Source organism: Parasteatoda tepidariorum, chromosome 3, assembly GCF_043381705.1.
Source record: "Parasteatoda tepidariorum isolate YZ-2023 chromosome 3, CAS_Ptep_4.0, whole genome shotgun sequence".
Classification (NCBI taxonomy): domain Eukaryota; kingdom Metazoa; phylum Arthropoda; class Arachnida; order Araneae; family Theridiidae; genus Parasteatoda; species Parasteatoda tepidariorum.
Genome location: NC_092206.1, coordinates 3,853,229 through 3,984,815, shown reverse-complemented (window position 1 = coordinate 3,984,815; position 131,587 = coordinate 3,853,229). Strand labels below are relative to the sequence as shown.

General features: G+C 30.7%; 2 protein-coding genes across 2 annotated transcripts; one reads left to right on the top strand and one right to left on the bottom strand.

The window, feature by feature from the left end:
* Positions 1-21,761: 21,761 nt before the first annotated feature.
* LOC107436528 (TBC1 domain family member 2B) lies at positions 21,762-59,422 on the bottom strand. The gene is made up of 19 exons (XM_043043125.2): positions 58,727-59,422; positions 56,346-56,496; positions 54,328-54,559; positions 51,554-51,780; positions 48,754-48,881; positions 47,309-47,443; positions 45,202-45,424; positions 42,230-42,336; positions 40,015-40,094; positions 37,727-37,823; positions 37,468-37,579; positions 36,627-36,769; positions 35,636-35,747; positions 33,821-33,952; positions 31,807-31,944; positions 30,814-30,990; positions 27,654-27,788; positions 26,250-26,327; positions 21,762-21,901 (listed from the first exon to the last, which is right to left on the bottom strand). Exons 1-19 carry the CDS (start codon positions 59,170-59,172, stop codon positions 21,803-21,805), a joined length of 2,952 nt encoding a protein of 983 aa, XP_042899059.1. The 5' UTR covers positions 59,173-59,422; the 3' UTR covers positions 21,762-21,802.
* Positions 59,423-64,704: 5,282 nt separating this feature from the next.
* Positions 64,705-78,837, top strand: LOC107436530 (plasminogen). The gene is made up of 9 exons (XM_016048292.4): positions 64,705-64,920; positions 66,140-66,297; positions 66,582-66,813; positions 70,114-70,227; positions 72,652-72,907; positions 74,084-74,219; positions 75,270-75,435; positions 76,879-77,021; positions 78,579-78,837. The coding sequence occupies exons 1-9, from the start codon at positions 64,848-64,850 to the stop codon at positions 78,744-78,746; spliced, it is 1,446 nt and encodes a 481-aa protein (XP_015903778.2). The 5' UTR covers positions 64,705-64,847; the 3' UTR covers positions 78,747-78,837.
* Positions 78,838-131,587: the final 52,750 nt, after the last annotated feature.

Genomic DNA, 131,587 nt, shown 5'->3' with positions numbered 1-131,587 from the left:
CACGCTTACGATTTTACACTTACGATAATGTGTAAATATAAATGTAATAATATGAAACTTATTTTACAAATAATTTATTAACAGAATAAATGAACTTTATGATTATATATTTATTTAAACAATGCAAATATGGGAATTTGCCGACAATCAATTCAGAGACAGATAATGTCAGAGATGTCGGCTGTTCAACGACGGTTATAAAATAAAATGTAACATCCCTTTACTTTTTCATTTCGTCTAGCTTTCATTTGAACAGTGCAAGTAATTCGAATAAATTGCAAAGTTACAATTTACTTCATCCAGAACTGATCAGAAATTTAAGCAAAATATGTTGTATCGATCCTCTGCAAAAGACAGCTATTCTGCTGGTAATAGTTAAAAGCATGCAAAGCCAACAGCAAAAAAAAAGTAGACTGTTGCGGAACTGATCCAGTTATCAAAGTTTTCTGTTGGCTAGGTGATCGTGACTGTGAAATGAATTGTTTGTGAAGTGATCGTGTGAGTGATGTATACTGTTGGCGATATTATAGAGTCTACGAAATGAATTATCGGTGAAGTGATCGTGTGAGTGATGCATAACTGTTGGTGATATTATAGAGTCTGCGAAAGGAATTGTCGGTGAAGTGATCGTGTGAGTGATGTACACTGTTGGCGATATTATAGAGTCTGCGAAATGAATTATCGGTGAAGTGATCGTGTGAGTGATGTATACTGTTGGCGAAGTTATCAAGTCTGCGTGTCGGTGAAGTGATCATGGGAGTGATGTATACTGTTGGCGATATTATCAAGTCTGCGTAATGAATTGTCGGTGAAGTGATCATGGGAGTGATGTATACTGTTGGCGATATTATCGAATCTGCGAAATGAATTGTCGGTGAAATGATCGTGTGACTGATGTATAACTGTTGGCGAATTAATGATCTTGTCGGCAATGAAAGCTGACTGCAAAATCTGCGAAATAATAAGTCAGAGAAGTGGTAGGAGTGCTAGGAACCAGACCCTTGAATTTCTTGCAATGTTCATAACATGTGTTTGTTTGGTGTCAAATGCAGCAAAGATGACAACTTGCTCTACTTTGTAAAATAATTTTTTCTAGTGGTAAAGTAATTCAAGTGGTTGCTAGTTAAGTATTTCTCATTTTACATAATTTTTTACCACTACATATCAAAAATTTAAAGTATCGTATGAAATGTAACTTTGTTGCAGTTATCTTCAGGGAACACATAAAAAAAGTGGGCGTAATTATCCTTATTCTACAAGTTTTGATATATAATTCGTTACCAATTTATTATAACTTTCGCAGAAAGCGGCATCTCTGCAAATGTCAGAACCTTTTCTAGTAACATTTGTGATATTTTTTTAACTAGTTTTGTATGAAAAAATGAGCGCTGTATTTTCTGAAAATGCCAGCAAGCATGTCAAAAAAATTATTACAAAACTCTATTAATAAAGGCAATCCATATGGCAAGTTCGTTTTGATTTTTTTTAATAACTTTTTGCAGCGTGAAATTTATTCATTTAAAAGAAGAGCTTCATTTTTCTAAATTATCTCTTTATTTGAAGAAATATTTAAAGAACGTCGTAAGAAATTTGTCTAAAAACTGCTAAAACAAAACACTTCGAAAGCAAGGCATATTAAGTGATGTTTTGAAATCACTCGATTTCCCACGTACTAGAACATGATATCTTCAGTTATGTATTTTATTTTATGACCATCGTTAAACAGCCGGCCCAATATAGAGTTTACGCTTACCAATGTTCAACTCCACAGAATTTTGAACCCAACTAAGAAGACAAGGGAGATCCTTAGTGAATAATGTTAACAAACTAGCCTTTGTTGAGGTTCTTTTTGATGGAACTCACCCGGGTTTGCGTTATATGGAAAAGAAAACCATGAAAATCTCCCACGGTTAGCCTGTTGGTAAAGAGGCTCTAACACATGATCTGTCTATCACTGAGGATATTTTACATCAGAACTATGGTCAGTGCGAGTCAGGTGCGGAATTCACCTTCGACCGGCCATCTCTGGGATACGAACTCGGTTCACCTCATTGGAAAGCGAACGCTCTAGACCCTGAGCTACTACGGCTCCCGTTAGTTATATTGAGCAAAATTAACATAATCAGACCATCTGCCACACGGTTACATATAAAAATTGATGATTAAAAACTTGATTGTTAATCGCCGCCCGTTTACCATTTTTTTCGCCGAAAATGTGCTAGATGATTTCGTGTACGTAATTTTTACGAATACAATTTTCAGTAAATAAAAATTGTTAATAGATTTTTCTTAAACTGAAAAATTCAAGTAAAATGCGAATTTTATTTTTCTCCCTTTTTTCTGCCCTATCTCTGCTGACAAAAGAATAAAATCAGCAAGATTTATAACTCATTATTATCATTAATGAAGTAAATTCGTTCAGTACAAAGAATTTCAGGATTTCCTTTTTATATTTAAGAAAACTATTTGAAAAGATTTAGTTAAGAGCTTTTCGGAATATTTTAATTGTAATCTGAACAAAAAAGATTACGCTTAAAGCTCTCATTAATTATATCTTTTTTGTTGCGTCCCTAATGATGAAAAAATATGAAATTTAATTCTTCTTTTTTAAATCGAAAGACTTTTAATGAAGAATTTTTTTAGAGTCTAACTATATATTTATTAATACGTACAACAGCATGTAAAAAAAGTCATTGATTTTTGAGAGTTAAAGGAAATAATAAAAGTTTCAAAACCAGATTAAGAAAGAGATGAGTTGGTGTTGATAGTAGTGAAAATTTAAGGGGCCGTCCAGACATTATGTGACGCTTGGAGGGGGGGAGTTAGTGATGGTGTGACAAGAGATAGGAAGATAGAAAGAAGTGTAACACGGACAACACTTATCTTGATTAAAATAAAAACATTTGCAATCAGAAAATTAAATATTTTTATATTGTTTTTATTCCCCCCCCCCTCGAAATAAATTTATTGACGCACCCTGTGTTAAAAAAAAAGTATCTCACTCATTAATAAACATCATATTACAAAAAGATTATTTAGGAAATATTCTGGAAATAAGGAACCAAGAGACTTTTTAACTTTGGTTTTGGAATTAATGTATTTTTTTTTAATCAAATATATGCTTTTAAATGTGTTATATGTTGAAATTAAAATAACTTTCACATCATATGGCCTCGTTAATGTTTAACACTAGAAAAACTGAAATACCTGTTTTGCCCAAAAACAGTCAAAATGACTGCATTGTATAAAGAAATTTGCTTAAAATTAATTTTTAATATTTTTGATATTATTTACAGTTATTTAACAAGTTATTAGTAAATATCAACAATAAAAATAATTATAAAAGTCACAAAATTCTAAGAAATTGTGTCATTATATACATAAATGTGTTTTTCTAATTGAAATTAAAAAGCGGTCAAAATGACTTCCTTGGGCAATCTAGTGTTAAGAAAGATATTTTGTTCATACATAAAGTAAAACAAATGTATGTCACTTCAATTCCTTTAAATTGAATAGTTTTTCTACAGAGAAGAATAAATTAAAAAATAATAATTCATATATACTACATAATGCAAAAATAATTCTTACTCTTTTCAAAAATATTACCTGCTTTATTCTAACTTTTGGCGAGAAATGTACAAAATTTATTCAGTCCTGTTTTGAAAAAAAAAAAAAAGACATAAGAAAACAGACTTGAGAGAAAATTAAGGTGATTTATGCGACAAATTAGGTTGATTCTCCTCCAACTGTATTTAGCAAAGCCGCAAATGAGAAAATTTCCCTGCTAGAAGAGAATGGACATTTATTTGCCATTAGTCCTAAAAGAGTACAGCAATTAGAAAACTTTTGCCCTTTTACTGGCTGTCATGGCGGCTAAGAATAATTACAGTTACAATCGAATCTAACTTTCTATTTGGATGGAAGGAATGTCAAAGTAACTTTAGTACATTATATTAATAAATAAATATCTCTGCAAATAATAAAACTTTCTACTTGATGGAAGTAACTTGTCTAAGTAACTTAAGTACATTGTATTAATAAATAGATATTTCTACAAATAATCTTTAAATTATTTCGTTAAATGCTTGTTTTTATATATCTCTACACATTATAAAAAGATCACTGTTCTTTTGCTTTTGTTTCGTGCATTATCATTAGACAGAAAAATCACGTGATAGGGTCGTTAATAAACAAAAAAAAAAAAAAAAAAAAAAAAAAAAAAAAAAAAAAAAAAAAAAAAANAAAATAATCTGGATATTTGCAATATCAATAAAAGTTAACTTAACATCCCATCTTTCTATTATTTTCTGTTATTAAATTTCCGATTTCGTCACAATTAAAAGCTTCAAATTAAAATTGGTGTTCCTTTATTATATTGTTAAGTAATCTTATTATTCAACTTTATTATGCGACATTTTGGAATAGAGATATTTAAATAGGTATCTAAACTTATTAACCGTTTAGAAGTTATTAAACTTTAAATAAGTTGCACTAACTTTTATATAATAAGTTTTGTGTAAAACTGTCACCCATCAACATATGCAATTGAATAATGGATAGAAAATATTTAATTGTAAGGCAATATAAGATAAAAGCGTTTTGAACTATAGTTAAATAATCATTTTAGCGAAAAACATTTAATGAGCCGAAATAGTAACCAAATATTAAATAAAAAAAGAATGAATAAATATTTAAAAAAAACTTTTTTATTGTTCTGTACGATATTTTGTGTAACTTAATGAAACATTCGCAAAAGTATCGTATTTCAATATCGCTTCAATTATAACTTTGTATAATATTCACGATATTATCATATTCGATGCACCTATATATTACCGGCGACGTATGTAAATCACTTGTTAGTAATCTTGTCTTCATAGTACCAGTAACCAATATGTACTAATTTTAATAATAAAGTTATGTAATAGGATTACTTTAACAATATAATAAAGGAACACCAATTTTAATTTAAAGCCTTTAATTATGACGAAATCGGAAATTTAATAACAGCAGAAAATAATATAAGGGAAAGAAGGTAATATTGCTCCCGTAAATACTGCTTAATAAAAGATAAATAAAATTTACAGGTTGTTTTCATAAGTTTTTGTTAAAATTTTCGACATTTTAATATAAAGTTTTTATATAATATAAAGTACTAGATTCGTTATCGTGAAGATTAAACAATTAATTATTATTATTAATAGTTTGCATTAAAATTTTACAGAATTAGAATTTAATAAATTGTTTCTCTCTAACTTTATGTAGGTAAATTCTTATTAACTGAGCATTTTCCTTTAAAAGTTAACCGGCCTCCAGAATGGCTTTATCTACAATGTTCGCCAAAGCAAGTAGTAGTTGTTCATTTACGTCGCACTAGAGCTGCACAATAGGCTATTGGCGACGGTCTGCGAAACATCCCGGAGGATGATCCGAAGACATGCCATCACAATTTTGATCCTCTGCAGAGGGGATGGCACCCCCGCTTTGGTAGCCCGACGACCTGCACGCGAAGTCGAGCACTTTACGGTAGAACAGTTTAACGAGGACCAATACCAGACACCCTCGGTCCCTACGCAGACTGATCCAAGTGGTCACCCACCCGCACACTGACCGCAACCCGTGATGCTTGACTTCGGTGATCTGCTGGGAACTTTGTCTAAACGATCAGTCCACTGAGGGACCCAAGTCAAACTGCAAAAGTTTGAAATAGGGCAAACAATGTATCGGAGATAAACTCACAAAATCGGTTGGAGTTGAAAAGTGGAACTTTTTAAGTGTGCTGTAAAGGGAAATTGTAAACCACTCTCGAGGTTGCTTCGTTTAAAGGTCCCCTTTGGTCATCTATTTCTTTTCTCGTACTGATTTGCGCATTTTGAGACTTTAGTATTCCTCGGTTTCTTTTCACCTATAGTTATTTTTTATTGTTTACTTTATATTAGCATATTCTATTTACAAGGAATGTACAGTATCCGGTGGGCCATTGTAACAGGAACCGGATACTACGAAAGCTGTTTCGGAGGGTTACGAGCAATACCCAGTATTACAGGTAATTAACATTTCTTTCCCCCTTCGAAAAATTGCCCATATTACAATTATAGAAGAAACCTCATATAGAGTTTCATATAGCCAATGCCCATCTAGAAAGGTGTCTCAGGAGATAGAGCGTTCGCCTTCCAATCAGTTGATCCGAGCTCGAATCCTGTCAATACAAATTCTGCACCCGGCTCGCACCGATCACAGTGCTGAAGCAAAATATCCTCACAGTGGTAGACGGATCATGGGTTAGAGTCCCCTTGCCCTCAGGCTAATCTTGGAAGATTTTCATGTTTTTCCTCTCCACGTAGCGTAAATTCGGGTTAGTTTAATCAAAAAGTCCTTCACGAAAGCAAATTTCTCCCAGAACTTGATCCAGAGGTTCCTTTGTCTTTTGGATTGTAATCGTAAAGCCTAAATTGGGTTGGCTGTTCAACGACGGATACAAGAAGAAGAAAAAAAAGGAAGCAGAAAATGTACTTAAACATATACTTAAAATTGTAATTGGTATCAACAAATTGTTTTTTTGTTTTTGTTTTTCGCTAACGCATTTTAGATGGAAAAGTTAAACTTGTATAATAAAATATTATGTTTAAGCAGGCATTAAATTAAATATTTTTATCAAACATTACGTCGCATTATCCTAAACTAAACAATTTTTTCTTCATTTCTTAATCTTCAAACTAAAAATAAGGTACAACATAATGGCAATTGAGATTGCCTTTTCAAATGAGAAAAAAAATGTTCCCAAAGCTAATAAAAAGCTCCTGAATGATAAATTTAATAATAAATAGGATGGTTTTAAAATGCGTGAAAAATTATGATGCCTATCTCCTGAGATTCTTCCATGAAATATTTATACACAACTGCAATTAAAAATAAATGAGTTTAAAACTACGGAGATATCGCTCACTAGTTTAAATCTAGTTAAAGCCATGTTTGGGAAATAGAAGTTGCGAAAAATAATGGAAATTTTAATGAAGTGAATCTTAATAAATATTAATTAGTTATTTAGGAAACGTGTATATAGTATATCTAGTAGTTCTTAAATAATTTTGAACAGTAAATACATTTCATTTAGTTGTCTAGAACAATTTATGGTTGTAGATTTTTACTTTTATTTATTTAGTCTTCAGGGACTCCAAGTTGCAGAAAAAAAGCGCAACTAACTCTTTACTACAGCCAAATTTTTCATATTCCAAACAATTAATTTAGCTTAAGAACTAATTGCCCACGCCTTTTTCAAAAGGTTGTAGCGTTTATTATGAAAATCTATTTTAATATTTGGTCATCTGTCTAATTTTTTTTCTATTTATTAAAAAATCGTAAGTGATGAGACCGCTGTTTTGGATGTTCAATTTAACGATTTTGTGTTGCTGCGCAAAGACTATAAGACACAAACATAAGAAATCAGGAAGACATGTAGAAAAATGTACAGGAAGAAAAGATGAACATTTTAACTTTCGATTATTGGTTCGAGAAGTTAAACTTGTTTTGAAAAATTCCACGCGTGTCACTCTGTAGCCTACAGAAATGCAACTTAAGATTTGAAAGTTGGCGTGTTTAAACTTTATTAATCTGTAGTGTATCTACCACTACAAAAATACGATTCCAATCAACACCTCCTAGAAGTATGAAGGCCTCAGCACGGATCAATTTAGTAGTCCGATGTGACGAAATTAACTGCGCAATAGATGAAAAACAAGAAAGATGTCATTACGTTCGGGCTACTAAGCTGCGCAGTGGTTGAAAATAAGACATATGTCATTACGTTTGGACTACTAAAGGATATTTATGGTAACCCGTGCAGAGGCCTACTCTTTTCTAGGAGGTGTTGTTCCAATTCACTAGTATATAAGACATGTTAACTTGTTTCTATATTGCGGTACCTTATCATAGATGAATGTTGACATTGTCGAAATTACTCTCCCCACAAACCCATTTTAGGCCTTGCATTGAAATTATATTAAATATATTACTATTTTCATTAAAATAGGCTTAAATTATATTCATTAAGGCACATAAAACGTTTCGTGCATGAGAATAATTGCCTATTTAAGAAATAAAATAGTGCGTTTGTGTCCCAATGCACAATGGACAAATCATTTAGTTGAACATTAGTTTTTTTTTTTTTTTAATGGAATTACTTTTATTTTCAACTTAATTACAGAACTTGCATTTCTAATCCATCGTGAAAACGCATGATTAATCTCAAATGGAATAAATATACATTTTCAAAAAGTCTAATTTGTCAAGAACCGTTTCAAGTTAAGAAACTAGGGTACTTTTAAAAAATTTCTCAACAAAAAGTGTTTATACCAATTAAAAATCTATTTATATATTTCTCTTACACGGCGACAAAAAAAAGCCTCATTACAACTCCCAGAATGGCAACGCTAGAAAATCGACCAATGATTGCCGCTAAAAATGTCACATGCCAAATCCAGCTGAGATGACTCAACATATAGCGCTTTTAAAAACGCAAACTGAAATAACCAGAGAGAGCATAAGCTAGGCAGAAGTGAGTAGTCTTTGTCGATAGATCTCTATTTTAGTATTTTGTCGAAAGCGCTTTTTTTCACGAATTTATATATTACGAATTTATTTGACGATTTTTGATTTATATCACGAATTTATTTGTTTTACTAGAATTTATTTGTTTATGCAGGTTTTTCCATTGCAATTCACTTATTTCAATTTTTAATAGACTTAATTATAGCCAAAATTTTAACCTTTTTAAAGAGATATCAGTTTTAGAAATTTTATCTTAAGATTTTATACTATAGCACATTTCTAATAGGTTTAACGAATTACATGTCATTTATTTGAATTCAAATTTATTTTAATGACTTAGTATTTACTAAAAAGATGCAATTTTTTTAAAAAAAAAAAGTTGTTATATGGATTTGAATGATTGTTTTGAATTCTTAGAATTTTGTGTGTTTGCGAAGCAAACCATATAAGATTGCGTAGCAATGTTCGGGGGTTCCGAGCAGGGGGCGCAGCCCACTAGTATTTTATAAATGCCTTCGGAAGCCTTAACAATAGTAGAAAAATAAACTCAGTTAAAAAACGTTTATTAAAATAGTACGTTTACACAAACTTCGGCCGAAAATAGGCTAATGAACCTTTTAATATCTGAACTAAGCACGTTTTTTTTTTTTTTTTTGGAAATATTAATTTGATTGAAACTTAGTGCAATTCAAAGAACTTTTTTGTGAATTCTTCTTTTCTTCTTTTGGTTTCAAATAATGACTATTTATCCATTGCTGTAGGAGATTTTTATTTTATAAGCTCGTGTTTGCCTTGATGTCGAAGGTGACAAACAAAATTCGAAAAATTAGATGTTGCCAAATATATAAATCTTAATTTATATTGAAATAAATATAAAAAGCCGAATTCAAGAAACCGTTTAGCACTGTTTTTTTTTAATAATATCGTTATCAAGTAATTTTTATTGTGTCACATATTTCTATTTCTTTTTTTTAAGTACCGTTGATTATTTTTTAAATCCAGGTAATCGTTCAGTTTTGTAAAATTACCATACTAACAAAATATTCCTGATTAAAATTAACAAATAATTGTTTTAGTTACAATATGATCGTTGTATTTTTGTAAAATGTCGACTTTAATGAAGACAAAGTATCTAAAATATATTACGATTTCATTTAAATGACATAATTTAGCTTTTATATTTCTTGTTCTTAAATTTATTTTTGTGTTGAAAATATAAAGCATATCTGACATAATGCTATAAGTGTCATAGATATTACATAACTGTTTCTCGGTAACTTATCAATATATCGCCCTGCAATTGCAAAAAAGTGCTTCGCGATCCACTGTTAGAATTTTCATTCGAAAATTATGGTAAAATAACCAGCAGCCATCCAATTAACCGTAATGTTTACGGTAAAGAATATTTTTCACCATTGCAATTTTAAAACAGTTTACAACTAGTATGGTTATAAAATCATGAATGCATAACTATATGTTTTTTTAACCATTTACTGCTATCATGGTTTCAAAACCACAGAAGAAGAAATTTAAGTGGACATAGGAGCTTCTCTCTAGATAATGGGAATTTGAGAGTGCTGTAAATTCTTCAACTGTGTTAAATTGTGTGTTGTCTCTTGGCTATAATATGTACGCAGTTTCAAGGAAATAAGTTGCTTCATTAAGTGGACTTAGTGGGTATAAAAAAATTCTTGTTATTTAACGGTTTTAAGTAAAAATAGTTAATACATTATTTTTCTCACTGTTAATAGTTTCATTACTATCTTATTTATCGTTATTTGACTGTTTTGTTTAAATATGTTAAAATAACAATTAAATACATTGTTGTTTAGCCATTTTTTCGGAGCAATTTCTAATAGTGTAGATTTGAGAAAAGTGGCTTGACAATTATTTTCATTCTATTGCTTCAAGTTATGGATTCTAAAATAGAATTTCGAAAAGCTGATTAAAAAAAATTAGCAATAAGTAGTTTATCTTACAAAAATGACATCTATATGAAAATCTGAATTTTTTGTCACTTACGATGGTTTTTCGAATGCTTGGAAGTATATAGTTTCTTTCCACTTTTTCAATTTTATACCAGGACTAATCAATAAAACAAAAATAAATTTTAAAAAAATGACTAAAAATTATTAAAATTGTGATAAAAAAAATACTAATTAGTAGCGTGTTCTACAGCATCAACTAAACGTTTCTATCAAAGCCAATTGAGAGATTTTGCGAATCGTTACGATTCCTCCGAACTCAAGCGTTATTTGAGCTTTACAACACATGCGCGAATATTTCTTTTCAAATCGTCGTGTTCCTAAAAGGTGGCAAATAACGTTAGCGTTACAGTTAATGTATGACAGACACTGTACAAAATTTCTCTAACAGGGAGCTCTACTGTCTTTAGGGGCTGGGGGAAAAAATGGAGAATGCGTCCCTTTGTGAGTCTCTTCCTTTAAACTGTATGCATACTAGTATTTTAATACTATTCCCGAAGTTTTATTTGTTAAAAACAAACTATTAAACTCAAATTGATTTTGTTAAGCTTATGTTTCGCAAATAAAAAATTGAATCTATTGCAACGAATCATAAGTAAAACTTAACAATAAGGTTTTCTTTCCTTATTTTATAGAACTGATGCTAAAAAATGAAAAAATTGCATATTAACTGTTTTTTTCCCCCTTTCGGATAATCGATAAATGGGGAGCAGGTGCTGAAGTGCTTCCTGTTACAAATTTTTTCCACTTGTTCTCCCTTTTTCAATAATAGCAAAAAAGTTGAGATACATATTTTGTTAGTTTTGAAAGATCATCAATAATAAAACTACATAAATAAAAAAAATGATTCTTTGAGTTGTAATGTACATAAATCTCTACATTATTTTAAACTACATAATTTTAATGGTGAATTATGAAATTTTAATCATATCGATAAAACAGTTTCTAAATTCAAATTTTTTTTTATTTTAAATTTTTTAGTTCTCAAAGGCTTTTCAAACCTATTCCGTTCGAATTTTGTTATACTTCAGAAACTTATATAAAATATCAAGCAAGCAAATAAGAGGAAAGAAACTTATCTATTTCGATAAGTATATTTTTTTCGGAAAATTCTCCAATTTTTTTTAAAATTTACTTTAAAATGTATCAATTGAACCTGGGAAATATTCTGTAGGTCAATCCAGTAGAGTAACCACAAATGCGTTAATTCATTATCAAACAGAGATATAAAAAAGAGTAATAAATTTTAAAACTTATAAATAACTTAGAGCATCGCATATTTAATCATAAATAAAACATATTCAATCTACAAGATAATCCATAATAATAAGCGTTAATTCATTATTAAACAGGAATGTTGGAAAAGATAGAAACCATCTTAAAACAAGGCATATTCAATCATAATTGGAACATAGTCAATCTACTAGAAAATCCATTAAGCGTTAATTCATTATTAAACAGAAATATAAAAAAGAGTAATTATTTCGGGAAAAGATAGAAACCATCTTAAAAGAAAACACATTCAATCTATAGGAAAATCTATTAGAGTAAGCGTTAATTGATTATTAAACAGAGATATAAAAAAGGATAATTATTTTGGAAAAAGATAGAAACCATCTTAAAGCAACCCTTATTCAATCATGCATAGAATATATTCAATCTATAGGAAAATCTATTAGAGTAAGCGTTAATTGATTATTAATCAGAGATATTAAAAAAAAGAATAGTTATTTTGGAAAAAGATGGTAATCATTTTGATGCAATGCAGCTTAAAATATTCAAATGCGTATGCACAAACTAACCACGCAGCTTGTAGTTTTAATTCGAGGGAAAATAATGACCGTAGCTGTAACTCATGAAATCTTATGTCTGTAAAATTCTTTAGTTTTAATACAATCTGGAGTAAAAATTTGTTTTAATAAACTAAGTAAACCTAAGAAGAGCCGTGCCCAATAATGCCTTCATGGCAAACAAATCTAATTTGGCTAAAACTTTTGCCTTGAAGAACAGGCAGCCATAATCTTAATGATATGTAAAGAAGGCGGAAGCCAATATATTTAATCAGTAAATGGAATAACCAGATTTGCAACGATTGGCGCCTAATTAGGTTTAAGCATAGAAGGTTTAAGAAGACTTAAACACGGATAATATTAAATGACAGCTGTAAAGAATGACTGAATATTACTTTTTTTCTTCTTAATTTCAACTTATTATTGTATTACTTTAACAGCTAAATAAAGATGCATAAATTGCTGCTTTATTTTTCAAATACATTTTAAAGTTATGGGTAAAGTTTTGAAACAACTATTGTATTTATTCAAAAAAATATTATGTAACTATTTTAGTAATGAGATTTGATGACGTAATGATGATGTGCATATATACATATAAATATATAAAGTTAAAAATATAAAGAAAACATGGAAAATAATAAAGATTAATGAAAAGAGTAAAAGAAAAATGTCAGTTCTGTATGCTTGCAGCTTAAACACAGTAAATAACTTATTAATTTCCTTCGTTTTTCTCTTTTTATCCTTCGTCTTTATTGTGCTTTCTCTCTCTATATATATATATGTATATACATACACACTTTTACCTCAATTTGCGCTTCTGTTTTCATATTTTGTTATCTGGCAATCTTGTTACGAAAATATTTTTTAACATTCGTGAAAAATTGCTCGTTCATGTAAGTTCATTTGAATTCACTACTCGCTTAATAGATTTCGCTTTATGTTTTTTCTTTAAATTGTATTTTTTGTTTTTACGTGATATTCTTACTTAATGTGTTCTATTCTATTTTTTTCTTAAAAAAAAAAGTTTTTTTTTAGTGCTCCTCACACTATTGTATTGATATATATTGCTTTGGCTATATTGATACAATATTAGAAAGCACTCCTTCTTGCGAATTTAAACGTGTGAGCTGATAAAAAGATTAAATCTTTTTTTCTCCAGATTTTTAAGAATATTTTTTCCAATTTTTATTATTTTTTTCTTTTTTCAATGTTCTGTAATTTCTTCCCTACATTTTGAACTTCTGTCTTTTCGAAATTATCTGCACCAAACAATCTGTTTTCATTGAACAAAATAACTAAGGGATAGTATTTATAATAACTAATGTAGAGATATCAGCCAGTGGGTTTTCCTTCTAAGGAAGGTTTCATCTCTTCCGTATTTTTTGAAAACATCCGAGGGAGCTCAGTTCGTAAAATGCAGCTTATTTTATTGCATCAACATAGATTTTCTTTACATATAAATTTTATAATCATAGTTGCCAATTTGTTAAAAACAAAAATAGGGAACATTATAAGCCAATCATATAATTATGACACCAAGTAAAAAAACAAAATATAAATTTATAAACCTACGTTTCATATTTAACATAATTTTTTGAGCCAACAATTTTAATTAAATAACTTACTAATGAAGAATACCACACATTAATCATATTATAGTAACTAATTCAAGAAAAAACTTACTTCGTACGATATTGGATTTCAAAATCTCGTGAATATGAATCGCGATATTGGATTTTAAAAACGCAAAAATAAAATTTGCAATATTGAATTTTTAAAACGTGCAAACACGAATCACGATGCATAATTTTAGATCGTGTGAACACGAATCGCAATGCTTAGCTTTTAAATCACGCATGAACACGAAAATCGATGTTTGACGTGACAGCCGCGAGAATACGAATCAAAATATTGAATTTTAAAAACACGCAAATACAAATCGCGATATTGGACTTTTAAATTGAGTGAATAAAATCGTCCTGTACGATTTTTAAAAAGCGAGAATACAAATCGCAACGCGTAACTTTTAAATCCGCTAAATACGAAAATCGATGATTGATATTAAAATCGCGTCAATAAGAATCGCGATATCAGCAGATTGCGACGCAGTTCCTAATATTCAAAATGGCAAAAATCAGTCAAACCGAAAAAATCAAATTTGCGGAAGAATGTCATGTTTGTAAATGTCTTGTCAACAAGATTTTGCATAAGTTTCAAAATTGCGTCAGATTATAAGTTTTTGATTCGCGGGAGTCCGCTAACCAGTGCTCTTGAGGTACGCGGAATTCTGCGATATTTGCGGAAAAATCACATGCTCTGCTTCTAGATCTGTGAAAGAAAATCGACGTAAGGAGAGAAAAGGGGCTAAAATACCGAAATAATCGGGACATTTCGAACCTAAAATCGTATTTTTTAAACAAGGCTAAAAAATCGGAACAGTCGGCAGCTATATATTATGAGTTATGAAACACAAAGAACATTAAGTTATATGTTGTTGCTTGTTTGCACTATTTAGTTCAGCGAAAACTATTAATAGTAGAATTATTATCTTTCACAGATAACTTAAATAAAAAATACGTCTTACTTTCATCATTGTTCTAAGTTGGAAGTAATAAACTCTATACGTATATCAATTCAATCCAATATCCCAGTTTTTTGCCCTGTTATTATTTCCTCAAACTGATGGTTGGACAGTCAAAGAATGATTAAATAAAATTAATTAAAAACAATTTGACGACTGAATCACGAAAATGAACGTTTTGGATTGAAGCTATTTTTTAATTTTCAATGCACTGCCCCCCCCCCTCGATACTATTAGTCATTGCTTTGTTTCGTGCATACCACGCAGTTTTGATTTTTACACAGCGTTTTTCAGTAATTTCTCGGTGAGGAGGGTTAAAGTCTTCATCTGCAGCTGCTTGGATCGGGGTTCAAATCTCCGCTTTAGAGGCTTTTCGGACTGCACTGTCTACAATCATATCTTAGCTGTTCGGAATTCACCCTAATGTAATGTCCACGAGTTGTGAGGGCTCAGGGGATAGAGCGCTCGCCTTCCAATGAGGTGAACCGGGTTCGAATACCAGCCATGGCTGGTCGATTCGAATTCCGCACCCTGCTTATACTCACCACAGTGGTAGACTGATTATGGGTTAGTCCCCTTGCCGTTAGGCTAACCGTGAGAGGTTTCCGTCACCATATAACGAAAATGCGATTTAGTTCCATCAAACACTCCTCAAAGATGGCAAATTTCTCTCAATGCTTCATACAGGAGTTCCCTTGTCTTCTGGATTGGGTTCAAAATTACAAGGCTATGGAGTTGAACATTAGCAGTCGTGAATTCTAAAATTGAGTCAGTGGTTGAAGGATGGTTATAAAATAAAATGCAATGTCCTCTGTCCCTGTTGAAAAGGTCTACAAAGAGCACTTGTTTGGGAACAGGTTGTAACAGACGAAATGCATAAATAAAGCATGTTTGAGCCGATTTGTGGTAAAATTGCCAGATTTGGAGGCACTAAAGTAGGTTGAAGCAATTGGAACAGCAATCACAACATAGTTAATGTAAAAATATATACACAAAAATTATTAGTAATTTTTTATTAATATAATTATCACAAAATATAAATATGTCTTTTTTACAATATAGTGTGCAAATATATCTTTAAAATAAATTTTCAAAAAATAATGCTGCTTTTTAACTATATGCAGAACATGATTATTTATGCAAAGCATTAGTAAGTCATAAAAATATCAAAATACAATATCTATTTCTAAAACTGCAATTTATATATATCTTTCTAATGAGCAAAAAATGATTCACAACAAATACATAACAAAAAAAAATATTTTAATTCTAACTAACACAAAATCTTTTTTCTTTTTTAGATTTTCAGTATTTATATTTGAAATATCAATCTTATATACATAATTACAATCACATTACGCTACAAAAATAATTTGAATACTCAAAAGAATAAAAAACAATATATCTATTAATATTTTTTACATCATCAATTATTTGGCTTATTTTTATTTTAAGATGTTAAATATTTTCATTTTCGTGCATTTAAAATCTATTTTTAAAAAAAAAAAACGTGTAGTAGTTAAGAGTAAACCAGAATTAAAATTTTTAGCTTCAAGTAGGCAACAGTAAACATTGGCAGTGGTATAAGTAAAAGCTAATTTGAACGTTAAAATAAAAATAAGAAAACTTATGTTCTTAATTCATAAAATGGTTACAATTATTCCTATAAAGAATTTTCAGAATTTTTTTTCTTCTTCAGAATCATAGCAAATAAGCTGAACATTAAATTGCATAAAGTTTTTAAGTCAGATCACGATTTAAAGACTTCATCAATTATGGAAATTTTATTCATTAAATCGGTATTATTCACATTATTGGGGTCGAAAACCAAAGAGAAATTTTGAGTGCTCTGAAGAGTAAATTGCATTGTCTTTTTAAAATCTTGAACCTTGATTAAAATGAAACTGAAATTTTTCAGGGTGCGTAGCCAAATTTTTCAACAAAAATAAGCAGCTTTTAAGCACTCTTTTAGCACTCAAAAAATATTTTTAAACAGTTTAAAAAATTATAATTAGGCAGGCAGAGTGGACAAGTTCTTGACAATTAAAGGTTTTATCCATCATGACAAAAAAAAACCTTTGACAGTTTTTGACAACAGTCAAAAACCCAAAATTTTGGCGTAAGGATATTACCTATTATAAATATGAAGTATTTTTAAATTATCAATTCAAAACTAACTGAATTCCGAAATTCAGAATATCTTGCAAAATGCAGCAAAGTTGCACATGAGGGTAGTAGAAGAATCTCACTGAATTCGGCTCAGTGTACGCACATGCGGACCCGCAAGTATTTCATCAAACGTGTAAAGGCGTCTTCACACGCTACACCGAAATAGATCGGGGTTGAATTAATTGTGAAAACGTTGAATAGAACAATGTCATTTTGCATAATTCGTGGCGAAAATAAATATGGTAAAAAAAAATTCATTTTAAAAAAGGAAAATAAAGTACTTTTTAAAAACTCCTTATAAAAAAAGCATTTTAAAAGGCTTTTAAAAAACGAAAATAAGCACCTTAAAGTACTTTTTAAAAACGCTAAGCACCCTCTGAATGACCGAAATTGGTGGTTGTTGACACTCAAATCGTCGCTTTGGTAAATGTCCGAAATATATACTAGGTCTAGTTAAGTGCCACTGACCAGTATGACCTACAATGTTTTTTAAAGGTCAACTGCCCAGTATGCATTTAATCGGTACTCCGAATACTGATGTTTCTCCTAATCTATCCATAGTAGATATTAAAATATCGAATAAATATAATAATATCAACGAATAAATCAGTGGTTCCCAAACTTTTTGTCTCATAGACCCCTTGCTAAGTTTTTCGGTTTTGGGCTTACCTGATATTGACTTTTTGCAAATTCATCAACCTCAAATGTATTTTTGACAGCTGGTATAGTGCTACTCACTGTGAAAGATTTAAATTTTTAACTGTAGAGAAGAGTAGTGTGAAAAACTTAAGAAAAAAACACATGTTAATTTTATACATTTATTAATTAAATTCAAATTAAAACAAACCTAATTAAAATTTATAATCCGCTATTTAAAATAACTGAGCAATAAATAAATACTTTTAGTGGGAGGGATGAACCTGATGCTTTAATAATAAATTATCAACATTTGGCATCAATTTAGTTGAGTATAATCTCAAATCTCCTCAGTTAATGATGTCCAGTCTGTTTCTTTTTTTTTTTTAAGTTAGGAGATTGGCAACTGCGCTGAAACACAGTTCCACTATAAAAAAAAAATAAAGATGGAAAAGCAAACTTTCCTTCTTCATAACTTTCTCGTGATGTTCCATAGTACGGGATAAGTATATGTGCAAGTTTTTACATGTTCAAATTTTATTGCGACCACAAAGCGAATGCCTACAACTTTCCCAATTTTATGAAACATACTAATTTAATTTAATTAGTATGTAAATGGAATAAAATAATGCACTTTAAAACCCCTACTCCGCAATTAATATTATAATTGCGGAAATAAGTTTGCATAAACTGTAGTAGTGTATTGTAGGTCTGTTTATCACATTTTCACGTAAAAACTAAGCAACAAATCTCTGTGATCTTGTGCGCAGACAAAGTCTAGCTAGCTAAAGAGTTGACACAGGCTCTCAGGCAGGCTACAATTTACGGCTGAAAAAAAACTTTTTTGTTACAAAATAATACCTTACGAGCAGAGAAAATAAAAACGCATGCGGGCAGAGCTGCAGGCAACTGCTAGTTTAAAATAATTCAGTTTCATATATCAGAAAATAATTCTAATAACTTAAATTTTAATAAAATTTTTACTTCTTAGCTACTTTTATAAATTATGTAGATAGATATATGTCTTTATATTATATGGTAATATAATGTAAGTAATTAAGTACTATCAGTGCATGCTGATTATTCCATTCATGAAATGCNAACACTGATGTTTTTCCTAATATATCCTCAGCAGATATTAAAACATCGAATAAATATAATAATATCAACGAATAAATAAATATCAAATCGGATATAACAAATATTTCGGACATTCACCAAAGCGACCATGAGATTGTTGACATTCACTCTTGAAAATATTTCTAATACATGAAGCTATAATAGATCTCAATTTCACACATAAAAAAATATCTTTTAACTGCTAAATATCGGAATAAATTTCTGGGCAAAATTCAGAAAGATAAAAAAAAAATTAGAAAATTCTAATCATCAATCCTCTGAAGCGTGCCTTGATCTGCCTACATAATGTTATCTACATTCAAATGAAGCTTCAGAAATAATAGCTGACAATTCATAATTTAAATTGAAATTCATTTATTATGTTTTAACACAATTAATTCATTTTGAAACTTAAAATTTTATAAATCATTAGAATATGCGATATAAGCTCAATTTTTGTAGAAAGGTTTTTTGTTAAGCTTTTATTTAAAACAAGTACTTTAAAATCGTATAATTATTTCACAATGACATTGTTTAACTGTTGCTTCCAAAAATAAGGCATATATTGAACTTCTGCATTAAACAAAAATACAATGTAAAAGTATCACAGAGTTTTAATTGTTATTTGGAATGAAAACGCACACTTTTCAGCACTATATAATTGAAACACCTAATAAGCAACATTTTTAAACAATGACTATGGCACAAGTTTGTGACTAAAAATCTATGTTTCTACAATCTACAATTTAAAAACAATTTATAGTATAAGAATAAACAATTCATTATTAACTAGGTGTATAAGTTTCACAAAGATTTATAAAAAAATATCATGTATAGTGTTTTAAAATATATCTCAGGAATTTTTTTTTTTTAATTCCGTAAAATCCTGCTGATTCAATAATAGAGATCAACTAAAAGATTAATTTGCAATACTCATCAAAATGCCTGAATTTGATAGAAGCAAAATAAGTTTGGAATACCTGAGGCTTTGGATTGGAGAAAAATAAGGTGACATTCAGAAAAAAAAGTACTCTACTGCTTTTTATGAAATTTCCCTGATATTTGCATCAGATGGCATACATTTTGACCCCGTGGCAGAATTTTTTCAGGCTTTTAGCAACTAACTTCGCTAGCATTAATATTCTTATTTGAGATACTTTTAATTATAACAATTACTAATCTAAAGTAACAGAAACGTTGTGTTTACAGAAGAAAGTATAGAATAAAAATGTTTAATTGTAAAAGCAATATTTTTTTTACTAATATACTGTAGTAATGAACTAATCATTTCCTCTTTTGAATTTCGTAAATCATTACACAAATTAAAATTCGTAAATAAAATTAAACGATAATAAATAAAAATTCTTGTAGTAAATTAAAAATCGTAAAATCTGTGCAATAACTCCCAAAACAAATATCGACGAAAAATCACACGAATGTTTTCTTTAAAAAACGAGTACTCAAATAAGTGTATGTAAAACATAGCGTTCTTTAAAGAAAAAAAATAAAAGAAAGATCATTTCTAGAGCGGACCATCTTTTAAACTTTCGTGATTTCTGAATTTTTTTATTCTATATTATTAATTTGAAATTCTAGCTGAATCCAGTCATTACAGATTTTTTTAAAAAAAATCTCAATGAGAATAGAAAATTCAAGACTATTTCTTAACTCTCTGATGCGCAAGAAAGACATCTTTGAAAAAAAAATTCTGCTGGAAAAAGAAAACTTCTTTTGAAAAATGTTGCAGAAAGGAAAACCAAAATTTTTCCCTTCCCAAATAAAAAATCTTTCTGCAAAAGCTCTGTAACATTGTCGCCATAGTTCTGCCGTGGAGCATTTTGTTGATAGTATTTCAGCTATGCCTTATTTTTAAACATAGAATATATACCACCTCTATGTAGCGACCACTTTTGGGAGGCATTGACTTTGTGTTGAAGAAAACCTTTAGGGCAGAGCATTAAAACCTCGTCCAGTGACCGGTCAAACATCTGCACCAAATGCAGAAAAAGTCATAACCAAAAATTTAATAAAGTAAGTAAATAAAAATCTATTCAAAATATTTGAGCGAGACTCTAATTTAAAGAGCTCTTTTTGATGATGCTCTTTTTGCTCCTCTTGTTTCAATCAGAGTGCACAAAAGACTATGATATCAATAATTTACTTTTAGAGTTGAAAGTTAAATTAGAAAATAAAAAGTTATTTTAGGAAGAAAAAAAAACAAGCATCTCATTATTTAAAGCTGATTTTTATGATATAAAATTAAATGCAAACTTAAACAAAAAACATAATTGTTAATTTATTTAAAATAGCTTTATCACTCATAATGGGTAAATTTGTTTTTACACATAATTATCAGTCACATATATCCGTCTTTTCATGGACACCAACAGAAGTGGCATTTCCAAACTAAGAAAATGTCACTGACTAAAAATAAAATCGTATGCAAAAAATCATGTACCTTTGATAACAATTTTAGTCAATGGAGGTAACCTCTAAGAATGGCCAACCTCCATCAACGACCATTTGACTGTGGAAAGGAGAGTGGTCACTCTAGGGACGTTTAACTGGTTAACAAAACACTAACACATGTCATAAGAGTTGAAAATCAAATAGTTTCAAAACCAGTATTAATGGGTAAAATATTTGACTTATAAGTATTTCAAATATAAATTTATTTATTTTCCCTGACATTTCTCCTTTTTTTTTTCCTTCTCCAGATTGTTTAAATTTCCTGTTCAGTGGCCACACTGGAGAAGTTTAAATCAACAGGATTCTACTGCTGGTGACAAGGTTAATAAATAATACAACAGGTATAAAGAAACTAATACATACTACCTTACCTTTTAAATTGACTGTAGTAGGGATAGTCATATACATAATTGTTTCATAAAAGAGAATTCATCAAAACAGATAAATCAAAACAGAGATCAATTTCATTAAAACTCATGACATTTTTTATTAGTTCACTAATTTTAATCTTCTTCACTCATATATGCTGCACTAGCAACATGTTCCTGGGAATTAGACTTCTTCTGTTTCCTTTTCTCATTTTCCAACTCTTCGAGCTGAGCCTGTAAGAGAAAAATCATAATCTAAATAAAATTTGCATTTAAGGCAAACGATTACTTAGATAAGCGTGATAGAATGAAAGATAAACCTAGGTTTAACGCAGTAAAATTAGATAGTAGCAATCTGAGTTTAAAGCTTGAAGTATCCCCAACGATTTTCTTTAACCAGCTAAAACCGTGTCGAACTAAACTAATCCTAATCTTTTAAAGTCCTAAATCAATATCTACTATTTGATGGATCTTAATCTTAAAAAAATCCTCAAAGCATATGGCATATCCTCAATTAGAGACATGGGTTGATAAATATGTTAGAATCCCTTATCATTGGGGCAAGTAAAAAAATCTTTAGTATTCAAATTAGGCAAGCTTTTCTTGGTTTTTCTCTCCATTAACGCAAATGTGGCTTGCTTAATCGAAAAGTCCTTCCCGAAGGCTAATTTGATCCAGGAGTTCTCTAGTGTCGTAGGCTGGGTTCATAATCACAGACAATATAAACTAAATTTTTTTTTAACCACAGGCACTGAACTTTCATTCTTCACCTCAGAAGATGCCGGAAGTGTTGCTCATTTAACGTTACCCAGTAGGCAAGTGTGAACCTAAGTCACAGAGGCAAGCAACACTACCCCAGCCACAGATACTCGTTCATAGGGTAGGCCACATTCACACATGAGAGATATCCATGCCCTGAGCAAGATTCGTACCTGTAGCCACTGGCTTCAGTCAGGAATGCTGACCGCTAGGCTGGGTGAAACTCAAATATAATTAATACTGAATAAGTGCATAGCTGCCAATATAGATATAGACAAAAAAACCATTAGATTTTACAAAATAATATGAATTTTATGATAATTGTTGCATAATGTACTAAATTCTTTACACATAGGGAATTTTAGGTTTTTTTATAGTCATCAGAATAGAAAAACTGCAATATTTTCCGGTTGGCATTAAATATGCTCGAAATGTCGTGAATGTTTACTAGTAATTTTGAATAGGCATTGAATTCATAATTGAATAATTAAGATTTTTTTTAACTAATTTAAAAAGGGAGTTCTAAATCAAAATAAACTGAACATTTTAGAATAAAAAAAAGTTTTAAACTGATTTTAATAAATGAGAGATGCTTTATTATATATTAGTAATACTTATTTAAATATTCAAGCAAAAATCTGCGCAAAAATTATATTTCGATAGGGATTTTTTTTAGGAAACTAACTCAATTTTAGGGAATTTTCTAAAATGTACAAAAACCAGGAGAAACTGGAAAAATCCAGTAGAGTTGGCAGCTATGCAAATATAAACCAATCAAAAACAACCNGCTTCATTATATATTAGCAATACTTATTTAAATATTCAAGCAAAAATTATATTTCGATAGGGATTTTTTTTAGGAAACTAACTCAATTTCAGGGAATTTTCTAAAATGTACAAAAACCAGGAGAAACTGGAAAAATCCAGTAGAGTTGGCAGCTATGCAAATATAAACCAATCAAAAACAACCCTTTTCCTTTCATTTAAAAAAGATCTCACCAGGTATGGTTAAAAAACCATAAGTTTAAAAAAATATAAATGTAGTAAATCAAAATGTTTAAAATGATGGAGAATACTTTGTACTAAAGTGGAAAACAATGTGAATAAAGCACAGAAATGAACATACTACAAGTTCTGGTTCTCAAGACAAAAGATAAACTACTGCAAAGTGGATTAACCAATCAAGACAGAGGAAAACGTTTGATCAAGATAATAAAAAAACAGGAACAAGGAGGATGGGCAAAAGATCAAATTAGAATAGATTTTTATACAAGGATAAAGAGTAATATACTAAAAAGATCTGAATTATTAGAAAATCTCAAAATATAAAGTGATTCCAAGGAATCAAGTTAGCTAGATTTTACAAGAAATAAACTCAAACCTATGATTAGAATTCCTCCTACATAAGGCATTTAATATCCTAATTCTGAATGTATCTTTCATGTTAGTTAAAGTCGAAGTTGAAGGATAAATTTAGTTTGTCCAATCTACGATAGATCACACTAACAAACTTGATAAATGTCTCAGCTATTAATATCAGCAATAGGGTCTTTAAGTTTGGTGAAATTTAGTCCAAGTCTTAGTGAATTGTTAATGTTAGGAAAAAATCAGTTCTAACTTTAAATTAAACGAGCCCTTCTTAGATAAGATAACTATTGAAAGGAATTTTTGAAGAATGGTAAACAAGTTTTCGTAAGGCAACCATCTGTTGTTGGTTAACGGGATAGAATGAAAGATTATGAGGAAATTGCAGGCGGTTTCCGATGAAAGAGAAATTCATCACAATTAGAAGCAATAAAATAATCTAAGAATAATAAATATCTAGAAGTCGCTTGTGGTTTTACTCCCTCCTCATAATCTACCTTCACATCTCCCTAACCAAAAGATAACTAATAGAACAAATTTTAGAAGCATGTTAAACAAGTGTTCCTAAGGTACGTATCTTCTCAATGAGCTTATTTATCTTAAAGCTATCGTTCCATGAATTTTCCAGATATACCAGGTAAATTTCAATGAAAATTGAGACCATATTTTCATCAGAAAACTTTGATTCTTTTATTTGTAATGTGAAATATTAGATTTTCTGTGTAAAAAGATATTATTAAATGAGGAAGGGAACATTTCAGTTTGACTAAAATGTGAAATTTTTATAACAAATAATTGTAATAGAGGTAAGAATTATTTAACTCAAATCTCAATATCTGATTACTGCTACTGACAATTTTAAAACTGCCTATTTTCCCAGTATGATATAGGAACATTCCGGTTTTTGTAAAAAAAATTGCAACTTTCTCTGACTATTTACCTGATTTTTGGAGTTAAAATAAAATTTCATGACAATTAAAGGTTTTCTCCCTGACCCATGGGAACCCTGTGACTGTGGGTTTCTGTCTAGAATTAATTTCATTTTTAGAAAATTAATCGGACAATCCAATGAGCTTTCTAATTTCCTTTATTATTCGAAAAATCAGCTAACAAAATGCTAAGATTTTGATTAAATTTGAGTTTAAAGTCATTTTCTCCTCTGTAGACAAACTAAATTTCACCAACCTTAAAGACCCTATTGCCGATATTAATAGATGGGACATTTATCAAATTTCTTGTCAGTGTGGTGTGGTCGATTATATATTGGACAAACTAAATGCATCCTTTAACTTAAACAGCATCAAAGATAAATGATCTTCAATTGCTCTACATAGTTTGAGTTTTGTTCTGCTAAAATCATTAAATGCAACATTTCATTTACTGAACTTGATTTCTGAGGAACAACTGCATGTTCTAAAAATTTAGTTCTATCTTTTTTCGAAATCTATTCTAATTTAATCTTTTGCTTCCTAGGGTTCTTGCAAAAACCCCTCCCACCTGTTTCTTTTTATTATCGTGTTCAAACTTGTTCTTCTGCTTTGTTTGGTTAACTCACTTTGCAAGACTTTATCTCTTTGCTTTTCTAATGTCATTTGGTAGTTATTTAGACACTGAGGAAGAAAACCTAACCTAACTAGAGAACAAAAACTCTATTTTATCCATTTCTATACTTCATTTGGGGTTGAATCAATTTTGTTCCTCTGATTTTCATACAATATTAGAATTAATCTTGTCAAAGGTTATTACGTATTTCCTCTACCGACATGCATAAAGAAATTTTGGTGGGTTTTAACTATAAAGTAAGTCAGATTTAGTTTTTGCAGGTTAAATATATAAGCATAAGTAATTCTTTGATATTTAACAAATAAGGAATGTTAATACTCTACTGGAACTGGTTTATCTGTAATATTTCAGTGGCGAATTTGTAAGACAAATCTCTGACAAGATTCTAACATTAATTTTTGTTATTTCAAATTTTCTAATAATAGAATTTAAAATTGATGAGTAAATTATTAAATCATATAATAACAATCCAGTAAATACACTAAAGGCAGCTATTGCTGAGGGGTTAAGTCTTCATAGTTTTGATATCAAAGGCTGCCTTTGCCTCCCACCAATTTTAAGCAGGATGGTCTTCAAAACTGTGCATGAGAGGGAACACCGATTCTTCACAATGACAGACTGCACTATTGAATGAATACCATCATTTTATTATAACTCTGACATCCGATTTTTTTAAACACATTCTGTTTAAAGCTCAGCACCACTCGTTTATTACAGTCCCAAATAGTTTCACCATTTATATTCTTGGTGAAATTTACATCTGCACGAATAAAAGAAAAGTTTCACTTTTCTAAGAGAAAATTATTATACACACCCTTTTAAATAAAACATTTTTTAGTGATAACATGCTAGAAACAAACTTATTCAGAAAATTAAAGCAATGAGGACAGCTTACTCGAATAATCTGGAAATTATGACTCCTTCTAGTATTCACCATCTTCTGTGGAAAGGGATTAAGCTCATTGAAAGCAATCTAAAAGGAAAAAATAAATTTGTTTAAATGTAAGCAACAACAATTACAAATATGAAACATGAAAACTAATAAATAGCAAATTTTTTTGAGCAATAACATAATAATTTTCAAAAACTCAACTGTTGAGTTACTATTACCAGTTTCCGAAAAAAAAAAAATCTGATCCTATTGAATAATTATACTGCAATAGTAATTCAGAGTTACCACTTAAATCTGGAGGGGAAAAAATCACTGTGTTTACCCTGTACATATTATACACAATATATTAAGAAGAAAAACACAATCACTGCACACTTATATGATCTGTATTGGGATAACTATACTAGTTATAATTTCTGAAAAAACTTTAGAGAAAAAAAAGAACAGCTGAACATACTTAAAACAAATATTGCTATGGTAAATAAAATGTAATATAGTTGAAATATCATCTTTAAATATCCCATAGGTTGCACTTTGAGTGAGAATAAGACAGAAATAAAATATAATGAATTTTTCCAGTTTTTTAACGAAAAACTCAAAATTCCCTGCACTTTTTAGGTTTTCCCTGTAGAGTGACAACCCTGAACAATTTCATTACTAAATTTTTTTAACAACTAATATGAAACATGGAAATCAATAAATTATAAATAGTAAATTTTTTTCAAGCAGTTTTGAATTTAACACTATTACCAGTTCAGGCGTCTGTTCAGACATTTTGTGAAAGGTCCGTTTTTGTAAAATTGTGAATATAAAATAAACGTTAAGTCACATTCATTCAACCAGGGTCCTGCTTTTGTGAATTTATGCAAATAGGGTCCTGTTATTGCAAAAAACTTTTTCAAGGAGTTTTTAAATTGTAAAGAGATACAAGATTATGCTCAACACTGTAAAATTATAATAAAAAAAAATTTAAATTTTAAAAAATAAACAGCAATTGCTGCTATTAAATTAGAGATGCTACATACAAATATTTGGCCTATTCTGCTGAAAGCAGAATATTCATTTCAGACGAATAAAGTAAGAAGCATCTGCCGAAAACAAAACTTAATTCGATTACAACTGTCTTCTCCCCCCCCCCCTGGGAAGGGTTTATTAGATTAATAAAACAATAATGAAGATAAACATATTTGCGAAGGGTCCGATTGAAAGATAAATTATTTTGTGAGGGGTCTGCTAACGAATCCAAATTTCTTCTTAACAAACCCGTGCAGCTTCCAAAAAAAAAAATTAAAAAAAAAACAAACAAAAAAAACAGAGTCTACTGAATAATTATACTGCAGTAGTAATTACCAAGACAAAATATTATCAATCAAAAAAGAAAAAATTTATAAAATTTAATGCACTTACATGTGTTAATTTTTTAATATCAACACATTCTTCTGCAATACTTCTCAAGTGTTTATTTAATGCAAGGTAGTCCTTAATTTGTAAAATTTCATTCTCAAAAGACTTCAGGAAGGCCAATGCGTATCGGAAGAGCACCTACAATAAAAAAAACTAACAATTTTCGGGAAAGAATATCATTAAAATGTGACAAATTAGTTTTGAAAAACAAATTACAATCCAATATTCCTTTTGCCTCGTATTTACAGAGTTTTACAAGGTGGCTGACAATAAATTTAACACTGGAAAATTAGAGGCTTATGTAATTTAGTCCAGCTTCTTATGTGTACTAGTATTCAGCACAAGTACCCATACAAAGCTAGAGCTTTTTGAAATGTAGCTCCAAAACAATTCAACATATACAGGGTGCGTAGCCAAATCTTTCAACAAAAAATATTTTTAAGTAATACAATAACAAAATACTCTTCAAAGACTTTACATGATCACGATAAAATACCTAGTTTCTGACATAGAACTTTTGCCTTGATTATATTAGCCATTATAAAATGATTAAGAGATGTTTTGGTTCTACATCAGAAGCTGGAAAATGAAGCCTAAAATTGAGAATATCTTGCAAAATGCAGCAGAGGTGCACACGAGAGTGCTAAAATCTCACCGTACCCAGCTTAGTAGATGCACATGCGAACTCATAAATATTTCATCAAACATGTAAAAGGATTGATGCTTTCATAAGCTAACGACCGACGGTACCCCGAAATAAATTGTGGTTGAATGAATTGTGAAAATGTTGAATAGAATAATGTGAAAAGCACACCTTAAAATAATACACAAAGACAATCCACTTTCCCTTTTTGAAAATGAGATTTTCGTAAAGGGAAAATTAAGCACTTTTTAAAAACACTCCTTGAAAAAAGCACCTTTAAGGGCTTTTAAAAAACGAAAATCGAAAATAAGCACCTTTAAGAACTTTTTAAAAACGCTACACACCATGATAATTCCTGTGAAATTTTAGTTACACAAACATGTCATTCAATTTATGCATTAGATCTTCATGGATAAAATTTGAACTATATAATGTTGCGAAAATATAATTTGATGTTTATTATTTGACATAAGCTTACCATTCTATTTCTAATTATTTATTTTGAGAAATCAAACATATTTGTTGAAAAATTGTACAAAAATTAAAAATAAAACCAATGTAAGTTCTATAAAATATTAAAAATATTTTTAATAAATTTAATTTACTTGAAAATAGAATGGCCAGAAATCCAAACACAATGAAAAGCACAAGTTTTTAAGCAGAACTAAGGCATCGCAAATCATGAATTTAACTCTAGGGACACTATGCAACAGAAAGTATAAAATTGGCTTCTAAAAATTTTGCAAAGGTAACTTCGATCTTCTAAATAAGACACAAGGTTAACTTGAATAAAAGGTCATTAATGATTATCTAATTATCACCATAGAAACTGACTCACCGTTACCTAATAACATTACAGCAGAAATATACTGCAACCAACTAAAAGAAATAATGCAAAAACTTCATAGAGAAAAAAAGCCTAAATTGGACAACAAATTGACTTCTAACTTATTGCATAAAAACCCTAGACCACATACTGCACAAACAAACCTGGCAAAACTGCAGAAATATGGAATTAGAATTTTTTCATAAACATTCACCAGAACTAATTTAGAAGAATTTTTTCATTCACCAGAACTAACACTTCAATTGATTTAGTTTTGCATGTATGCTGATTCTCTTTTTAAAGTTCTAAAAACATGCAAAGTATCTATCCGAAAAACTTTTGATTTAAAACATTTCATTCAATTTATATACATTACAATTTTAAACTGTAGTATCAGTATTCAGAGTAACATATTCTTTATTCTTACATAAACTTACAATATAAACTCTTAAAATGTAAGAGAAAAAAAGCATAGCTGGCACTCTTCAATCATGAAACTTATCTTATGAAGCATCATTAAAACTAAAGCAATATAGCTTATGTAACATAATTATGCACATAAAATAAAAATTTGTATGTTCAAGAGTTTTATAAAATTTAGACATAATTAAAACTGAAAGATAGTTGAATTCAAAGAAAAACTGTTTGTTTAGCTGCACAATTTAAAATTATCATCTGCACAAATTAATAAGCATAATTCAAGAAAGAATAAATATCTGTTTAAAGTGGGCAAAAACATATTAGATATTGTTTCCTTTTTCATGCTTATGACTGCTCTTGTACTTGATATTTCAGGCTGGTGTTCTAAAAATTAAGTGTATTTATAAGAATTTGTTTGGCTGTAACCCTACATTTTTGCCCAACTTATAACCCAGTTTGCTCTCAGCTTTTCGTTGTCCACACAAGAAAAAAAAATTTCATTCAGAAATTAGTGAATATGTACATCAAGCTTTTTGGTTTAGGGCTGTTAACTCACTTTATTTCAGGTCTTCATTGCCAATAAAAAAAAGTATAATAGGTTTTAATAATCTATCTACATACATACACATTAGTGTTTTTATATAAAGTAGTAAGATGTGTAAATGAGCACACAGATTTACATAATTTTGAAACTATATTCCAAGTGTTTACTTTAAAGATAAGTAGAGTCATGTGTGAAAAATCAAGCATTTTTAATGTTACTTTTTCTCAGTGCATGTAGTTTGATTTGTTTTTAAAATGTATTAGGTTTCCTTTTTTACTTAAGTCATTATTATTTAATAAGAGTTGAATCACTATTTTTTTGACATTCTAAATCTTCTATAATATAATTGTTTTAGTAATTTCGAATGATAATTGAACTTTGGTCAGTAACTAATTAAGATTTATTTAATTAATGTGTTTTTTTCTTTTGCATAATTTTTTGCGTACAGTGAAATTGTAAAGGTCTGTCAAAAACCAGTGAAAATACTGCTTGTATTTACTATTATATCTTCAAACAAATAACTAAACGCTAACGGAACTAAGAATGTTAGAAAAAGTTACCCATTTACATTTAAAATATTTGTACAAGAATAGCAATCACAACATTTAAAAAAATTCTGGACCAGAATATTAGTTTTAATACATTAATCATACAATTTATTTTTTTAATAAAAATAAACTTAGAAATTAGTTGCAGTAGAAATAGTTATTAAATCATAAAATAAACTCACCTTACTACCTTCGTATAAAAATACATCCCATATTCTCAAGTAAATTTCAGGTGGTACATTATCAACATAAATAGTAAGGAACCAGTTGAATGTAAAGAGCGATAAATCTACATTATTTTGCTCAAGATGAACATTTAATCTTGGTAATTTATCGGCCAGCAAATCCTTCAAAACTTTCTAGAGGGGAAGAAATATTAATTAGGTACAAACCATGCAAAAGCACACTACAATAAGTTTGTATAACTAAACAAATATCTTTACAATAAACTATTATAACTCAGAAACTTCTTAATACAATTTGTTCAAGTTTTTAAAATTAAATAATACTAATTTAATTTAAAAAACCGTGTATTAAATGGATAATTTAAAAATTATCAAAAGAAAAATATTTTTCTCTTATGGCAAGGGTGCCACTCCAAAAGAATTTTAAGACTGAACTTATTTTTTCACCAAATAACACTGTCTAGCACTAGAAGTTTCAGAAATGTATAGCAAACTGACACCAAAATTTACCGAACGGGATATCCTGGTTGGCAAAGCGCTGCACTCACCCGTTCATGAGAACGGGAGTTCGAATCTAGCCAGCCATGTAGTAAATGGTGACAGCTGCACGTTAAATCTGTCAGGTCATATAGTCCTCAATGTTTTGACAACAAATTATACCTCTAGGGGTACTGAATTGGAGATTTAATAACCATCGTTGATCAGCCGACCCGATTTCGGGTTTACGATTACTAATGTTCAACTCAGTAGCCTTGTAATCTTAAATCAATGCAGAAGACAAGGAAACTCCTGGATCAGTACCCTAGAGGTATTACTTGTTATGGGGTTATGGAGGACTTTGTGACTCGATCGATTTAATGTGGTTTAGTCACCATTTACTACATTGTGGAGTCTTCGGCCAGCGAGGATTGAACCTCTGACCTCTTGGGCATGGGCCCAGTGCCCTACCAACCAGGCTATCCCAACACTATAAATTTGATCAAAATATACCTGATCCACATGAGAGGCAATTAGAGTTGGAGTGTAGTATCCATCAGGCATTATAAACTTAATGATAGCCACTAAACACCAAAATGCATCTTCCTCATCCATAAATAACAATGCAATGGCTGCTAAACGATTTAATCCCTGTTTTAATATAAGAAATATGGTATCAGGGTTCATAGAAATCATGATTTATTTTTTAAAAAAAATCTTTCTTTTTCCATTAAAAAACAGATTTTTTATGCATGTATTAATCAAAGTTCTGATAAATTATGTTAGAAATGTTTTACATTATTTAAAAACACTACTATAACTAAAATAATTAATATTTCTAACTGAAATAACAATATAATTATTACAATCTAATCAATGAATAAATTAAATTAGAGTTATGTTTGTTTAAACTTACACCCATAAAATAAATTTGTAAAAACAAAGATCCAATTTGTTAGTTAAGACAAAAAATAAAGAATATAACAACTTAGATCAAAAAACATTAAAAAAATTAATCCAAATTAATTTTATCAGAGAAAGTTTCTCTCTATTAATCATATAAACTACAGATTTAATATAAGTTTTTATATGTATTTGTATTTAAAAAAAGGGGGTATATTTAAAATATGTTTATTAATCAAAGTATTTCACTTGGAACTAATAAACAATAAGGAAGTTTAAAAATTTAACATAAATTTTATCATTATTAACTCTTTTTTTAATATTAGATCTTTTACATACATTACTTGCTCATCATTTCTCTTAATAAAACCATCAATATTAATAAACTCTAACTAACTTACTAAATAAATAAAAAGAATCTTACAATTATGATTATTACAAGGTGTGTAATCAGCTTTTTCAACAAAAAATAAGCACCTTTTAAGTACTTTTTAAGCAATCAAAAAATATTTTTATGCACTTTCCAAAAAAAAGTTCTAATCAGGATTTATGCAGCAATAAAAATTATTTTTTGCTATCTTTTAAAGTTCTTAATTTATAAACATAAAATCAATAAAATTCAAAAGCATTTTTAAAAACTTTACATAATCATGATAAAACAACTAGTTTCTGATAAATATTGCAGAGAAATTATGGAAATCATGAATTTTTTGTAATTTAGAACGACAATCGACACGGCAAAGAAAAAATTAAAACATAGAAAATTCAGCACTTTTTACTAACCCGGAATAAAAAAAAGCACCTTTAAGGGCTTTTAATAAACGTAAATGAGCGCTTTTTAAAAACTCTACGCACCCTGTATTAATACTAAAGTATGTTAATGTCTGAAAATATTTAAATTATTACATTACTTACTTAAATTAAATTAAATGTCTGAAAATATTTTCAAAAATCAATGATCTAAGAAAAAAAATCTGGTGATTTAAATCAATGGATTCAAATCATGCGAACCTGCACAGTTTTAAGAGAAAATAAATGGAACTGACTTTAGAAATAACATTTTTACTGAAATGGTTTATCAAACTAAATACATATTTACAATAAGCATTATAGAAATTTAGCACTTTCATGCAGCTTTACGCACATTCATGTACGTTTATGTTCTGTGCTACACAGTAAATATAAAACACTATTCTCCTCAGATGTTGAAACAGAATATACAAATTTCAACACATGAGATGCTACAGGAAAGTGTTAAATCTTTTGGCAGTATGATAAAGTTGCAAAACACTTGCATACAAAAAATGTTTAACTGCCAAATATTACATTTACATGACAATTAAAAATTTAAGGTAATATTATATGTTTACTAAACAAAATATAATAATACAAAAATGTATATACCACTAAAGATCTAAAGCAATAAAATAAATATATACATAAAAAAAACCTTTTTGGGAGTAATAGTTAGATAGCAAAAATTCAATTAGCAGTTGAAGAAAATTATTTAGCTAAAAATAAAAACATCACGAAATCAAAGACTGAATTCCATTTGGAAACCCGAAGTTTGAAGCTGTGAATATGAAGGGAAAAAAAGTATAAATGATTTAAATATAATTTTTACCTGACAATATCCTACTACTGGATTATGACGGCTGTAAGCTAGCAAAACTCTTCGCAGTTTAGGAATACCATCTGAATCAAGATTCTCATAATGACGGTTATTTGGCAATGTGCGCAACAAATCAAGCTCAATCTGAAAACAGTTATACATTTAAATAGATGTTAACTCAAATTTAATTTTTTTAAAAATAAAAGTTTTAAAAAATTCAGTCGCAACATAAAACAAGCAAGATAATTACAGTTCTTATGTACTTTATAACTAAGCTCTCAAACAAGTAAATATGAAAAATATACAAATTACAATTATTCTGAAGACTTCACACATAAATCTTCAATAAATTTCGAAATTATTAGTTTGATTGATTGAAAAATTGATTATCCTCATCTATGAGCATTTTTAATAATTTTAAAATAAATAAAATATAACATTTAAGCACACATTCACAGGTAAAATTTGGCTTGGTATGGGTAAAAAAGTTTTAAGCTATAAAAAGTTTTAGAAGTAATATATCTTTTGCCAGAACCAGTGAAATTATAAACACAATTGAATTTTTAAAAAAAACAGCATTTACAACTTTAATGCTCTTTCGCAAAAATGTAATATGGTTATCATACTTGGGGTAAAAATAACAGTTAAAAACAATTTATAATTTTACAGCTATTTGAAGTGAATTTTTTGTTGTTGACACATTTGGAAAAACAATATATAATTTTTTTTCATACTTGGGGAAAATACAGTTTAAAACAGCCTATAACTTTATAGCTGTTTGAAAAAAAATTCAAATATTTTGTAGCATAAAATTGCTTTTTTCAAAATAGAGCTCAGTAGGTAAGTGACACTACAGTCGAGCTAGTAGAGTGACATCACATTACAGTCACACCAATCATGGAAGAAGTTTCAATGTGATGTCATAGTTTACTCTATCTTGTGACATCACATAGATGCCTCATTGACAATTTACTACACTGTAGATCCAATGGTAAACACTTTTGAAATTTTCTCCACTTTGGCCAATAACCTCTCATGGTAATGTCAAAGTCTTACTGTTATGTCGCCAAAGAGGAATATTGGCCCTATTTAAAAGTCATATTAACATCATACAGATGCAGCGCAACTTCATTAATATGCCACTGCCACAATCCATTACCAGTGTTATATTTCTTTACAAACTATAAGAAACATTAAATAGTTTGATTAAAACGTTTCATCTCTAGTGGCAAGAACAAAATTATCAGGTATGGGAAAAAAAGATATATTTTTTGCAGGGGTAGAAAACATATTTGTTTATTGATTTTTATTTTATTTTATAACCGTCCTTCAACCACCGACTCAATTTTAGAATTCACGACTACTAATGTTCAACTCTGTAGCCTTGTAATTTTGAACCCAATCCAGAAGACAAGAGAACTCTTGGATCAAGCATTGGGCGAAACTTGCCTTTGTGGAGGACTTTGTCATGAAACTAATCCGTATTTGCGTTACAAGGAGAGGAAAACCACGAGAACCTCCCACGGTTAGCCTGGCAGCAAGGGGACTCTAACCCATGATTCGTCTACCACTAAGGATATTTCAAGTCAGCACTGTGGTCAGTGCAAGACGGATGAGAAATTCATATCGACCAACCATCGCGGGGATTCAAACCCGGTTCGCCACTTTTGGAAGGCGAATGTTCTATCCCCTGAGCCATTGTAGCTCTTGTTTATTGATTGTTAAAAAGTGGGAAATAAATGTTTCCAGAATATGAATGTCAATGTGATGTGAAAAAAAATAGTAATGCAATTACAGCATTTACAAAGGATGAAATAAATTAAGAACCTGTTTTGATGATGGATCCAGTCTTGAGATAAAATGCTGTGAAGTGAGCAGACTCTTATAATAATCAGGTCCCAACATAGATTTATAATCTTTTATCCACATATTGACACAACTGAAAGAAAAACATTACAACTTAATATTTCATGGAGACACCTTAATTGATTATGACAGATTACTCCTTACAGGGTGTTTGCTACATTTTTAGATTTTCAAATTCATGACTTAACGAAGTTACTATTTTCTCTGACAAAAACATAACAATAAATTTAAAAAGCATTATAATAACATTCATTGAAATTACAGGTATAACCAAAACTGTTATACTCTGCATCCTCCTATTTATTGATTTTAAATTTAAAAAACAGTACAGAAAGAGTTGAAGCAATAAAATAGCTGAAAAAATACAAAAGCAAACAATTTTTTTCTGCAGAATTATATTCTAAAGATACTTTTCTTTTTCATCGTAAAGGAAAGAAATACTCCTGATTTTTTTGTTCCCATTTCAGAACAAAAAAAAATTCGCCAATGACTGGCTTGCTTCTGTTAGAATTTTAAATTGATAAAAAAATAAATAAATAAATAATAAAAATTCTGAAATCACAGAAGTTTAAAAGATAATTCGCTCTAGGAATGATGCTTTTCCTTCCATTTTCTGAAAGAACACCATAACTTTTAAAGAACATGATAAAAACATTTTATATTTTTATAAAATATGACTGTGAGTGGGGATTTTGTTACAAATTCAGATATTCAGAACACCATGAAAGGGGGGGAGTGGGGGGATAAATTCCATTTTTAAAAAAAATTTCGGCAACTTAAATCTATGACTTTCCATGATTTCTCATGACTTTCCAGGTGGGCAGACACCCTATCCTTATTGATGTTGATTTAATGTTTGCCTAATATATCCATTTTGATGCCATATAACACATTTTAATGTAATTTCATTTAAAAAAAAATGCAAATAGTGATTTTTATTGAGAGGCCTTACCCTTTCCATATCTTTCCTTTGTATTCATGGGGTACACCAGACCTAACAAGAACTTTTAGTTCTGGGGACCTCTGCAGTTCCTTGGTGCCCAATGCTACCATGAAGTTATCCCACTTGGCTCTCCACACTATCAACTCAGGATCCTAATAAATAAAAAATTAAAATGTGACAAATATTAAACAAGACTAAAATACATTTTCAAAAATATCTAAACATACTATTATTATAACTCACAAAATCAAAAAGGAAGTAACTCAATTCAACGTGTTAATATTTATAGTGAGTTTTTTTAAAAATAAAAAGTTCCTTAAATGGCAAGACTTTTCTTTCTTAAATGGCAATACATGTTTAAAATGCATGTACAGTATACTCTCGATATCTCGAAAATCTTGTTAAGTCAAAAAAATATTTCCCCCCTTGGCATTATATAGCCATGTAATATGAATTTGAATTCCTAGGTCGAAGAGTTTTTTCTCAAAACCTTGTTATGTCAAATTTTTTTCAAAATAAAAATGAATTTTTTTCCGGAAAAATGACAATGTAAAATTTTTTTCAAACAATTCTTTTCTATTAAATGCATAATTATTTTGTCTTACTTTTAAAAATAAAAATATCATTGTTTTATTTAGACTTATAGTCAGCTATCATTACGTACATATTAAATAGCAGTTATTAAGTTTCACGACTCTAATGGACTAATGGACAAGTTATCTCGAAAACTCACTATTGCGAAATTTTTTTAGCGTCTCTTCAACTTTGAGATATCGAGAGTACACTGTACTTAATCAATAACTTAGTAGTTTTATTCATTTTGTAAAAGCAGAATAACAAATAACTTTACCTTCTTCTGAGCTATATCCTGTGATTTTTGTTTGAAATTGGAGGCTTTTGAAGACAATATATCTTCTCTGCCCCATCTGTAGTTGAAACCTAATTCATCGTACAATATATCCCTGAAATTTCAAAACATTTGGACACCTTAATATTTCTAATTATGAAGTCAATAAATTTACTAACCATTACATTAAAAACAGAATAAATATTAGATACATAGTTAACATATAAAATACGCAAAAGTAGTACTCAAAACTTTGAATTACCTTGACCATGATGGCAACAAATTAGTGTGAACAGTTCCTTCACCCACGGCCTCTTCTAGGAGCTGGCTTATGGCATCACTGTTGAATTTCCCACTATCTACATTTCATTAAAAATATTAAAAGATATGAAATTTTTAGGCAGCTTACTAAAGAGGCAGCATAATTAGGGTTGCCACTCAAAACAGTAAAAAAAATTCCCTGTGTTTTCAAAGCACATATTATTCGCAATATATTATGAGGAAACACACATTCACTGCACTCTTGTGTGCTATACTAAGATAACGATTCTAGTTTTAGTAGCTTTAAAAAGCAACAGTTGCTTGAATAAGCAACAGCTCAACATAAAAGAAATAATTCTATAATAAATTAAATAATTTAATATAGCTGAACTATCATCTTTAAATATCCCATAAATTACGCTTTGAAAGGTCAGCATTTTTTAAAAGACAAAAATTCCCCGTTTTTTTCTCCAGTTTGTAAGGAAGAAATCAAAGTTCCCTACATTTTCCCTGTTATTTTAGATGATTTTTTAAATTCCCTGTATTTTTCATGTTGTCCCTGTGGAATGGCAACCCTGATAATGTTAGATTTACTAAAAGTGCTATACAGTGGAATCCCGACTTTACGTTTTTCGTCAGGCTAGCATTAAAAGGAGGCGGGAAAACCTAGAATCGGGGTAAAAAGATTCTAAGGATAGTTTTCAAAAAGTATCACAAGACTAATGGAATCTTTAATTGTTTTTAGACACAATTTTAATCCCTCTCAGCACTTTCAATTGTTTGCAAATTTACCTTTTGTTTTACATTACAGGGTTGCCACTCAAATCTGGAAGAAGAAAAAATTTCCCTGTAGATATTATACACAATATATTAAGAGGAAAAACACTATCACTGTACTCTTGTATGAGCTATATTGGGCTAACTGCACTAGTTATAACTGCTGAAAAAACATAAAAGTAAAAAGGAACAGCTGAACATATTTATAACAAATAATGCTAGAGTAAATTAACTAGTTTAATATAGCTGAAATATCATCCTTAAATATCCCATAGATTGCACTTTAAGTGGTTACCATTTTTTAAAAGACGAAAATAATAAACAAAATTCCCTGTATTTTCCCAGTTTCCAAAGGAAAACTCAAAATTCCCTGTATTTTCCCTGTTATTTTAGGTGATTTAATTCCCTGTATTTTCCAGGCTTTCCCTCCTGAGTGGCAACCCTGCATTTGCAAATAGATATTGTTTCAGTGTTTTTGCAACTTTAAAACTCTTGATCAGTAGTGCGTATATTCCTCCAACATGTTTTATTTACCTTCACTGCTTTCATCCCTACCATAGGTAACAGGCATTAAATCAAATATTGTAGGTAATGAAAACAAATGGCAAAGAACAAGACCAAAATAAAACAAACAGATAAAACATTACTCTGGTACTTTATAATCATAGATTTCACCTATCTTTAAGAGGTTGGAGAATACAGGGCACTTAAAACTTGAGGAATAATGAAAGAGTAGAAAAATATAGACAAATCTAATTTCAATCAACATAATTAAGGCATTTTTCTTATTTATACTAACAAAACAAAAAAGGCAACATTACCTTTTTATTACCTGAATTTTTATTATTATTCTATTTAAAAATAGTTGAAAAAATTTTGAATTCAAAGATATACCAATTTTCACATCATTTTAAAAAATGCAATTTTAGATCACAAAATTTGAAAGAAATTGTTTGAATAGCTCCAGAGAGAAATTAAATTTTGAAACAGTCATTAAATCAACATACAAATTCAAGATATAAGATCAAAAATCTGCATACCATTACACTTATTTTGTAAAGCTACAAAAAGATTTGCAAGATTTTTTTACTTGCTTATAAGTAATCAACATTCATACTTTTGTAAAAAACTTTTTAATGAAATTTTCACTTTAGGAAGATTAAATTTCTATTTCCACTACTCAAATTATCGCAATTACTGCTTATTTTTTTAAAAAATTTCAATAATAAGTTTAAAATATTTCTGTTTGTCTTGTTTAACCGATTAACACAAATCATTTCATTGATATATTGATGATTCTTTGGAATAAAATGAAATGATTTGATCACAATCATTTCATTTTATTCTAAAGAAAAATCTCCGAACTTCGTTAGTGACTAAAATTATCTTTTATTACTAAAATCATTATTAAAATAATCGTTAATTCATATGATTATTATGAATTATCAACATCCAGAAAAATTGCAATATCAAAAGAGGTGAACGATATTCTATTTAGAAAAAATCTCTCACCAGTTTTTTTCAATTCATTCAAAAGATACAAAAGTTTGCTTTGGATCTGATAGCTTCTAGCCTCCCATTCACTGCATTTCCTGAAAAACAAAACATACAAAACATATATTAGAAATAAAAACAGCTTTTTTTTCTCTCTATTAGAAAAATAAAGACATGCATTTAATGCGGCATGCATTTTTTATAACCAATCTTTCAGGACAAAAAAATATATAAATAAACAAAAAATAAACTGCTTTCATAAAATAGAAATTTAATTCAAGACATTGTGCAAAATATAGAATCTTAAGCATAGCGAATTAAGGATTCTAAATATGATAACAAAATTATACTAAAAATTGAAAAATCAGGGTGGCCAAAAACACTTAGGGAAAAACACCGCTGACCAACACCTCCTAGAAGAGAGAAGGCCTCTGCACGGATTAAATCAGCAGTTCGACATAACAAGCATAAACTGTGCAGTAGGGTACATAAAAAAGATGTCCTTAAGTTTGGGCTACAAAGCTGCACAGTGGGGAGAAAATACAAAAGATGTCATTGCATTTGAACTACTAAAGGATAAAATTTCTTGTTAATGGTCACAAGTGCTGAGGCCTTCTTACTGGTCTTGCTCAGATTCTTTTATTTTTCCAGACTGATTTCATCAAATTTTCCTGATTTTGGTTAACTGGTGACAGAAATGTTATTAATTATTAATTAAGTTCCCTGACATTATTCTGATCAATTAAGATACAATCCTAATGGTTTGATAGCTTTACCTTAAATAGCTAATTAATAAGTGCAGATATTTCAAGTTGCAAAATTAGTCAGGATAGTGAGTGGTAAATGTTTAGGTCTCATAATATTGCATATTTTACCATATCTTTAGAGATTAATTTAAGTGATTCAAAGGATTTTTGTACACTATTATAAAACTTGTTTATCTAAAGTTAATTTGATGCAAAAGAAAAAATACTTTTTTATAATTTCTTTCAGTATTTAATTTAATAATGGTCAAAAACCTTTAAATTGTCAGTCATACAAATGTTGGCACACTTTTAAACTATGTAATTTTAAATGATAAAATGCAAAATTAAGAGCACAATCGATCAAATTACCCTCAAAATAAATTTTAAAAATATGATCTTTTTAAAATGCCATAACTCAGAAACTATTTGGCTTATTTTGCTGAAATTTTCTATTTTATCATTACAAATAACTAAATTTAAAATGATGCATAAAATTTATTACTTTACAATTCAAAATGTTAATAATCATTAATAAATTTAATATTAAAATTAATTATAAAAATTTACATTTCACTTCAAAAATCTTTGACAAAATGTGTTTTATAACTATTTGTAAAAATTGTTTGTTTCACTACAGTAATTTCAGAGCTATGGCAAATTAAGCAAAACATTAAGAGGATTTAACTTTCAGTTGCTCTCTTGACTTGACCATATTCCCAAGATTGCCGCAAATTTGAGGGTCACAAATTTGATTTTGTAGGATGGATTTATTCAAAGAGAGTATGTCATTATGCTAAAATTTGTAGCTTAAAACACCCTCAGCACAAATTAGTTCATCATCATCATCATAGTTGGCCAGACAGCACAATGTAGGTAAATGCCTTCCTCTGAAGCTTTCTCCATAATGACATCCGATTTATCTTTGATCTCCAATTCTTTTCATTAATTACAAGAAAATCAAACTCCACCGAAACAGCCCATCTCAACTGCTGTTCCAGTGGGTCTAAAAAGCAATATCTTTTTTATTGTATTGTCATCACTCATTCGAATTACGCGAGCCATCCAAATAATTCGATTTATTTTTATGTATCTAATGATATCAGGATGCTTATAAATCTTGTACAGCTCAACACCACTTAGTATACTCTGCAAAATCTGTCTCTCAAATATTGTGATACAATTTTCCTCCACTTTAGTCATTATCCAAGCTTCAGAAGCATATGTCAAGACTGGCTTGACAAAAGTTTTAGAAAATTAGGGTTCTGACTAGGTTTCTTCCTCGAAGAACTTTGTTTTTCTAGAAAGAAACCTAGATTTAATAAATCTACTCAGCCCTATTAATTAATATAAATTCAAAACTAATCAAGATTGTATTCAGGTACATGAAATCTGATCAATTGCTCATAAACTAATGAGATATATTCCATTTCTTATTTTGCGGACCTTACAATGAAAAAGAGCAGAATTACTTTTGAAGTTGCACTTACATAGACACGAGTTGTACTCTTTCATCAGCATCAGCTCTTAATTGATTGAGCTCCAGTATCTCATTGTTAAGAAACTTATTTTGAAGTTCAAAAGCATCAACAGCAGCCTGTTAAGAAAGAAAAAATTATTTAAAATAACAAGTAAAAAAATGTTCTTAGCAACAAGGTTGGTATTTTGTCTGGCAGAAACCTATAGTTTGTCTATGGTAAGAACTTCCCCTGCAATGAAGTCTGAGGCTGTCTCTTGCTATGGAAACAGAGAGGGTAGATTCTCTCCACTCTAAGGCTAACACAATAGACCGAAGAAAATTATTCTCCGTTTCTAACCGACATGACCCAAAACATGTTTTAAGCAATGAACCCACACCACTACTTGAAATAGCTATATCTCGTTACCATCGTCACCACCATCGGCCCAGACGAATGGGTAGGGCAGTTCGTACTTTAGACAAACTATATTTCTTCCAAGGCTTTGAAGATGACAAATACAAAAGGATTCCTCTTAGGAGCAAAAAAGGGCAGAGTGCTTCCTTACAGAAAAGGACACTGAGTATTTAAAGTGTGAGCACTTTACAACTGTTAAATTTGATCAAAACGTGTAATAATTGAATTCGACTCTCAACAATGCTTACACTATTTCATGCTTATATTTCAAGAAGAAATTCTCACTCATTATCAAAATTACAGAAACATTTAAAAAATTTTAGTAAAAAGTAATTAAAGGCATGCTAAAAGACAATCTCTTTGTATAAATTTTCTATCAAAAAATTATCAATTGATAAACTTGAAACATAATTTCTTATATTTTAAACTAAAAATTATGATAAAATGAACATGTAAAGGTGTACTTTTAAATATAGGTTTTTATTTAAAAATAAATAAATAATCGTAAAATTTAAAAGCAATAATTAAATGCAATAATTATCTTACTTTAAGAAATTAACAATAAAAATCAAATTACCAGAATCTTTGCAAGTTTTATATAAAAAAAAAAAAATTCTGAAAATTTTATTTTGCATTTTTCTAATACAATTTTAATCCTTCTATGCCAGTCTCTCAGTGTATAATCATTGTCAAACATGAAGAAAAAATGCATTTTCATATAAAAGCACAAATTAATACTTAAGAGTAGGAAAAAAAAACAATGCTAATGAGAAAACGCAGAGGGAAAAATACCAAAACTAGTTTGATTGCCAACCTCTAGGGTTTCTTCACCAATCAAACAGACATTACTGTTTTCAGTTCTGCTTTCTGAATTAAGTGGTTCTTAAGTTTCATGACTGCTTAAACATTAAATACATGGGTGCCACTCTAAAAAGATTTCAAGACTGAACTTATTATTTGACTAATTAACACGGTCTAGCATTGTTTACCAGAATTTTCAGAAATTTAGAGCTATTCGACTCCAAAATGCGCCTTTCTATGATAATGGCTTGTATATTAAATCAATAATTTGCTTTTTCTAAAAAAAAAAAAAAAAAAACTAAACAAAACTAAACCCTCTCAATTTTATGAATTTATTTTTCACAGCAAAAAAAATTGCAGCACTAATCATCTTATATTGATGATAGAGTAAGAACACTGATATAAACCAGCATGGGTGCCACTCTAAATATATTCCGAGACTGAACTAATTTTTTTGATAAATAAACACAATCTAGAGTTGCTTATTAAAATTTTCAGTAACTTATAGCTCATGGACTTCAAATTGTATCTTTCTGTAATACAGACTTATATATTAAATCAATTAACGAGTTTTTTTTTTTCAATTTATTAATTTATTTTTATAGCAAACAAGATAATATTAACAGCTAACCTTATACATCTTTTTACATCAATCACTGAATAATAAAATACTAATGTTTTTATTTTTTCTATACATATCTCTACTTATTTTTCACTTCATTATTAATTTTTTGTCCTATCTCAAAAAAAATTTTTGTTTACAAAAATTATAATAATCTCAATTTAACTTTGGCCAGCATTTCAAAGCGTTAGGAAAAAATAAAAAGAAGAAAATTTAGATACAACAATAGTACAAATTTTGTTTAAGCAAGCAAGCGTTGAAGTTCCATCTGATTCTTTCATTAATGAGCTATATCATTACTTGGATTATTTCACAAAAATTATAAAAATTACCAATATTTACATTAAAATGTAATTTTTATTTTTATTTAACAGAATTTTCTTTTATATTTTTAAGGAAAAACAGAAATTTTAACATTAAAAAACAAATGGAAAAGAGATATTAATTTATGAAACTTAATCTACTAATTTTCTCTCGAGACTGATTTCAGTCCACAGGACTGAAGAGTCGTATCCATGTAAACCAGTAGCTTTTTTCTACAGCCATTCATTTCTTGATTTTTCATTTCAACATTACTTTTATCCTAGCTCTATAAATTTATTTTCTTTAAAAAAATTGCAATTTAACTTTGGATAGCATTCCAAAACATGGCGGGAAAGAAACCAGATCAAAAAATCAGGTCAAATTTGTATTTAAAAATAATACAAATTTTGTTTACACAAACGAATGAAGTTCAGTCAATCCGATTCTTTTATTGAGGTGCTGCATTAACACTTGATCATTTAGCAATAAATATAAAAAAGAACGTTTTCATTAAAATTTATTTATTTTTTATTACTTATTTTCTTAACTGAAAATATTTGTCGAATTTTAAAGGAAGTAAAAGAAAATTTAATTTAAAAAACTATTGAGAAAGATATACTAATTGATGGAATTAAGCCAACTGATTTTTTTTTTTCAAGACTGCTATCAGTCCCCATGACTGAAGAGTGGCATCCATGTAAATAGCATTTCCCAATCTCGAACGTTGGCGACTTCATTTTATTTAATAAAAATTCTGAAAATATATCCTACAAGTGGTCATTGTAAAACACCCTTTTGTACATATAAAAACTATATTCGGCCAGTAGGAGATTTAAGAAAACTAAGAAGAAGAATATTTTACTCTAAGGTCATCAATATCCATTGTTTCCTTTGGTTCTACTACAGTGCCCTCTGGTGACAGTAAAATGCTGCCGCTGCTCATTCTTCTCAGCTCATCTTGCTTATCAGTTTCTAATTCAAACACTTCATTTGTCAGTGTCATAATAGTATTGTCTTTTTGAATCATCATTTCTTGAAATAATTCGTTATTTGAAAGTAAATCTTTAACATCCCGCTGCAATGATCTGTAAAGCAATTTTGAGGGTATTCATTTAAAAAAAATCAATTTATTCAAAAAGTTATAAACAAAAACAAAACACTTCTGAAAGGACATTCTAAGGATGTTGGACTAAGGCAGCTGTAGAGTAAATTTTTCACCCAAAAATACTTTCAAATTTAACAAATATTGAACTTTTATTTATTTTATTTTTCTATTTTATGGTTTTAAAATTTTTTCATGCATGAAATTATTAATATTAATTAAAATATTATATTATTATTAATAAAAATATATTATATTATTATTAATAAAAATATATTATATTATTATTAATAAAAATATATTATATCATTATTAATAAAAATATATTAAATATTATTAATAAAAATATTATTATTTTAAATGACTTAGTCTTAGTTGGTTTTAATATTTTTTTTCATAAAATTAAGTTATATTTTTTTTATCAATACTAATACACATAGTAAATACTCATATAGCCAAAATTTTAATGATTTGTTTTAATGTTGATTAGAAAACAGAAGTAATACAAATTTTATGATTTTTCTAATTAATTATATATAACATTATTTTTTATTATGTGATTAATTATTTTTTATTAATATAGAAATAACGAAAACGAAGGAAATAAATATATGATCACTGAAGCCGATGTCATCAGGGGTTACCAAGCTCGGAAGCCGTAAAACAAAACCTTTTCTATTGAGAGAGAGGCCAAATTAAATGCCAAAATTAACTCTCTCAGTACCCAGAAGGTTTTGTAGAAGTCCAGGAAAAAATACATGAAATACGTAAAACCAATATAGAAAAGAAATTCAAGCAAAATCTTGAGAAAATAAAAACTCACATTAAACCGGTCAAACAGCGATTTCACAAACAAACTAAATGCAAAGGAAAAACTTAAAACTAAAGAAAACAACTCCCTCTATTAAAATGTGCAGAATGAAAAAAAAGAAAGAAGAGAAGTAAAAGAAAAGATAACGTAATAAATTTATATAATGCTCAACTAGGGCTGCTCAGTTAAGACTTGAATTGCGCTCTGTTAAAAGAAATAAAAAACTAGTATTCTTCAATCATTTTCTTAATCAAAAAATTTATATTACGAAAGTTAAAAGGAAAATCATTATTACTCAAGTTATTCAAAAAATTATTCACAGCCTCCTGAAAACTTTCAACATTATTGCAAATATTTTTCATCCTAACCAATTGTGAAAAAACTAAATTAATTTAGTCAAAAAACTAATAATAACTTCAGAGGCCTGTACCCCCTGAAGACGTCGGCTTCGGTGGTCATATTTTTATTTCCTTCATTTTTTTTATTGCCATATTTATTCCTTCTTTTGAAAATTCTGCTGCTTTTAAGTGCGTTTCTTTCAAAGATAGTTTTGTCAATTTAGAATTAAATATTTTGTATTCTTTTGCTACTTTTATTATTTTTTATTAATTTATTATAAGGAGGTGGAACACTGAGGATATTTTACATCAGCACTGTGGTCAGTGCAAGGCAGGTGTAGAATTCGTATTGACCAGCCATCACCGGGATTCGAAAATCGGTCACCTCAACGGTAGGTGACCGCTCCATCCTCTGAGTCACCATGGCTTCAACATCATACATATATATTTAACTGTCACTGAACAGCCAACTCAATTTTCAGTTAACAGCTACCAATGTTCAACTGCGTAACCTTGTAATTTTGAACCCAATCCAGAAGACAAGGGAACTTCTGGATCAAGTATTGAGAGAAATTTGTCTTCATGGGGGACTTTTTGATGGAACTAACCACCATTTGAGCTACATGGAAAGGAAAACAACAAAAACTTACTTTGAGATTTTGATAAGCCTGTTAAGTAAAGTAATATGTGTCACTAGAATAATCAAGAGTATACTTACATAACTTGCCTTTGTAGTTCTTCAACTCTCTGTTGCTGTTCTTGCAGATCATGTTTAAGATTGACTATTTGGCGGTCTTTATCACTTATCATATCAACCGGCAACTCACTGTTTTTCAGTTGGTATATTTGAATTCTAAAATAAATTCAGAAAATTTATGAATAGAAAACACAAAATTTGCCAAAATTCACATTTTTTGAATTTTGGTAAAAAAATGAAATTGAGGTAAAAAAAAAAGTCATACAGCTGACAATATTTCAGTTTTACGATCCAAGACAGAGAATATTTCTATTCTAACATTTTCTTGCAATGCTGTCGATGGTAAATGCCACATAACCAAAGTTAACATCTAAGCAATCACACTATTTTTAAAAATAATGTATTGTACTTAGAAGATTAAATGTGTAATTTTACAAAATATAATAACAACAAAAATTATAATTATAATTTTTTGATTCTTAATTCTTAACAATTCTTAAACAAAAATTATAATTTTTTGTCACTGTTGTTAAGCAGAAGTTGCAAATTTCCAATTAAGTAAAAATTTTAATCCTAAGATTTTGCATCTAAACAATTTGTATTTATTTTCAATAAAGTAATATTAAATAAGCCAAGCATTTATCTGAAAGAGGAATCACAAAAACATTGCAAAAGTTTTTGTGACAAAGACAATAGGTGTTCAATAAAGATGGGTTAATGCTCACTTTTGAAGGTGGCAGATAGACACTCCAAAAGTATGCCTCTTCCCCCCCCCTTTCCAGTTAACAGTTATAAAACATGGTCTGAGTGAGGATTTTGTTACAAATTCAGATATTTGGAACACCATGAAATGGGGGTGTGTGATAAATTCCATTTTAAAAATTAGATTTTTTGGCAACCTAAATCCATGACATTACATATTTTTTTATATAAAATAGTTAAAATCATGACATTTCATAAAAATTTTGTTCAACACCGAAATTCATGACTTTCCATGATTTCTCATGACTTTCCAGCTGCGTAGATATCCTGGATAATTTACGGAATAGTTTATCTTCTTATATTTGTAGTTCCTTACCGTTAATATCTGCGAAAATTGCTAATTTTTAAAAAATGTATTTTAATTTTGAAAAGAAAAAAATAATTCGGCATTAATTACGAAGATCCATCTAAACAATAACTTGATTCGGTCTAATGATGGATACATAGCCTTTGTGCTGAGAACAGCAGCGGTCTAATGGGAATAATTTTAGTAACATAGAGGCCAATTAATTAAAAATCAGGTAACTTAGAGGTTATTCACCCTGTATATTGCCCCTATTACAGTATTATAACAAAAACAAAATAAATTTTTAAAAAAAGTTGATCATAAACTTCATAAGTTTGAAATTTTTGTATTTCTGCAATATTTGCTAATTTTTTTTAAAATCTACTTTGATTAGATGGTCAAAGGAAAAAAAACTTACAATGATTCTTTCTCTTTTGAGGCAATATCTAATTGCCTCTGCAACAGAGATCGAACTTCTTTGCTAGCTGTCAATTCATCCTGGAGGTTAGACAGTTCTTCTTCAAGCGACTCTACCTGCTGGACAGACTGAAAACAAATTTATATTAGTTAGTACAAATTGGAAGCAACAAAAGCTTCTTCAGTTTTTTTTGTAAAAAACAAAATTCATACATTTGAAATAAAGTAAAAAATTCAAAATGCCATAATCAAAAAAGTCTTAAAATGAATCCCATATCAAAAGAAAAAAAAATTAAACATCTTCAAACAAATATGTATAATAATTTAAGTGTAACAGCTAAAGGGCAATTTTCAGGGATAAGTTTGGTAAAAAAAAAAGAAGCTGAAAATGGAAATGTAAAATGTTATGAACACATTTTTGAAAAATTGGTAAAAAATACCTGAAATTTGTGCAAGAAAAAGGTGTATGTAATAAGAATATTATCAAGAATATATCAGCAGAATATTATCAAAGTTTTAATAAAATATATCCATGAGTGGTTTTTTTTAAGTTGTGAGAATATAAATCTCAGTGTGTGTATTTAAATTGCGTTAATACGAATCCTGATGTGAGGTTTTTAAATTACGAGAATATGAATGGGCGATGTGCAATTTTCTCAAGAGAACAGAACACAATGTGTAATTTTTAAACAGTGTGAATAAGTATTGCAATGTGTACTTTTAAATGGCGTGAATTTGAATTGCAAAGTGCGAAAGACGAGCAATTACTTTAAAAAATAGTGTGCACACGAATCTCGATGTGAGATTTTTAAATCAAGCGAATATGTATCGGGATGAGATAATTTTAAATCTAGTGAATACGAATCGCAATGTGTACTTTTAAATTATGTGAATACGAATGCCAATGTGTTGCGATAATAATTTTAAAACGCGTTTACATAGAAGAAAAAGGAGCCTTTTATAAAATTCCTAGCATTTTCACTGTCTTTTTAGATTTTCTTCTTCTGTGGCCCTCCAGGAGTTAACACAAATAAAATTTTTACCCTAAATCTTGAATTTTCCCTTATCAAAATACTGACAGAGTAATTAAATATAAACAATTACACATAAAAGCATATGATGATCATAGAACTTATAATTAACAGATCTCTTTTGAATTAAAAATAATAATAAGTAAACTGAACCGAACACAAGACAATTATATTAGAACGTAACAAGAACAAATATTTATGTAGATTTGAAAAAATGCCTGTAAAAATCATTGGTAGATGGTGTAAAAACTAAGCAACTATACACAAATTTATTAAAACTTATCACAAATGGTTGAGTAAATTGATCTAATGATTTTTTTAGAAAAAAATAAGATAAAAAATCATTGTCGAAACAGAGGCAAATTAACAAAATACGACAATAATGTAACCACTGGAGCCATAGTGGCTTAGAGGATAGAGCGATTGCCTTCCAATGAGGTGACCCGGGTTCGAATACCAGCTATGGAAGGTCAACACGAATATGAATCAATACGGATACAAATCATGGGTTAGAGTCCCCTTGCCGTTAGGCTAACCGTGGGAGGTTTCCCTCTCCGTGTAACACAAATGTGGGTTAGTTCCATCAAAAAGTCATCCACGAAGATAAATTTCTCTCAATACTCTTGTCTACATCTCTTGTCTTCTAGATTGGGTTCAAAATACAAGGCTACGGGGTTGAAAATTAGTAGTCGTAAATCCAAAAATAGGGTCGGCTGCTCAATGATGTTTATAAAATTAAATTTATCTAACCACTGTAAAACAGTGACAAAATCTGATGACATTTTACCACTGGAAAACAGTGGTAAAATTTTATTATTGTTACTAATTAAATTTTATGATTGTTTAACGAAATCTAGTTAAACAAAATGAAAACATTTTTAAACTAAGATACTCATACCTGGCAACATTGAACAAATAAAATAATGGAGATTCTGCTAGCAAAATTTTCTAGGTTACGAGTAACGTTTTGATACATCATGATGATGATCATTTGATTGTCAAATAGAGAAATTCAAAATTGGAAATAATATAAGCACTTACATTTAGCAAAGTAAAAAATATGTATAAAAATCTTAATCTGAAGAAGAGTTTTGAAACCATTATTTATAATTACTTAAAATATTTTATTTTATAACCGTCGATGAATAGCCGACTCTTTTTACGACTACTAATGTTCAACTCCGCAGCTTTGTAATTTTGAACCTAATCCAGAAGACACATGAACTTCTGTATCAATTATTGGGAGAGATGTGCCTTCGTGAGGAACTTTTTGGTGGAACTAACTAGCATTTGCTAACAAGGAGCAGAAAACCAGGAAGATCTTCTTGACAGCAAGGGGACTCTTACCCCGGATCTGTCTACCATTAAGGATACTTTACGTCAGCACTGTGGTCGGTGCGAACCGAGTGAGGAATTCGTATTGACTAACCATCTCATGGATTCGAACCCGGTTCGCCTCATTGGAAGGGAAATATTCGCTCTATCCCCTGAGCCACCACTCAACTTACTGCAGTGCTCTCATTAGCAACAGCTGTTGCAGAATAAGAGAAGTACGTTTGCCACTAGTGGATATTTTATCGCCAATTTTTTTTAGGTACTTCAACAAATACAGAGAAATTTGAGAATATACTGGTAAACAGGAGATAGTCGTAAAATACAGGAGTCCTCTTAAAAAAAAACAGAAGACTTGGCAGGAATGGATACTTACAGAATGTTACGCATGGGTTCTTAACAAAATATTGATGAAGATTGCGGAAATGGTTTTCATACCTTACGGCAGGACGAGCAATTTGCTTTCTCTGCAGCGTTCATGTCATCAATTTCACCTTCAGTACGTGATTTGCGAAATGAGTTTGAAAGTTTCAGCTTGAAAGTGGACGATAGACTTGGAGATTTTGTAGATTTGTGACTAGACTCTCCATCAAAACTTTCCCTCTTTGAGCTGGGTGTAAAGTGATTGTCTTGATGATTATTCTCTCTAAGAGATGTTAATGAACCTTAAAAAAAATAGAAATTTAAATTAAAAGAGTAATGATGCTGTGATTAGGGCCCTAAAAACTGGGCCGATATATTTCTAAAGTTCTGTGACAAAGATTCAGCAATTTTTTAAAATTATGCAGACAGGTTAGAGATAATCTAGGAAAAAAAATTAAAAAAAATAATAATTTGGAAAAAATAATATTTTCCATTATCTTTCCTTGCACAATTTTTGTAATATAGTAAAGATCTTAACTTAAGCTATTATGTTTTATATGAATATTAGGTAAGTTAGATTTTTAAAAAAATCTATAATAATTAAAACAAGGAGGAAAAAAAGAACTTTTATTTTTATAACCTACAAAACTAAAAAAAAAAAAAAAAAAAAAAAAAAAAAAAAAAAAAAAAAAAAAAAAAATCAATTTGGAAAGAAAAAAAAACAGTTTTTATTTCTTTTCCTTGTATGACTTTGTAATAATTAACTTAAGCTATGATGTGTTATATGAATATTAGGAAATTAATATAAACTAAAATTCTATAATATTTAAAACAAGAAAAAAAATACATTTTAATTTAGTTTTTTGACTGTTTAAGTTGTTTTCTAGCTTATCCACAACAATTGTAGGATAATTTTAAAAATATTTCTGCACAATCTATGGAGCTCTAAGGATACTGAGCCTACTACATTATAATAAGCACATTCAGTACTGTTTGTCTACGATAGGTACTCTGCCAGACATTCGTCTGGAGCTGTGGCGGTGACTATGGTAACGAGGTATGATTATTTCAAGTAGGGATACGGGGTCCCTCTTTAGGACTGGTTTCGACAAAAGAAAAGGAGACCTCTTCATCGAAGTCACCCTCCCTAAAATGCTCTCTTCTTGTTTCCATAGCACCAGTCTTAGTGGCAGTCAGAGTACCTCTCTTAGACAAACAGTAAGAAATTCTGTTTACAAGTACAGAAAATTAACATAGTTCTTTACAACTTTTAAAAATCACAATCTAACAGTAATAACAAAATATATTAACAACTTTTAACGTAACTTTAAAATATTTTAGGGAACGTTTAAATCTCATGCAGTCTGTCCCCTGCATTAAAGTAGTAAAATATAACAATCTTATATTCTATACTCTTTACGATTATCCTTATTTGAAAATCTCTTCAATTATAGCAACCATTACAGAGGGCACAATGTTATGTTGGCACCTTTTAAAAAACCCTGCATTGATCCATTTATTCCAATATAGTTACTGAAATTTATTTTAATTTTTTTTACTTATTCCCATAAAAATCAGCTTGATACAAAACGTCAAACATTTTTTTCACTTTAAAAACAAAATGCTTTTACTGACATTACATCATTTGATCCAGTAAAAATGTCTAAGGAATTATTTAAGGCATTCTTTTGATTTACACCAAATTTAAAATTAAAGTGAGTAACATAACCTACGAGATTTTTGTGGTTATTACGAGATTGTTAGGTGGATGAGTTAATTTCTTATTTATGAGAGGATATTTATTGTATTTTTGTATTTTCACCATATAATACAAATATCAAAAATTTTTTCACTTTATGAACAAAATGCTTTTACTAAGACAATAAGTCATTTGATTTAAATGTTTGAAATGAATTATTTAAAACATTCTTTTCAAAGGAATTATTTAAAGCATTCTTTTCATGTAGACCAAATTTGAAATTAAATTGAGTAACATAACCTACTAGATTTTTGTCCCAGGTGAATGAGTCAATTTCTTATTTATGAGAAAATAGTTATTGTATTTTTGTACTTTCACCAAATAGCAACCTCACCTTTTTGCTCGAACGAAAGGAGTTGTTAGATCAAAGGTCGACTTTATCATATAACAAAAATGTGAGTTTCTATTAATAATCAAAATTAGTGTATTGAATTTTAATATAAAGCTAATATACATAAAGGTTAGCAAGAGAAATTTATATAGACTTTTATGCTTAGAGGGTTATGCTCAGTTTTTCTAAAAACAATTTCGTTATTTTTTGGATCAATATTCATACCTGCTAACATTGGAGAAATAAAATAACGGAGATTTTACATGCAAAATTTTTTGGGCTATGAGTAAAGTTTTGATACATCATGCATAATCACGTAAGTCAAAATTGGAAATAATATAAGCACTTACATTCAGCCATGTAAAAAATATGTATATTAATCTTAATCTAAGAATAATTTTTAAACCATTATTTATAATTACTTAATTTATTAACTCTCAACATACTCCAGTACTGGCAATAGCTCCATCTGTTGAGAAATAAGAAAAGTATTTTTGCCATCAACAGATTTTTTATCGACAAATTTTTAAAAAAAATAAAAATTCCAACAAACACGGGGAAAATTGAGAATATATGGGTAAACAGGAGATAGTTGTAAAATACAGGAGTCTTGGTTAAAAAACAGGAGACTTGGCAGGTATGAATATTACTTCCTGATTTTGTTTGATTAGCCTACAATTAAATACATAGCTCTCCACACTAAAATTTAGTGACAACGACAAAAATAGAATATGAATATTCGTGAACTATACAACTCACCATCTTGAGATGATTTGTCATGTTTTGAAAACTGAGCAGATTGTTTTATTTGATTGTAAAACACGTTCAACTTCTGTTGAGCAGAGACAAGAGGACGGTCTTTGTTGTGAGCTGATTCATCTCCGATGCAGTCAGTTGGGCAACATACGGGTGACATTAAAGACCCTTCACTTCCTTCGTCCAAACAGAGTGGATTTAGGGAGTCCTTAGCAAGTAATCCACTTTGTGGACGCTGAAAAATGAAATTATAATGAAAAGAAAATTATAATATCTTTTCAATCTTTCTTTTTGAACAAAATTGGGCAGTAATATAAAATGAAATTTCAATTTAAGTGAGAAACAATATCAGTATAGTGTATTTTTCAAAATAATTCTTAAGACAATTTAATTATTAGGTAATAATGACAGAAAATATTTCCACCAGAGCTGAAATTAAGGTCAAATTTACTGCATTGGTAGCAGAATTTAGGCAATCATACCTGCCAACATTGGAGAAATAAAATAACAGAGAATTTACTAGCCATATTTTTTAGGCTACAAGTAAAGTTTTCTTGTAGCTATCATGCATAATCATGTAAGTCAAAAATAGAAATTCAAAATTGGAAATATAAGCACTTACATCTAGCAAAGTAAAAAATATGCATATAAATTTAATCTAAAGAAGATTTTTTTAAACCATTATTTCTATAATTACTTAAACTATAAACACACATCATCTGCAGTAATAGCACATTTTGAGGAATAAGAGAAGTATTTTTGCCATCAGTGGATATTTTATCAGCAAAGAAAATGTTTTTTTTTTTTTCAAATTTCTTCAACAAATACAGAGAAATTTTAAAATATACAGGTAAACAGTAGATAGTAGTAAAACACGGGAGTCTCCGTTAAAAAACAGGAGCCTTGGCAGGTATGCGGAATGATTCTACAGCACAATACTAAAAACTTCCTTATAAATTTAAATTTGTCAGTGACCACAAAGATTGTTATTGAATAAATTCAGCTTAATCAAACATACTGTAAAAAAATTTACAAAGATAAGATCTTTAAAAATTATACATAAAGGCCTAGTTGTATGTATTTAAGTTGAATTTTTAAAAAAATGGAATAAATCTCTATACAGTTAAGCCTGTAATCAAGTAATAGAAAAAAGTCTACTTTTCTTTTGCGATGTTCTGTCAATTTAGCTTTTCAATATTTATTAGAAACAAGTTTAGAAATATTTTAAAAGTCTAGTCTAGGCAATTCTTTATTTGCTTTTAAAAACAAAGAGATGGTGTAATAATTTGCAGCACCTGCCGTCTTTCTGGAACATTTCTGCTACCAGACTGCAGGGTACCAATGTTTTTTCTTCTCTCTCTCTCTCTCTCTCTCTTTTCGAATGCAGAAAATAATCAGAATATCTTAATTATTTTTGCTATCACTAATTATAACTTATGAAAATTAAACCTGGCCATGGTCTACTATGTTATACAAAGACAGATTAACAAGGTAAAAAATAAAAGAAAAGAAAAAGGATTCCACAAAAAAAATTTTTCAGATTTGTGAAAGATGGTAATGTTTGAAGAATTTGAACAAATTTAGAAATAGAGTGGCTGTATAAAGATATTATAAATATCATTAAGGCTAAAAGTCTATGTGGTTGGGTCATTTGACATGTCTAGACAGAAGTAAGTAAGTTATTTGATGTTTAAGCAAACAAATTTCATGGCAATAATATAAGTTTCTTAAATTTTAAAACAGAGGTTTATTAGAACAATATTATAAATATTGAAGGTAAGAAGCATTTATGAAAATAATTAATTAAAATATTAATTAAGTTTTACAACTATATTTTTATTTTGTTCTTTGCTTCAAAATTCTTTTTACAAAATTATTAAGACAAATTGACAATTTTACAGTTTTTTGTTGATTTCGTCTTGTAACTTTAAAAAAGTTAATAAAGGTTTTAAAAATTCGTATGAAAAAAGTGAGAGTTGTACAATCTTTGTCCAAATTAGAAACAGCTCAAATATACTTACAGCTCTTAAGTCAGTGACATTCGTTGATTTTTCACTGATATGTTTTGTTCGTAACAAACTATTTGTTCTTCTATGTTTTTGAAGTTCTTGCAACCAGTAAAGAGCTACTTGCCGATTGCTAGCTTCCAAGAAATAATTTCTTCCAGGCACACTAAAATATAAATTAAATAATGACTTTTTTTAAAACAAATCATACAGGAAGGATTATAATATGATACGCTGACACAGATAAATTACTTCCTTGGCAATGTTACACACAACACAATCGAGAACACGTAAATTCTCTTTGAATATTTGTTCTTTTTGTTTTTAAATGAGCCTTTAAACCTAGATAACAAACACTTCGTGAAATTTATTCTATAGTTTTGCTAGTTTTTTTATCCTACAATTTTGCTAGTTTTTTTATCCTACAGTTTTGCTAGTTTTTTTATCCTACAGTTTTGCTAGCAAAGCTGCCAACATGGATAGGAAAAAATCTACTAGAGTGGATTCTACGAAATAGTATAAATTTCATGATAATTGTTGCAGAATGTACTAAATATTTAACACAAAGAGAATTTTAGAGATTTTTTTAGTCATCAAAATAGAAAAACTGCAATTTTTTCCAAGTAAGAATGTTATGATGTACTACTTGATGTCATACTTGAAATGTTATGCATTATGTTTACTCATAATTTTGAATATTAATAGCCATTTAATTCATCAAAGATAGTTAAAATACTTCTTAAAATTATTTATAAAGAGCGTTCTGAACATTTCAGACCAAAAAAAGTTTTGACCTGATTTCTATAAACGAGGTTCGCTTCATTATATATTAGTAATACTTAGATAAATATTCAAGCAAGCAATTATCTGCACAAAAATTCTACAATAAGAATAGGGATTTTTTCAATTTTAGAGAAGTTTCTAAAATGTACAAAAATTAAGAGAATTTTAATTTAACCAGTAGATCAGGAGAAACTGGCAAAATCCAGTAGAGTTGGTAGCTATGTTTAAGGAACAATTTCACCCTGACATTTAACGTTACCTAGTGGGCACCTGTGTACTTAGGTGGGTAACAATACCCACATCACATTGCCATAGAGACTCAAAGGTTGGTTTGGTCACATTCAGACATCAGAGAACAACACATAGCGAGAAATATTCATGCCTTGAACGAGATTTGAACATGCAACCATTCGCTTTGCAGTCAGGCACGCTGACCGCTACGCCACCTGGTAGGCAAACTCCATTTATAGATTCCCTGTATTTCATATCTTTTATTAAAAATAATTTTGTTCTTATATTCCAGTTATCACACAGTAATCAGATTCAGAATGTGTAATAATTGCGGCCAATTGGAAAGTAGTACTACTAACAGATACATCATGAAAAAGCCAGGCAAAATCGTTCTGTTTTGCTCTTTATTCAGACATTCTGAAGAGGAATTGATAGCAGGAAAATCTTTTATGTAAATGAATGTCATCCAAAAAGGAAAATGTAGCATCTGGATACTTTCAACCTACGACAATATACAGACTGCAGGGAAATTCGTGGATTTCCATAAGGAGTATATATCCATTAACTTTAGAAAAACAATCTTTCAATAAGAATATTGGCTTCTCATGGCTCTTTGTGAAGGAACGATTTCTAAGCCTTAAAATTGATAAAAGCTATGAAATAATGTAGGAAGAATTGTGAGACCATCTATATTACATCCCTTTCACCAAAAAAAAAAAAAAAATTTTTTTAACCTATTTGAGAAAATTTTAAAATTAAATTTAGAGCATAAGAAAAAAAAATTATGATCTATTTAACCAAATTGATTTTAAAAAATAAATGCAAAGAAATATGTTAGTATAAATAAACAATATATATGTGTGAAAAAAAAATATGGTCTGATTTATAAAACTAAAAAATTTCTCTTAGAAAAACAGAATAATTTTTTGAAAAATAACTTACCACTTACAGCAATAACTTTTATATCCTCATTTGCAATACGAATGAAAAAAAAAAGAGGTTACAGTTTACAAGAAACAATATTCTTTTCTTTTTGGTTTTCAGGGATTAAAAAATTGGCAACCTAGAAATGCTTTTTACTTATATCTTGCTTTAATAACAGGTAGTTTTAATATTTTTTATTAGCACATAAACCATTTAATAACATAGACTTAATATAACTTTTAGTTTTTACTTAAAAATTACTTTTATAAATAGATTCACATTCAAATCTCACTTTTTGATATGCATCTAAAGTACTATAAATGAAAATTTAAAATTCACAATAACATGTTTAGTTCGTCAAGGAAATCTATTTGTTAAGAATAAGTACCATAGGTTAAAATTTGAATCGGAATAAAACATAATAAACATAACATAATTGGTAACATGACATGACATACCTTATTGTAAAATGACCAGTTCTTTCTTTATTGTTGATGTTAATGGTAAAGGTGGCTTGCGAAATATCAATTTCCCCAAGAGGTACGGATTCTTGCGGCGATCGGTAATAATAAAGTTTGCAGTTATCTTCGTTAAAAACGAACCAACGTTTTTTAAAAGTGTTTAATATCGCCCGATTTCCCAGTTTATTTAAATAACCACAGAGTCTTGCGTACTGTTTTGAATCAGTTAGCTCTTCAGATGCGCTTGAAGTTTTTTCTTCAAATTTCACTAAAGTCTTGGACTTCCGCCGATCAACATCAGGAGGAAATTCGGGTTCAAGTTCATCATCAGGTAATTTAGACACACGACGTTCAACATCAGGTGGGAAAAATTCAGATTTACGTTCATCAACAGGTGACAAATCAATCAAATTGCCGACCAGCTGTTCGTCAGTCGCAGACATCTTCTACGTTCAGTTTCGTTATTTATACGTCATTACGTACCCGCATAAAGTCCACCAAATTCATAAACAACACTGTAAAAAGGGATTTGATCATTAACAACAAGGAAATATGTTAAAATTTAATGAATATGTGAAATCAAGTGTGGTTTTTCGAGCACAATGAGTCTACCTATTCAATTTGTTTACATCTTTTAAAATACACGCGATTTTAAACAACACCCTTTTTTTTTCTTTTCACGGTTTACAGTGAAACATCAGCTGATAAATGTAAACAAAGGCAGAAAAAGAAAAGGGTCCTCCCTAGCCGAGTGGTTTCACCCGCTATATGCTTTGTAGCTTGAAGGTAGAAGATTCAAATCTCAACGTTACTCTGGATTCATCTTCGTGCTGCCCTGCTCTGAATTGTACTATCTGTCTTTGTACTAGACAAAGGCTTCTTACTTGTAATTGAACAAGCAGTTGTAGTTGCAATTTTATTTACGTCGCACTAAAGCTGCACAATGGGCTATTAGATACGGTCTGGGAAACGTCCCTGAGGATGATACGAAGACATGCCATCACAATTTTGATCCTCTGTGGAGGGGATGGCACTCTCGTTTCGGTAGCCCGACGACCTGCGCTCGAAGTCGAGCACTTTACGGTAGAACAGTTTAACGAGTACCAATACCACACAGCCTCGATACCTTCGTTGACTGATCCAAGTGGCCACCCACCCGCACACTGACAGCAGCAAGTGATGATTGACTTCGGTGTTCTACTGGGAACAGTGTCTTAACGATCAGTCCACTGCGGGACAATTGAACAAGCAACTGGCAATGTTCAGGGAAGCATCTCTGAGGATTATCCGAAGACACGCCGTTACATTTTTGATCCTCTGCGGAGAGGATAGCTTTCACGCTTTAGTAACCCAATTACCTGAATGGAAGTCAAATGCTTTATGGTAGAACAGTTTAATGATTCGCCCGGGATAGCCTGGTTAGTAGGGGTTTATGCCCATGTCCAAGATGTCGTGAGTTTGATCCCTGTCACTTGAAGACTCCCCGTGTAGTAAATGGTAACTGGTGCTCGTTCAGTCTTTTGGGTCACAAAATTCTCCATTTTCCCACAATAAATCAATACCTCTGGGAAAACTGAATAGATTGATCAATATGAATCTATTCTGTGATGAACAAGAGATATCGTTCTCTAGTTCAGGTCAAAATTACAATCTGTGGATGAATAAATGGATGTAGGAATTGGTTCAACCTATAAATGGGCTGTGACGTGTGTGCAGCTAAAGTCGTATTCTGGTCATAGATGTAGCTGCTTAAAAACAAGAAGATCACCCTCTGCTTTAAATTTGCTTGGTTTCACCAAGCAAACTTGCTGATTGGCAAGTAGCATTAGAAACAACACGAAGGGGATTTTATTATCGACTATGTCAACCTTCATCTATCAAAAGGTACCTCTAGATAGAACCAAGTTAACATGTCTTATATACTAGTGAATTGATATTTAATATTTATAGTGGTAGTTACTCCACAAACACAGTTCAGCTAGGATCGATACCACGCCCTCTCGATCCCTAAGTAAAATGCTCAAATTGGCAAATAAAGCCAAAAGCAAAGAATTCAATTGAATGTAGGATTTAATGTCACAAGGTCCAGAGTGGCCAAAGGCAAAGTGGTGAGTTGATCAACCATCGCTTACTGGTAGCCAGTGATGCTTGACTTCGGTGTCCTACTGGAAACCATGTAGTTAATCAGTCCACAGCGGGATAAAAATAAATAAATAAATAATACAATAAAAATAAAGTAATGTTTGGGTTTGAACGTCTTCAGGAGCATTCACAACGAATGTGGCTGTCGCATCTCCAAATGTCGTCGAGAGAAAAAGGGAAACTGTTTAGCGAGTTTTTTACTGGTAAATAATTTCCTCCAGAAATAATGAAACACCTAACATGAAGGTTCGAAACCTGTGTTCAACAATATGACATTTTGTCCCGAAAAAGCTCACCGTTAAAAACCTCTTAACAACACAGAGAGATCAGTGTTGACCTGCTATGGTTATAGTAGACCAGAATATTTATTAGTCCAAAGTTTGCAACTTGCAAACTTTCAGCTAATTTGGCCTACCCTTTTTGAAAAAGTCAAAATTCAATCTTTGTCAAATCCTATTCATAGTTTTATTATTAATTTAACAATAAATGGTGCGTCAGGAATAGCAAGCTCTGATAGTGGTGCAACATTTTCACTACAGGGTAAAAATTACGTTGACTGAAGAAGGAGGTAAATTTGTGTCGTTTCTCACCATGACGCTCGCTGATGGCGGGCAAAAAGTGAGAAAAGTTCACTCCAATTCGTGTAACTGTTGTACTTGAAGGTCAAAATTTCCCATTGACCTTGTTGGCTCTTCCAGTTACTAAATGAAATCGTAAACGGATCAATACGGATTTTTTTTAAAACTTTTTTGTTGTTGAGAAAACTGGTGTGTTGTACTGAATCTTCGAGATAGAACCTGGCATTTTGGTGATAACCCAAACTAACAATTGTGCTGAAAATCCAGCTGTCCAATTCTGTGACTTAACGGATAATGCTACCAAGCAAACCTTCACCTGCTACGACCAGACGATGGAGAAAAGCAAACTAAAGGCCAGTTCAAGCAAAATAAATTGTCTCATTTTATCATATGAAACTTGCTTTAGTCTAGGAGGAGAAGCCAACCCATTCATTGAACATACAGGAACCAGTACTCCTGTTTCTACCACATTGGATGGGCCCTACTAAAAGAGAATTCTTGAAAAAGGAATTTGATTCTGGCCTGGACCCAGAGTATCAAAAAAAAAATGCGTAAATCTGTATGCTTCACTTGTTGTTTTGATTCCTAAACCGGATGGGAAAATGAGGTTATGCATTGACTACTGAAAGCTGAATGCTCAGACTGTTTCAGACACATATGATTTGCCACGCATAGACGATTTATTGAATGGAGCAAAACCAACTCCTTAGATGTTAACACCATTGACTTAAGATCTAATTACCACCAGGAGAGAGTTACTAAGAAAGTTTTGAAAATGTGTGTGTTTTTTTCCCCTATACTATTGGATTGAGAAATTTTCCTGTCACCTTTTCTAGACTGATTAACAAATTTCGTTTCGGATTGAATAATGTGCTTGCTTTGACATATTTGGATGATGCTGTATTCTCCCTTCCAGAAACATCTTTCTGACATGGGACAAGTTTTCAAGCTGATTATTAACCTAGGAAAGCGCCATTTCGGTCGTAAAAAGTAAATTACTTTGGCTATTATATCACCAAGGATGGTATATCAGTTGATCCACAGAAGACTGCTGCCATTGCAGACAAGTCTGCTTCCGGTATTGTCGAAATATTCAAAATTTTTCTCAATTAACCTATTCCCTGACGAATTTGACAACGAAGAAAGCATGGAGAAAAGAACAAGAAAATGCTTTCCAGAACTTCAAATCAAAATAAATTAGCCCACTTATTCTTAAGCAAGCAGATGGAACAAAGCTTTTTGTTATGCGATCAGATGCTATCAAAGTAGCCATAGGAGCAGTGTTGCTCCACTGTGAAAAAGTTGAAGAACCTGCTATAAAATGTGCCAATCGCTTGCAGTCCTCTTCAGAACAAGACAACTCAACTATAGAAAAAAAAAGGCTTAGCTGTGGTATAGGTTCTCAATAAATTCAGAAGTCACGTCGTTGTTTCGGCCTTCATGGAAGACTTTTTGATGTAACTAACTCGCATTTGCTTTACATGAAGAGGAAGACCACGAGAACCTCCCACGGTTAGCCTGACGGCAAAGGGACTCTACCCCATGATCCGTATACCACTGAGGATATTTCACGGCAGCACTGTGGTCGGTGCAAGCCGGATGCGGAATTCGTATCGACCCGGGATTCGAACCCGGTTCACCTCATTGGAAGGCCGGCTCAGACCTCATGGCTCTATTCCCTGAGCCATGGCGGCTCAGACCTAGTTAAGGTTCAGATTGACAAGGCTTTCTTTGTGAACAAAATAATTTGTTAAGGGCCATCTAGCGACAATTTAGTTAGTCCCTCTCCCAGCCGCTGAACTCTTAAATCGTGAACTTTGATATCAATGCTTAAGTCCCTTTTTTGTACTCTACATCCATGCCCTCTAGTAATAAGTTTGTCTACACAATACTTCATTGAAGATTATTGTTTCTTTATAGCAGATATATTTAATTTTTTTTTATATTTGATTTTTATAAATTCAAATGATTAATAGTAATCAATAACACTCTACCCTCTTCTCTATGCCAGAAAAATCTAAAATTTGCAAATTTTACAGATGTTAAACACATTTTTTCCCCAAATTTATTAAGATTCTTAATTTGTAAATTTGAAATTTTTTTAAAAAACAGTTTAAATTTTTGTGATTTTCCTCAGCATGCAACGCAAATCCGGATTAGTTTCATCAAGAAGTCCTCCATGGAGGCAAATTTCTCCTAGTACTTGATCGAGGATATCCGTTTTCTTCTGGATTGTTCAACTACGGTTATATATAATTATTAGTCCCTGCGTAGAACCAGTAAATGTTTCATTTCATTTTAATTATTATTATTTGTATTTTCTTGTAACTGTCATATGTGTTCTATTTTATGTATTTCAATAAATTAAAAAGAGTTAGTCGAAATCTTTATCTATAACACGAATAGTTACAAAAGTAACTTTTAAACTTAATATTTGAAAGTTTTCAGACATGTTAACGTTCGTATATATGTCACCTATGTAAATAGCCTGAAATTAGCATGGCGCAATATAAAGGCAATAACTTATGAAATATTAATAATTTTTATTGTAGAAATTTTTTAATTTACGTATGGAGAAGAGAACGGTAAAGATAATAGAGAAAATAAATTCAATGGCTATTTGGAGCGGTAGCCTTGCAATTTTGAACCCAACCCAAAAGACAAAGGAACTTCTGAATCAATTGTTGGGAGAATTTGCCTTTGTGGAGGACTATTAGATGAAACTAACCAGCATTTGCGTTACATGGCGAGGAAAACCACGAAGACCTCCCATCGTTAGCCTGAAAGGCAAGGGGACTCTAACCCATGATTCGTCTACTACTGAGGATATTTTACTTTAGCACTGTGGTGAGTGCGACCCGGGGGAGGAATTCGTTTCGACCAGCCGTCGCTGGGATTAGAACTCGGTTCACCTTAGTGGAAGGCGAGCGCTCTATCCCCTGAGCCACCACGCCTCGGAGAGCAATATTGATGAATTTTTCTGCGTTCCGTCGAATATGTAAACATTAACTGTGAAAAAAAAAATGAGATGAGTTCCATGCAAATTAACCAGACTAAGATCTTATTTTAGTATATGTATAGATAATTCAAAATATGAATCGATTCATATGCGTCCCTTCAGTGCAAGGTTAAAAGTTTCATTTTATTGCTTATTTTTTTATCCAAGCACAACATTGATAAACAATGGTAGTACTGATTTATTCTAGAAAATGTTGATTTTAATCTAACTAATATCTATAAAAATACGTCACAATAGATAAAAAGAAATTAGTAAAACAATTGACTGTGATAATAGAAACAAACTAAAATATCACACTTTATTTTTGAATCGAGAGTGACGCCTAAGCTAACGGGAATCGTAAATTTATTTATATTTCTGTAAATTCAAAATAAGAGAAATGGCGTCATTTTGTAAGAAAATGCTGGAAATTGGAATATTTTTAATTTTATTTTCATCTTTAAATGCTAAAGGTAAGAAGTTATTACCTATTTTCCATTAACTAACAATATGCTATAGTTAGAAAACTATCAACAAAATTTTGCGATAAACCTAGTTACTGTCATGGAGTTCCGGATCTGTATATGCTGACCAATTTCTTATTTTTTTTTTTTTTTTGTTATTCTGTTCGGCTGGCAAATTTTGTCCAATTAGTTCTTCAGAGTTATCCTGCTTTGCCGGCAAATCTTTTCTTCCAAGTCACCTTTTCGGTAAAAAAAAAAAAAAAAAAAAAAAAAAGTTTTTCCAAGTCATCCTGTTTTGCTTCATTTTGTCCAAGTAGCTCTTCCAAGTCATTTTTTCCGTAAAAAAAACTTATGCTTAATTTTTGGCCAAGCAGTTCTTTCAAGTAATTTGGCTTTTCGATGAAAATCCAAAACTGTTAATCATCATTATCCTCTATCAAATTATGCTCTATATGATTTATAGCATAGTCTTTCATAAATATAAATATTGTGTATTAGTTATAGATGAAACAAAACAACTATTTTAAAATTTTAAAAAATACAATAACAAATTCAATTTACATTAAAATATTGACATCTTTTGTAATAACTTGATAAAAAAAAGTTTGTATGCACTAGACGAACGTAAAAAAAAAAAAAATTTATGTTAAGCATTAAAAAGAAGAAAAATCTAAATACGAAATTTATCAAAACATAACAGAAAAAAGCATTGTCACTCTGAGTTTTGTTCTTCCATGATTTAAGTCATTGCAATATGCAATAAAATGAAATTAAGATTTAAAAAACGTTTTTTTTTATGCGGATTTTAAAAAAAAAATTATTAGTTCAATAATGCATTCGTCTTATCTTTGAAAGTTGTGGGGATAAGTTTTGGTCTGTACGCGACGAATTGTGCGCAATGGATCGACATACAATCAAATAAGTAAAACATTTTGAAACTCACAAGGGGGGACTAAATAAAATTCGCAGTGTTCTCAACCTGAACCAAATCAAAAATACTACCACAAATAAAATAAATTGGTAGTTCAAACGATTTTTTGAAAACTAGAACAGAGCATAGGTTGGAAAAATAAAACAAAGAGGTTAGCAAGGCTAATGCCACCGTTTTGTAGCTGCTACTGGGCACTTGACTGAGTTTCACAATCGAATTTTAAAATTATCTGTCGTTAAATCTTGTTTTTTTTTTAATTGAACTTCTTGTTAAAACCGACTTTTTTTTATTATTTAGAAATAAATCTAGTAAACAGTACACTCGCTTGCGGACCTGATCGCCCGTTACTTGTGACGGAAAAACTTGGTTATCTGACATCGCCTGGCTTTGATAATTTCCACTACTATCCAGCCAACAAAAACTGTTCATGGACTTTAAAGGCGCCAGAAGGAAAGGTGAGACATTTTATTACCCTTTTTTACATTATTAACTGTACTTTATAATCAGAAAATAACACTAAATAACAATAAATAACGGGGATCGAAAGTACGACCTCTTGGACATGTGCCCAATGCCCCTCAAACCAGGCTACAATAGCCTTGTAAGCTATATTAAACATTGTAATACGTACATCTAAGAGGAGGTTTTATAGACGCATTCGCCCTATATTGATGCACACTCTTTATTAAAGTTTCTTTCTTTTCTTGTGTTTTATAACACAGTTCAATGCTCTTTTCAGGTTATTGTATTAAAAAAACTGTATTTTGCTTTGAATATGGATTGTGGTACAGATGCCCTCTTGCTATCTGACGGTGAAGCTCCCAACCGTAAACTGGTGGGGAAATATTGTGGTTACTGGATGCCAGGCAGCCACAAATCCAAGACCAATGTTCTGCATTTGAATTTTGTGAGTGGTCGAACGCCTCGTGATGTTGGTTTCCATTTTTATTTTGAGCAAGCATTGCCTACAGGTGAGACTTATCCAACACTATTCAACATTTATGTTCATTGTAATTCTAAGCAATACTCGTTTTTGTGGTTTTCGTCGTCAGCCAGTAAAGCAGAAAGGGTGCGATCGTTCTTGCTTTCCTGTGGCGCCATCTATGGTCAATAATACAACGTCTGTCACTCCCATGCGTCTCACCCGTTAATAGAGCAGACCCATTCGTACATCCACTGATTGTAATTCTGACCTGAATCGCAGAACGATCAATCTTCAATTTAGTACCTCCAGAGGTATATATTGCTATGAAAACATGGGGGACTTTGTGATCCAACAGATATAACATGCACTAGTCACCATTTACTACACGGGGATTCTTCAGCCGGCTGGGTTCGAACCCCCTTTCTCACAAACGGAAGACAAGCGCCCTGCCAAGCGGGCTATCCCGGTTTAGCAATACTCCTCAATTAGTAATTTAGGAATTTAGAGAAGAAATTAGCTTATTTAGAAAAAAAAGTTATTGCTTTTTTTTTTTTAAATTCTATTATAACGTTGAAACAAACTAACATTCACTTTTGAATACATGGAATGCAAAAATGTAAGCAGTTTACTTTATAACCATTTAAGATGTAACTTTAATACTAATTTAAACTAGAAAAATTATTGCGTTATGTAAATTATGGATTGTTCAAATACTACTTAAGAGAATGCCATACCTCAGGAGAAATTTATGATCTTATATAAACTCACTTTTACCACCATTTCTAATTTAAAACTTAAAAGAAAGAAAAAGGGTGATCAGGCAAACCTAGAGTAAGCCAGGATGTTTTAGTTACTGAAAAGAACTTTTTTGAAAATATAAAAATGTAAACAAATTATTAAAAGAGAATTTCTCCATTACGTAATCTTAAGTTTTCTCATAAATTACTTTCCGTTTGATATTTAAATTTTTTTTCAATACTTGATACTTCATGGATTACTCTATGTTTGTCTGAATTCGATTTTCTATACTTTAAATTTTAAATTAGTTAAAACGGAGGTGAGTTAGGAGAATTTGCTACAAAAAAATTTTCGCGTGGTATGGCGTCTTGTGACCTGCTTACTTTTGAAGACAAGGGAGAGGTGGGGTATAACCAATGCTTACGTAAGACATTAAAATGCATTTAGTTTAAAAAATTTCTTAAAAAGAAAAGAAATGTTACAAAGAAATTATATTTGAAAAAAATTCAAATTTGAATTAAAAGTTGAACTGGGGGTGGGGAAAAAATATGAAAGAAACTTTTTTTGCAAAGTTTCAGAAGTCAATACAGAAAAAAAAAAACGTAAACGATTCTGAAAGAATATTTTGCAAAATTAAAATTTTATGAATTGAATTAAAACGTAAATATCGTTTTATGCAAAGTTATAACTTTTATTTGAGTTTAATCCCAATACTAGATGCCAAAATTAAAGCTTAAAAAAGGGAGGGTGCTGCGACTTTTTTACGTAAGCATGGGAGAGGGTTTGTGATTGACTTATTTTTGCTCACAAGGAGGAGTAGTAGTGAAAAATATGCTTACGTAATATTCATTACAAGAAGAAGAAAAAATAAAGGTGAATTTTTTATAACACCGCATGTATCGAATTCTCCTGTCAGATGCTTCACTAATTAATTCCCCTCTACTTTTAAAAAGGTAAAAAATAAAGAATACTGAAGAGTTGATTCTTTAAAAGGTTGTTTTTCGAAGGCAACGTCGTCATATGAATTGATTTTTTGGGCATAATATGCTGTTTTCATAATTGCTGTGAGTTCGCAATTATGATATGAGTTACAGTTGGACAACTATAGATATAATCCGTTTATAAGTAGGACTCGCAATGAAAACAGCATTCATAACTCTTTCGATTTAATATTAAATAATCATTTCTAACCCAGTTATTAAAGCGAAAAAAAAATTTTTTTTAAAAAGAAGAAGAAAAAAACTCTATAAAAACTGTCATGATTTGAACACCATGATCTTCGAATGATTTTAAAATCTTCGTTTAATTTTCTCCTTTGTATTAAAAAACTTTCGTTCTCTTTTAACTCGTTTTATAAAGGAGTTCATTTACTTACATAATTTATGTTTAACAATTCATTGTCAAAATATCGGATTTCCTATCGTCAACTTGTAAATTATTCTATCTCTTTGATTTGATTTTGAAATACATTTCGCTCTTTGTTAGCTGTACTAAAAAACATACCTGATTACATTCATACATAATTGATTTCGTAATATTTTCTTAATAATAAATAAGAAAAACTATCTTTAGGAGATAGTTTAAATTTATTTTTATACGAATACTAAAAATGTTTCCTATGAGTAATTTTCATCAAAATTAGTTTTCAAAAACGTTTCAAAACAAATACATTAGACATATTTTCAGTTAATTTATAGCATGATCATAGATGTATATCATAACAAAGATATTAAAGACTTAATAGGATAAAAAGAAACTTTATTAATTATTTATAATCATTATTTCGTTAATTATTTTCTTTTTTTTAATTGGGCGCTCCTATTTATTTTCAGTTGGAAAGAGGGCTCAGTAATTTAAAAAAAAAAGCTTCGGAGCCTATGGGTCAAGGGATAGAGTTTTCGCCTTCCAATGAGGTGAACCGAGTTCGAATCCCTGCGATGACTGGTTGCTATGAATCCGCATCCAGCTGGCACTGACCACAGTGATGACGTGAAATAACCTCAGTGGTAGACGGAGCGTAAGTTAGAGTCCCTTGTCGTCAGGCTAACCGTGGGAGGTTCCTGTGATCTTCCTCTTTATGTAACGCAAATGCGGGTTAGTTCCATCAAAAAATTCCTCCACGAAGGCAAAATTTCTCTCAATACTTGATTGAGGAGTTCCATTGTCTTCTGGTTTGGGTTCAAAATTACAAGGCTACAGAGTTGAACATTAGTAGTCGTAAACCCGAAAATTGGGTCGGCTGTTCAACGACGGTTATAAAATAAAATGTATCAGTCACCTTCAGCGATCAGCTGGTCCACTTTTCAAAACATAGCTTCTCATTAATTCTAACTGTTAGCATCACACCTCTGAAATGAGAAAGCACTATACGCTGTTTCGGGGAAATTGTTTTGCTGAAACCATCAAAATTGAGAAAGGTAAAGTGTAGAGAGTGGGAAAATCACGAAGCTTTCAGATGATTATTATATTCACAAAGAGTATAATGAGGAAATCGATAACATTTCCACAGAATAATGGATTATTTAAAAAAAAATTCCCTTAAACACCAGTAAAGTGTTAAAATGAACATTTGAGAGATGTTAGTATTTTTTCTTTTTACATTCAATAGTGGTGTGCAGTGATGACGAAGTAACGTGTCGACATCGCACTAAATGTGTTCAGACCTCAAAAAAGTGCGACGGAGTAGACGACTGTGATGATGGCACAGATGAAGAGAACTGTGGTAAGTGGTTTTTCATAAAGCGTTATTTCTGTTTTCGTATTTAAAGTTCAAATAAAAATAGATACATAATTGTGTTTTTATTCAAATTCAGAACTAATACTTGCGTTACAAGAAAAAAGTAGACGCTCAGAGCGCGAAATATAAAAGACACAATCAACTTTTATTCACATGATCGGACATACAAGAATAAATGCAATATATGCCATTGCCATCCAAATATGCTAATTAGTGATAAAGTTTAAATAAGCTACAGAATCTGACATGCTTCTGTTTAAAACATGCTCTGGATTGGATTTTAATCTATAAAAATATGACTGGTAGACAAAAAATGGAAAATATGGTCTTAATCGGTGGTCGAAAGTAGCGCGCTACGAGTAGCGATACTACTATAGTCGCTACTTTTTTTTCGTAGTTTGTAGTGTAGTGCGCCAATTCTTAAAAAAAGTAGTGTAGTGATAAATAATTGATTCAAATTAATTTTTTCTTGGAATTATCTTTAGATAAACAAATTTTATAGTTGCATGCAAAAACTTTTCGATTCGCTTAAAAAGTTCTTGAAATATGGTGAAATATTTAAAGAATTATGGAAGTTAATATCAAACTTCCGACGCTTTCCTGGTTCAACTATTGGAACTAAATTTTCAATGTTGCTGTCATCCCCATATTTTGATATTTAAAAATCCAAATCGACCCATATTTCCCACATCCGTCCAATTCTTTTCTTTAGATTAACAAATTTTATAATTGTGTGCAAAAAAATTTCGATTCAATTAAAAAGTTTTCTAGGTATGGTGAAATATTCAAAGAATTTAATTAACATTAAGGGAATCAAACTTTTAATTATTGGGATCCTATTTTCGAGATTGTTGTTACCCTCATAATTTAATATCTGAAATTCCAAATTTCAAAAGGTATTCCAAATTCCAAAAGGTATGTTTATTCAGAGAAAGTACGTTTTCGCGTTTGTCCGCAACTGCTATTATTAGTTAGCACTAATTAAGCAGCATAATTGAGATTAACCCTTTGAACCATCGGCTCTTAGTTCGTGAAAAATATAATCATTGGAACAAATGTTACTTAGGATTACATCATTTAATTTTTATTTTGTGTATTGTCCATGCGATAAAAAGAATACAAATATAGCTATTAAAAAAACTTTTCAAATTTTGGTCAAAAACCTAAAAATCGTTGTTGTGATGATTCCATTGAAATTTCTTTCTATACATAATGGTGTCGCAGTTTTCCATTGCAGTTTGTGTAATTTTATTGGCCGGAAAATCACGTGGTAAGATCCAGTTTCTCCTCTTTCATTTCCATATTGTTTTAGTTATCATTAGCATAAAATTAATAAAAGTCATAAAGGTACTATTTTTTCTATAAATATTTTTGTATCCGTAATTTATCCCTCATTTTAATTTCATCCCTACTTATTTTTCATGTATCTGTACTGCTATTACTACGCTTTAAATTCAAGAGCTTAACTAAGAGTTTAAAACAGAGAGAATTGTTATTTTTTTATTATTATTATAAAGTAATTCTGTGATACATTTTAAGATGAAGTTATTTAGATAGGTGGTATAATTTTTATTAACAGTTTCACAATTATTATTTTTGAGCAAATAATATTAATATACTGCTATGAATTACAGTTAATGAGATTTGTTAAATGATTTGAAACTTAACGATTAGCTTCATGCCCTATCAGATGTAAGCAAAAACGGTATTTAATATATCCCCTCGTTTGGTAAGCGAAAATATTAAATTACGGTTGCGAATTTAAATTTGTTTAAATAATATAATGCTATAACAATACAAACTAAAAAATGTTTGTTTAGAAAAATTACTTCTGACCACCAATAGATCTAAATATTTATAGTTCTAATAGATAATAATATTTGAACGTGGGAAGTGGAGGCGTAAGCAGGTAGACAAGCGTAAGCAAATAGACTCATTTTTAGTACATATTATGCTAAGTGAAGAATTTTAGCTTAAATAGAAAAATTGTTTTCTGACAAGAAACAACAATTATTGCGAAACTATCATCGAGGTTGGTGAGCGAGAGCGAACAGGGGGCTTAGTCCCCTAGTAATCCCATACAAGAGAAGAGCAAATGAAACGAGAACATATTTAAAAGAGAACACAAATAAAACATGGCTAATAGGATAGAGCTTACTTGTGAAAAGCAGCGTTTCCCAACTTGGAATTTTTTTTTGTATTGAAAAACTAGTTTTCTAGAAGCTAGTTTTCTTTTGTATTGAAAAACATCACTCATTAATATTTCATTTAGTGTCTTTTTAGAGTCATTTATAAATTCATTTATTATTCGATGAAAACTTTTTAATAAAATTTTCTATTGCATTTTTTGTACCATGTTGCCAAATAATAAGCATACATACATATATTTGTTTGTTTGTTAAATCTAAGATAAGGCCTCAAACAAGACGAGTGAAGAATGTGGTGTGCCGAAAATCACACCAGTGTCCTCCAGTACTCCAAATCCAGTGCAAGCACCGGCAATCGGTATTATTCAGTACATTGTGGGAGGTGAAGCTGCAGTTCCAGGTAGCTGGCCGTGGCAGGTGTCCCTAAGAATTACCGGAAACGAACCTCTAAGTCACTGGTGCGGAGGAGTACTCATCAGCAGTCAGTGGCTCTTGACGGCTGCCCATTGCTTTAAAAGGTAACCATACATCCCCATAGTATCTTTAGCTATACCCTGCTTAAAATAATCTGAATCTACATTAGAGGATTCAGATAGGATGATCTCATAGTAATTGTGTTATTTGGCTAAATTTCGGTCGCTGCTCCTAAATTATTTGGCAAATTTTTTGGTTGTTAGGGAAAACTTATTTTCGGCTGGAGTCGGAGTTTAAAAATTAGTTGGAGGTGTTGGTTGAAACAGTAGCGCAAATTGCCCCCAAACTGCTCCAAAGTGAAATTTCTGCTCCAAGCTGCTGCTTTTTCCCAAAATTGCGCCAAGCTTTTTCAAAACTCCAATAATAATTCTTGAGCAAAAAACGCTATTTTATATCAATTAGGCGTAGAATTTTAGCTCAAATGTTAATTTTATTGCTCCCAAACAGCAAGCTTTTCCGAGGTATGCAGAGGTCAAAGTTTGCAAAAATTCAGTTTTTGGCGCTTCTTCTTTGCAGAAAATTTGGGTTAACCAACATCACCCCAACAATGTTTTACAGATACTTCACTATTAAGACCCAACACTTTTCTGGGCTTCTTAGAAGATATAGTCATTCAAACTTAAGTAGAGGGAAAAATCTGCTTTAGCTAATCTCAAAACTGCATCGTTTCTCTCTCTAAAAAAAACTTATTGTACCACATTGCAGGTAAATGTATCAACCAAGACGTGGAAAAGAAAAATCAATTGAATATCGTCCCATTCCCATTAAAAAGGTTTACTAAGTTGCATATAAATGTCATGCCACAAAACAAGCACCAACCCTTTTTTTTAAGACAGCAATGATGTGTCTTCCACTTCAAAATAAGCTAAAATAAAAATATTTTCTAAAATGTCTATTTGCAGTTAAAATATGTAATGATTAAATCTGCGTATGCTGTTCCCCCTGTAAGCTTTTTTTCTAGTACAGCATACCGAATCGAGTAGTTCTCCGCGTTAATTGCGCATTCCAAGAGCTGGATTTCCTGTACTTTCTATATTCTTTGGTCAAGCTATCGTGCTGTAACGTGGCGAAAAGCGTTCGAAATGTTTCAGTTGAATCAGGAAATGGACTTTTTTTCAAAAAAAAAGTTCCTAGTTAGTTCGAATTTTGTTTCAGTCACATAAGACTGTAAATTATTATTATTATTATTTATTACTTATTTATTTATTTTGTTTTTGCAGTGGTAGACTGGATGTCCGTTACTGGAATGTGATGATGGGGAAACATTTCAAACTAGTTCCGGACGAGACAGAACAAATCAGATACATGAAATCCATTCACGTCCATCCCTTATACAGAGGCTTCAATGAAACTAAAGTGAGTCCTTCACAACACTCAGTTTCATGGCTACAGTTCACAATCTTTATAGCTCGCGTGTCTTTATTAGCAAACATTCATATTCAATATTAAAATAGCTAAAAAATAAAATAATGGGCAACAGACATTTTACATAATTAATAACACTGAAATCGACTTTTATAGTGAACTGGAATGGACGAAAATAGGATGTAAAAGAAGTGGAACATGGAAGACTTCTAAATGAACACTTATAATGAACTAAAGTTATAAACTAATTATTTCTAAGTATTTCATATAGTTTGTCTATGGTGAGAACTCCCCCCGCCACAAATTCTGAGGCCGTCTGCTGCTATGGAAACAAGAATAGCGCATTTCAGGAAGGTAGCTTCTCTTCACTCTAGGACTAACACAATAGTCCGAAGAAAAAGATTTCCTTCCTCTCGTCTCTCCGATGTTCTACGCAATGACCCCACACCTATACTTGAAATAGTTATACCTCGTTACCAAAATCCCCACCACAAGTCCAGACGAATGGCTAGGGGGGGGGAGGGTTCTTACTTTAGATAAACTATATATGTGTAACTGTGAATGACCGAAATTGGTGGTTGTAAATGTCCGAAATATATACTAGGTCTAGTTAAGTGCCACTGCCTGGTATACATTTGCCCGGTACTCCAAACACTGACGTTTCTCCTAATCTATCCTCAGCAGATATTAAAATATCGAATGTGTATAATAATAACAATGAATAAATTAATATCAAATCTGATCTAACAAATATTTCGGACATTCACTAAAGCGACTATGTGATTGTTGACATTCACCGGTGAAAGTCGACATTCTCTTGATTTTGGTCATTCACGGTACCGTATGCATGTGCATTGTAAGTATTAGTAAGAAATATAAGCCTTAGGTTTCCATAATAGAGGAAAAAATACAAAAAATGTTTCATTTCTTAAAAACATTTTGAGTGTTAAAAACTTGCCAATTTAATCGCTTTTCTTTAGCGTAATATGTTGTTTTCAGAGGAAAAAAAATAGCCCATTTATTTAAATTTTATGTTAACAGCTGTCGATCCCTTGGCTAAGACGGAAGCAGCATGATCTTGCTCTGGTAAAGTTGAACGCTCCAGTCACTGTAACTGACTATGTGATGCCAGTCTGCTTACCTCCCGCTAATTACAGTCTCACACCCGGAACATTGTGTTACGTCACTGGATGGGGAGACACATACAGTAAGTATAGAAGGGTGTTTCTTTATTACCACCCTTAATGTTCATTTTTTTAGAAACATTGTCAATCAAGAAACTATGATTATTGTATTTAATGAATAAAAGAAATATTATTACGGTACTCTGACCGGGTTGCTTTTCGAGGAAGACATTAAATTCAACAAAAACTTAATTTATTTAAAAATTGAGACTAAATGCGTTACAGTTCTTACTGCTTAAAATAGTTAAAGATTAAGGATAATCAACTTCAATCGGCTAGCGAGACAGAAAATGTCGGATTAGGTTACCATATTAGGCTAAACTTCACTCTAAATTTGTTTTTGTTTTTTTCCACTCATGATCAAAATCATACTAATTATACCAAACTACGTTATTCTTTTTTTTACCCATTGGCAAAATGGTTGTTGTTTTGGGTTTGATGGCATGTGCACCTTATTTGGACGTCATCACGCTTTTCAACTGTGTTCAAGAGTAATAGTAAATACTGCGCATACGTCGTCATTGCCTGCGTTGCTGCGTCCGCTCCTGTTTGATAATTTTTTTAGAATTCTTTTCTTCACTTTTAATTTTGTGAAGCATTAAGTTGGTGAGTTTATTTTTGAGATATGGGACCAGAGAGATCCCATAAATACTTCTTGAGTTGTGAGTAAAAGAGAATTTCATCATCTGAACAATATTTTTGTTTTTATTGCTTTAATTAAGAATCAGAAATTCTCTAACCTACAGTTCAAACTGGATCGTTTTCAACACTAATTCATGTGAATATCACAAATAAAGAGGGTGGAAAAAAAATTAAACAACAACCTTGTTGTTAATGGGTAACCTATGATCGCCGAAAGGCGATCTCAATTTTTGTAAACCTTTTTGTGACCAAAATGCATCTCAAAACCTGCATTTTTTCTTAATTAGCCAAACGACACGCTAGTCTACAATGTTGCATAAACTGTAAACTATCTGATTCAGCGCCTTAAATATTAAAGATGACTTTATTTTGCAGTTTGTTTGTATAATGTTCTGATAGAAATGCAATCTTAATAAATAAGATACACTTTTTTTTAAAAAAAAACATTAACTGATTATTAGGTACATGATAGCTAATTAAATTGTCTAGAACATTTGGTTATTATTTAACATTATTTTTGCGTACAATAAATAGTTTGAATAGCTACTATTTCCTTTTTAAAAATAGGAAGAAACAATACATGTCCATATTTTTGAGATTTCCATCATATAAAGATGCTTTGTTAATCATTCCATGTTAAGTCATATTAATATACCATGCTCAGTTATAAGACATATAGTGTTAAGAAATAATAATTAATATTTAAATTCAATGCTTCGGAGTAATAAACTTTGAAATGTTATAAATGATTTGACTCTTTTTTTATATAATATTTAACTACAGCATTCAAATGACTGTATTATCAAATCTCCTTTCTGTAATAGATACTGGTGCTGAATTGGAATTGAAACAAGCTGTTGTACCTGTTATATCTCTTGAACAGTGTAGGAAGTGGCACAGGTTTTATGACGTTGCACCAACAATGATTTGTGCAGGACATCCAGAAGGCGGTCACGACTCGTGTCAGGTAAATTCCGTCGCAGCAAAATAGTACATTTCAACAAATATTGTTTATAAGGACCAATGAAGCCAATTAGACAATACGTAGAAACGATATCCGATTCTGTTTTGTACAGGTTACAGACAACCAATAATGCATACCCAGAATGCATGTCACCTTTAAAGGCAACCACGTGACGGAATTTTCTTTTTATTGTCACTAAAATGTTTCTACTAAAAACCTTTTTTCAAGAACGCAAAAATATTACAGTTTCAAACCTTTCATTCTGTATAAGAGGATTAAGAATTTATTTTTTAAAGCTTTTTTTAAACATTATTGTCACTTAAGGTCCACAGTGACGTTTTAGCTGACGTCACACTAGAGATAGGATCAAATTGCATTGTCCATTAAAATTTCATGACAAGGTGGATTTTGGATGAGCATACAAGACGTTGCGAAAAGAAACCTTTTAATTACCTAGAATTAATATTATTTTCACCTTAAGACTAGTTTGAGGATTTTTTCATGTTAAGACAACCTTGTTTTAAGGTTTTTATATAGAAGAATGTTTTACAAGGATTTGGATGAGGGTAATGTGAGTAGAATAGAGCAGATTGTCACAGATGTCGTTTTAAGATTAGAAGGTTTACACGTAAACTGCATAACAAACCTTTTTAGGTTTACATTAAAAGGTTTTTGCTAAGCGAAAATAAATCTTCTTTTGCTCTCTGGGATATATGATTATCAAGCAAGGTTATATTGATAATAATCAATGTAATAATAATATAGTAATTAACGATAACAATAATCATACGCTATTGAATACCATAATATCGTGATCATTATGAATAAAGTAACGTATCAAAAAAAAATAATAATAATATTGAGAACATTAGACATAACAATAATGAATACGATATTATTGTGTAAATCTAGCCTACTTGGAAAATCAAGCAAATTTCTAAGGCAGAGGGTGCGTTTCCTTCTTTTCAATGGCGACATGTATGGCCAAGAATACGCCTTCATACACACGTCACAACCTATTTTACAGAGAAGACCTAATCATACACTTTTCATTTATGCACAGATCGTAATTTTGACCTGAACCTGAGAACGATCAATCTTCAATTCAGTTCTCCCAGAGGTATTGATTTGTTATGGGAACTTGGAGGACAGATTTAACGTGCACCAATCACCATTTAAATCAGGATTTAAACTCACGCGTTCACGAACATGATCCCAGCTTCCTACCAAACAGGCAATCCCGACCTCCTCGAAAATATTAACCAATATAAAAATAATGTAAATTGAAAAAAGTATCGCGGAATATTACTGAATAGCGATAATCCTGATCATGCATCGCGGCATTAAAATTCGGTACTTGCTATCGTTTTGGCGGCAATTCGGTACTTGCTATAGCTTTGGCGGCGATTCGGAAAAACAGTTGTCAAAACACGATCCTCGTAACAGATGAGAACCCAAGCTCATCATTTCTGACTTTCTATTAATTATGTAATAAAAACAAACTTAAATCTTTACTTACGAAGAGTAATATTTGACCTTGACTTGGTTTTTTTTGTTTAGGGCGATAGTGGAGGACCCTTGGTTTATTCTGAAGATAGGAAAAAATGGCATTTGGGTGGAATTGTGTCCACAGGTGGATCCATTTGTGCAGAAAAAGAACAACCAGGAATATACACTCTTGTACCTTACTATGTTGACTGGATTCAAAAAGTCATGAAATCGAACTAAATATTATTTATTTCTGTGTTAAGAGGGTTATGCTGTTGTTTTAGAAGTCATGGATTTTTTGATCAATAAATAATTTATTATTTTTAAACAAGTGGAAAGTAATCGATCTATTTTATTTAGAAATACATTCGAAATCATTTTTCAGATACCCTGATTTAACAAGGAAATTTTGATAAGGGTAATAAATAAATTTTGATAATTCATTTAAATAGATGGTTGAATTCGTGTTAAAAAGCGTTCATAAAACCTGTTCATATGAGCAAATTTACCTAGGAATATTTCCTAATCAGAAATATATTAAAGCTAGAAATTTTCTTAATTAAAGCTGTCAGAAAAAAAAGATAGCTTTTATTTATTTGCTTTATAATTTAAGAAGACTAGATTTTAATGAGCACCATTATTTAACGAGCGAATTGTTTTTATTCTTACATTCTCGTTATAAACGAGTTTCGCAATCATTCAAGTATTAGCATATGTCGCGGTGGCTCAGGGAATAGAGTGATCGCCTCCCAATGAAGTGATACAGGTTGGAATCCCAGCGATGGCTAGTCGATTTGAATTCTGCTGCCGGCTCACACATAAAAGTGTTGACTTTAAAAGTCCTCAGTGATTACGTGGAAAGATTAAGATTCCGTGGGAGGTTATCCTCTCCATGCAACTTTAATGCGAATTTGTCGCATCAAAAAGGCTGGTTAGTCCTAATGCTTGATCTCAGAGCTCCCTTGTCTTTTGAGTTGGGTTCAAAATCACAAGGCAGCGAAGTAGAGTAATCGTAAACCCAAAATGGGCCATCTGTTTAACGCTGGTTATAAAAAAAAATGACGTAATTACATTCACTTTGTATTTTGAGCTAAAGTTGACTTAATGATATTGAAAGTATGTTAGAAATAGTACAACATAGCAAAAATTAAGTTGAATTAAAAATATAATTTGGACCTTATAATGTTAATTGTCATAAATGTTATAATGTTATTGTTATCTCTCTCATATCTTATTTGATTTACATGGTGAAATGCAAATTCAATTGAGTATAAGAAGCTACAACACAAAAGATTAAATATTTACATCCCTTACAAATAAATGGATTGTTCAACCAAAGTAATAATTTTTTATAAAAAAAGGCTCTTATTCATTTAAAATGTCTCTCAACAAATATTTCAAGCAAACATACTTTAAAACATAAATTTTTAAGAAATATGTTTGAGTATTTCATAATTAATTTTTGCTAAAAATACTTAATCAAATTTTCTGCTAAGTTTCAAATTACTTCAATCCTTATCGGGAATTTCAAGAAATATTATTCGCTTATAACGCGATTGCGATTACATGAGAAAAGTTTTTTTTACTATTTATTTATTTTATTGATTTATTTACTTTTTTGTTTATAGATTTTAACGGAAGAAGAGATTAAGGTAAAAATAAAGTGGAAAGTGGATGCCAATATGGTTTAATTGATACTTAAATACGGGTGAAGAAATCAATCAATTGGGTGTCAATATTTCAATCAAAATTGAACTGTACAAAATTTATTATATCCCTCACCCTGCACTAATATGTAACATAGTGTTAAAGGATGTTGTACATCTGTACGATTTACTCACACATTGATTTATATTTTAGATTTCAGAAAATTTACATTTCTGGTTTATCATTACCAGCAGTTTTTGCAATAAGAATAAGCATATCAGCAAATTTATCACAGAAATAAAATTAAGAGGAATAAAAAATTTATTTTTGTTTTGATTTTATTATCCTTCATAACGCAAAACACGCCTGCAGAAATTCAGTTTTATGTCTAGCAATACAAATAATAAAACAAATTCATTTTTTTTTATCATTTTATAGATAACAAAATCTGACCTAAAGAAATTTCTAACAAACAAAGAAATTTCATGACTCAAGAATTATCTCGAAATAAACAGAAATAACGCATGAGAAATGCGAACTTCTTCCACGTTCCACCTCATGTGTTCCACTTCATTTTGAAAATTCAAGATTTCGGTTCAAATTTTTCAAAATTTTGTTTTGATTTTATTACAATCATGCGTGTTTTTTTTTTATAAAAAAAAACCAAGTGAGGTTTGGAGTAGATCATCCATATTTATGGTAACAATGTCAAATGGTGCTAAAAATGTAAATCTGATGCAAGAGCTGCAGTTCTCCTTTGAAATCCGCAACTATCGATTCGGTTATTAACATTTTATTTTATTTTATAACCTACGTTTAACAGCCGAATCCTTTTTGGACATACGGTTATCTAACCTTGTGAAACTCTACGGCCTTGTCATTTTGTACCCAACACAGAAGACAAGGGAACTGGATAAAACGGTAGGTGAATCGTAAAATAGCCTTCGCGGAGGACTTTTCTATTGAACTAACCCTTATTTGCATTAAATGGAAAGAAAGAGGAAAAACCAGAGAAACCTCTAAATGTTTAGCCCGACGACAAAGGAAATCTAACTCGTGTTCCACTGAGAATATTTTTACGTATGCATTGCTGTCGGTGCGAGCAACAGTAATGGGCTTGACTGTTTGGTATTCAACCCTATGATGAACCGAAATAGTTGGAGTATATGTTTACTACAGTGCTGCAATTTTGACCCGAAAGCAGATGACTGTAATAATATCCCAAACCTCTTCCCTTTGCTCCCCAACGGTGTGGAAAACCATCGAAGGACATCAGAGTGGATTCCGAATCACTTACGACTCAATCGGGAAAAGTGCAATCCAATCGGACCCCTGTGCAAGCCATACTCTCGACCTCTACTGAAAAATTCTATTCAGGAAAAGAGGTGAGTTTCTAAAAGTTGGCTGGTTACAAAATTTCGAACGCACAAGCAAATGAAATGGATGAGACGTTTTGGGAACGTTAGACGTTGTAACATTAAAACAAAACGAATGGAAAAGCAGGCAAAAAAAAATTTGCTAAGTCACCCGATATATTGGGACAATTCTATTTTCACTGAAAAAAGAAATCTCCTTCCTTTTGCTAGAACTTTTAATCTGATTCAAATGAATTTCAATAAAAAATACGCAAAAGAAAGAGATACACTATATATATAGCAACTCAAAATGGCTCAATTAAAAAAAAAAAAAAAACATTGGAAAATATCTACTGATAAACATTTATTCGCTTCTTTTGCTATGTTCATTAGTAAAGAAAGTATATTTTCAAAGAAGGAAGCATTCAGAAACATGTACATATTTAAATTAAAAATGGGTGTAAACTGACCTTTTACATATTTTTTTTTCTTCTTTCAATCAGGTCCTCCTTGTTTTGTCTTCTGATAAGGAACAAATATTTCATTTACATTTTCAAGGTGGTCTGAAAGGAGACGATAAATGGCATGAATCTCTTTGTTCTTTTTTATCAATCGAATGTTTCTATTCGGACACTTTAAAGAACGCAATAATAAACTTGGAAATATTTCTTATGGCTGCGAGTTTTACAGATAAACAAATGACAAATATAAGATGTTATCTAATCATTTTGCTTCGGTGAAAAATGTTGATTTTCATGAGCGAGTAATGACTTCTTTGAGTTCTTCCTGTTTCCAAATTTTCTTTTTTTCCCCATCTACTAAACAAATAATAAGTGTTTCTCATTATTTGATAATTTTTCTCCTGAATGTCTAATGTGACAGAAAAGGGGGGTGGACAGTGCCGACAGAAGACATCTTGACTCCCAGGGCAATAATTTTAAACTTAATGGGTTCAAAATTACAAGGCTAATGAGCCGTGATGGCTCAGGGGATAGAGCGTTCGCTTTCAAATGCTGGTTCGGATTCCAGTTCCCTGGTTCGAATTCCAGTTCCCTGGTTCGAATTCCAGCGATGGCTGGTCGAAACGAATTGCGCATCCAGCTTCCTTCGTGGAAAACATTTTGATGAAACTAACCAGCATTCGCATGACATGGAGAGCAAAACCACGGCTCGGACAGCAGTATTATATCAATCGCTGAATAGCCGACCCAATTTTGGGTTTTCGACAACTAATGTTCAACTCCGTAGCCTTCTCATTATGCAACAATCCAGAAGACAAGGAAACTCCTGGATCTGTACCCCCCAGAGGAATTGATTTGTCATGGGAACATGGAAGACTTTGCGACTTGACAGATTTAACGTGCATCAGTCACCATTTACTACACGGGGAGTCCTCGGCAGGCGGAAATCGAACCCACGAACTCTTGGACTTTGGCCCAGCGCCCTACCAACCAGGCTATCCCGGCCTCGGTAAGCAATATTGTTGAACTTCCCTGAGTTCCGTCAAAAATATAAAAATTCGCTGAAAAATAAGAATACGAGCTGAGTTACAAATTAACTCCGCTAACATCTTATTTTAGTAAATGCATAGAAAATTCAAAACATGGATTGATTCATATGCATGCAAGGTCAAAAGTTTTTTTTTATTGCTTATTTCTTTTCCCAAACTCACGATCAATAAACAATGGTAGTACTGATTTATTCCAGAAATGAGTCGATTTTAATCTGACTAAATCTGCGGAATTCTTATCTACCAGCTATCTCTAAAGAAAACCACGAAAACCTTCCATGGTTAGCCTGACTGCAAAGATACTCTAACCCATGATGCGTCTACCACTGAGGTTACGTCAACACTGTGGTCGATGAGAGCTGGGTGCGGAATTCAAATAGACCAGTTATCGCTGGGATCGAACACGGTTCACCTCATTGGAAGGCGAATGCTCTATCCCCTGAGCCACCACTGTTCAAACGAACAATATTTTAAAAAAAGGAGGAAATCAATTGTTTAATAAACATTAAATCTGGGTCTCTTTCGGTGCCCCCGCAACCTGGTGCTCCATTTGATCGCCTGCTCCTCCCGATGGCCCAGCAAGTCGAAAAGTGAGGCAGTTCACCTTTCTGGAAAAATTTAAATAGCGTAAAAAAAAAATTAACATATAGCAAGCTAATAGCATATTTTTATTGCTAACGTCCCAAAGACAAGAATAAAAAACAGCCCCCCCCCAAAAAAAAAGTTTCAACATTAATAAAAAATTACTTGTTAAAAAATTAAATTAGTGTAGAGTGAATATCAAAAATTTTAATTAAAAGAACAAATCAACTTAGCGATATAAACGTAACCTCGTGCGATTGATTCACCAGCTACAGTTTATTGAAGTATGAATTGTGAGGCATAATGCCAGAGAAAACATTCAAAATATAATTCAAATGCAATAGATAAAGCTTGGTTAAATAAATAAGTATCGATATTTATTAACCATTGGCAAAATGAGTGTTGTTTTGGGTTTGATGGCGTGCTCACCTTATTTGGTTCTCACACTTTTCAACTGTGTTCAAGAGTAATAGTAAACAGTACGCATGCGTCGTCATTGCATACGTTGCTGTGGCGACCGCTGCTGTTTGATAATTTTTTTATAATTCTTATTTTCACTTTTAATTTTGTTAGGCATTAAGTTGATGAGTTTATTTTTGAGATATGGGACCAGAGAGATCCCATAAATACTTCTTGAGTTGTGAATAAAAGAGAATTTCATTATTTGAACGATATTTTTGTTTTTATAGTTTTAATTAAGAATCAGAAATTCTAACTTACAATTCAAACCGGTAAATATCACAAATAAAGAGGTTAAAAAAAAAACTCTCTTTAGTTCTTTATTTTTAAAAATTCTTATTTTTTTACAAATCATTCTTCTATAGCATTTTTTTTCTTAGAAAAGGAAGATTCAAAAGAAAATTAATGTTAAAATTAATATTAACTGTTACATTTATTTATATTATTTATTTTTTATTTTTTGATATTTCAATATTTTTTTTCTAATATTTTTGATTTTCTTCATGACTTTTGTCTCTTAATGATCTTTTCGTTCTGAAATATTAAATATCTCTCAGAGTACATGGATTTTTATAACTGATGTAATAAAAAGCCATGACAAAAAAAGTTTGAAACGGAACTTGGAGGATTAAACATTTCTTCAAGTTCAAAGTTCAATCTAGTCATTCAATTGCAATGCTATAGACACATCCATATAAAATTGGACCGAAACAATGAATTATTCCATTTTAAGGATCGCTTGCCATTTTTCTCCATTCGTTCCGACCTTTTTGTTCGAAATGCGTTGTTCTAATCCATTAAACTGCCAGTATTAGACGTCGTATAATGGCAACAGTCGTAAGGTCGTGTGACGTCATGATATAGAACAGTTGTTGCCACGCGCGTGATTTATGGAATGGATTTCTTGTATTCAGTTAATAACCTTCTCATTATCGTCTGTGCTTTAGTCACAGTTCTCAAAAGTAGACGTTCCGATTCATTTTTAATCTTGTTCTTCAACGTTGGTGGTCCGCCCCCAATCTGAGCATCCATCACGCACAGTAATACGTTTATTATCGTTTGCTGAATGTAACATCTTACACTGGATCGACAAAAGTTGTTACATAGAATTGTGAGGGGGGAAAAACTAACAACAAATTATTAAAAAATTAACTCAACATAAGAGGAAAAGAGAGTAATTCTTTCATTAGAAAATAGAAATTTTGTTTTTAATAAATGGAAAATTTGGGTAATTTTTTTTTTTACTAGCTTGCATAACATTTTGTAAACGTGGTTTACAGTACAATTTTCGTTCGTATTTATATCCGATAATATTTCTGTTTAGCTGTGTTAGTGTTTTAAAAATCATTAGCTTTGACAATATTTTAATTAATTTTTATTATAATTTCTATCTTTGCATAAATCTGGTAAATTTCAGAGGTCCAAGTTTGAATGTAAACGTGCTGAATAAACGTGAATTGTATTAAATTAAAGATAACAAAATCAGCATCTCCCTATGAATTTTGATCATAAATCTTGAGCAATCAAAACTTTTTTTGCCGCTTATCTTATTTGAACAATATTGGTACCAAAATGCTGATAATAAACGGACATAAATCACCTTGATGTTATTCCGCTTTAATTCGTAATGATATTAGAATTCAAAATTAGATGTATCAAAATTCGGATTTACTATTTGCAATTTCTTGACACATGTTTCTTTCAAGGCAAAAAAAAAAGCCAAGCATTGTTTCAATTCATTTGTAGACGATATTTTTGTTGTAATTGTTGAAAAGCCTCTTAGTGCCGTATTTACAGAAAGAAACTCAGGTTTTGTTAATGCTGTATATTTGAAGTCTGTAAATTCCCCCAATTTAGAGTCCGTGTCATATTTTTTTATTTACTTTGCTCATTTCTTATTTATTTGAGTCTGTTATACTGTTATATGTTAAATTTCAAACGAAGAAGATAAAAATCTGTATAACAATTAATCGAAACACATTTATGTAAACTAGTAATTGAAATAAATAATACTTATCCGTATTTATTTATTTTTCTTTCAATTTAACCCTCTACAGGCTAGATTTTTCTAGTTATGTTATGCCATTACTTAAAATTCATTTAATTTTAAGACTTTTTTAAAATTTGAAGATTTTTTAACTTTTATTTTTATTTTTCATTAATGGAAAGTGGACAGGATTTTCAAAATTAAACCAGGGAGTGGAGAAAAAAAAACTGGACAAACTATTACAACTTTATTAAAAATATATAAATCAATATAATGTAACAAGTAAGAGTAGATTTTTACCAATAAATAAATTTAAATAGCATCAAAGTAGCTACCTTTTGCAGGAGGAAATAGGGTATTTTTTGTATACAAAACGAATAAACAAAGAGAACACCCTGAATAACTTTTCATCTAATAATCAGATCTTCACATTCTAGAACTCAATCTTAATAGTTCGAGGGGGTGACCAACAATATGCTAATTACAGTTCTTAATTTACGAAATCAGACACAAAACTAGAATTAACCTAAATTGTTTTCATCAGATTTGAATTCTTAACCCCAAAATTATGAAGGGTGGCTGTCATCTAGAAATTATTGTCTCAATAATTTGGTCCGTAGAACGTGCAACGATCCTTAATATTAATTTTAATTTTTCCGTATTTTGCCACATCTCGAAAACTTTAAAAGCCAATTTAAAAAAATTTTACACACAATTACGAAACAAAAGATAACCCAAAGATAATTCCATATAAAAAAAATAACTTTTCGTAAATATCTATTATTTTATTTAATAACAGTCGAAAATTTTTTAATCGTAAGGTACACAAACTTTTGCGTCATTTTCCATCACAGTAATTTTACATGGCAAAATACAAAATTTGAGCGAAATAATAGTTATTGAAAAAATTAAATTTAAAAACAAAATCTTGTTTTTCAAATATTGATTTCTCAGGAACTATTTGAGCGATTTAACTCAAATTTTTATTTTGTCTACAACCTTTAGAATTACATTATTTCATGTTACATTTTTTTCTGAGTTTTTTCGATTATTATGAAATAAAATAATAAATAATTACTAAAAGTTATTTTAGTGGGAAATTACCTTTGGATAAACGAATTTAAATTTTATACTTATGTGCAAATTTTTTTAATACGCTTAAAATGTTCGCGAGATGTGGTGAAAAACGCACAAAGGATAAATTACCATTAAGGGTACCAAACTTCAGATAGCTCTCATGAGCTAACTATTGGGACAATATTTCCCAGATCACCGTCTGAAGAAAGGTAGGTTTATTCAGAGGAAATACGTTTTTCGTTTTTGTGTCAGTTTTCGAAACTTAAAATATCGTCTGCACTAATAAGTTGGCATACTTGAGGTTACCTTTTTGAACCATTAATGCGTCCTAGAAAGTGAAGATTCGACCAAAAATCATTTAGTTAGTTATATTTATTTATTTATTTTGCGCTCTGTCTAGCGTTTGTAGCGCACAGAGCAAACGAACGATTCCACACTGTCGTTATCGTGCATAAACAACTTTAAAATGGCAGATCGTTTGCGTAAAAAACGTATATTATAATATATTTTACAATTAAAGTGGTAGAATAAAAGAAATGAACACACAAGTTAAAAGGAAATTAGTTTAATTTTCATTTCATTGCAAGCGATACCTTGTATTTGACCATACACTTGAATTTCTATGTTGATTACTAATCGAATTAATAAATTCCGTGTTTATAATTAGAAATAAACTTGCTGAGAAATGATGAAATGAACGAACGCATTATCCACATGAGAAAGTAGCTCACCATTTTTTGACCCCTAGCTAACCTTTACAACTGTCATTATTTTAAACAAATCTCTTTATTATTATTTTTTTTTTAAATATTTTTCTTTAAAAGTTATCAGTAGATGGCCATACAAATCACACTTGTGAAAAGTTAAAGTAAAATGTACTTCTCACGGCCTTAAAAAAGTAAAACACGTTATTAACCCATTCAAATTATTCAGTACAAATCACTAATTATACTTAAATAAAAAAAATTTTGTTTTTAACTTTATTAAATGCGCTTAATTTTTTTTTCCGATTATGTAATTAAAATAAAGAAGTATAGAGGAGCAGATGATAATTAAGAGCATTTCTGAAAATATAACAATAGAATAGGTTTTCCCTTTGAGTTTATTAAAGCTAATTATGGGTGTGAAAAATTATATTTTAAAGTAGCTTAAAAATAAACTCCTTTTCCATAAGCTTTGAAAAGACATAATCAACTAATAAATTGACATTGTTAGCAACTTTAAACATGTATCCAATAAATAGAAGCATTTTGTAACAGTCCACATTGTAGTTATCATACAAACTGGATTTCTCTAATTTAAGCTAAACAAAAATAAGAGATAAGGTTAAAAAAACCTAATAACAAAAAAAAAAAAATCATATAAGAAAACTACTTAACTAAAATAACAAGCCGAATTATTTTGTGAGTGGAAAAAAAAAATTCATAGAAGTTCAAAACGCTACCTGCCTAAGAAATAAATATGGGAAATTCTAGCCATATCTAAGTTTTATTAAATCCAAATTGTTTAAATTAAAAATATTTTTCCTTAATCTCCCTATTATTAAAAAAAAATGCTGCAACAAGAAAATTATCACTTCATTTATGATACCTAGATGGCAGCACCATAAATATTCGATTGCTTTAATTTTGAGTAATTTTTTTTTATAAAACCGTTCAATCAAAGATCTATAATATTGTAGCTTGATTTACGAAATTCTACGCAATTATTGCATATTATTTATTACCGACATTGCATATTATTATTTGAGACAAGTTTATTACTATATTGTTTGGCATAAGTTTTCAAGCACAATACTTTTCGTTCGTAACTCATTGCCTTTGCCTCAAACCTCTGAAAACTTTAAACGATACACAGGAGAATTCGCATGATCCTAACGCCTCTACATTTTAACAAAAAATATTCTCTAAGTATTTTTTGAGAAATTTGAAGAAAAAAAATGCCCAAAACTGAAAGTGTCTCTTCTATTGGTGTAGAGCAGTGTAATGTAAATATATTTTGTCGTAATTCGTTCGATTTAACTATCACTCACCTCCTACCATATTTAATTGTTAACTGTTTATTTGAATCATTATATTTCATATATTCTATTTCAATGTGTTTACATTTCATTCATTTCGGAATTATGTCTTCTTCAGAGGGCTGTCCTTTATATTAGCTTTGTTGTTGGCAGTCAGGAGGCCAAAATTAATTCATTATAATAATAAATTTTGATTTTGGTCATCAAAATTTGCTTTGAATAATAAAATTTATAAAATTATTTATCAATTTAGTATTGGCATTGATCAATTTAGTTTCATTTTATTCAGGGTGTTGTTCCATTAAGTTCCAGTTGTCACTCATCTTCGGTACCATCATCACACAAAACTTCAAAACAATTATGTCAATCGTTTTTAAAAGCTCAAATGCTCAGGTGAATTTATATCAGTTTTAAGTATGTAGGTAGGTACTTTATATACTTCGCACTAGAGATGCACATTGGGCTATTGGCGACGGGCTGGGAAACATCCCCGAGGATGATCCGAAGACAAGTCATCACAATTTTGATCCTTTGCAGAGGGGATGGCCCCTCCTCTTTGGTAGCCCGACGACCTTCGCGCAAAAGTGAGCACTTTACAGTAGAACAGTTTAACGAGGACCGATACTACGCACACTCGGTCTCTACGTAGGCTGATCAAAGTGTTCACCCACCCGCTTACTGACAGCAGCCAGTGATGCTTAACTTCGGTGTTCTACTGGGAACCGTGTCTTTACAATCCGTCCACTGCGGGACTATATCAGTTTCAAATGCTCAGTTGAATTTATTGATCAAAATTTTACTTTACAAATATATTTTTCAGAAATGTTAGAAGGAAATATGAAAACTGGCAAATATATATTGCCTATATAGGCATATGTATTGCATATATAGACTTATATATAATCGAAAATTTTTTTTATTGTTTAGTATATAAATGACATTATTTTAAAGAAGACGATTTCAAATGACAAAATGAAAAAATTTGAGTGATTTCGGTCAAATAGTTTCTGAGTTATTTAGTTTTAAAAAATCAGAAATTAAAAATTCTTGAGAGCAATTCGATCGATTTTGTTTTTCAACGCTCTGTTGCCAAAGAAAATAAAAATGCCATAGTTTAAGTGCCTTTCACTTGAGGCAAGCAATGCGATGATTTTTAATTATATATATAATCTTGCCGTGAGAAATTATCTGGCCTTTAGAACAGACAAATGACTTAACTATTTTAATAATTATTAAACTTTTTTTTAACAATTGGGAGACATTTAGGAGACATTTTTCCGCCTCGATGAAAATCATCAAAATCACTGCCTTATTCTCAGTCTTTGTAAATTTTTATGAGCCCAGGTAATGCAGCATTGAAGTAAGTTTTTAAATATGAAAAAACTAGATTACAAACGCTTTCTCCATTGACTTTTCTCGTTATTTTTAAAAATAAGCGTAGAAAGGGTTGGCTTTAGATAGGTAAAACTTGACCTCACAGGAATAAGTAATTATTGTAAGGACACAGCAGCTATAAAAATAGCATAATTTCATATTACTACGGATCCTTCGAAAAACAACATAAAAAAATAATGTAGAAGCTTGTATGAGTACAATTTGATTTTTTCCGACTATTAATTAAATAATAAAAAAATATTTAATTGTTAAAAATTAATTTTTATGAGGATTTATCTTTGGACAAACTCGTTTTATAAAAGTGTGCAAAAAAATCTTCAGTTGACAACGAAATACGCAAAACGACTCTCCTGCCTAAACAATGTGGATCATATTTTCTACATTTTGGTTACCTTCCATATTTTGAGGGTCAACAGTTCAAGTTTGTTCGAAAAATTATTCAGAGAAAGTTTTTTTGTGCCTACTTTCGTAGCTTAAAAATTTTCTGCACTAATTAATTTTGTTTTATAAGCTTTCATGAACAGCTAACCCAATTCAGAAGAAAAGGGAACTCCTGGATCAAGTGTTGGGAGAAATTTGTCTTCGTGGAGGACTTTTCGATGGAACATCTCCCTCATTTGCGTTACATGGAGAGGAAAACCACGAGAACCTCTCACAGTTAGCCTGAAAACAAAAGGACTCATGAACCGTCTTCCACTGAGGATATTTCACGTCAGCACTGCAGTCTGTGCAAGCCGGATGAGGATTCGTATCGACCTGCCATCGCCGGGATTCAAACCCGGTTCACCTCATTGGAAGGCGGATGCTCTATCCCCTGAGCCATCGCGGCTCTTGCACTAATTAATTACCAGAATTTTTTTTATTTTAAGACTGAGAGAAAATCTGAATTTTAAGATCATTCAAAGCAAAGCTATTATAAGCTATTTTTTCGTTTGCGCACTGTTTTTCTTTTGCGCATTGAAAAAAAAAAAGAAAAAAAGAACTGATTGAAAGATTGTTGCTTGGAAGTTAATAATAAAAAATATAGGAACCAGGGTAGGCAAAAATCTTTTTAAAAAAAAAACAACTGAAAAAAACTGTAATTTTTTAAAATTTAAATCATAGTTAGTGTGTTTTATTTTTTAAAAATCTTATTTTTTTATTTAGATTTACTAATCAAAGTTTTGATTAGATGCATTAGAAATGCTTAATAGTATCCGTTAACAATATTATAACCAAAGAACTTGAAATTATTGTATAAAAGAAAATCATAATTATTTTTATTCAAGCTCAACATCTTCATGAATTCGTTAAAACAAAGACCTAATCTGCCAGTTAAATTTCAAATAAAAAATAAATTAATTTAGAGTTGGATACATGAAAAAAATCCATTGTTTTAAGCAACTTTTGGCAGAATAAGTCTTTCTTTATTATTTATAAATATGCTAGGCGGTTAAGTCCCCTGTTCACTACCCCTCAACAACCCCGATGATTGCTTCGCAATAATTGTTGTTTCTTGGCAGAAAACAGTTTTTCTAAATTAAAAAGTTAAAATTATTCACTTAACATATAATGTACTAAAAGGAATTCTGCTTGCTTGTGCCTCCTCTTCCCACCCCCAAATATTATTATTATCTATGAGCATTATAAATAATTAGATCTATTGGTGAATAGTATGTGTTTTTCGAAGTAACCATTTTTTCTTAAAAATAACATTTATAATGTTATAAAAATATATTTAGTTTAATATTTTTGATTACCAAACGGGTGGATAGATTAAATACTATTTTTGTTTGCATCTCATTGTGCATGAAGCTGGTCGTTAAATTCTAAGTAATTTAGCAGATATCTTTAACTGTAATTTATAACAGTATAATAATGTTATTTTCGAAAAAAATAATAATAATAATAGTTGTAAAACGGTTAATAAGATTAGACCACCTTTCTAAATAACTTTATCTTAAAATGTAGCTCAGAATTACGTTACAATAATATTAATAAACAAAAAATTCTCTTCGTCTTAAACTCTTGAATTAAAAGCGTAATAATAGCAGTACGGGAAAATAACTTGAAATTAGGAAAACGAAAATTTTTATAGAAAAACAATTCACCATCTATCCTAAACCAACCTCCACAAATACTGCCCCCTACCGTGGAAACATGAAACACGGTCGAGAATAAGGTGAATACCTTTATGACTTTTGATTAATTTTATGCTGATGACAACCAAAACAATATTGAAATGAGTGAGGAAAAACTGGATCCTATCACGTGATTTTCCTGCCAATAAAATTGCACTGACAAGAAAGGAAAACTGCGACACCATCATTAAAATTTTTTATATATTGTAAGAAATTACACATTTAAGAAGCTTTAAAGGCACTCATTAATTTAAATAAACAGAAAACTACTAAACAGATATAATTAAAATAATGGGTACATAAAATCACGAATTATTTTACATACAATTAATAAAAAAATGATAATTTCAAAGTTTTAGTTTTATCCACTTTTGATCTCCTTTTTTTTTAATTAGTTTTTTATTTGTATCAAATATTAATTTATGTATTACTTCTTTCGATAATATATTCAGTATCTATAAAATCAGTTTTTCACAAATAACTCTGACGTAACTCAATATTTTAAAAAAAAAAACAAGATTAAAAAAAAATAATTGATTTAAATCAATGATATTTTTTAAAAATATATCAAGATATTTAAATCATGGTTTTAATCAAATGATTTAAATCCTCTCGATCCTGAAATATTGGTTGAGAAAAAAAAACTAATTAATAATAGAGAATAAAAAGGACGTCTTCTTTACGGAAATTTGGGCTGATCATTAGAAGGAAGGGAAGGGGGAAAAATGAAAACTTTAATCGATTGAAAAATTACATAAAAAAGAAGGAAAAAAATACATCCCACATATTAAAAACGATGAATCATTACTTTTCATCTTTCAATATAAACCATCTTCTAAAATAAAAGCCATTTCTATCAACATTTAATTCGAATTAAGGAACATGAGTGGGTAAGACAGCTAGAATCTCTTCCAAAAATGGACAACCCATCAGAATTGTCAAACTTCAGTGGTCTCATTTTAAAGTAATTGTGAATAAATCCTCAAAATGAATTATTCACATCACACCTTGCAACTTTATTTTCCGTTGTGAAGAATTCTCCAAAAATAAATGCACTTCTGTCAGCACCCCATCAGTACTTGTCAGTTCTTTTAAAGCAACTTTTTTATTCTAAATGCGCCAGGAAGAACGTCTCTAAAAGAACTATTTACGTCACCCGCCGTTCCCTTGTTCAGAGTAGCCGCCACTCCTCTTTTTTCAAGTTGCAGGAGTGGTAATTTCTAATGAACATTGGTTTCTTACAAAGTGATATGACAGTTTACTCCGGATATAATCAGTACAGCAAGAATAGGTCTTGAGTGGTAATATTCCACGTGTTTCGCAAAAGATTTAAAATCGGTATAACTTTTTTGTTTGTTTTTGTTTTACTTATGGACATTATTTCACATCGTACACAAACCAAACAATTTCAATTTTTTAGATAGTATGATTCGTCGGTAAAGAAACTATCATGAAAAAAAAGAAGCAGAGATTAGATATTTGAAAACGATTTATTTTTATCTTTTTATTATTTATTAATATTAATAAGTATTATCATTAATTTTATTGATTAATTTTATTATTAATTAATATATAACACGATATTTCTGCCTGTTAATTACAATAAAGAAAATACAGAAAATTGCAGATATCCAAAAAGCTTTAACAATACAAAGCAAATGAATTTGGCTTTCTATGAAGAAATTTGTAAGTGTCCCAGCACAGATAGTCAAAATTAAAAAAATTTCTTAATCTACACAAATATCTATCAATATATCTAAGACTTAAATAAAATCTTTATTTCATATCTAAATTACATATTATTAATATTTTCTCTTGTTAAAAAAATGAATAGTATTCTTTTTAAGGTTTTGTTCCAAAACCAGTCATTTTCTACTTCTAATTATTTTCTAAATTAAAAAAGTAAGTGATGCTTCAACAATAGAGAATTTTGCAACCAACCATATTTCAATATCAGAAAATGAAATAAGCTCTATATTTCAAGGTGATTCTTAACTATTCAGTTTTTTGCCTCATTGATTCAATTATTTGATACAAAATAATGGGTGAAAAATAATCGTCATTAATATGATAATACTTTCTCCCCTTGTTGTTGTAATTCATTTACGTCGCACTAGAGCTTCGCAATGGGCTACTGGCGACGGTCTGGGAAACATCCTTGAGGATGATCCGAAAACATGCCATCCCAATTTTGATCTTCTGCAGAGGGAATGGAAGTCCCCGCTTCGGCAGCCCGACGATCTGCACGCGAAGTCGAGCACTTAACGGTAGAACAGTTTAACGAGGACCCATACCGTACACCCTCGGTCCCTACTCAAACTAATCCAAGTGGTCACCACCCGCACACTGACCACAGCCAGTGATACTTGACTTCGGTGATATGCTGGGAATCTCGTCTTAACGATCAGTCCACTGCGGGACATTCTCTCCCTTAAAAAAATCGGGGGGAAAATTTATCATCACATATCGAAGAGCAAAAAGAAAAAGGAAAGACTTGTCATTGTCAATTAAAATTGTCTTTGTCAATTAGAATTATTATTATGCATCATATTTGCCTGCTTAAATAATTTATCTTTTAATATATAAAAGACAAAAGTTGGATATCACACCTTGCACCCCAAAATTTCCAGAGTCAGGTCTTGGACGAAATTCTAACAAAATTGAAATCCATCTAAATCAAAATCTCAACACAGACAAAATACTCGATAATTTGGGAGGATTCTGTAATGTATCGATTTCAGCTTGACTGGCATCTCGCTTCAAGTTATCACAACTAGTTAGCGCTCTGAAGAAAGACCTTAATCGGAAAGCTTGTATTTTACAATAAGATTGTCGAGTCAGGTCAAAGACGAAATCCTGGCAACGTTGAAATCCATCTAAATCAAGCTCACAACAGATAAAATATATGACAATGTTAGGATTTCAGCAAAGTCCAGACTTTGATTGGTTTCTTATAACGAAAAGCTGAGTAGCTCTTGCAAGAAAGGTATGAATAGGTTAAAACTCACATTGTAAGATTTGCGAGTCTGGTCTTGTATGAAATTCTGACAAATTTGAATTCCGTCTAAATCAAAAACTCAACACAGGCAAAATATACGACAGTGTCGGGATTTTGGCCAAGTAGGACTTAAGCTTGTTGGCCGTCTTGCTTCGAATTATCACAGATGGTTAGCTGTAATGGAAGGAAAACAGATCAATCAGATCAGTCAGAATTCGCATAACACAACAAAATTTATCGATCAGGGAGGAAATCACGACATGGAACGTAGAGATTCATCTATATCTGATCACCGACAAAATATCAGATAATATCTAGATTTCGGCAAAATCGGAATTTTAGCTTGTCGATCATCCTGCTTCCAATCATCACAACGCTAGTTAGCTGTTGATGAAAGAAACACCTCAGACCTCGCATTTCAAGGCAAGGTTTTGACGAGTCGGGTCTGAGACAAAATCCCGAAATAATGGACGGAATTTTGACAACGTTGAAATCCATCTAAATCAAGCTCGTAAAATACATAACACATCCGTTAGTTTCGGGGTTTAGGCCGAATTGAGACATTGCTTTGACTTGCGAATACAAAAATTCCTTGCGTTGTTTACTTTCTTTTGACGACATTACTTAATTAATTTTGGTAATATATACTATGACTGAAATGAAAAAATAAGCTATGTGCTCACAGAGAAATAGTACTAATGTGTTTAACACAAATTAAAAAATCTCTATAAAATAATTGAAACCATTGATGCTTAATGAGTTTTGGTAATAGGTGCAAATTAAAATAAAACTATACGCTATGTATTGAAAAGCAAAATGAATGAAGAAATCGTTCTAATTCTTTCAGGAGGAACATAAAAATCGCCATACAGTTATTGACGCTAATGGTACTTAATTAATTTCGGTAATAGTCATTTGGTATAATAATAATTGCTACAATTTAAATATAAGTGGAATTAAGATCTCACTACTCTATAAGTTGGAGCTGGAAAACTTACGCTGCTCACTAACTTTTTCAATTACAACTCAGTAAGCTGTAACTACACTTTTAAACAATAAGCATGCATAGAGATACAAAACCTACTCTACTTACTAAATTAAATGTTAAAAAAAGCTTCCCTTATTCATTAAGTTAAAGCTACAAAACTTACACTGCTAAGTACGTTATACAATTAGAGTTCACTAAATTGGCGGTTCCCAATTTTTTTCGGCTACGGAACCCTAAATAATCAACCTTCTTTCTGTGGAAGTAAATGAAGACAAATGTTGTGAAAGTATTAACCATTAAAAGACTACTTTTAGCCTTATTATATTTAAAAAGAAAAATGAAATTTTGTCATTAATAATCGTAACTTATGTTTTATATTCGACAGTTGAATTCGCAGTTTTGGGGTTGAATCTAGTCTAGCTAAAAATGTTCATTTTGTATTGCTGTAAAATAAAAAATAAAAGAAACTACTCTAAGCGTTTAAAATATAGGGAAACATGCTTCTTTATTAACGAATTTAGTGATTTTACTTTGATTGGAAAAGCGCAATATGAAATACTATTGCAATTTCTTAGGATAGCGCGTCCTTTTTCATATTTATGCATTTTTAAAAAAAAAAAAAAAATACAATTTCTCTCTTATTGGCATTTTATTTCAAATATTGCACGTGCGATTGAAATAATGGATCATTGATTGAATCTAAATATAATTACAGATTTAAAGAAGGTTAAAAATGAACTGTTAAAAAATAGTCTCGGAACCCGTGTCACATTTCGCAATGTCTTCGCGGAACCCTTCATGGAACCCTCATGTTCCGCAGATCATCATTTGGAAACCGCTGCACTAAACTACACTATAAGCTAAACAATAAGAGAAAAAATTAGCTAGAGGCACTCACTATATTAGAAGATCGCATAGACTAGACTCCTCATTGATTAGACAATCACTTAAACTACCCTACTCATTAAACCAGAGGATCACATAGACCAGGGGTCCCCAACCTCTTTGTACCTAAAAGCAAATACCAGAATATCAGTCGAATGGCGGGCACCATTTATTTTTTTAAGATAAATTTATAATTGATAGACATAGGTAATACAAACTACACATAACGCAGAAAAAAATTTAATTTTAAAAATTAATTTAATATATGAATATATTTAGTATTAATATTCTTGTTTAAAATAAATTATTACTAAATTGCTTTCAAAACATGCGAAGCATAAAAACCATTCGTAACATGTATAAAATACAGCCAATGTGATCTTTGGCATTGCATTTCACTGGCCAGCGCTTCATAATTGAGAGAATATGATGAAATTCCTGCTCACAAGCAATCGTCCAGGTGCCCAGCTGTAAGTCGAGATCTATATTTTGATTTTATGATATTCACTGTCGAAAACAATGATTCACACAAGTATGTGGAACCAAAAAACGACTTGATTTTATATGCTGCTCTTTTTAAGAATGGAAATTTATTTCTGTTATCACAGAATTTCTCATCTGATATAATAGTTTTGAGGATAATGTCATTCTGAAGATCCAAAATTTCTATTTCCACTTCTCGCCTTACTTGAAGAAATTCTGAAATGTATGCTGCTATTACGGTTACGTTTATTTGGTTGGTAAAAGGATTTACAAAAAAGGTGATCAAAAGATCGATGATAATATTAAATCGTTGAAAGCGCTTTTCAAATTAATCTTGAAGCGATTGGAGGTTTATGACAAATGTTAATAAGTCAATTTCACCTACCATTTTTTTCATGTTTGTAAAATGCACGAGAGGCTTCAGTTTCAAATGTGATATCCACAAAGCTAACTAAGCTCTGAACGAGTTTATAGTCTCCATCATTCTTGCTATATGTTTGCCCTTTCCCTGCAGCTCCAAGTTTAAATTATTTAGTTTTTCCGTTATGTGCGTTATGAAAGACAAATCTGCTAGCCAAAGAGGATTTCTTAGTTCTAAAAACGTCTGATTTTTGACTGCAAGAAGTTTCTTCAATTAAATGTAGAATTATTTCTTCAATTAAATGTAGAAATCTATCAAGTACTTTGCCTTTACTGAGCCTGCGTACTTCAGTATGTATTTACATAGCATAAAATGTGCATAGCATTTTATGGGAAAATGGAAAACTAAAATATTTTATCGTTGGACACAAGCAGCGGGCACACCGAGACCGATCGACGGGCGCCATGGTGCCCGCGGGCATAGGGTTGGGGATTCCTGGAATGTTTTATGAATAGCGTGGTTTTCTATACAAGAGAGACATCTTAATTTTCATGCAAGGTATCATCCAATTATTGATTCTCATTTCTGCCTAAATTCACTTTTTCTTAAGTAAATTCAATTACTATTAAAGTAAAGATTTCAATTTTTAATTAAAATTAATTTCAATTTTTAATTTAAAGTAAAGAATTCAATTACTATTAAAGCATTGAGGAAGTAAATATACTCGGAAAGTAGAATTGCTAGGTAAATAACCTAGTTTTAACTTTTTTTTTGTGTATTGCAATTTTATTATTTAATTTTACTTCATTTATTATTTCTAATAGAATTTACAGGCTATAAAAATGTGTCGTGATCACTTAAGTACATTTTAATAGTGTCGCCTCGTTTTATAGATTTAAGAGCTATGGAAACTATCAAAAAATTAAAAAATTGCATATTTATTTGGAAAGAATTTTTCTTTATTATTATATTCATATGAAAAATATAAAGTATGNTTTCATTATTGCAGGAAGGATCAGATGTAAATTTCTTCTTGCATGGGCACAACCAAGGTGAGTGATAGATTATAAAAGAATCCCTCCTACGAAAAATTAAATATAGTATCATGGCCATTGCCAAATGTTTGGGTTAAAAAAAAAAAATTAGAAGCTGTTTTCATCACCATTTTTATTATTCCTATTATGTCGGTTTTGGCGATAACATCTTAATGTTACTGTTCTTCCATGTATCTTAGCTCCCAGAAAGGTTGAAGAGGTTATTTCCATTATAATCTGGACCGCCCCCTTTTAGCACATCGGGATTTTATTTTATTTGCCACGTCCGGTAGATGATGAAGTGCTGCTCAAGCAAAAATGGGCAGGAATACAATAAAGCTATTAAACTATATTGCGTTTTATGGGGGTGGACGTACGTGATACTTTGCAAGACGAGTCCAAATGTGGCAACATAGAACATAAGTTAAAATTCAAATTACCTGTGGTATAGAATAATTAAGAAAAGTGCGCATTTAAAATGTAAATACAGTGAAAATTCGCTGTAACAGCATTTTACGCTATTATGACAAGTTTCAAAGTAACTTTCAAAATGTCAATACTAAAGATGCACTTTTTAAATTTTTTTTCTGTGAAAAATACTTTTTTCTACTAATTAAGCAGTATTACATATGAGAAAGAGCAAAATGAAATTAGTCTTTTTTTTCATTGCTGATATCAATACAGAAAAAATGGAATAACGAACATTATTTCAAATTTTTGTTTAACATTTTTGAAGTAACATTTTTTCTAAAGGTTTTGAAATAAATTATATGAAACTGACTGACTTCTTGTATCAATATTATTATGAGAATTAATGATTTATATAATAGATAATGATCTGGAGAATAACTGAAGAACTATAACCTATAAAAATATTTAAAAGATAACATCAGAGATATTTGCTAGCTTATAGCTCTATTTGATCAAAAAAGGAGCTTAGTAATCATTCTTTAATATACAATTATTTTTTATTTGCTATGGCTGACAAATTATATGTTCAATTTGAACAAGACAACATAAGCAGACTTTTATTCAAATTTAGAAAAATATAATCACCCTATTATCAGTTACTTTACAGTTGTGATATTTCTATAAATTTCACTTAAAATTTTCAATCGATCCCAGCATTGCATATTTTTATTTGTTCATTTTCGCTAGATATTATATTTTCAAACAATATATACATACGATTTTCCTATGCATACTTTTGCAAGTTATCGTTACAATCCAATTTTGTAATTAGTAATCCTTTTTTAGTCAGGTTTCAGGTATATCTATAGTACAGTAAAACAAAAATAGATGGCAGCACAAAAATTTACAACTCCTACTAAAGGTCGGATATATGTTTATTGAAGTTTGAAATGTATAAAAAAAATTCTCTAGCGTGATTTAGTAATATATAAGAAAATATATTTCCCTCTTCTCGAGGAGAGGTTAGGATAAGGAGGCGTTAGCGAACAGGAGACGGAGCCCTCTAATATACAGAATTTCACTAATTTGTAGTTCCATTGCTCAGCAACGATGAATCCTTAAAATTTTAATTTAATAGCTCAGAGAGTACATTTTTGTTTGTTTTTTTCGTCAAAAACTTAGAATTATGATTTTTTTTTTAAAGAAAATAAAAATTTTATGTAACATCACTCATATGGAACGGAAAAATTACGGATATTCATCTAAAAATAGTAAATTTAAATTCTAATTACCATGGAAACTACCAGAAAACTTCAGATTCAATTATTGTAAAAAGGCTAAACACGGTGAATAAAACTAGAGTTTTTGAACTTTTTTTTATGCTGTCAGATGGTTATTTTTTCTTTGCCTAAACAATTTAATAACTTCGAAACGTTGAGAATCGTATTCTTAATTTTAACTTCGTAAATATTAAAAATTTAAATGAATAAATAAAGATGAAAATTTTTTAAGACATTGCAAAAAGTTATATTAAATTTCAAATTGTTAAATCTAATTTGGGAAAATACCCGAAATTCACCAGTTATTTACAACAAATGTGCGGGGAGTTATACATATTTAATTTTTACTAAATATTTTTTTTTTAAAAAAAGACGTATAGAAACAATTTTAGGTAATAAATCGTTCTAAAGTACGGTGAAACCTCTCGACAGCGACCACTCTCCGTTCCACAGTAAAACGGTCGTTTTTAGAGGTTAATCCTCCATTGACTTTAAAATTGTTATCGAAGGTACATGATTTTTTGAAAACTATTTTATTCTTAGTGAGTGTCATTTTTCTTGGTACAGAAATGCCATTTCTGTTGGAGGTCGTCATGAAAAGACAGATCTAAGATTTAAATTTAGCGTCTATAAATAAACGATCCCTATTGATATAATTAAATTGTTTGAAATAGATTCTTTTAAATTTGAATCTGTAAAAAATTTTACTTATCTAGGATCAGAAATAAACTATCAAAATGACATTAATCCTGAAATCAGAAAAAGAATAATCGCAGCCATCTATGGTTTAATATCATTATTGAAATCTAACTTAAGAAAAAGAAAGACGAAGATTTTACTCTATAAGGTATTAATCAAGTCAGCTTTGACTTATGAGTCAAAATTTTAATAGCGGTAACACCCAAAATTTGATATCGTAATTTTTACATCTTTCGTTGTTTNGAAAAAGATATAATTTTGAAATATATAAGATCTTTAATAGTGACGATATCATTAAATCTATTAAACTAAGTAGAATGAGATGGGCCGGGCATGCCGTGAGAATGAGTGGCAGAACGAACAGCATTAAGAGTCTTTAATGCAACCCCTTCCAATAAAAGGCCCAAAAAGAGATGGAAAGACTGTGTGGGTGAGAATATTGCCACCCTGAAAGTAAAGAACTGGAAATCAATTGCTGAGAGAAGGGCAGAATGGGAAAAGCTTCTGAGGAAATCCCAGGCTCACAAAGGGCTGTCGTGCCAATGCTGATGAATGATATAATTATGTGCAAAAACAAATTTGCTAATTATAAATGATAAAGCTATTTTTTAAATAAATAAAAAAGTATTTTTTTGTTTAGTTTAGGTTTGCATTTAATTTTACGTCATAAAAGTTAGTTAGCTTTTTAAGATGAGAAGAGGTTTGTTTGAGATGCTTGTTTTTTTTATAAAATAACTTTTTTTTCCTAATTTAACTTTCAGCTTTGAAGTCGTTGGTAGCTTCGTCTTTATTGCAATCTGCATGCAGCATGAGATTGTATCATCAAAAAGAACTTTCTAAATAAGAGTCTTACACCAATATTTAGAATACATTTTGATCTACTTATTAATTTTGTTAATTTTTTGTTTTGAGATTTTTCCTTAATTGACCCTTTTCCGCATTTGGCGCAGATGTTTGCCCGGTCGCTGGGAGAGGTTTTAACGGTCTCTCTTAAAGGTTTTCTTCAACACAAAGTCTATGGAAAAAATGCTGTGCCTCCCTAAAGCGGTCTTTCCCGGAGGTTTAACTGTAATTATATGCATAGAGAAGAATTTGGAAACTAATTTTAAAATATCTCGAATAGAAGATATGAAAAGAAACTTTCTTATAATTAAGAGGCCCTTCCACCCCCCTACCGAACTGAACTGTCGAAGGAGTGAAGACGGGGAGGGAAATTCTAAGTATGCATTTAATCGTCACAAATAAATCGATGTTGGATATTTACTCTATTTAGCACTGTTTTTCGATACATGTAAAATATAAGACTGTCATCCAATCAGAATTTGAGATGTGATGTCCCAAGTCAAAATTCTTGATGGTTCCATCAAATTGTTTTAATGGTTCATGTTGGTTTCAGAGCGATTCATTGATGGTCCAACATCATTTGAGGGTCACCATCATCCAAAATTTCCCACCATGTATTCATGGTTCTTGATATGTCAACAAGATTCCATCATTCCATGATGGAAAATGCTACTTTAAAACCATGATCGCTAACCATCAAGAGAATTTTCATTCTCATAGATCAAAAAATCATGATGATTCGTAATAGTCCATGATGGTTCCAACTATACATTTCCATGATGGTCTAAAGATAATTCTTGTTGGCTCTCAGGAATATACCATCAAAACATTTTGGGCTTTTTTTTATGTTGGACCATCATAAATCAATCCGAATTCCTACATCTGGATGATGGTTGTTCATCATTGATCCAACAATCGATTTCTAAGAAACTATGATGGAAATTTCTAATGGTTTAACATGATCAAGCCATCATAAACAAGTTGTTATTCAAATGTTGGACCATCAAAGATCAGTTCGAATTCCTACATGGGGGTGATGGTTACTTATGTTCAATATCATCAAAAATATAATAGTTCAAGATGGAATTATTCATGGTTACTTATGTTGGTCCATCAATGGAACACCATAAAAAATTTGGACTTGGGGTATGCGGAATTTTAGAATCTCTTTTTTTTCCTCACAAAATTATCCCAATACAGTTCAGCAGTCAGCATATTTTGAAAATTTATTTATATAGTAAACAGTCATTAGTCTTTGGATTTTTTATAAGTATCTTTGCTTTTATGCAAATTAACGTTAAAGGAAATTTTTAGCGTCATCCAAATTGCTTTTCATCAATTTGAACTGCAGTAAGATAAGATGTTAAACAATCTGAAAACGGAGAGGCGTGTAGTTTCAAATTACTTATACTCAAAACCACAAATCGCATAATTTTATAGCTTTAAGGAAAAATTCATATAAGTTCAATATAAAAGTCATCAAACGCTATTTCTCATAATCTGTTAAATTATAAGGGTCCGTTGACCTTCTTTCTGATGTATTTCAATGTTTTTGAGGCTTGTTGCCATCGTTGTTCATGTAAAATTTTTAACATTTTATTCCTATATACTGGCTGTTAAATTAAAAAAATTTATGTTCCATTGTATTCGGCGAATGGACCTATAGGCCTAGGCCGCTGTAAAATTTTCTTTTTTCTTCTCATAATCTAATAAAGCGACCCTTTCATTGTTTATTTTTTTTTAAATATTATGTGCTGACTAATCATCAATAGTTTATGTACAAAAAACAATAGAGAAAACTCAAGTTAGCAATTTTGCCTAGAATCCAAGATGGCGACTTAAACGCAAAAATAACATCTTCAACAAATAAACCTGAAAATTCAGGAAATAGATGTTCCCTCCTCAAATTACGAAGTACCAGAAATAAATCAATAAGTCTGTTTCGGTAAAATTTTTTCTTCATGATACACTGTTGCCCATGATCCGTCCACAATTAATCTTTAGATTTGTGAAAATGCATTTTTTTTCTTCTAATTGACTCAAGCTTCTATTCGTTCTAAAGCGCAGTTAAGAAAAAGTAATAAATAAAACATCAAGATTCCGTATCTTCGGCATTATGAAAAAAAACTTTAGTTCAGTAGATCCTACTGTTGAATTCTTTTTACCTAACAGCACGACCGAGTTGAGATAAATCACTGATTTGACACGCAGACGACTTTTTTCTATTGTACGAGATGTTACTTGAATACCAGACAATTTGTACGGTAAAGAATTCTTTTTCGTTCTCTTCCTTAAAGTCAATGAATTTGTCACTAAATCATTCGATCTGTTTTACTTTGAGGTAATATATAAATATAGGATCAAGGGGAGAAATCTTAAAAAGAAAGATTTTTTAGAAAGATTACTTTTCTTGTAGAAATTGAAATACTTTTATCATCTGCAGTCATGCTGAAAATTATCACAATTATTATTCTGTTTGAATTAACTAATTTTTTTAATAGATGATGAATTGTGACTAAAGTAATAAATAATTAATAAAATTAAATAAGTACTAACTTATTTATGATGACTCTTAACTAAAGCGATAAATAAATAAAATTAAATAAACACTAACTTGTTTAAATTACATAAACATTTCTTTTAAAGAAAGTAATATGTATCAGAGTTATTCTATTTTTAAATCCTTTTACATATTAAGAATAAAATGCAGAGTATCGAAAGGAAGATTGAATACACTTTGTTCACGATATGAATAGAGCACAAATAAAGAAACAAAAATATTAGTTATAATTATAGTTTTGGTTCTGTAAACAGAAACTTTTCTCAGGAACGGAATACAGAACTTCTGTTCTTGCTTCTATGTTTCGAAACTAGCGAAAGTTCCTGTTTACAGAATCGATTATATAGTATGTCCGTCCCTTATTTGTTATATATTCAAAATGCAGAACATTTAAAAGAAGTATGCCAAATTGATGACAAAATTAAAATTTTACAATGACAATTCACAATATAAAATAAATAACAACTAGCCTTCGTGGAGGATTTTTTGATTGCACTAACTCTCATTTGCGTTACATGACGTAGGAAATTGCAATGACGAAATTTTACTGTTATCCCGACGGCAGACGGTTTCTAACCTATGCCCCATCAACCACTGATGTCAGCACTGCTGTTGATGCGAGGCTGGAGCAGAATCCGTATCAAGAAGCTGGTATTCCTAATTGAGAATCAAGTGCTCGATCCCCTGAGCCACAGTATAATTCATCATGCAAGCATAAGTTCAATAAGAGTGCAATCATTCGTCAAATTACCTCCAATTAATAAGTAACTTAATTATTCTACAAATTGCTTTCGATAAGTAAATTGCAATTATTCGTCGAATTACTTAAGCCTAAAAAGTCGAAATAATGTACAGTAGCTCTGGTTGAAATAATCCAAATACCGTTAGATAGTTTGATCCGCAATTTATTCATTTTGAAATGTATGCACACATACAAAAGCAGAATATTTTTCTACAAAATCGAAGTACTCTCACAGACATAAATTTGATAAAAACTATTCTTATCAGCAAAGAAAAAATGTGCCAAGTTGTATTGTATTTGGTAAATTGCTATCATTCGACAGATTACTATTTTACAAAGAAAAAGAAAAATTGCAATCTCTTTCGTCAAAAGGGAAGAAAATGCAATCATATAAAGTGGTTTTGGTGTATAGTAAACGAAAAACGCGTATAGATACACTAAAGATGGTGGCAATTAAAAATGGTGTAATGGAACACCAAGGATAGTGTATAGAAAACACTAGTATCACTCTTCTTTTTAGTTGTCACCATTTTCGATGTGATAACAAAACTTGATAATAAGATATAATTCACGCATAAGTCAGTAAAGTTAATTTTGCGATACAATTTATAGCGAAACCCATTAATTTAGAAAGCATGCACTAAACAGATTCGAGAAACAAAATTAATTTGTTTATCAACTACTTGAAAGCAATTTTGAAATGAGTTCATAGCATAGAAGCGGACAGATATTAAATAATTTGATATAATTGATAGAGTTAATGTAAAACTTCTTATGAGAACATAAATATCGTTATAACACGACTAAAACATACATGCCTTTTGTAAATGAGAATTTCTGTTTCCGTGGAATGTTCTGTAGTTCCGTAGAATGCTCGATAGGAAAGTATCGTTGTCGGAGGATATCCAAACGTAGCCATAATAGCGTTTACGGAGGCACAAAAAAAGTTATGAATGATGTTAATGCATGAGAGCTTGGTGTAAGCATGCTCAATTTTCTGTGTTTAGATTTCAATAAAGAGTCGGCCCGTGGTGGCTCAGGAGATAGAGCGTTCGTCTTCCAATGAGGTGAACCAGGTTCGAATGCCAACGATGATTGGTTGATACGAATTCCACTTCCTGCTTGTACCGACCACAGTGATGTCGTAAAATGTCCTCAGTGGTAGACGGATCATGGGTTAGATTCCCCTTGCCGTCTGGCTAACCGTGGGATGTTTTGTGTTTTTCCTCTCCATGTAACGTAAATGCTGGTTAGTTCTATCAAAAAGTTCTCCACGAAGGCAAATTTCTCCCAATACTTGATACAGGAGTTCTGTTGTCTTCTGAATCGGGTTCAAAATTAGAAGGCTACGGAGTTGAATATTAGTAGTCGTAAACCCAAAATTGGGTTGCTCGTTATTATCGAGCGCTAATAAAAAACAATTTCTTGAAAGAATTACTAAACTGTAAATAAAGTACTTTATTTAATTTACTTCTTTTCCTGTACAGTATAAAATAAGTTGGTTAATTTGCTTTGAACTATCTCTTTGTTTTGTTATTGTTCTTCAGATAAAGACTCATGGTTCGAAAAACATCTTAATTTGCACCCCTGATTTCCATAAAAGTTTTTCCTGTTCACTGGATTTATGGTTCATTACTCACTAACTTCCAGTTGTTTTCGGAGTGTTAAACGAATTTTTTTTTAATTTCACTTGTTTTCGGAGTGCTAAGCAAATTTTTCTTAGCTCAGCTGGAGATATTGCTGACTAAAATCGGGTTTTTAAAAACAAACTATACTTCAATAGTCATAACATTGTATCAACCAGGCATTTCTGATTCCTTTGTTAAATCCGAGTTTTCGTTAAAAAAAAGTGCTCGTTATAAGCGAGTTCAACTGTATTCTTCAAACTCGAAATAAAGAATTCTTTCATTCTTCGAATTTTTTCTACATCGTATTCGGTGAAGTATTACACAATATATTTTATGAGTAAATGCCACCGAAAGGTTCAATTCGAAAATTAAAAATACCAGCGCAGACACAAAAACGGCTTATAAATAGCATGAAGAAAAAAAACATTTTTATAAAGGTTTTATCGTTTTATAATTTTAGTATATTTCGCAACATATTGCTGTGAAGAGATTTAAAATAAAAAAAAGGTAGTTATTATTTGGAATTATCCTTTCACACCGTAAAAGTTTATAATCGTATCTGTCAGAAGAATGATGAATCCAAAATATCAACTGCAGAAACAAAACGATAATTTCCGTTATTGCGGAATTAAAAAAAAAAAAAAATCGATTATGACAACAGGAATGAAAATAGCTTTCCGCCTCCACTAGAATGTTTATAAATAATTTACAAGCTATGATGGATTGCGATTGATGATTTATAGTTATGATGGATAACATCAATTGAATGTGATTGCTTTTTAAATATTTATTTATTAATTACACGGATATATGGGCCATATAATCTATTGTTATTTAGTGAAATTCGTCAGGAATCAATTTATGGCTGACGCAAGAGACTGAAAAATCGTTTGGTTTAATATCAATTTTTTTAATGCTTATTAGATTTGAAAGTAGAACATACTATAGCAGATGTTAATAATTCACATCACGTGATTTTTATTAGGAAATTTTTAAAAAAACAATTAAATGTATTGAATTATTTTTACAGATGAAACGTCTATACAATTTTCGTTAAAAATTGTTCAGAATTAATAAATTGAAAAATAAATACACGTGTAATCCTTTCAAATGAAAGATTTTGTATTGGCAACTTTTGTTAAGAAAACGTTATAAATAATATCAAGTTGATGTTATAGTTTTTTTTTAATTTAATTATTTGAAAGTGGAAACTACTTAAACAGGTATCAATAATTTAAATTATGATATGATTCTCATTAGGAAATTAGTTTATATTTATAAATTTTATATTTACTTCAATATATTTCATTTTACTTATTTAAAGTTACTTTTAAATTTTAATTTTAATCGCTTATTAATTAATTAAAAAGATAATATTAATTATACCAAAATGGTGTCTTTGCTTGTTGTCTTTGTGTCTTCAAAAATCGTTTAGAATGATATCAAGTTTTTCTTTTTTTATTAATTTGAAATTAAAAAATATTTAAACAGTTATTAATAATTCATGTCATAAATATCGTTTTCATTAGAAAATGGAATAGCAATAGTACATGTGAAATTTGTTTCTTAACTGAAATATCTTGTCCTACAAATTTATAAAACGGAATTATTTTTCATTTTCGCCGTAAAGTTTAGAGGCAAATTGGACCGAATGGCGTCTGTGCCGATCTTCGGGGAATGTGTAATAAATAAATAAATGCTTCATTTTCTAATTTTGTTCTTTTTTCGAAACTTAAAATTAATGTTCAATCATGACTCGTAAAAAAATATGCCAGAAATCAATTGAATATACTAATTAGCAATTGAATATAATTATTTAAATGAAAAGGTCGATTCTAAGAATTCTAAGAAGTGTTAAAAGTGAGTTGTAATAGGATTACATAATGCTGTTGGTAATTACCTTTATCCAAGTTAGAGAGTAAAGTTATTACTCAACAAATCTGAGCAATACGCACGTGTCCTACTTGTAACCACCTGCGCAAACTTCTTTCCCCCAAAATTCTTCACCGCCAACATAAACCCCCTAAAAGAGGGTTATTGTCTTTGCGATATTTAACTTATTTTTAGCTTTTGTTGGGAGGGGAGGGGGGGATCTTTTACAAATTTGATGATCTACTTATACAAAGACACGAATGTCCCTTTTAAATGAATGTTTAGATTATCTATATAATAATAAAATGAAGAGTTCGTTCGGCTCTCTTATGACCCAAGAACTGTTAGTTCTATCATTTTGAAATTCGAACAGCAGCAGCAAGCGACAAATTTAGATCTGGTTCCAAAACTTCGTTTGAAATTTTCAATTAGTTCGCTCAGTAGAACCGTATGAAAATTGAAATTTTTGTATTGTCTTGGAACTCGCCATTGGAGACTGCAGCAGACGATTTTTTTTCTTCTTTCTAATATTTTTGAAAATTAGATCTGTCGTAGTTGCTAGCTCATAGCTTTCAATTAAAAAAAAAGAAGTTCTTTTCAATTGCCAATATTTAATTATTTTTCAATCGTATTGTTAGATGAACATGATAGCGGTGGATTGCGTCTCCAAAGTAGTATTTCTAATGTTATTTGAAACCACGTGTTTTTTTTTTTTTTTTTTTTTTTTTTTTTTTTTTTTTTTTTTTTTTNTTTTTTTTTGTATAGTTACGCTTCTAAATCGAGAATCTATAAAAATTTATAATATGAAATCAACTGCAATAGTAAAATAATAAAAAAATAAGTTACGTATAGTAAAGCAAAATTAACGGAGAAATAGTACTGATTCGTATAGGAGAAACGTAAAAAATCTCCATATTATTATTGACACCAATGATGCTTATTTACATTCGTTATTAGCTAATAATTTAATTAAAATATAAAGTTTCTGAAAAGAAAACTAATAGAGAAAATGTTCTTATTTTGTTAGGGGAACCGTAAAAAATCCCTATACCATTATTGACTCAAATGGCGATTAATTAATTTTGGTAATATGTACAAATTGAAATTAAAAATAAGCCGTGTTTTTATTTTCTAGAAAAATTAATGCAGAAATGTTACTGACTCGTTTAGGAAAAACGTAAAAAATTGCTAGTAATCTTCAATGATACTTAATTAATTTTGACTTAATTAAGTACCAACTGATGTTCTGAACCTATTTACTCTAAGTACTTTAAATTCAAAATTAATAGAGAAATAGCACTCATTTGTTAAAGAGAAAATGTAAAAAATCACCATATTATTCACACCAAAATTTTTCAATTAATTTTGGTAATAGGCATCGCTGGTATCATAGAAAATTCGTGCAGTTTTTATAAATACAAAATGTACAAATATAGACACAATGCATTATATCAGTATATTTGATACCTATTAAAAGTGCTTCAATGAAAATCTTTATAAATACTGCGGAAATTGTCTTTTTTTTTTTTTTTTTTTTTTTTTTTTTTTTTTTTTTTTTTTTTTTTTACTGTCCGTCAAAAAGTAGAATTACCGGAGAAAATCTCGTGATTGTGGTAAATTTTTTTTAGAGGCCACTAACAATGATATCATTCCAAATGATACTCATGCAGTTAATCTTTATTTTGATGGGTTGAACCAGTGTTCTCCATAAGCCTTTTCAGAAGAGCAGTGTGCCCTGCCTGCCCCCTATGATCCCTATAAATGCGCCCTCTTAGTCTTTTTTGTAAAAAAAGGTCGTCCGTCCCTGAAAAACACTGCCCTTTTCATTCATATTCCACTTTTATAAAAATCAATTCTCTGTTTAAATAATAATTACACACTGGTAGAATTTTTTGTGTTTATGGGTTTAATTCTAATTACTATTGCAAATATTTACTTTGTTAGGATTATTCTCAATTCGTTAAATTTTTATAAGTATCTCTTTTTCTGGGGGAAGGAGGATAGTAATATTTTTTTAATGATTTAAAAAAAAAAATTTGTAGAAAAAAAAAAGGCAACCTGAAATGTTTATTTTCTCATAATTTTCAGTCTGAATTATATAAAAAATCTTTCAAGTTGTTTATCAATTAATAAATTTTTTAAGCTAACTTTTTTTGGAAAAAATTTATGCATAGAGAAGATTATCTATTAGCATGCCTTTAATTATTTTTATTAACTGCAAATTGTCTCTTACTTTGATGATGAGAGAAAATCATTTTTGAAATATACACATTAAATAGTATAAGAGGGTATTTTAAAAATTGTTGAAGATCAAATTCAGATATCAAATAACATTATATATTTTGAAAAATTTTATCGGCGCTAAATGAGTGCCCTTACAAAACTTGCAGTGCCCTTTTTTGAGCGGCGCGCCCTGACCTTTTTTTTTTATTTCTAGGGAGAACTCAGGGTTGAACTACTAAAGACGTGATTTGCTTAATCTAATAACATAAAGCCACTGGGAAGAACAAAATGTGGGTAGGTACTTTACGTAGCACTAGAACTACACAATGGGCTATTGGCGACGGTCTGGGAAATAACCCTGAGGATGATCCGAAGGCATGCCATTGCAATTTTGATTCTCTGGAGAGGGGATGGTTCCCCGCTTTGGTAGCCCAACGACCTTCTTCTCGAAGTCGAGCACTTTACGGTAGAACAGTTTAACGAGGTCCGATAGCGCGCACCAACGGTCCCTACGAAGGTTGATCAAAATGGTCACCCACCCGCTTACTGACTGCAGTTATTGATGGTTGACTTCGGGGTTCTACTGGGAACCATGTTTTTACAATCAGTCCACTGCCGGACGAAGAATAAAATGTAACAGTAAATATAAACAATGGAATTATCTTGGCTTATTTATTTTAAATTGGTCACTAATGGTTAAAACGCCTGCTCATTAACATAGTGCATAATACATTTTAACTTATTCTTTTTCTAATTAATTACTTTCTCACAAAAAATTTTTAGTTTGTAAATTACAGCTAGGTTATAATTTATGATTTGTTCGTGATTTTTTTATTTTGATTTTTAAGTAAAAGTAATTTTGATGACGTCGGTTATTTTGTTTTCCATGCTGTACTAATTTTAAAAATTAAAAAGAAATGATACTGAAGATGTATCGTTTTGGAAGTGCCAGATGCATTACACAATTGGCATTACATATTTCCTAGGTTTTAAAATTTCTTTAATTTCATACATTTAATTTTTTATATCATTCTCAGTGTAATTTTAATTAAATTGAACCAATTATTTAATTTTTATTACATTTTATAAAAAGCAAATGTAAATATTTTATTCTCTTCTTGTAACGGCTTTTAATTTAATACAAATATATAACTCATTAAATCACTGTCGCGATTCAATCGAACATCAAAATCTATTTTTAACTCTTTATTCCTTAATCTACTGTATTTTTCTTCCCTCAAAAATGTATCAGTTACAGGGTAATATTAATTTTCAAGGTCAGTCACAATTACTCATTCTGCGAGCCGTGGTGGCTTAAGGGACAGAGCGCTTCATTTGAAGCCTGTGCGAATCCAAGCGAAGGCTGCTCGATACGCACCTGTTTCCCACCGACTACAGTGCTGACGTAAAATATCTTCAGTGGTAGACGGACCATGGGTTAGAATCAACTTGTCGTCAGGCTAGCCATGGGAAGTTTTCGTGGTTTTCCTCTCCATGTAAAGTAAAGGCTGGTTAGTTCCATCAAAAAATCCTCCATGAAGAAAAATTTCTTCAAATATTTAATCCAGGTGTTCCCTTGTCCTCTGCATTGGGTTCAAAATGACAAGGCTATGGAGTTGAACATTAGTAGTCGTAAACCCAAAATTGGGTTTTCTGTTTAACGACGGTTATGAAATAAAATAAAATCATCCACAGCTTCCTCTTAAACTTTTTCTTCTCTCCAAAATATGTATTGTTCACGAATGCGTAATCTACATAAGTTAAGTATTTTACAAAGGCATTAAAGAAACCTGATAAGTAACCTTATGAAAAACAAGAGGAAACAATCCGGCAAAACGTTACTAGTTAACGGCTTGTCGCACGCTTTGTTGAAACAGTAAGGATAGCAATCCTCACTAAAATCTGAAAAAACACTTTTGTAGAGGAGGAAAAAAAATTTAAAAAAAACAACAACGGAGAATCGTAAATCGGACTTAAGCACGCCTCGTCGTGTGAAGTCGGTAATTTGTTTTGCTCCAGCTAAGCTTCTAAGATTAATTAGGTGCAAAGGGTTAAAGCAAAGGTTTCTTTAAAATATAAATAAGAGGATATTTCTTTCGCGGAAACATCCACACTTTCCACGAAGATTATTTACATGTTAAAGGACACTGCTGTGTGCAAAAACGGAACGCAGATTCCTTTTATTTAAAATTTGCATATTTAAAGTAGTTTTTCTTCTTTAATCATTCCGAAAATAATTTTCTCTACAAACTTTTGCCGTATAAAGGAGACTATGCACAAATACGTTCTATGAGCAATAGTTCAAATTTACTTAAGCCTGTTTTTGTCACTTTCAAGCTCCCCCTCCCCTCTTTGTCAGCGAAAATAATCACACTATAAGCCCTACCCAAGCTAATGTAAGAACATTGCTACAACAATCCCACTACAGTTTTTTGTTTTAATATATTTTTTTCAATGTAGTAATGTTTTAGTTAAGAATTTTAGAATTGAAATCAAAAAAGAGATGTAACTTAAAAAAACATATTAAAACGCACAAATCGTTTTAAAATTTTTAAATTCTTTGGAGAACTTTTTTCCAATTTTTTCTTATTTTGACTTTCCTTAAAAAATTAATAAATAAAATAATTCCTTAAATAATAAATAATTTAAAATGAGGAGATTTTAATGTGTTAAGTAAGCTTTGGTGACATCCTTTATCCCTCTTTGCCAATAAAATAAGTGAGATGTCATATTTAGAAATTTTTTTTTGTTTCGCACGCATTTATTTCTCACAGCATTTTTACGAAATTGTGCAACCTCAAAACTTTCAAAATGTATAAACATTATTTTTGTTTAAGTTAATGTTTTCAATAAACACATAAGAGAATAAAAGCTTCGTATTTCTGAGTATGTGTTATACGCCCTTTTCGTCTCCACAACAAAACCTTCAAACAATAGGTACTTACTTTTTTTTCTCCAAAATCTCGAACTGCACTAAAATGCAGTTTCTGTTAATGAACAATAAATCAATAATTTTTCACGTAACTTGTCTGTAATTTCTTAAAATTTTTTTATTAATTTTCAACAATATTATGTATAGTTTTTCGAATCGTTTTATACTGCAATTTTCTGAAGACGCTATATCACAAGAAAAACCTTTCATGACAAATTCTCTTCCTCATCCATTAGTAACTTAAAATTAAAAATATAGAACAGAAGTAAAATTTCAAATGACGAAAAGCGTTCGAAAATAAATTAAACGTAAGTTTAAATAATCGCACTGTATATATATATAGTGTGTGGACATTCATTTTTCGGGCCCATCCTTGGTAACTAACAAATCAAAGGCATTTCAGTACTGCAGTAAAAACGCACTATAAATCATAATCCCTCGATTTACGCTTTCACCTCAATTTGCGCTTCTGTTTTCATATCTTGTAATCTGGCAATCTTGTTACGAAAATATTTTAAATCATTCTTGAAAAATTTCCCGTTCATATAAGTTCATTTGAATTAGCTACTCACTCTATAGATTTCGTTTTATGTTTTAATCTGTTTTTTCTTTACATTTTATTTTCTTCCTTTAAATGGTATTTTTACTTAACCCCTTAGGGCACAGAGTTTTTGGAAAAAAACGGTCAAAAGAATACATTTTTTTTATGTAAAAGAACACACTTTAGAACACAGAAAAAACACTATTCTCGATTATATTCGAGTATGAAAAATTATAGCAGCATAAAATACAACGCCGCTCGAATTATCTTGAGTGTGCACAGTTTGGCATGTTTAGTGCTCTCGAATTAATCTAGCGCACAAGTTAAGAGATTAATGTGTTCTATTTTATTTGTTGTAAATTTTTGTAAATTTTTTTGAGGGCACCTCACACTATTGTATTGATATATTTTGCTTTAGCTATATTGATACAATATTAGAAAGCACTTCTTTTGCGGATATAATCGTGTACGCTGATGAAAGAGATATCTTTTATATCAAGGATTTTTATTAATTCCCCCCCTTTTTTCGCATTTTTATTATTTTTATTATTAATTATTTTTCCTTTTCCCTTTTTTATTGTTCTGTAATTTTTTCCATGTTTTCCATGTTTTTCCAATATATGTATATATATATAGGGAAAATGATGCAAAATTTAATTTATCAAAAAGAAAAGAAAAAAAAAACGTGCTGGACATATTCTGATAGAAGCCTCGGCACAACCTTTCAACCTCTCCTGAAAGCGGAACACGATAATCTCACTTCAATATATCAATTGTAAAGAAAAACAAAAGGTATAGTAGTAAGATATCAAGAAATCTAAACACTCGAATTGGCAGCTGTTAGACATCGTAGAAATAGAGGTCTATTGAATCAACATCCCAGATTTGCTTCTTTTTTCCTTTTGGTCATGTCTTATTTTAGGAAATCTAAAGGTAAGCTATTTATTCTTCACCTTTTTTTTCCCGAAAAAAAAAATGTGTATTGAAAGGTTGCATAAATTAGTACTGAAAAGTGCTTACTTACGTGTACATCAAATGATTTATTAGGTAATGGTGTAAAGAAGTAAAATTATTTATGAATATAATATTCTTAAATTGATAGTTAAGTTGCTTTGTTATTTGAAGAAAAAAAATGTGTTCATTTTATCTTCGATATATTTTTTCATCTGCGCTTCGAAGAGCTGTAACCGCAGCTAAAAGTTTTGTAATGGTTATTTCAGCATTACAATGATTNTACTTAATCCCTTAGGGCACAGATTTTTTGGAAAAAAACGGCCAAAAGAATACATTTTTTTATGTAAAAAAACACACTTTAGAACACAGAAAAAACACAATTCTAGATTATATTTGAGTGTGAAAAATTATAGCAGCATAAAATACAACGCTTCTCGAATTATCTTGAGTGTGCACAGTTTGGCATGTTTAGTGCGCTCGAATTAATCTAGCGCACAGGTTAAGAGATTAATGTGTTCTATTTTATTTGTTGTAAATTTTTTTGAGGGCTCCTCACACTATTTCATGATATATTTTGCTTTGGCTATATTGATGCAATATTAGAATGCACTTCTTTTGCGGATATAATCGTGTAAGCTGATGAAAGAGATATCTTTTATATCAAGGATTTTTATTAATTCCCCCCTTTTTTCGCATTTTTATTATTTTTATTATTAATTATTTTTATTTTTCCCTTTTTTTATTGTTCTGTAATTTTTTCCATGTTTTCCCAATATATGTATATATATAATAGGGAAAATGTTGCAAAATTTAATTTATCAAAAAGAAAAAAAAAACGTGCTGGACATATTCCGATGGAAGCCTCGGCACAACCTTTCAACCTCTCCTGAAAGCGGAAGACGATAATCTCACTTCAGTATATCAATTGTAAAGAAAAACAAAAGGTATAGTAGTAAGATATCAAGAAATCTAAACACTCGAATTGGCAGCTGTTAGACATCGTAGAAATAGAGGTCTATTGAATCAACATCCCAGATTTGCTTCTTTTTTCCTTTTGGTCATGTCTTATTTTAGGAAATCTAAAGGTAAGCTATTTATTCTTCACCTTTTTTTTCCCGAAAAAAAAAATGTGTATTGAAAGGTTGCATAAATTAGTACTGAAAAGTGCTTACTTACGTGTACATCAAATGATTTATTAGGTAATGGTGTAAAGAAGTAAAATTATTTATGAATATAATATTCTTAAATTGATAGTTAAGTTGCTTTGTTATTTTTTCATCTGCGCTTCGAAGAGCTGTAACTGCAGCTAAAAGTTTTGTAATGGTTATTTCAGCATAACAATGATTAGAAATCTTTATGATCATTATGTGAGTATTTTATACGCTGTGTACTAGAGCTGCACAATGGGCTATTGGCGACGCCTGGGAAACATCTCTGAGCATAATCCAAAGACATGCCATCACAGTTTCGATCCTCTGCAGAGACGATGTTTTCCCCTCATATTGGTAGCCTGGCAGCTTGCAAGCCATGTTGATCATTGTTTAGCCAGGTCCAATACTATGCACCCTGGGCTCCTTCACAGACCAATCAAAGTGGTCACAGCAAGTCTCAGTGGCTCAATCAACTAGCGCATTCGACTGTTAACCGAAAGGTTGGTGGTTCGAGTGCACCCAGGGGCGGTACAGTTTACATGGGATAGAGCGCTCGCCTTCCAATGAGGTGAACCGGGATCGAATCCCAGCGATGGCTGGCCGATACGAACTCCGCATCCGGCTTGTACTAACCACAGTGCTAACGTAAAATATCCTCAGTGGTAGATCATGGGTTAGAGTTCCCTAACCGTCAGGCTAACCGTGGGAGGTTTTCTTGTCCATGTAACGCAAATGTGGGTTAGTACCATCAAAAAGTTCTCCGCGAAGGCAAATGTTTCCCAATGCTTGATCCAGGAGCTCCCTTGTCTTCTAAATTAGGTTCAAAATTACAAGGCTGCGGAGTTGAACATTAGTAGTCGTACACCCAAAAAATTGGGTTGGCGGTTCAACGACGGTCATAAAATATAAATATAGAATAGTAGTCACCCACTCGCTGATTATTCGTCACCAGTAATGTTTGACTTCGGTGATCTAATGGGTACTTGATACTCTTTATCGCAAAGCAATTGCAGTAGCTTAATAATCGCCATTTCTTTAAAAGCCTTTTTTTTTTCTCCTTAAAATATAGTTCTATGTGTCTTGAGCATTTTTACAATTTGATGATACGAATGATATAGGGTAAACTAACCAGTGAAGGAACACTTAAGCTTCGCTTGCCTTTTAAAAAATCATATTAATTTCAAAATTCGTAATTTTAGTTAAATGACAGTGTCAACATATTTGTTACTAATTGCAAATTATGTAAAAAAAATTGTAGAGAACTTACATAATATTGTTTCATAGTTTTGGAGGTTCAAATAACAAGTAGTAAGAAGGCCAAGTGAAGGAACAGATTTTACCAGTGAATGAACACCCAGTAAAGGAACACTTAATTTTGGTTATTTTTTAATGGTCTTTATGAATTTATAAGCCACACAAATATTTAAAAACAAGCCTATTCCTGAAATTATTACATATAAATGCTTGGAAAATGTTAACTTTTTTTTTGTAATCATGAATTGAAAATTAAAGTTGTCAACATATTAACACATACTGTTCATTCACTGGGAAATCTATGCCGAGTACAGGAACATGCATGTTTCCTCACTGGTTAGAAGTTGTTTTTCGTATTTTCAACATACTTTTGATGCGGAACATCACTAAAGGTACAAGAAAATTAAAGTTATCTTTTATTTTCATTAACTTAGAAAAAAAACCAGTAAAGGAACATTTGGTCCTTCACTGGTTTTTCATCGTTTGGTGATCCAGTGAATAAACACCCCCTTATCTCAATACTTTATTATGCTATGATGCTTAAAAAAATTAAAACGTAACTTCAATAACTATAATTTGAATTCTCTTTTTCAAAGTGAGAAAAATAAAACTATTGCATGCAATTAATTCCATTTCAAACATATAAATACAAACACTCATCTTATAATTTTTTCAAAGAAACAAGGTGTTGCGGAGATAATAACAAATTCAAGAATTTTTCCAGAGAAGTCTATTTAACCAGGTAATCCAAAACATTGCTAGATGACTTCCTATTGTTTGGCAGTAAGCTATTGTTACCAATCAATCTAAAGAAAAACTTTCAAATTCTTATTTTTAATCAATACATGTGAAATGTTCCTTCACTGGTTGGTTTACCCTACCAATTATCGTAAGAATAAGTGTCATATCATTTTAATCATCGTGTTGTTGAAAAGACACTTAGAACTATATATTAATAGCCTCCATTTTTTTTTCTCTTTCTTTGGAAATTTGACTCATGTATTTGCTTGATCTTTTTCATCGTATTCACTTTATCTAGATTTTTGCTCTGCGATAAAGAGCAATGAAAACAGTAAAGTTAATGTTAAATCAAGATTTCTATAGTTTTATTGAACAAATAGGAATTTACAGCGAGTTGTACGTGCAACTCGTGTCACGATGGGACATAACGAACTGTTAAACTATATTTACAATATGTTTCAGTTCAAACTATTTTACAATGTGTTTCTCCACTACTTTATGTTGTGTTTGACATTAAACTATTTTACAATATGCTTCGCTTGAAAAGATTTTACACTGTATTTCTGTTTTAACTATTCAACAATATGTTTCCCTTCAAGCTATTTTTCATTGTGTTTCCTTTCAATCTTTCGTAGAACTTGTTAAAACTCAAAATATTTTATCATATGTCTTTACCATATAACCCAAGTCAAAAATTTTGATGGTTTTCCATTGATGGATCAACATAACCTTGATGGTAACCAACATAAGTAACCATCACCTCAGTGTAGGAATTTGAACTGATTTATGATGATGGTCCAACATAAGAATAGTAACTTCTTTCGATGATATGCTGAACCATCACGAATTTCCATCATAGTGTCTTAGAAATCAAATTTTGGAACGATCATGAACCACCATCACCCCAATGTCGGAATTCAGACTGATTTATGATGAGCCAATATAAAAAATAAAAAACACCAAATTGTTTTTATGGTATATTTCTGAGAACCAACAAGAATTTCCATTAAACCATCATGGAAATGTATAGAGCGAACCATCATGGATTGTTGGTCCATGAGAGTCAAACTTTTCTTGATGGTTAACCATCATAGTATTAAAGTATCATTTTTCATCATGAAATGTTGGAAGTTTTTTGGCATATCAAAAACCACGAACACGTAATGGAAAATGTTGGATGATGGTGAACATCAAATGATGGTGGACCATCATGAATCACACTGAAACCAACATAAAGCATCAAAATTTCGTGATGGGACCATCAAAAGTTTTGACTTAGGAAAGGAGAAAACAAATAAAAAATTTAAAAAAAAGTGGCTTCAGTTTGCGATACAGAACTTATAAACCCAAGGTTTAAATATACTTTTCCATTCATTGTAACCATAAGGTATATATTATATCGAACAATAATTCTATTTAAATTGAACTCGCACTATCGCTGAAGCTCGTTTCACGTTACATCTCTGATTACTTTGCAGCACATTGTAACATGATTTTCGTTCGAATTGTAACATTTTCTACAGAGTTGCTTTAAACGATTTTAAAGTTCGAATAACAGATTCGAAGCAAATATTTTTTTTAAACACAAGTTCATCCTCTCAGAACTTTCTTAGGAACGAAAACCAGTAAAAGAAAACACGACAGTGAGGCTTAAGCCTTACAATTTACGAATTTGTTTGCCAGGTAAACACATTAGCATCACAACTTCTTGTCAAGATTGAAAAGAAGAACGTGTCATTACCCACTTACTTCTTAAAGAGCTCCAATTATACTCCATTTTTTTTTCTTCTTTCTAGTATTGCCATTCTAAGCGCATCAATAGTTTTGTCTCCGTAGGCGATAGATCGGTTACCGTTGGGGCTGTCACTGCTTTACTTCATTTCATTTCTTCTTTTTTCTTCTTCTTTTTCTTTTACTTTCTCTAATTTACCTTTCACCTTGATTTAGTTGCAGGCACATTTCAATTCCCTGCACCGGATGTAATTTAAAAAGGAAATTTATTACATATCGTAAGTCAGTGAGAAATGAAGAGAAATTTAAAACCTCGCAATCGGAATTCCATTCTTTCTTCTTTTTTCTTTCATATTTCTTATTGTTTTTCAGCCAAACTGCCTTTTGTTAATTCGAGGGCCTGAGACCAGGCCCTCGATAAAGGTTTCCAGAAGAGGTCGAGTATTTTCTCGGTACAGAGTCAATAATAAAAAGCATCAAAAAGAGTTTAGTCGATGGTCCCAAGTTGACCTTAATCGGAACATGATAGTATTCTCGCTGTACTAAATATAACGAATTTCGAAATGACAAGCCATTGGTATAGCGAAGGAATTCCCGCTGAAAAGAATTAATATCAAAGGCAGTTAGAATATCGTAATGACAAGCCATTGGTTTTCAAGTAATATTAATTCAACAAGAGAATGATGGAATTCTCTTGCTGAATTAATCAATAATAACAGGTGGAACAGAATCAATAGTAACAGCATTGCGAAAGCTTTACACCAAGCTATTGGTTAACGCTGACGTGAATTAGAGACGCAAGTAGCGTGAATTAATGTGATGAATTTACTATCTTGTTGACGAGAATTAACTACGGAATGAGAGGATCAGAAAGTGATTACTCAAATTCGAACTTCGGGTTATCGTATTAAAAATACCTAAATTGGANACAATATTTTGGGTACGCCACCGATCACAATTGTTATTACACTATGAATTGTTATTACACAAATGTTATTACACTATGAAGCATATGAAACAATTAAATTAAAATTCACAAAAACGAACAAAATAACCAATTATTAATAAAAAAAATTAACAATTAATGCTAAAAAACAAGCCAACAACAAATAACTAGCAAAAAAAAAAAAAAAAAAAAAAGTAACCNCTTAAACTAACATCTTACAACCTAATATAAATTGTTTGTTATCTAATCTGCAACAACAGAAGTCACACTGATGTTACTTTAAGTTGTCTTAAGTTGTCTTTTTCAAGGTAAATAAAGAGTTTTGATTTGATAGTATTTAGTATTATTTTTCCTATAATCACGAAGTCAAAATTATTTGACGGCACGTCTATGACCTCATTGAAAAATTCTTTAGAAAAAAATGGCACGTTGGCGTAGAAAGGTTCGCCACCACTGGTGTAGGGTATACCAGGCTGTATTACTGAATCTTAAAAAAACATTAGAGCAGGGTATATCAGGCAAATGTGTACCGGGTTAAGGCACTTTACTAGACCTAGTATATATTTCAGACCAAAGCGACTATGTGATTGTCAACATTCACCGGTTGAAAGTCAACATTCACCCATTTCGGTCGTTCACAGTAACATGTAAATGTTTAATTCGTTTTTTTTTTTTTTATATTTATTTTTCTTATAAATTTGTTTGAAAACAAACCAATTCCCTGTTGATATTCCCGACAAATTTTTATGTCCAACAATTTTCATTCCAAAAGCAGTGAAACTAACTTCGGCTATAAAAAACCTCACATTAACGGCGCTAAAAACTCACCTGCAAAATACCCCGAGGTTAGCCGAAGTCTTTTATAAAGAGGCGGGCTTAAGAGGTCAGGAGGGCGAACATTTACAACAGGGGGCATCTCCTGTCTTTTTTAAAGAGGGGAGGGGAAGAAATTGTAATTTTCTGCCAATTATTCTGCACAACTTGGAAATTGTATGTACCACAACTGTGGTTAAACTATGTGGAATGATATTTAAGATAGTAAAAAAAAAAGCATGTCCAGCAGGAAAAGCTTAAAATAATGTGATTCTTGACACACAAGTGAATGAATTGTATTTAATTTATTATGGCTGCAACTGCACTTCAATTTTCGGATGCCTCTTATTTACAGATATTTTTTTTTTTGGGGGGGTCTCTTTTTTTTCTTCTTTCCATTATTTTTTTTAGGTAATTTGTTTACAGGAGCGAGTATTCATTGCTCGATTTTACAATAATATATATACGTTTGCAGCAGACATATTAAGAGTAAATGTATGTGTTATTAAAATTTCTGTTCCATAATTTTTTTCTAAATAGTTTAATACAGTTTATTCTTTTTTTTTTCCAACTATAATTGTGTAACTCAATTCGATTTTGATTTGGCAAATGTTTTCCAACTTTGTTAAATGTGCAAATAATATTCGATAACTTATTAACCTTAAATAAGCTGACAAGGTAGAATAAGACATAAAAATTAAAATAAAATAGAAATAGGTCAGAAATTATAATAATTAAATCAGATGAAAACGGAAAAAATAAGCTACAAATAGAAATAAAAAAACATGAAATAAAATAAAAAATGGACCAAAAAAAAGTAACAAATTAAATGCGAAATTAAAAAGTAAAGTAGCAATTAAATTAAATGAAAATGGAAGAACATTTAATTTGAAATCAAGTAAAAGTAAAACAGTAATAAAATGAAAGCGGGAAAGAATAAAATTAAATTTAAAGTTAATAAAAATAAAAAAGCAATTAAACTATATCAAAATGAAAAAGAAATGAAACTAAAATAGAAGTAAATTGAAATTTAAGTAGAAATCAAATGAAATTAAGAAATAAGTACAATATAAAATCGAAATTAAATGAAACTAAAATAAATGGAATAAAGAAGAAAAGTAATTCCAATATCCACTTACACAAAAAGGAAAAAAAAGAAGTGGAAAAAAAAAAACAACTATTTAGCGGGCTATAACATTTAGCTGCAACCGTGCCACTGAAAGTAAAAAAAAAAATTCAAACACTGTTAAAATTCGTGATTCAATTTTCAATGGTTGACTTATTTCTCTATGGGGAATACTTATCTGATCCAGGCTCAGGCGATGTAAAATTGAAAATAACCATTAATTTATTTTAATTTGTAAAGCCATTCTCTTCCTCCATATTTAGGGCCTGAGCTAAGGACTTTAAATTATTAGCCAAATTTCAAAAATCTTCGCCCTATGTTAAAATCTTAACAATTTTTAATGATTGCTTTTCTTCCCCAAAGAAAACTGTTTTACGCTTATTTGTTTCAGGCTTATATTATTCGGAACCAATTCTAATTGGCTATGCGGTGCATCTACCGGGAATTACTGTAATCGAATAAAAAAATACTGATTTGCTTTGGAAAATTCATTTTGACGTAATTTTGAGGATCGAGTTAAAAAAAAAAAATTTCCGATGGAAAAAAATCATTCGCCAATACTTTCGCCAAAACACAATTTTATTCGCCTAATTTGGGATTTTCTCGCATTTGGCGAGGTGGCGAATGCTTAGTGCAGGCCCTGCATATTACAGATTAACTTCAATAGAATATATGTAATTTTGAAAATTCTTATCGATGTATTTGTATACTCAGAGGCCAATTGTTGTCCACATGCAGTAATTGATACTGCATACATAAAATAGTAATCAATGATGGCACAGTGGTCAATGTGTACCGTATGGCGGCTTGAAGACTATTCAGCTTTAAATCGATGGTCGTATCTTATCCAAGAAGAATATGCGGTCAGTCCGTAATGAACAGTAATTGAAGAAGAAGATTATGGATACCCATACAAGCGTCAGCTGATGCTGATCATTTCTTGCAAAATGCCGTGTTAAAGTTGAGCTAAGTTCCACCACATAAGTTAAAATGTTGATTAAAGTAAACTTGAATAAATATAGCGCCGTGTCGCACACCTAATTTGTTAAAAGGTAATGTTTTTTTCTCGTCTACGTCTCTTACTTCACTTAGATTTATTATTTATGTATTTTGCTGCAACCGTGATATATTTTTGTTTTGCGTACCTGGTAACTTCGATGCATAATTAGTTTATGTTCTATACGGCTTTGTGCCGCTTTGTGTAAAATAAGAAACATATAGTGAAAGAATATAAAATGGCCACTTCCGAGAATTGATAATTGATTCACTTGGCACACTAGAAATAGAATGGAAAGAACAGTTGCTACCGTAAACTAATGATACGTTTCAACACCCACACTACGTCTCTTGCAGGCATTGTGTTGTTTTGAAGCTCTATCCCCCGTGGTTGCCTACTCATCTTCTGATGCGATGGTTAGTGGCTTGTTTCGAACCGGTTATTTGGCGGCCGGTTAATTGAACCCTAGTGGTGTAGCCAAAACGTTACGCCTTCATCATGTCATTGGTCTTAAAGTTGATAGCTTCAATGATACCAGGCTTCCACGAAGGCACATTTCTCCCAATACTTGATTCAGGAGTTCCCTTGTCTTCTGGATTGGGTTCAAAATAGCAAGGCTACGGAGTTGAACATTAGTAGTCGTAAACCTAAAAAATTGGGTCAGCTGTTCAACGACGGTTATAAAATAAAAATATGATAACAGGCTTACTGAATAATCTCTATGTTAACTTGAAATTGCATCAGTGCTTAATTTTACCTTTCAGCAGACCACAAGGTGGTCCGCACTAATAGAAAGATTGGGAACCGTTGGTTTAAATTCATCAAAAGAATACGAATCCTTGATCAGACATTTTATAATACAATAGTATCAAACACAATTTTTCAAAAGTTTCATAGGGTAGCTTATAACAGCTTACAACAATAATTACAAATATTACATACATTTTAAGACATTCCAACAATAAGGATCTTTAATATTACATCCGGTATAATAAATTAAATCCTATAGAAAAGCTCGCATCGCAATCGCCAAAAACTCAGTTAATCTAATGACCTGGGGTCAATCAAATCGTAAAATCTTTTTTTCAGTAAGCTACCGTCTTCCATCTTTCATATTTTATCTTTCTGCATTCTTGTTTCAGAAGCATTAATGTTATAGAGGGGGGAAGGCACCCTACAGTAAAAGAGGAGGTATTTACTACGGCATGCCACAGGTTACAAAACACCGCTACAGACGCCTCGCATCAATAAAAATTTAGCTTTGACGTCCGAATGGATTGAAAATTTAGTGGCGAATTAGTGTAGGGACTTTTAAGGAAAGAATAGGGATTTTCTTTTATAATTAAAGGAATCTTTAGTGCTTTTCTATATACTATAAATGTATATAAGTTCTGCGTAAACTCTGAAAAGAATTAAAAAAAATAACACTTAAAAGTTTTAAAATGTGTATTTTTTGCATAATGTATAGAAAATAGGAAAATAATTTTGTTTTTGTAAGAATCCACTGCACTACTTCCTGGCAATAAAATATCAAATATTCGAAAGTGTCATTTGCAGATAGTTTATGCCTGACGAATTAGCATAATTTTCTCTCTACTAAAAGAAAGGTCTTCTTTAAAAAAAAATTTTATTTCATTATTTTTATTTATTTTTTAATCTTTTATTTATTTTCGTTGGTTTAGATGGATTGAAGTAAAAATTTTGATTAACGGTAAATTTTGTTTCCAATAATCAGAAAACATTTATAACTTGTACTGCCATTAAAGCTTTAGTTGAAGTAAATTATCTTAGCCATTTAGAAAAGTGTGTCGATATTTCATGGTAAAATCGTAATTTGTATTTTCTACAGGCGACAGTTAAAATTATTTCAAAATTTTAGCTAATTATAAAGCGGTCAAAATTTAAATTGAAAATATACTATTTGGGTCTTGTATTGCCATCAGGGGGGGGGGAGGTTTCCGAGGAGATTTCGTACCACAGTTAGTCGATAACTGTTAGGAATTTCGATTGATAATATGATAAAATGATCAACCACAAATTCTGCTTGCAGCGTTTTAAACGATTAAAATTAGAACTATCACTGTACGCGGAAGCTTTGGCAAAGATTTGAGGGCTTTAGCTGGTAGGAAAATGGTAAAAAACTAGATAGCTAGATAGCGAGCTGCTTTTCGTGAAGAAAAAAAAATTCATTTTTGGTGAATATTAAAGTAGTTTTTCTAAAAATGTTTTTTTTTCCCTCTCTTTTCAGTGTAACTTATCCACAATAGTTTTTCTTCCTAAAAACAGGTTTTTCCTTATTTTTTCCTCTCTTTTTTTTAAAGTAGAGTTTATTTTATTTTATTTTCACTATTTTTTGGTGCAGTATTTTCTTGGATGTTTTTTGATTTCAAAAACTGTTTTTCTTAAAAATAAGAAAAAAAAATAAGCGTTTTTTTTTGTTTTAGTATCAAAATTTAACTCGAAAAAAAAGCAAAATTATTTTTCCAAAACACTTCTCGGAAAAATTAAACCTCTTGACTTCTTATTTGGACCAATTGGGTACTTGTACTTCAAGAAGAAGAAGAACTCCCATACCCGCTCATGTGATCTCTGACATCAGCACCAGCTAGATTAGACGATATTTAATATAAAGACGTTAGACGATGCGTTATATAAATATAGAACATTTATTATATCAGGTATTATACTATTATATTGCAATAATTAGATCATATTATTAAAAGCACTGTAGTTTTTTAGTAGTTACATGTTCTGCACGAGTTTATAGGCGATACTTTTATATTTAAACGTGCAAAGATCAATTTTTAAGGAAAATAGGGAATTTTTATGGAAAATAGGGAATTTTCCAATGAGAAAAGGGAAAACGAAAAGAGAAAGAAGCAGGTATAAATTGAAAAACCTTGCAGTCGCCATTAAGTTTGAGAAAGATTTAGATGACGCATTCTACCCCCAACTGTTCTAGCGAAGCCTCATTACTGCTCAGATTCGTTTTAGTATTCTAGAGTTCCATTCGATTATTAAAAACAATAAAACTTCTGTCTTCACAGTCCTTATCACATCGTACATTCTCGTATCGGTTCCACCATAAATCCAGATTTAACATCATTCACTGCTTCGAGCTTTTTATTGTTGTTGTGTTGCCGCTATTATTGTCATTTTACAATTGAAACCAGATATTAAGAAAGTGCAGTTGTAGAATGTGTACTGAAAATAAATAATCATTATTTTTCAAAGTTTTTGTGGTTTAAAACAAAAATTATTCAAAAAAAAACTAAAAGTCAGGATACAATATGCCTTTGTTAAATAATGCGTATTTAAAAAAACTTTTTTATTTTGTAACTAGAATGAACAGCCGTATAGTTTGTCTAAAGTAAGAACTCCACTATCCATTCGTCTGAACCCGTGGCGGTGACTATGGCAACGAGGTATAACTATTTCAAGCAGGGGTGTGGGATCACTGTTTAGGACAGGTCGGGTCGGCGAAATAAAGGTGATCTTTTTCTCCGTTCTACTACTGTATTAGCCCTAGAGGGAAGAGAAGCTACCCTTTCTGAAATGCGCTATTCTTGTTTCCATAGCAGCAGACTGCCTCAGACTTGGTGGCAAGGGGAGTTCTTACCGTAGACAAACTTGTAATTGTGAAACCAACCCAGAAGACACTTGAACTCCTGGATTAAGCTTTAAGACAAACTAGTCTTCGTGGAGGACTTTCTGATGGAACTAAGCCACATTTCCATTACATGGAGAGGATGTAAATACATTAAGAATGACTTCATGGGAAAATAAAAAAGAATTCTAAAAAAATTATCAAACAGCAGCGATCGCCATAGCAACGCATGCAATGACGACGCATGCGCACTCTCTACTATTACTCTTGAACATAGTTAAAAANTTGAACTAAGCCACATTTGCATTACATGGAGAGGAAAACGACCCAAAACCTCCCACGTCTATCCTGATGGCTAATGGATTCTAGCCTATATCACTGAGGATATTTTATGTCAGCACAGTTTGTCACTTATTTGAACAATAATGAATAAAAGATAATTTAAAGCCGACGGTAAATAAAAAGAAAAAAAAAATATATATATATATTTTTTTTTATCGCTTTATTACAATCACTGGCTACCCATTCATTGGTCAAATGCTTTTTTTTCTGGTTTGACTCCGATAAACGTCACAACATTTCAAATCATGGGTTGCAAAAACTGTTTTAATTGATCGTCGGATTAGTTTTCAACTCCTGCCTATATGCGTGTTTCAAGAAGTCACGGAATACTTTTCCTTCCTCAGTATTCATGTTTATATTAAAATCACTGTCAGGGCAGCAATTATAAGTTAATAATAGAAAAAATATAAAAATACTTTAAATTATTATTATGTAAATACATTAAGAATGACTTCTGGGGAAAATAAAAAAGAATTCTAAAAAAATTATCAAACAGCAGCGGTCACCATAGGGCACATAGGGTACAACGCATGCAATGACGACGCATGCGCACTCTCTACTATTACTCTTGAACACAGTTAAAAAGCGTGATGGCGTCCAAATAAAGTGGGCATGCCATCAAATCCAAAGCAAGACCCATTTTGCTAATGGGTAATAAACAATAAGTGGTACTTTTAGGTTATAGCGACCAGGAAGCTAAGTTCACCAACACGTAGGAGCAACTTCAGATTTTGGTTTACATGGCTCATCATTAAACAATAATACTCAAAAGCGTGTCAATTACGCTAATATCGTGATCATTAATATCAATTGATATCGAATTATTAATAAATATATTTCTCGCATGCGATACAATCATAAGTATTGATATATTTGAATATTGCCAAATATTGAAATTTTTGATTTATTGTGACATCTTACTTATCGCTTACAAGGAACAATGTTCACGTTGGCTAAAACTCGGAAGAGCCGTCGCCAACATAAAATCTCAAATACCACTAAATACCCAATAAGTGATTGCAGAGCATAGTATTCAAATAATGTGTAAAGAATAATGCGTAAAGAATATCTAAGAATAAATTATCTTGAAACGCAAACCGAAGTAATTTTGCCAAAAATTCTGAAAAAAACGATCAATCAGTTTAAGTAGGTCAGAATGCAAAAGTATTTACAGTAAAATATTGTAAAAAAGTGTTTTATAATTCAACTGTCACAATCGTGATCTAAACATTGAGCTTGGAGTTGTTGAAGAAGTGAAATATTCTTCAACCTCTAATAATTTGATCGGCTTTATTTAAACAATACTGAGTGAAGATAAATAATAAGTGGTTGACGATAGAGGTTAGTATTCATTATGATCTTTTGAAAAGAATATCTATAAGAACAAATCCTCTAGGAACACAAGCCATCCCTAGCAACAATTTTGCCTTGTCCCCAGTTGGGCTCAAAATTGGCTTAATATGGATCCGACATGAACGTCCACCGAGGGACCAATATTGACATGACTAGATTTTTTAATATTGGTCGCATATAGGGCTAATATTGGCCTATATACGGCTAACATATAGCCTACATTGGCTGAATAATGAATTTAATGTATCGTCTGAATCTGAAAGTTCTATATAGGGCCGATATTGGTTGTAAAATGACTGTAAAATATTGGGTATATCGGACACTTCTATATAAGGCCAATATAGGAAAATAACGGTCCCTTGAATACTTATTGAGCCAAGATTTGTAAATATTGATCCGATGAGGGCAAAGTTATTTTGCTTCTAGGGATAATAATGCTGCCAGGAGTTCTGAAAAATCTGTAGCAAAATAAGCAAAATATTGTAAAGAAGTGTTTTATAATTTAATTGAAACATACGTAATCTAAACATAGAGCTTAGAGTTTCTATTTTATAACGACGAAAGTTTTTTTTATTTTTTTAAACTTAAACTTGATGTTAACAGAATTCTTTTCGGAGATAGAAGATTTTAGATTTATTAAATAAAAAGACATCGGGTTTACATTTTTTAGTCTTTGGTTACATTCAGTTAAAAAAAGGACAATAATATCTAATATAAAATTAAAATTATTATGTTATTCTAAATATTGAGTGAAACAGATGTTCCATTTTAATATCCTTTACCCTTGTCCTTATTACATAAAAAGTACTTAAAAGAAAAAAGAAAAAAAACTTTTTTTTCCCCAATATGATGTGTCAAACAATTCATTTTATTCTTTTCTGACAAGAAGGAAAGAAATCTATATCGAAATTGCTTCTTTGAAGTACATCAACCTTAACCCCACGCAGACATATCGTTTTCTATTATTCTTTTATTATTTTTCTATTTTTTAATTCCAGTGCAGAACTTTTTTTTTAATTCTACATCTCGCGGTCAGCTTTTGCAGACGACTTCTAAAAAAACCTGGGCTTTTGTTTACGTTATTAGAAATCGCTTTATTATATTTTATTGGTCTATCGCGGCAACTCACGGAGGTTCTTGAAATCTTTCTCCACGGGGGTCGAATTCGTGACTGAAGGGTCGATTCGAAGTGTCCAAACGATTCTCTTTTTTTCTTTCCTTCTTCTGTTTCCATGTTGATGTTGCTGAAGATGACTGTGTGGTTGATTCAAATGCGTGAAGACACACGTTTCGGGCTTGAAAGTCGGGTATATGTTGGAAAGGTATTGAAATTCGAACTCCAGGTGTTTTTAACAATGGTTTTTCTGACTTGTTCGTTATCCGTCTGTTGCTTACGCTGCTACTCTTGATAATACTTCGGAAAATGACAGGTTC

Bases quoted from the DNA above. Each gene is read 5' to 3' on its own strand.
- LOC107436530 (XM_016048292.4), top strand. From the start codon at position 64,848: ATGGCGTCATTTTGTAAGAAAATGCTGGAAATTGGAATATTTTTAATT. The intron at 74,220-75,269 runs GTGAGTCCTTCA...TTATGTTAACAG, and splicing joins GAGGCTTCAATGAAACTAAA to CTGTCGATCCCTTGGCTAAG. The intron at 77,022-78,578 runs GTAAATTCCGTC...TTTTTTGTTTAG, and splicing joins GCGGTCACGACTCGTGTCAG to GGCGATAGTGGAGGACCCTT.
- LOC107436528 (XM_043043125.2), bottom strand. From the start codon at position 59,172: ATGTCTGCGACTGACGAACAGCTGGTCGGCAATTTGATTGATTTGTCA. The intron at 51,781-54,327 runs GTGAGTTGTATA...ATTTTTTTTAAG, and splicing joins TGACAAATCATCTCAAGATG to GTTCATTAACATCTCTTAGA. The intron at 31,945-33,820 runs GTAAAAATTATA...ATATTAAAACAG, and splicing joins CAGTAGTAGGATATTGTCAG to GGATTAAATCGTTTAGCAGC.